The sequence below is a fragment of the Stomoxys calcitrans genome, chromosome 1 (genome assembly GCF_963082655.1).
Source record: "Stomoxys calcitrans chromosome 1, idStoCalc2.1, whole genome shotgun sequence".
Classification (NCBI taxonomy): domain Eukaryota; kingdom Metazoa; phylum Arthropoda; class Insecta; order Diptera; family Muscidae; genus Stomoxys; species Stomoxys calcitrans.
In genome coordinates this window covers 209,206,226-209,350,404 of record NC_081552.1, presented here as the reverse complement: position 1 = coordinate 209,350,404, position 144,179 = coordinate 209,206,226, and the positions used below count along the sequence as shown (strand labels likewise).

Genomic DNA, 144,179 nt, shown 5'->3' with positions numbered 1-144,179 from the left:
TATTTGTTGTAGTATTTTTAGGCGGCGGATCATTGTAGGCTCTATGCTCTTGGATGTTTGTATGCATGTTTTGTATATAGAAAAACATACATGTTCGACAATTGAAGCAACTCTCCCCAAACCTCCCCCCCCCCCATGTGACATCAGCATTTAGAGACAATGTGTAAAAATTTAAGTCGGCATAATAAATGAACCTTTTTAAGCCGAATAAATTGTCTTTCATCTAACAAGCTAACACACTCACACACACACATACACATACAAACAACTAACGGAATAATATGCATGTTTGTATCACTTAGTGCAGGGACGTAGTAACTATTCCCTGGAGCACAAACTGGAAACTATGCAAATAAAGCGAATTCGATGACATAGGATGAAAATATGAAATAAGGCGAGGAAGAGAAGGTTATTAAACCCTATACCACTTAAAACAACCACAAGTGCAACAGATTTGGAACATGTATTCGACAAATAGTTTGACACATGACATCTAAAACAATCTGTTTTAAATTGTAAAGGTGTCTAGTTTTTTTTAAGGTGTCGAGTATAATTAGCCAAAAACATTAAAACTGCTCTAAAGTTTTAAGAATTTTAAAGTTGTTTACATGTTTTCTTTTTAATGTGAACTCTTTTGTCCCGCTGCGTCCCTGTCTGCCGGTTGAACTTAATGCCCTACAATTTCCCACCGCCCTAAAGGGCTTCCTTACGGCGTGAAAGTTTTTCACAAATTCTCAGAGCCAAACAAACAGTCAGTATGTCAACCAAAACTCAGCCAGCCTAACATCCAGAACGATACACTCTAAGCCATAAGTAAATGTTTAGAGACATTGTTGTTCCCATTGTTGGTCTTGCTTGTTTTCTGGTTGATGTTATTTTGTTGTGTTTTCCCTTCAGCGTTCGTTCGTTTGTTTGTTTTCTTGTTAGTCTACTTCAACTACAGTTACTGTGTTGTTGGCCTTTTTGTTGTTATTATTTTTGCTCTTACCATCAATTGGGGAGTATTCCGCTAACGTTGGTTCATTGGTAACGATTCGAATCAATACTCAGTGGGTAAATAAGGGAATAAAAGGTCTGGGAGGTTATTATCCCTTTAAAGAAATTTTCTCTAAAAATGAAATATCGATGAAAGACCAACATGTTTCGAAATAAAAAATTTCATTGTAAGAAAAACAGAAAGTTTCAGTACAATTTCTCTAAGAAAATTTAATGAATCTTTCTCCAAAAATTTTGTTGAAATTAAAAAAAAAAAAAACAAGTAAAAAGGCGTAAAGTTCGGCCAGGCCAGAAGGACGTTTAAGAGCCTAACACAACTCACTGTCTCAAATTCCACCGACATCGGACAATAAATGTGCTTTTCATGGCGCCAAAATCTAAAACCGAGAGATCGGTCTATATGGCAGCTATATTCAAATCTGGACCGATCTGTGCCATATTGCAGAAGTATGGCAAGGGGCTCAACTTAACTCACTATCCCAAATTTCGGCGACATCGGACAATAAATGCGCCTCTTATGGGCCCAAAACCTTAAATTGAGAGATCGGTCTATATAACAGCTATATCCAAATCTGGACCGGTCTGGGGCCAATTGAAGAAACATGTCGAAGGGCCTAAGACAACTCACTGTCCTCAATTTCAACAAAATCGGATAATAAATGTGGCTTGTATGGGCCTAAGACCCTAAATCTGAGGATCCGTCTATATGACAGCTATATCCAAATCTGAACCGATCAGCGCCAAATTTAAGAAAGATGTCAAAGGGCCCAGCACAACTCACAGTCCTAAATTTCAGCAAAATCGGATAATAAATGTGGCTTTTATGAGCCTAAGACCCTAAATCTGAGGATCGATCTATATAACAGCTATATCCAAATCTGGACCGGTCTGGGGCCAATTGAAGAAACATGTCGAAGGGCCTAAGACAACTCACTGTCCCAAATTTCAGCAAAATCGGATAATGAATGTGGCTTTTATGGGCCTAAGACCCTAAATCGGAGGATCGGTATATATGGCAGCTATATCCAAATCGAAGACCTAACACAATTCACTGTCTTAAATTTCAGCAAAATCGGATAATAAATGTGACTTTTATGAACCTGAGACCCTAAATCGGCCGATCGATCTATATGGGGACTATAACAAGATATATTCCGATATTGCCCATCATCGAACTTAACCTGCTTATGGACAAAAAAAAAAATCTGTACAAAATTTCACCTCAATATCTCTATTTTTATAGACTGAAGCGTGATTTCAACAGACAGACGGACGGACATGGAAATTGGGAGATCTTTTTATATGGGAGCTATATCAGGTTATGGACCGATTCAGGCCACATCTGTTAACACGTATTTTAAAGGTCATAAAAGAAGTCGCTGTGCAAAATTTCAACCAAATCGGATAATAATTGCGCCCTCTAGAGTCTTCCGTAGTCAAGATCCAAGATCGGTTGGTATTGGAGCTATATCTGGTTGTGCACCGATTTGAGCCATACTTGACGCAGGTGTTGTTGGTCAAACCAAAACACTTCGTGCAAAATTTCAACCAAATCGGATAATAATTGCGCCTTTTAAAGTCTCACGGAGCCAAGATCCAAGATCGGTATATATTGGATCTTTATCAGGTTTTGCACCGATTTGGGCCATACTTGGCGCAGTTGTTGATGGTCAAACGAAAGCACTTCATGCAAAATTTCGGTCAAATCCTATAATAATTGAGCCCTCTAGCGGCTCAAGAAGTAAAGGTCCGAAATCGGTTTATATGGGAGCTATATCAGGTTTAGACCGGTTCAGGCCATATTCAACACGTATTAAAGGTCATAGAATTAGTCTTTATGCAAAATTTCAACCTAGTCGGATAATAATTGCACTTTTTGGAGTCTCACGGAGTCAAGATTCGAGATCGGTTTATATTGGAACTATATCAGGTTGTACACCGATTTTGGCCATACTTAAAGCAGGTGTTGTTGGTCACACCATAACACTACTTGCAAAATGTTGGTCAAATCGGATAATAATTGCGCCCTCTAGCGCCTCAAGAAATCAAAATCCGAAATCGGTTTATATGGGAGCTGTATCAGGTTATGAATCGATTTCGACCATACTTGGCACAGTCGTTGACGGTCAAATCAAACGGTCAAACCCTTCATGCAAAATTTCGGGCAAATCGTATAATGAATGCACCCTCCAAAGCCTCAAGTCAAGACCGGAAATCGGTTTATATGGGAGCTGTATCAGGTTATGAATCGATTTCGACCAAACTTGGCACAGTCGTTGATGGTCAAACCAAAGCACTTCATGCAAAATGTCAGACTAATGGCATAATAATTGCGCCCTATAGCGGCTCAAGGAGTGAAGGTCCGATATCGGTTTATATGGGAGCTATATCAGGTTATAAACCGATTTAAGTCGTTTTTGGCTCAGTCGTTGGTGGTCAAACCAATACGCTTAGTGCACATTTTCATCCAAATCAGATAATAATTGCGTCCTCTAGCTGCTCAAGAAGTCAAGATCCGAGATCGGTATATATGGGAGCTATATGGGGTTATGAACCGATTTGGACCATACTTGGCAGAGTTATTGGAAGTTTAATTAAAACACTTAAAGCAAAATTTCAGCCAAGTCGGATAAGAAGTACGCCCTCTAGAGTCAATATCCGATATCGGTGTATATGCCAGCTAAACCAAAACATTGACCGATTTGGTGCATTCACAGCCCCAACGGATAAGTCTACTTCTACCTTTACTAGCCTTACTCCTTCGAATGTTAGTGTGCTTTTGACGGACAGACGAACAGACGGATGAACAGTCGGACGGACAGGCGGGCGGACAGGCGGACGGACACGGCCAAATCGACTCAGAATGTCAAGACGATCAAAAATAGATATACTTGGTTGGGTCTCAGATAAATACTTGACAAAATTAGTATGTCCCCATCCTATGACAGAGGGTATAAAAAAACAAGAGAAAGCTTGCTAAGTTCGACCGGACCGAATCTTGGGAACCCACTACCATGGATTCTACCAAAAATTTATACAATATAACTTCAGTTGAAGGACACCATTTTATTCTACAACCAGACTTCTGCCAAATGAGTAAAAATTAAAGCTTCTTGGAACCGAACAAACATGATGGGGAGACCGGTTTACATGGCAGCAGTAGCAGGCTACAGACTAATTTGGACCGCATTTAGCGCAGTTGGAAGTCTTAACAGAACATTACAAGAGAATTGTAAGGGCTCAAGAAATCAAATCTGAAGATCGATTTATATGGGAGCTATATCAGGTTATAAAGCAATTTAGACCGTACTTGACACAGTTCTTAAAAGTCATAACAGAATATTGCGTGCAAAATTTCAGCCAAACCGGACAAAAATTTGCGTCTACATGGGATCAAATCTGAAGATCGATTTATATGGGAGCTATAGCAGGTTATTAACCGATTTAGACCGTACTTGGCACACTTATTGAAAGTCATAAAAAAATACCCCTCGCAAAATTTCAAATCGGACGAAAACTGCGGCTTGTAAGGACTAAAGAAGTCAAATCAGGAGATCGGTTTATATGGGAGCTATATCTAAATCTGAACCGATATGGCCCATTTGCAGTCCCCCAACAATCTACATCAATATTAAGTATCTATGCAAAATTTCAAGTGGCTATCCGTATGTGGTTGACCGCTATCGTGATTTCAACAGACGTACGGACCGACTGACAGGGCTAAATCAATTCAGAACGACAATCAAGAATATCTATACTTTAAGGGGTCTTAGACGAATACTTTGAGGTGTTACAAACGGAATGACTAGATTAGTATACCGCTATCCTATGATGGGGGGTATAAAAACTTTTCGTCTAAAATAGTATTTTCTTTGATTGGTCTTTACTGGAGAAAACTTGCTTTAGTAACTTAATTATACCCTACACCACCACCAATGTGCCAGAGGGTATTATAACCTTGTGCATTTGTTTGCAACGCTAGGAAAGTAATGAATTAGATCCATCGATAAATATAAAGATCGGCTTAGAATCACTTGCCGATTCGAAAGCTATGTCCATTTGTCCGTCCGTCTGTCTGTCCATGTATTCTTGTGATAAAGAAATGGGCAAATTTTGCCCATTAACATTCCACTAAGGAACAGGTCAAACTTCTCACATATCAATGAGTGCAGTCCGTTTCAAATTTAAGCTCTACAGCCGAGTCCGAACGGTGAGCCGCAGTGCGACACCTCTTTGGAGAGAAAGAGTGCCAGCACTAGGAGGGGGAAAACCACCGCTGACCACCACTATCTATGCTTTTCCTTTCCATCTCTCTATTAGTTTTTAGGAGCTACCTAATATTTTCTATATGTAATCGCATCCATGCCTATTTCTGTTGGAGAAAGAACGCCCCCAAGACTGAGCACGGCTGGGGCTAGTAGGTAGCCAGTTCCAAGGGGAATAGGACCAATATATGGTAGATCGTTACATGGTCTCACCAGTATTCGAACCCAGGCGTTGAGCGTCATAGGCGGTTATGCTAACTTCTGCGCTACGCTAAAGGTACAGTTCGAATTTATTGTTCGCTGTTTGTCACAAAATTTTGCACATGTCATTTCTTTGGCCCAAGGACAAACGCTGTTGATTTGGAAGAAAATCGATTCAGATTTAGATAAAGCTCCCAAATATTTTTTTCAGCCGATATAACCTTGGGACTACAGCCTTAAGTCCCAATTTAGGTGCCATCGTAAGAAAATCTTGCAAGGTGTCATTCAACATTTTAGTAGGTATGCAAAATTAAAGTCTGACTAGATTTCAACATAGGGTTCCATGGTTCCAACAAAGGTTGTACGTATTCTCGGAGGTGTAAGGGGTATTATATAGGCGTCCCCTCCCAAATTTTACCTCTCCTTTGTTATTTTCTTGCGAAGATGACAAAATTGGAAATCGGACCACAAACGAAGATTTGACAGCCCCAACAAATTTTCGAAATACCGAGGTGACCGAGAAACTTTAGGGGCCTGCCAAAAGCCGCCCGGACACTATCTCGTTAGCAACTCAGCTCTAACCACTCCTCTTTACCCTCTCTCATACGGCATATGTATACCCTACACCACTACTGTGGTACAGGGTATTATAACTGCATTTTTTTGTAACACCCAGAAGGGAGAGAAAAAGACCCATTGATAAGTATACCGATCGACTCCGAATCACTTTCTGATTCGATTTAGCTATGCCCGTCTGTCTGTCTGTCCGTCTGTTCATGTAAATTTGTGTACAAACTACAGGTCGCAGTTTTCATCCGATCGTCTTCAAATTTGGTACAGGCATGTTTATCGGCCTATAAACGAAGCCATTTGAATTTAAAAAAAAATCGGTTCAGATTTGGATATAGCTCCCATATATATGTTCATCCGATTTGCTGTAAAAATGCAATGAAATGATCATTTGTTAGCCAATTGTTTCGAAATTTGGCGGGAAGGATTTTCTTATGACTCTTAACATTACTGGTGAGTTTCATAAAAATCGGTTCAGATTTGGATATAGCTCCTCATATATATACATCGCCCGATTTTCACTCCTAGAGCCACTGCAAGCTCATTTGTTGACCAATCTTCTGAAAACTTTGTACAACGCTTTCGTCGATGACTTTTACAATATCTGTAAAGTGTGCTCGAAATCGGTTCAGATTTAGATATAGCTCCCATATATGTGTTCGTCCGATTTTGAGAAATATTGCAATAAAGTGCTCAATTATTAAACGATTCTCTAGAAATTCGGCAGGAAAGATTTTCTTATGACTATCGACATTACTATTCAGTCTCATGAAAATCGATTCAGATTTGGATATAACTCTCATATATATATCACCCGACTTTCACTGCTAGAGCCATTGCAAGCGCCTTTATTGCCCAATCTTGCCAAAATTTTATACAGCGCTTTCCCCGACGACTGCCACAATATCTAAGAAGTTTGCTCGAAATCGGTTCAGATTTAGATATAGCTCCCATATATATATAGCAATAAAGTGCTCATTTGTTAATCGATTCTCTAGAAATTCGGCAGGAAGGATTTCCTTATGACTCTCGACATTACTGTTGAATTTCATAGAAATCGGCCCAGATTTATATATAGTTGCCATACATGTATTTCGCCCGATTTTCACTTCTAGGGTCATTGCAAGCGCATTATGGACCAATGTTGCCAAAATTGTGCACAACTCTTTCCCCGATGCCTACCACATTATCAAAGAATTTTGCTCGAAATCGGTTCAGATTTAAATATAGCTCCCATATATAGGTTCGTCAGATTTTGGGTAATTTGCAATAATGTTGTCATTTGTCAACCTTATTTATTACAGTTTGAACATATTTGCTAGATATTCGATACGGATTGTTTAATAACCCATCTGAAAACATACGCCGAAGTCCATCAAAGTCGGTTCAGAATTAGATGTAGCTCCCACTTTATACCTAAAGGGTTGGTGTAGGGTATTATTAAGTCGGCACCGCCCGACTTTTACCTTTCCTTACTGGTTTTACCCTCCACCATAGGATACGGGTATACTAATTTCGTCATTCTGTTTGTAACTACTCGAAATATTCGTCTGAGACCCCATATAGTATATATATATTCTTGATCGTCGTAACATTTTATGTCGGTCTAGCCATATCCGTCTGTCTGTCCGTCCGTCCGTCCGTCTGTCTGTCGAAAGCACGCTAACTATCGAAGGAGTAAAGCTAGCCGCTTGAAATTTTACACAAATACTTCTTATTAATGTAGGTCGATTGGGATTGTAAATGGGCCATATCGGTCCATGTTTTGATATAGATGCCATATAAACCGATCTTGGGTCTTGACTTCTTGAGCCTCTAGAGTGCGCAATTCTTGTCCGATTGGAATGAAATTTTGCACGACGTGTTTTATTAAGATATCCAACAACTGTGTCAAATAAGGTTCAAATCGGTTCATAACCTGATATAGCTGTCATATAAACCGATTTTGGGTCTAGACTTCTTTAAGCCTCTATAGGGTGCAATTCCTATCCGATTTGGCTGAAATTTTGCATGACGTATTTTATTCTTACTTTCAACAACTGTGTCAAATAAGGTTGAAATCGGTCTATAACCCGATATAGCTGCCATATAAACCGATCTTGGATCTTGACTTCTTGAGCCTCTAGAGGTCGCAATTCTTATCCGATTTCAATGAATTTTTGCACGAAGTATTTTGTTATGATATCCAACAACTGTGCCGAGTATGGTTCAAATCGGTTCATAATCTGATATAGCTATCATATAAACAGATCTGGGGACTTGAACTCTTGAACTTCTAGAGGGCGCAATTCCTATCCGATTTGGCTGAAATTTTACATGACATATTTTACTACGATTTTCAACAACTGTGCCAAATAAGGTTCAAATCGCTTCATAACCTGATATAGCTGCCATATAAACCGATCTGGGATCTTGATTTCTTGAGCCCCTACAGGTCGCAATTATTATCCGATTTGCCTGAAATTTTGTACGACGGATCCTCTCATGACCATTAACATACGTGTTTATTATGGTCTGAATCGGTCTATAGCCTGATACAGCTCCCATATAAATCGATCTCTCTATTTTTCATCTTGCGCACCCAAAGGGCGTAATTCTCATTCGAACTGGCTGACATTTTACACAGGTCTCCAACATGTGATTTAATTGTGGTCCAAATCGCTCTAATAGCAGAGCAAATCTTTTCTTATATCCTGTTTTGCCTAAGAAGGGATGCCGGGAAAAGAACTCAACAAATGCGATCCATGGTGGAGGGTATATAAGATTCGGCCCGGCCGAACTTAGCACGCTTTTTTATGTTTTTAACTAGATTTTTTCGGTTCCATCCCACTGTGTATCGTGTCAATGAAGGTTTAAATCGTTTCATTACCTGATGTAAAATTTTGATTAAATATAAATCAAAATATCAAAGATTTTTTTTTAAAGAAAAAATTTCAATGAGACTTTCTTTTAAGGCACATGGTCGATGAAATTTTTTTATGAAGTTTTCTCTGAACACAACATTTCAATGTATTCAAACGAAACTCGAGAGCCTGGTGTTTTCCTAACTCTCGGCGTATTATATCAAAGTGCAACCTTCAAATCCTGAAATGTACCAGCTGTAAGCCATTTCGTCCATAGCTGAACACCCTTGGCGGAGGGTACCTAAAATTCGCATGGTCTCAACTTGAGGTAGTTTTTATTGTTGTTTTTTTTTATATTTCGTTTTTGTTGCAGAATTTTCCCATTTTGCCAGATTGATAATGGGTTTGTGGGCGTTTGGTGGAAGCGCCACTTTCTGGCTGGCAGGACATTTGCCTTAGCAATAGTCTCTGTTTGTGTGTAGTCAACTCAATGTGTGTGTGTGTATGTGAGTGTGTGTTATGTTGATATTTTGATTACAATGAATTGTGCATTTTACCATGAAAAAGTCTATAAAACAGCACCAAAATACATACATACATACACACATACACACATACACTCATACATGTGTATGTATGTACGAGAATGAAATTCAAAAGTTATTTTGTTACATAAACGACAACAAATATTTGTGTATTACAAGACTGAAACAGAAACAACAGCAAGAGCAACAGCAACAGCAACATCGACAAGACTACCTCCTACAGGGCTCCGAAAGCACTGACAGCTACAAAGCGCCAGTAATAACAGCAACAATCGCATTTAACGGCAACATCAAACATCATGGCCATCATCATCATCATTGTAATGATGGAAGCCAACAAGGGCAACAATAGAAACCAAAGAACTGAAGCATATCAAATACACACATAGATGGGCTATTGGAAATTTTGAAAATTGCTAAAATCCATAGATGTCGAACATTGAGTTTATTTGAACGAGTGACTGCTTACCCGTCCATCACCTATCAACACAACACGTTCGGCATGGATTCCAACCAAGGTTGCAATAAATATCATCAGACGAACTGAGATGATGCACGAGAGAGAGAGAGAGAGAGAGAGAGAGAAAACGAGACACGTAATAAAGACTATATTTAGGTTTTTTTATAAAATTTAAAATTGTTAAAGGATGATGATTTGCGAATCAGTTTCTAGATGGTCGGACTCTCTAAAGTGAAGTTGCACTTTTCAGGCCGGCTCTTTGTCGCCATGGCAAAACCGAAAAGTGATGCACTTTACTTCAACTTGCTCCTGCCCCTGGATGCGTACGGAAGCTCATCATGACAAGTTCTAACGAAACTTGTGAGGATGAACTCCTGGTGTAATCGGAAGACGAGGGTAACACAACAGTGGTGGAAGTTCTGAATCCTGACTATGGTCCGGTTTCTACAGATAAATCTCCACCACTGTAAGGCCGCTTCGGCGGCACTAAAGGTATAGACATAGTGGTCAAACGGATCACGAAGTCCCTGAATGACTCGTTTGCGTCAGCAAGCCCTAGTGCCAAGCCATGGGGCAAACAACGACCGCCACGGCGGACCCCAGAGCTGGTTGGTCTAAGGAAGGACTGCAGAAAACTGTTCAACACAGCAAAAGCCGCAAGAGCACCACACTATTGGGACATCTATAAGGCTGACCTAAGAAAATATAAGGGCGAGCTTAGAAAGGCTTAGAACAAATGCTGCGTAGAATTCTGCAGCTCCGTGGAGGATACATCTGAGGCCTCTAGGCTAAGGGACCCATTACAGTATGGTATATCCAGAAGTCAGAGGATGTATGGACAATGTCTAGTGAGGAAACACTAGAACTACCCGTTGATACACATTTCCCGTGAAATTCTAATACAACGAACAACGTGGCGCTAGAAGAGGTTGTCACTGGTATGCATTCGTCGGAGGCCATTAGGGGAATTGTGTCTGAGCCGAAAATCCTTTGGGCAATAAGAAGTTATACATGATATATCACCGGTTGAATTACGAGCTGTGTCTGAAACCACTGAAACAGCCATTCATGACTTAGTCGGCTACATAGAGGGTTCTCTCACTGTCAAGGAATATACAATGGTAGCAGTTCTTTACAATGATGGTGCTTTCAATAATGTAAAACCGATATCAATCATGAAGGAGTTGGAGTTTCTAGGCATCACCTCTAGCGAAAGGAAATTTTTTAATAACTAACTTACTAAAAGATGCATTACGGCAGGCCTGGGATCTGTGGATCCAAAAAGATGGGTCATCAGAGGAACTGCCCAAGGAGGTGTAATGTCTCCTCTCCTTTGGAATATAGCCTTTATCAATATATTATTGTCTCTGGAAGAAAAAGGCGTAAAAGTGGTCGTGGCGCATGCTGATGATGTGGCAATTGCGGTTAGGGGAAAGTTTCGCAGCATAAGAGATATACTTCAGGAAGCTCTACGTGCAACAGCAAAGTGGGCTATCGAAAGTGGTCTGGGTATAAATCCGTGCAAGACACAAGTAGTTCTTTTCAACAGGAGATACAGGTTGCCTACAGTGAAACCTGTCTCCTTGGGTGGAAAGAATGTTCCATTTACAGAAAGCGCAAAATACCTGGGTGTTTTGCTGGACAGGAAATTGAACTTCTAATCCAACATTTTGGAAAGGGGCAAGAAAGGCCACTCTTGCCCTATACACCCGCAAGAGAGCCATTTGAAAAAGTTGGGGGTTTCGACCGCGTGTCATGCATTGGGTATATACAGCAGTTGTCAGACCTATTATGCTATATGGTGTTGTGGTCTGGTGGACGGCGCTTCAAAAGTCCACCAACTGCACAGTACTTAAACGGATCCAAAGGATGGTTTGTTTGTGCATCATTGCCGCACTGAGGACGAAACCATCTCATGCACTGAATTTAATGCTACATCTTATGCCTGTGGACATTGTGGCTACCCAAATTGCAGCGACCACTGCCGTAAGGTTAAAGGAGCTTTCTCATTGGTCATGTGGCGGCTATGGACACTGTGTTATCCTTGAGACAATATCCGACATTCCAGGCAGTATGGATCACACCCTACCTGAGCCGCTTTTTGATAAAAATTACTGCACCTACTGGTAGAACCGATTGGAACTACGATATCCCAGAATGATTCCACACTAAACGACCAGGTGGGCTTTGGGGTGTACTCTTAAGATCTTAAACTGGTCATATCGAAGAGATTATCCGACCACTGCAGTGTGTATAAAGCAGAGATCCTTGCAATTAAGGAAGTGGTGGAGTGGCTAAGATTTAATGTCATTACGACGATTGGCATAAATATCTTCTCAGACAGCGAGGCAGCCATTAAATCCCTGGAGAACACATTTCTGAACACAAAAACCGCCCTCGACTGTCGCAAATATCTCAACGAGATTAAGTTCAGCAAGAATTATTTGTAAGAGCTATCACTGCATCCAGCAAAAGTCACAGTTAGGTGCGGGTTTATGGGCTGGTGGCATCATTGGACCGTACTTCTTCAGAGACCATTCGAATCGTGAAATAATTGTTAATGGTGAACATTATCGTGAGATGATATCCTTTTTTTTGCCCAAAACGCAAGAGCATGACATGTGGTTTCAACAAGACGGTGCCACATGCCAAACAGCACGAGTAACAATGGACTTATTGAAAGGCGAGTTCGGTGAACATTTTATTTTACGTTCAGGACCGGACAATTGGCCTCCTAGATCGTGCGTTTTAACGCCTTTAGACTATTTTTTGGTGGAACTATGTTAAAGCTCATGTTTATACAGACAAGCCCGCTTCAATTGACGCATTAGAAGACAATATGGAAGCATTTATCCATGAGATACCGGCCGAAATGTTGGAAAGATTATGCCTAAATTGGAAAAAGCGGAAGGAACATTTGACGCACATTCATGAAATAGTCTTCAAACATTGAATTATATGGACCTACTATCGATTCAAATAAAGATTTAATGCATTTTTCTGAATTTTATGTGTTTCTTTTTCTGAAAGAATTCCTATAGCTCTTAAAAAATCACCCTTTATTAAAAAGTTCACGCACAAATCACTTAAAAATTACATTTTTGAGAAAAAAACATAAATTTATACAAATCTATAGGGTTGCCCAAAAAGTAATTGCGGATTTTTTAAAAGAAAGTAAATGCATTTTTAATAAAACTTAAAATGAACTTTAATCAAATATACTTTTTTTACACTTTTTTTCTAAAGCAAGCTAAAAGTAACAGCGCATAACTGACAGAATAAAGAATGCAATTACAGAGTCACAAGCTGTGAAAAAATTTGTCAACGCCGACTATATGAAAAATCCGCAATTGCTTTTTGGGCAACCCATATTTCAAGTCTTATGATTTTCACTAAAATCCATATAATCTATGAACAAATTGAGATATTGATCCTTAAAATCTGTTTACTACTTTAAGATCATTGATTTTACGATTTAAAAAAAAAAAAAAAAAATAAAAGCCTGCTAAGTTCTGGCGGGCCGAATCTTGGGTACGCACCACCATGGATTTCGCCAAATATGTACCCTTATTAACAGAGTTCGTATTTGAATTATTTTGTGCTCATGAAGTCTTATCGGGATATCGGTCCTTAGGGGGCCTATATCACCGATTCTGATAAAACTTGGCACTGATGTTGTAAGTCATAAGACATGTTTTTGGGCCAAATTACAACCATATCAGGTGAAAAATTAGGCTTCTAAGAGTTGAAGAAGTCAAAGCCTGAGATTGATTTATATGGGAGCTATATCTGTTCCAGGGATCGGGGGCTATACTGATATCTGTTTATAGCGGTCTATAAACAGGTACAATTATTGCCCCCGATCGGATCATATTTGGCATGGATGTTGGAAGTCATAGCAATCGGGTGAACATTGAGGCTTTTAATTGCTCAAGAAGTCGAACCCGGGGATCTGTTTATAATGGGGGCTATAAATGTTTATGGACCGATTCGTATCATACTTAGCATGAATGTTTGAAGTCATATCACAAGCCTTTGTTCCAAATTTCAGCCAAATCGGATGAAGCTTCAAGCTCCTAAGAGCTCAAGAATTCACATATTGGGATCGGTTTGTATGGGGTCTGCATCTGTTTACAGACCGATTCGGATCATACAATACTTAGCATGAATGTTTGAAGTCATAACACAAGCCTTTGTTCCAAATTTCAGCCAAATCGGATGAAGCTTAAAGCTTCTAAGAGCTCAAGAATTCACATATTGGGATCGGTTTGTATGGGGTCTGCATCTGTTTATAGACCGATTCGTGTCATACTTAGCATGGATGTTTGAAGTCATAATACAAGCCTTCATTCCAAATGTCTGCCAAATCGAATGTAAATTGAGCTTTTAGAGGCTCAAGAAGTCAAACCATGGGATAGGTTTATATAGGAGCTAAATCCAAATCTAAAGCGATCTGTACCGTTTGCAATCCCCAACGACCTACATCAATAAGAAGTATTTGTGCAAAATTCCAACGGGCTAGCTTAACGCGTTCGACCGCTATCATGACCACGGACGTCCGTCCAAATATTGATGTAGGTCATTGGGGATTTCAAATGGGCCATATTGGTTTAGATTTTAGCTACAATTTTCACATAGTGTTCTGTTATGACTTTCAACAATTGTGCCAAGTGCGATTCAAATAACTGCTACCTTGTTATGGGCTTCAAACGTGATTTTGTGTGTGCTGTGGTGAGAATTCTTACTGCATCGACTTTCATATTGAGCTGCCGGCGTACTTTTTTTTTTATTTAGAATAGCGTTCCAAGCGCCTCGATCTTCTGCGGTCATTCTAAAATCTCTGACACCAAGTTTCGAGGTGTCTCCCACATCTTGATCTTTCCATCGGGCTTTTGGTCATCCCGGTTTGCGTGTACCACCGTGTTTGCCTTCAAAAGACTTCTTTGCTGGAGCTTCTTCATCCATTCTGACAACATGACCTAGCCCACGAAGCCGTTGTATTTTGATGCGTCATACAGCTCGTGGTTCATACGTCGCCTATATTCTCCGTTCACGCAAACTGGTCCATATGTTTTACGAAGAATCTTTCTCTCAAATACTCCAAGTACTGCCTCATCTGTTTTCACAAGTACCCATGCTTCAGAACCATATAACAGCACGGGTAGTATCAGTGTCTTGTAAAGTGTAGTCTTCGTCTGTCGAGAGGTGGCCTTGTTTCTAAACTGCTTACTTAGTCCAAAGTAGCATCTGTTTGCCAGTATTGTTCTTCGCTTTATCTCAAAACTGGTGTCATTCGTTTCGGTGACGGCGGTGCCGAGGTAGATACAGTTGCTGCCTCTCCAAAATTTGTGATTCCCTACTGTCTCCATTTTCTTTATCTGCTCGGTTGTGCAAGGCTTTTTTAGGAGTGGAGACCATCCATTTCGTCTTATCTCCATTTACTGCCAGACTCATTTTCACTGACTCTCTTTCGATTCTTTCAGTTCAGGCTGCAGTTACTACTTCCGGTGACCGACCTATGATATCGATATCGTCGACATAGGCAAGTAGCATGTGCTCCCTTGTGATTAGTGTGCCATATCTATTAATCTTCATCTCGTATAATCTTCTCCAGCAGGATATTAAAGAGATCACACGAGAGGCTGTCTCCTTGTCTGAAACTTCGTTTCGTATTAAATGGTTCGGAGAGTTTCTTTCGTATTCTTACTGAAGAGCGCGTATCAGCAAGTGTCATCCTGCAGAGTCATTTGCAGGGATACCAAACTCAGACATGGCTTGAAATACCTTTGAACGTAAAGGAGTATCGAAGGCGGCTTTGTAGTCAACAAAGAGGTGGTAGGTGTTGATTTGTTCTTCTCGGGTTTTTTTCCAGGATTTGGCGCAGTGTGAATATCTGGTCAAGGGTGGATTTACCTGGTCTAAAGCCGCATTGATAGGGCCCAATTATCTCATTGACTTTAGGTTTAAATCTTTCACACAGTACGCTCGAGAGTATCTTGTATGCGATGGGGAGGAGACTTATTCCTCTGTAGTTGGCACATTCCGTCTTGTCTCCTTTCTTGTGTACGGGACATAGTATGCTGAGGTTCCAATCATCGGGTATGCGTTCTTCTAGCCAGATTGCGCAGATAAGCTGATGCATACGCCTTATCAGCGTGTCGCCTCCGGTCTTAAATAGTTCAGCGGGTAACCCGTCGGCTCCTGCTGTCTTGTTGTTCTTTAGTCGGGTTACTGCTACTTGGACCTCATTCTGACTAGGAGCTAAACATTCTATACCATCATCAGGGATTTTTTCTGCGGTATCCTCTTCGCCGCCAACATCGGACACTAGCAGTTGGGTAAAATGTTCTTTCCATGTCCTCAGCATGTTGTCAGTGTCAGTTACCAGATTTCCTTCTTTGTCTCTGCAGGAGGATGTGCCTGCACCAAAGCCATCCGTTTGGTGTTTAATTCTTCGGTAGAATTTCCGGACTTCATTCTGACTCCTGTACATCTCAATTCGCTCGCACTCACGTCTTTCCATTTCCTTTTTCTTTCTGCGGAATAGACGTTTCTCCTCTCTCCTTTTCTCCCGCCGGCGTACTTACACTACGAAAATCTTTCATAAATGTTTTTAATCTGATTGCAATGAAATTAAGACTGATGAATTATTTAATGACGACTTAACTGGATTCTTAATTTACATGGATGATGAGTGTAGTTAACTTAGTTTTGTTTTCTTTACAGAATCGTTATAAAAAAAAAAATACCCGGATTATGCTACGCTTGCCCAGTGAAGAACGTTTTTGAGAGCATTGCCTTGGTAAGTTGCATAAGCCTCTAACCTAGATTTAGTATAATTTATTGCATTAAATTGTGCCAAAGCAGTGATAGTCATTAACTTGGATAAACTGACAGTTAAGCATTCCTCGATATACTCTGGATATCTCAGCCACAAGTTCCATTTCCATACATATTTAATGTAATCCTAGCACAGTCTGCGTCGGTCCCACACCGAAGGACAGTGGTATATTCCTTTTTGTCATTTCGTTCGTAACTCATCGAAGCATCCATTTCGGTTACTTTAAAGTGTATAAAATTTTTGGTCGTCGTAAAAATCTGAATGCCTCTTTATTAGTCTATGCCTGTCAATTAGTCCGTTCGTCCGTCCGTGTGTCTGGTGAAATCTTGCTACAATGATTTTAAATCTGTAATGGGCACATGTGGCATTGTGTAAATATCTCCAAGCCCATGGGCTTATGTTCTTGTATGTATTTGACCGCAGCTGTTTAAAATATATTGGGTTGCCCAAAAAGTAATTGCGGATTTTTCATATAGTTGGCGTTGACAAATTTTTTCAACGGCTTGTGACTCTGTAATTGCAAAGCTAAAACTTTGCAAACGCTGTTCCACCATAAGAAGGTTAATTGGGAGATGGGCTAGATCGGACTATATCTTGATTTAATCCTCATATAGACCGCTCTTTAAATGGAAAGTTTTAAGCTCATAACGAATTTAATATCCGGTTTCGGCGAAATTTTAAACATTGAGATGCGTTGAACACCTTAACACACAAACAGAGTACAATCCAAATCAGATTTTCTTTGCATACAGCCGTCCACCACCCACCCACCACCATAGGATGGGCGTATAATAATCTAGTCATTCCGTTGGTAACACCTCGAAATGATTGTCTCGGCGTTCTGAGTCGATCTAGCCATGTCAGTCCGTCTGTCGAAATCACGATAGAGGTCGAACGCGTAAAGCTAGCCGCTTGAAAAATTTCACAGAAACTTATTATCGTTGTAGCTTGTTGGGGATTATTTCGGTTCAGATTTTGATACAGCTCCCATATAAACCGATCTCCCGATTTGACTTCTTGAGGCCTTAGGTTAGGTTTAAGTGGCAGTCTGCCATCAGACTCACTTAGGCGTTCTCGTCCAGAAGAAGGAATATGCCTTCTAGTTACTACCGTTGAACCATCCAGATCGCATTGAAAAGCCCAATAACTTGCGAAAGTTCACATCCGCTAAATCAGTCCAGTTCTCAAAGAAATGAGAACCTAAAGTGGAACTCCTTCTAACTGCTAGTGTGTGTCCCACACACACAGAAGGTGTTTTATAGTCAAAGTCGTTGCTGGCAACCTTCAGTCTGTCAGCATGTTTTCCGATTAGACAGTGATCTGTCATGACGGACACAATGATACGTCTGTTCTAGCCAATGACAGCAAAACAGTAGACCTCTTCAAGTCTAGATTAGACCACAAAGTTTTGGAATGCTAACGGCCCCCTCTTTGTCCTACGGGACTCGTTCTGAAAACTTAGCTTACATGTCGCTAGAGTCATACTCACAGATTCCAGTGTCCCGGGAGTGTGTAAGGTAGTTCCTAGTCTCGCAAGTTCGTCCGCTTTACAGTTCCCTGGGATATCTCTGTGGCTCGGCACCCAGAACAGGTGAATTTTGAACTGTTCAGCCATCTCGTTGAGAGATCTGCGACAGTCGAGGGCGGTTTTTATGTTCAGAAATACGTTCTCCCGGGATTTAATGTCTGCCTGGCTGACAGAGGTGATACTTATGCCAATTGTCGTAATGACATTATATCTTAGCCATTCCACCACTTTATTGGTAGCAAGGATCTCTGCTTGATACACACTGTCGTGGTCGGGTAACCTCTTCGATATGACCAGTTCTAGATCTTTAGAGTATACCCCAAAGCCCACCTGTTCGTTTAGTTTGGATGGAACCATCCGTATAGAAGTCCAATCAGTTCTATTAGGAATAGTGGTACAGTACTTTTTATGAAAAAGCGGCTCAAGTAGGGTGTAATCCACACTGCCTGGAACATCGGATATCAAAGATAACACAGTGTGCATAGCCACCAAAGAGAAAGCTCCCTTAACCTCACGGCAGTGGTCGCTGCAATTTGGGTAGCCACAATGTTCAGAGGTATAAGATGTAGCAGATGGTGTCGTTCTCAGTGCGGCTGTGATGCACAAACAAGGATCCATCCTTTGGATCCGGTTAAGTATTGAACAGTAGGTGGACTTTTGAAGCGCCGTCCACCAGACCACAACACCATATAGCATTATGGGTTTGACAACTGCAGTATATACCCAATGCATGACACGTGGTCCAAACCCCCAACGTTTGCCAATGGCTCTCTTGCAGGTGTATAAGGCCAAAGTTGCCTTTCTTGCCCCTTCCAAAATGTAGGATTTGACGTTCAATTTCCTGTCCAGCAAAACATCTATGTATTTTGCGCTTTCGGTAAGTGGAATATTCTCTCCACCCAAGGAGACAGGTACCACTGTAGGCAACTTGTATCTCCTGCTGAAAGGAACTACTTCTTGTATACCGCAAATGCATAACAATATAAATGGCTTTAGCTGAATCTCATGTGATTTCTACTGGTCTATAAATTCGCTCGCAGGGTTTAGGATCATTAAAGTTTGGATGTTAGATATACTCCATTATTAAATGTGCTTCATTTCAGCTCTTGGCCCAGAAAAATATGTATGTGCATGGTGCCCTTCTCTCAAATACCATTTATTTAAACCCCATATTGCCATTGGTTTAAGGGGAGTTTATGGGATGAGGCGTTCTCAAGCATTTGGCCCCAAAATTTGTACTCTTTGGGGGGTGTTTTGGGAAATAGTCGGTGCCCCAAATACATGGGATATCACATGGATATTAGATTCGTATTCTACTCCCAAATACCTCTACATGAGCCCCATATTGCGATGGCCAGTAAATAATTGCTGTTTGTGGGATGTTTTAGGGAAGAGGTAGACCCCCAATATGTTCCATTTGAGCCCCACATTGACGTGATTGGTATATATGCCCGATGTAGGAGTGTTTTGGAGAGTGGGGTGGTCCCCCAAACACTTAACCCTGAGAATATATCCGCATCGTGCTCTACTCTCATATATCACTTATTTGAACCCCATATTGTCATTGGCATCAAAATTGGACATCAAATCATTTAAACCCCTTATTGCAAAAGTCAGCAAATATGTCCGGAAGGGGCGGCCCCCCATACACTTGGTCCCAATTTAGGATATCAGATACGTATTCTACACCTAAATACCTTTTATTTGAGCCCCATATTGCCATGATCAGTAAACAAGTTCTTTTTTATTTGGGGGGGGGGGGGGGTGTTTTGCGGAAGGGGTGTACCCCCAGAAACTTGCTCCCACATTCGTATTCTACTTGCAAATACCTCTCATTTGAGTCCCTTTATGCCAAGGTCGGCAAATATGGGGTGGTCCCCCGAAACATTTAGTCCGACATTTGGATAGCAGATACGTTTTCTACTGGAAAATACCATTCATTTGAGTCCCATATTTTCATGATTGATCTATATATATATATATTTGGAAGGTTTTGGGGATGGGGCTGCCCCCCTAGGTACCCCATTCGAAATTTGGATACCAAATTTTTATTTTTAGGTTACTTTAAGAGAGCACACAAAATTCCGCTTAAATTGCACCACCCATCGCCGAGATCTGGCGTTTCTGAAAATTTGGGTAAGGGGGAAGGTCCGCTTCCCCTTCAAAAAATGAAGCGCCCTTCACAACGGGATCATTATGCACCATCTGTGAAAATTTCAAAAAAATCGTTTCAGCCGTTTTTTGAGTCTATAGGGAACACACAAACAAACAAACCGGCAAACAAACACAAATTGATTTGTATACCCTCCACTATAGGATGGGGGTATACTAATTTCGTCATTCTGTTTGTAAAACCTCGAAATATACGTCTGAGACCCCATAAAGTATATATATTCTGGATTGTTATGTCATTTTAAGTCGATCTAGCCATGTCCGTCCGTCTCTCCGTCCGTCCGTCCGTCTCTCCGTCCGTCTCTCCGTCTCTCCGTCCGTCCGTCTGTCTGTCTGTCGAAAGCACGCAAACTTTTGAAGGAGTAAAGCTATCCGCTTGAAATTTTTCCACAAATGCTTTTAATTCGTGTAGGTTGAGGTTGGGAGTGTAAAAGGCCCGAATCGGTCCATGTTATGATATAGCTGCCATATAAACCGATCTTGGATCTTGACTTCTTGAGCCTCTACAAGTCGCAATTCTCTTCTGATTTGATTGAAAATTTGCGTGTTATTTTGGTATCACTTCCAACAACTGTGCTAAGTATGGTTCAAATCGGCCCATGTTATGATATAGCTGCCATATAAACCCATCTTGGGTCTTGACTTCTTGAGCCTCTAGAGGGCGCAATTCCTATCTGATTTAACGCAATTCTCGTCCAATTTGACTGAAATTTTGCACGTAGTGTTTCGGTATCGTATCCAACAATTGTGCTAAGTACTGGGTTGCCCAAAAAGTAATTGTGGATTTTTCATATAGTCGGCGTTGACAAATTTTTTCACAGCTTGTGACTTTGTAATTGCATTCTTTCTTCTGTCAGTTATCAGCTGTTACTTTTAGTCCTTTAGTGTAAAAAAAGTATATTTGATTAAAGTTCATTCTAAGTTTTACTAACAATGCATTTACTTTCTTTTAAAAAATCCGCAATTACTTTTTGGACAACCCAATATGATTCAAATCGGTTCATAATCTGGTATGGCTGCCATATATACCCATCTTGGGCCTTGACTTCTTGAGCCTCTAGAGGGCGCAATTCCTATCCGATTTAACTGAAATTTTGCACGTAGTGTTTCGGTATCACTTCCAACAATTGTATGATTCAATCGAAGTATGATTCAAATCGCTTCATAATCTGGTATGGCTGTCATATAAACCGAGCCAGGATCTTGACTTCTGGAGCTTTTAGAGGGCGCAATTCTCATTCTATTTGGTTGAAATTTAGCATGAAGTGTTTTGTTATGACTTCCAATAACTGTGCTAAGTATGACGTAAATCGGTATCCGTCCGTCTGTCCGTGAGTCCGTCCGTCCGTCCGTCTTTCGAAGGAGTTAAGCTAGCCGCTTGAAATTTTGCACAAATACTTTTTATAAGTGTAGGTCGGTTGGGATTGTAAATGGGCCGAATCGGTCCATATTTGAATATAGCTGTCATATAAACCGATCTGGGATGTTGACTTCTTCAGCCTCTAGAGGGCGCAATTCTCATCCGATTTGGCTGCAATTTTGTACAACGGCTTCCACCGTTCAACATACGTATCTTACATGGTCTCAATCAATTACCAGCTTGATACAGCTCCCATAGAAACCTATTTCCCGATTTTGTTTCTTGAGCCCCTACAAAGGGCAATTCTTATTCGAATGAACTGAAATATTGCACAATGACTTGTACAATATTCAGCATCCAATTATGGTCCGAATCGGCCTATAACTTGATATAGCTCCAATAGCATAACAGTTTGCCTAAAAAGAGATACCGCGCATAGAACTCCACAAATGCGATCCATGGTGGAGGGTATATAAGATTCGTCCCTGCCTAAATTAGCACTCCCTTACTTGTTATGTATAAGATGAGGTCCTAGATCAGTGTTTCGAGGTGTTACTAACAGAATGACGAAATTTGTAAACCCCCGTCTTATGGTGGAGGGTATAAAAATATTGCAGTTGTGTCGGCCAGACACTGAAGTCTAACTTTGGTTATCAGTTTCGTATTCTACTCCGAAATTTCAGAAATTTGATCGCATACTATTCTGATGGATCAACATGTCGGTTCGAAAATATTTTCGGAATAGGATTGCTCCCCGGGTTACTTTACCTTAAAATTTGGGTTCGGATTTGTTCTCTATTAAGCCGAAAAATCAGAAAGCTTAGCCTATATTCTTTATGCATGCTTTATTGCCCTTCTTAGATGAGTTATTCCATGTTTTCGTATATTTAAGAGAGTCCTTGACACAATGGCCCGTAGTGCTCGGATGACCAAAACCTAGTTGAATCTTAAAAGTGTCTCGTTGTAAATACCTAGCATTCTTTTCGTATCCTTTTGTAGATAAAAACATTTCACGCCACTAATCCTAATCCATACTTGTTTCAAATCGAATAAAAGACTCCAGTACACCTTCATTGATATGCATTCAGTCATTAGTATATTTATAGAGTGTCTCCCTGTAGTAGGTAGTGATATTTGTATGTGCTTACATCAACGGATGTGTGAATGATATTCCAAGCGTATCGGTAAGCGTGTCGAACATTCACTCATGTATGAAATGGAACTGTCACAAAGATTAGGGCGTTTTTTTTTTTTTTTTTTCCCTTTTGGCTGCAAACATCAAAGACTACCCCTTCTCCCGCCTACAAAACAAAAAGAACAAGTAAATAATAAATGTAGTTATGCTCAATACTGAATGGAATCATATGCATTTCAAATGAGAATTTTGTTAAAGTCTTCGCCGGCATCATATATTAGGTTGCCCAAAAAGTAATTGCGGACTTTTTTAAAAGAAAGTAAATGCATTTTTAATAAAACTTAGAATGAACTTTAGTCAAATATACTTTTTTACACTTTTTTCTAAAGCAAGCTAAAAGTAACAGCTGACAACTGACAGAAGAAAGAATGCAATCACAGAGTCACAAGCTGTGAAAAAATTTGTCAACGCCGACTATATGGGCAATCCAATACAATAAACATTCATTTTGTAATGTTGGTTATAGCATATAACCGGTATACCTAAGTGAATGATATGGGATTTCAAAGTGGTGCCATTGCCATGGTTCAACTATAATAGGGTTAATGGCTAGGAAATTATATCAACATTTTTCCAAGTAAGAACGGGCTAAAGCCCACCTTTTGATAGCCTACATCACATTGGGAATTCCCTATCAGTCGTTGAAACTAAAATTTACTTAAATTCGCAATGAAGAATTTCGACCAAAATCCGGACATGTTGTGAGAGTGATGGAAAAAATCGAAGTGCAAAATATTGAAAAGATCGGTCGATAAATGTACGCATTTATCGACGCAAAAGCCTTTAAAGTGAAAATCGGAAGATATTAAGCGAAATCGTATAAAAATTGAGGCTTCTAAGGGCTCAAGAAGTCAAAGCCCGGGGATCGGTTTATATGGGGGCTAAATCTTGTTTATATACCGATTCGGATCATACTCTGTACGAATATTGAAAATCAGAGCAGAAGTCCTCATAGCAAAACTCTGCCAAATCGGATGCAAATTGCGGCCACTAGAGGCTCATGTAGTCAAATCCGAGTATCGGTTTATATGGGGGCTATATCAGTTTATTAACCCATAGGGATCATATTCGGCACAGTTGTAGAAAGTCAAAATAGAAGTACTTGTGCCCAAAACACAGACAAATCAGATGAAAAATGCCCCCACACAGACCGATCTGCCGATTTAAGGTCTTAGGCCCATAACAGCCTCTTTAATTATCCGATTTTGCTGAAATCTGAGACAGAGAGTTGTTGTGGAGGCCACCGTAGCGCATAGTGTAGCATGTCTGCCTATGACGCTGAACCCCTGGGTTCGAATCCTGGCTCATTTATTATCCACTTTTGCTGCAATTTGAGACAGAGAGTTATTGTGGAGGCCACCGTAGCGCAGAGGTTAGCATGTCCGCCGATGACGCTAAACGCCTGGGTGCGAATCCTGGCGAGACCATCAGAACAAAAAAAATTTTCATCAGTGGTTTTCCCCTCCTAATGCTGGCAACATTTATGAGGTACTATGCCATGTAAAACTTCTCTCCAAAGAGGTGTCGCACTGCGGCACTCCGTTCGGACTCGGCTCTAAAAGGGAGGCCCCTTATCATTGAGCTTAAAACTTGAATCGGACTGCACTACACATTGATATGCGAGAATTTGGCCCCTGTTCCTTAGTGGAATGAAGTGAAGAAGTTCGCCGCCGTTTGGACTCGGCTCTAAAAGGGAGGCCATGTACTATGCCATGTAAAACTTCTCTCCAAAGAGGTGTCGCACTGCGGCGAGCCTTTGGAGACTATAAAAGGGAGGCCCTTTATCATTGAGCTTAAAACTTGAATCGGACTGAACTGCACATTGATATGCGAGAAGTTCGCCCGTGTTCCTTAGTGGAACGTTCATGGGTTAAATTTGCAATTTGAGTTGTGTTAGGCCCGGCCGACACGGGATAACTATGAGCGGGCGCCGGGCGCGTCCACAGGTTGCGGATGGTGGAAAGCTCCGTTTTTATGGGGAGTAGCTGCAAATGCAGTCGAGGGCAGTCAGCGATTTTCGAGAGGAGAGTCTCAGTGAGGACTGGCTCTTAATTAAATACTGAGTGCCAATGATACTCGAGATGACAAGGCGAGTTATTGGCGGCTTCAAATATCCAATGACCAAGATCAGCGTCTGTTCCCAGGTTAGGGGCGGCTGGAGGCGAGCGTCGGATCTTGGAGCAAGCGGCTCTCCACAACGAGGGATACATGTGCAATCGATGCGGTTGAGGCGCTGGGCCAGTAACCCGTACCCGGAAACTATGAGAAACAAACGAATAGTAAAAACGGACCCCCCAAAGTTAAGGACCCACGCAGACGAAAACTAACCATAATTTGCGGATCTGCACCTGGAATGTCCGCACTCTCTATAGAGAAGGTGCAGTATACGTGCTGGCGGATGTATTAGAGAAGTACAAGGCGGACATTACCGCCTTACAGGAAGTATGATGGACTTGGAATGGCGTTACAACAACGCCAAACGGTGACGAAATTTACTATAGCTGCCATAACTCAAGGCATGAATTGGGTTGTGGATTTGTGGTTAGTTGGAGACTGAAACGCCTTGTCTCCAGTTTTACCCTGGTACATGGGAGGCTAGCCACAATCCGCATAAAGGCCAAATTTTTCTATTTCAGCCTTATTTTTGTCCTTGACCCGACGGAAAATAAGGACGAGCAGACCAAGGATATTTTCTATGAGCGCCTAGAGAGAGAATATGACCACTGCCACGTTTTGGTCCAACAGTCGGAAAGTTTAGCCTCCACGAGATAACGTCCGATAATGGGTTAAGGCAAATAGATTTTGCAGCGACAGTTACTACTGAAATCTGAAAAACACGCAAAGTCACAAAGCAACATGGCTGTCACCCGATCAAAACACGAGGAACCAAATTGATCACGTTGTGATAGATGGAAGGCATTCATCAAGAGTGTATCGATCGATTCGTGGATCGAATGTACATTCGGATCATTACCTTGTTGCAGCAAAAGTTCGCACCCGTTTGAACATGGCGTGGAAAGTACGAACTGACACTGCACGGAAGCTGGACATTGAAAAGTTGCAAACACAACAGATGGCAACGGCATACTCCACTCGTCTGACCCAACTGCTTGATGAAAGCACTCCTTGTTCCGATGATATAATGGCGCAGTGGCAAACTATTGCCCACTCCATGGAAAATGCCGCGAAATACGTACTTGGGTACCGGAAGCCTCCCTCCACGAAACCCATGGTACGACCAAGAGTGTCGAGATGTTACTGAAGCCATGAATGCGGCATATAGAGCAACCCTGCAGTCAGTAGCAACGCGCCAGATGAAGGAGAGGTATCGGGAGAAAAGTAGAGAGGAGAAACGTCTATTCCTCAGAAAAAAAAAGGAAAATGGAAAGACGTGAGTGTGAGCGAATTCAGATGTACAGAAGTCAAAATGAAGTCCGGAAATTTTACCGAATAATTAAACACCAGACCGATGGCTTTGGTGCAGGCACATCCTCCTGCAGAAACAAAGAAGGAAATCTGATAACTGACACAGACAACATGCTGAGGATATGGAAAGAACATTTTACCCAACTGCTAGTGTCCGATGTTGGCGGCGAACAGGATACCGCTGAACCAATCCCTGATGATGGTATAAAATGTTTACCTCCTAGTCAGAATGAGGTCCAAGTAGCAGTAACCCGACTAAAGAACAACAAGGCAGCAGGAGTCGACGGGTTACCTGCTGAACTATTTAAGACCGGAGGCGATACGCTGATAAGGGGTATGCATAAGCTAATCTGCGCAATCTGGCTAGATGAACGCATACCCGCTGATTGGAACCTCAGCATACTATGTCCCATACACAAGAAAGGAGACAAGACGGAATGTGTCAACTACAGAGGAATTAATCTCATCCCCATGGCATACAAGATACTCTCGAGCGTACTGTGTGAAAGATTAAAACCTAAAGTCAATGAGATAATTGGGCCCTATCAATGCGGCTTTAGACCTGGTAAATCCACCCTGGACCAGATATTCACACTGCGCCAAATCCTGGAAAAGACCCAAGAAGGACAAATCAACACCTACCATCTCTTTGTTGACTACAAAGCCGCCTTCGATACTCCTTTACGTTCGAAGGAATTTCTAGCCATTTCTGAGTTTGGTATCCCTGCAAAATTAGTCAGACTCTGCAGGATGACACTTGCTGATACGCGTTCCTCAATAAGAATAGGAAGGAATCTCTCCGAACCATTTAATACCAAACGAGGTTTCAGTCAAGGACACAGCCTATCGTGTGATCTCTTTAATATCCTGCTGGAGAAGATTATACGAAATGCAGAAGTGAATAGATATGGTACACTAATCACAAGGGAGCACATGCTACTCGCCTATGCCGATGACATCGATATCATAGGTCGGTCACCGAAAGTATTAACTGCAGCCTTTGAAAGAATCGAAAGAGAGTCAGTGAAAATAGGTCTGACAGTAAATGGAGATAAAACAAAATGGATGGTTTTAACTCCCAAAACACATTGTAAAGGGTGATTTTTTTGAGGTTAGGATTTTCATGCATTAGTATTTGACAGATCACGTGGGATTTCAGACATGGTGTCAAAGAGAAAGATGCTCAGTATGCTTTGACATTTCATCATGAATAGACTTACTAACGAGCAACGCTTGCAAATCATTGAATTTTATTACCAAAATCAGTGTTCGGTTCGAAATGTGTTCATTCACCGTTCAGCGATGAGGCTCATTTCTGGTTGAATGGCTACGTAAATAAGCAAAATTGCCGCATTTGGAGTGAAGAGCAACCGGAAGCCGTTCAAGAACTGCCCATGCATCCCGAAAAATGCACTGTTTGGTGTGGTTTGTACGCTGGTGGAATCATTGGACCGTATTTTTTCAAAGATGCTGTTGGACGCAACGTTACTGAAAGAACGTGAACTGAAAGAATCGAAAGAGAGTCAGTGAAAATGAGTCTGGCAGTAAATGGAGATAAGACGAAATGGATGGTCTCCACTCCTAAAAAAGCCTTGCACAACCGAGCAGATAAAGAAAATGGAGACAGTAGGGAATCACAAATTTTGGAGAGGCAGCAACTGTATCTACCTCGGCACCGCCGTCACCGAAACGAATGACACCAGTTTTGAGATAAAGCGAAGAATAATACTATCAAACAGATGCTACTTTGGACTAAGTAAGCAGTTTAGAAACAAGGCCATCTCTCGACAGACGAAGATTACACTATACAGGACACTGATACTACCCGTGATGTTATATGGTTCTGAAGCATGGGTACTTGTGAAAGCAGATGAGGCAGTGCTTGGAGTATTTGAGAGAAAGATACTTCGTAAAATATATGGACCAGTTTGCGTTAGTGGAGATGAAGGCGCTGTATGAACCAAGAGCTGTATGACGACGATGGCATAGTTACACGCATCAAAATACAACGGCTGCGTTGGCTAGGTCATGTTGTCAGAATGAATGAAGAAGCTCCAGCAAAGAAGTCTTTTGAAGGCAAACACGGTGGTACTCGCAAACCGAGACGAAACAAACGCCCGATGGAAAGTTCAAGTGGTGGGAGACACCCACCAGAGATTTTAGTAGGAGCGCAGAAGATCGAGGCGCTTGGAACGCTATTCCACGTTCGGCTAATGGGGCAAATGTCCACTCATAGCCAAGTTAAGTTAAGTAATGTAAAGCAAGTTCTTAATCGGATAGCCTTTATTGATTTGAGGGAAGTATCTCAGCTATAATTAGAATTACCTATGCTTCTCAACAATTTCCTTCAAGAATCATATCCTCAAATAAAGTAAATGTTGCTGCAAAATAATATTTAAATAATCACATTAAAGTTCTATAGGAAAGCTTTTGGTTTTTGCATTTTTAAATAAGAAATTCACTTTAAAAGTTGATTCACAGCCAGTAGATATGCACTTGACTAAGAACACTCCATTCACGTAGGATGGTAAATTATCTAAGCATTGCAAGTGTAGAGACCATCATACTTTCTCACCCCAATAACTTTGCAATGAACGAAGGCATTTCCATGACCAAGTGGCAAATTACAGAGTACCAGTGAACAAGGTGGCGGAGATGGTTGCGTCTAAGTGGCTGCAGGGTAGTGGCGAATATGCGATTCATTGAATGCATTTCGCTGTAGAACTTTTGCCATTCAGCTAATTTTAGTCATTCAACGAGATAGCATTCGTTTGTTTTAAACATTTCATATCTTATGCCACTTGGAGCGCATGATTGATGTTGCACAATGCTGTGCTGTTGCTCATACGCAGCGAAGGACGTTGGTCCTGATTGCATTTGTAGGAAAATGCAGCAGCACGATTGATTGTAATTGCTGGAAGAGTCGTGACTACAAAATCCCAGATTTAAGATTGAACCAACTGTTTATTGTGAGTGGTGCAAGAAATATCCTCTTGGCATTTTTGCCATGCATAATAATCTACTTATGGTCCTACTTGTGGTTACATAAACGAAAACTTAAGCAAAACATGGTGGTGTTGTAAAATGGAGTTACATCTACATTACCATCTTTGAGCTGTAGCAGTCGCTATTTCTTTAGATTTTGATTCAATAACAGCGATTTAAGATGTCATCGTTTGAGGTTGTTAATAAATAATCGCTGCAAACTTGAATTGAGTGGGTAGACTGTATTAAACAAGTAAAAAGGCAACGAGTTGGGCCGGGCGAAACTTTGGATGCCCACCACCTTGGATATATAAGTAAACCATCTATAGTTGAAATCCGATGAAAATGCATTAATTATGCACCCAAAGCAGCTATATCGAAATATGGTCCGATTTGCTTCAAATTCGGCATGGACATTGAATGGTCTACTAACAAAAAGTCGCTTCCATTTTTTGGTTTAATATTGGCCTTTTTGGCTGCTATATCCCAATATAGACCGACCTGAACCACATAGAACCCGGATGTCGAAAAACCTTACATATGACATTGTGTCAGACTTTAGCGAAATCGGATAGTAAATACGCCGTTTATGGGGCCAAGACCGTAAACCGAGAGGTCCGTCTGTATGGCAGCTACGTCCAAACCTCGACCGATCTGGGCAGTCTTAAAGAAGTATATCGAAGGGCCTAATACAACCCACTGTCCCAAATTTCAGCGAAACTGGACATGAAATGCGTCTTTTATGGGCCCAAGAGCTTAAATCGAGAAATTCGGTCTATATGGCAGCTATATCCAAATCTGGGCCAAATTAAAAAAAAAAACATGCCGAAGGACCTAACACAACTCTCAACACAACCTAGAGGGTTCTCTCGCTGTCAAGGAATATACAATGGTAGCATTTCTTGACATTAAAGGTACTTTCAATAATGATAAACCTACGTCAATCGTGAAGGAATTGGAGTTTCTAGACATCAACTCTACCGAAGGAAAGTTTATTTATAACTTTCTTACTAAAAGATGCATTACGGCAGGCTTGGGATCTGTGGATCTAAAAAGATGGGTTAGCAGAGGAACACCCAAAGGAGGTGTACTCTGTTGTCTCTGGAAGGAAAAGGCGTAAAAGTGGTCGCGTATGCTGATGATGTGGCAATTGCGGTTAGGGGAAAGTTTCTCAGCACTCTACGAGATATACTTCAGGAAGCCCTCACGTGCAACAGCAACGTGGGCTACCGAAAGTGGTCTAGGTATAAACTCGTGCAAGACAGAAGTATTTATTTCCATTAGGAGATACAAGTTGCCTACAGCGGCAACTATCTCCATCGGAGGAGAGAATATTCCATTTACCTGGATGTTTTACTGGGCTGGAAATAAAAATAGAACTTCAAATCCTACATATTGGAAAGGGCAATAAAGGCAACTCTTGCCCTATACACCGGCAAGAGAGCCATTGGCAAAAGACGGCGTGGAATGCATTGGGTATGAACTGCAGTTGTCGGACCTACAATGCTATATGGTGTTGTGGCCTGGTGGACGGCGCTTCAAAAGTCCATCTACTGCTCAATACTTAACCGGTTCTAAAGGATGGCTTGTTTGTGTATCACAGCCGCACTGAGGACGACACCATCTGATGCACTGAATTTACTGCTACAACTTATGCCTCTGGACTTTGTCATTCCTTCCTTTAATTGGCTTTGACAGAACATTTGTTCCACTAGCCGAGCGTAGAATAGCATTCCAAGCGCCTCGATCTTCTGCGCTCATTCTAAAATATCTGCCACCAAGTTTCGAGGTGTCCCCCACCAATTGATCTTTCCATCTGGCTTTTGGTCTTCTCGGTTTGGTGGTACACGCAAAGACTTCTTTGCTGGAGCTCCTTCATTCATTCAGACAACATGACCTAGCCAACGCAGCCGTTGTATTTTGATGCGTGTAACTATGTTATCGTCATCATAGAGCTCGTGGTTCATACGTCGCCTATATTCTCCATTAACGCAAACTGGTCCATATATTTAACGAAGAATCTTGGAGAGAAGTGTTAGAGATGTCCTCCAATAGTTTGACATGGCTATTGCCATGAAATATTGAATTTTATTATTAAAATGCGGGCTCTGTTAGGAAAATTCATCGCGCGAAAAATTGTATTCAGCGACGAAACTCATTTATGGCTCAATGGGTAGGTAAAAAAGCAGAATTGTCGATTTTGGAGTGAAGTGATCAGCCAGAGCTACCAATGCATTCAGAAAAAGTCACAGTGTGATGCAGTTTATGGGCTGGTGGCATCATTGGACCGTACTTCTTCAAAGATGATGCGAATCGTGATGTCACTGTGTATGGTGAGCGCTATCGTGAGATGATATCCAACTTTTTGTGCCCAAAATTCAAAATCTTGAATTGGATGACATGTGCCACATGCCACACAGCAAGCGTAACATTTCACTTACTGAGAGGCCAGTTCGCGGTCAATTGGCCGCCAAGATCGTACGATTTAACGCCTTTAGACTATTTTTTGTGGGGCTTTGTTAAGGCTCGTGGTCAATTGGCCGCCAAGATCGTACGATTTAACGCCTTTAGACTATTTTTTGTGGGGCTTTGTTAAGGCTCATGTATAGGCATGACAAGTCCGCTTCAACTGACGCATTGGAAGACAACAGTGAAGCTTTTTTTCGTGAGATACCGGCCGAAATGTTGGAAAGAGTATGCCAAAATTTTACTAAGCGGATGGATCATTTAAGGCGCAGTCACGGTCAACATTTGCATGAAATAATCTTCAAACATTAAATTATATGAACCGTACTATCGATTCAAATACAGAATTCATGCATTTCTAAATTTTATGGGTTTTTTTGAAAAACTTTCCTATAGCTCATAAAAATTCAACCTTTGTACTCTTGATCATTTTGATTGAGCCATGTCCGTCCGTCCGTCTGTTGAAGCACGCTAACTCTTCAAGGGTCCTTTCCAGGCTTCAGTAGCGGGATCACTCTTCCCATCTTCCAGACATCGTTTACCATAAGGGAGCTCAAAGTCAGCTTGAGGACAGTCGTAAGGTACTCCACTCCTGGTAGATCCAGATTCTTCGGCATCAGTGTAGAGATTCCGTCGGGACCCAATGCCTTGGATGATTTGGCGCCACGGATGACATTCGTAACGTCGCCCACAATAAATTATGATGGCTGTACATCGATTCGTAGACCACGGATACGACGAATGGCTCTCCTCCTAGCCCTGTTACTCTCGCAACGCACAAAAAATTGACGGTTGAATAACCTGGCGCATTTCTTCGAATCAGTCATGGTTACGTCACCAAAGGTCATTGAGGTTTTGTCATCCCGTCTACCTGGGTTCCAGAATGCCTTAACAATAGACCACAGCTTGCCCGAACCGGTACCTAACTCACATTGCTCCAAGTGTTCCAGCCACAAATTCCGCTTACGTTCGTTGACTACCCTGTTTGTTTTCGGATACGGCGAATGGCTCTCCTTCTAGCCCTGTATCTCTCGGGATGCATAATAAATTGACGGTTGAACAACTGCATGTATTCGGATCAGTCACGGTTACGTCATCAAAAGTGACTGAGGTCCTGTCATCCCGTCTACCGGGGTTCGAGAGTAACTTAACAATAGACCACAGTTTGCCTACACCGATGCCTAAGTGTTCCAGCCACAAATTTCGCTTATGTTCGTTGACTATCCTGTTTATTTCCAGATTCAGTTCGCTGATTCTGGGTTTAGTGGGGTCCATACAACGAATCCCATCACGTTCGTCTGCGAGTACGACTGCCTGTGCTGGGAAAGTGGACGGCACTTGGGATATTCGACCGGCTGGTATAAAGCGAGCGGCTGCTGCGCTAATGATGTCTCAGAATTTCTTCTCGGCAACTGACACATTCGAGGGGGTGGTAGTGCACTGGGACGGCGAATTGGTGTACTCACTGAAGCCGATCCAGCCGGCTTTCTTCTGATTGATAAATGTCCGGCGCTTAGAGGTCATGAAGTCGGGTGGTCGGTCGATGGTGAGAATTATGGGGAGGTGGTCTGATCCCAAAGAAAGGACGGCTTGCTAGGATACGTCACTCAGGAGATCACGGGATGCAATGGAAATATCTGCCGAGCTGTTGTTCTCCTCGTAATCCTAGTGGAGGTATCTTCGTTCACGGTGCAAAACGTGGAGCTTTCAATCTGCTATGCCAAAGCTATGCCTCGCTGGTCGTTACCTAGGGGTGAATGTCTTGAAATATGATTTACGAAGATTTTTTCTCTCAAACACTCCACTTAGTGCTTCATCTGTTTTTGAATGCACTGATGGTTAGGTTAGGCAAGGTTTTTGTGGCAGTCTGCCATCAGACTGACTTAGACGTTTTTGTCCATTGTCATACCACAGGAACAGAAGAAGGAAGATGTCTTCTACTTCCTATCGTTGAACCATCCATATCGCTTTAAAAAGCCCAACAACTTTGCGAAAGTTCACATCCGCTAAATCAAACAGGTTCTCAGAGAAATGAGAACCAGATGTGGAAGTCCTTCTCCTCCTTCCTCCTTCTGCCAGTGCAGGAGACACACGCAGAAGGTGTTCTATGGTCTCTTCTTCTTCGATGTCCTTACAGCTTCTGCAAAAGTATGTCAGCATGTTTTCCGATTAGACAGTGACCTGTCATGACAATGACAGAGACGTCTGTTCTAACCAGTGACAGCAAAGCGGTAGAGCTCTTCAAGTTTCTTCCAGCCACATAATTTGGAATGCTCGCAGCCTCTTCTTTGTGACCATCTATCATTCGTTGTCCTTCGGGCCTGAAAACTTAGCTTTCATGTCGCTAGAGGCATACCCACAGATTCCAGTGACCCTGAAATGTGTAGGCTTGTTCCTAGTATCGCAAGCTCGTCCGCTGTAGTATACCCCGGGGTATCTCTGAGGCCCGTACCCAGAACACTTGAATTTTGAACTGTTCAGCCATCTCGATGAGATATCTGCGACAGTCGAGGGTGGTTTTTGTGTTCACAAATACGTTCTCCAGGGCGTATTAGTTGGCTGCCTGGCTGTCTGAGAAGATATTTATGCCAATCGTCGTTATGACATTATATCTTAGTCATTCCAACACTTCCTTAATTGCAGGATCGCTTTTTCGATATGACCAGTTCTTGATCTTTAAAGTACACCCCAACACCCACCTGGTCTTGTAGTTTGTAATCCTCTGTGTAGCAGTCTATGTAACTTCTGTTGCCAGCGATATCGTAGTTCCAATCGGTTCTATCAGGAATAGTGGTATCAAAAAACGGCTCAGGTAGGGTGTAATCCACATTGCCCGAAACATCGGATATTGTATCAAGGATGACACAGTGTCCGTAGCCGCCACAAAGCTCCCTTAACCTCACGGCAGTGGTCGCTGCAATTGTCTAGCCACAATGTCCAGAGGCATTAGATGTAGCATTAAATTCTGTGCATCAGATGGTTTCGTCCTCAGGGCGGCTGTGATGCACAAACTTTCCATCCTATGTATCCGGTTAAGTATTGAGAAGTAGGTGGACTTTTGAAGAGCCGTCCACCAGATCACAACACCATATAGCATTATATGTGTGACAACTGCAGAAAATACCCAATACATGACACGCGGTCTAAACCCCCAAATTTTGGCAATGGCTCTCTTGCAGGTGTAAAGGGCAAGAGTTGCCTTTCTTGCCCTGTCCAAAATGTTGGATTTGAATTTGAATTTTCAATTGTTGGACACCAGGTATTTTTCGTTTTCTATAAACGGAACATTCTCTCCTCCCAAGGAGACAGGTGCCACTGTAGACAACTTCTGTCTCCTGCTGAAAAGAACTACTTCTGTCTTGCACGGATTTACGCCTAGACCACTTTGGGTAGCCCACTTCACTGTTGCACGTAGAGCTTCCTGAAGTATATCTCTTAGAGTGCTGGGAATCTTTCCACAAACCGCAATTGCCACGTTATCAGCTTTTACACCTTTCTCTTCCAGTTTATGACTATGTTCCAAAGTAGAGGAGACAGTACACCTCCTTGAGGTTTTCCTCTGCTGACTCATCGCAAGCACCCATGCCTCGGCGGTGCCGAGGTAGATAAAGTTGCTGACTATCTCAAAGTTGTAGTTTCTAACTTTTTCCATATTATTTGTGTGACGTGGGGATGATGGAAATCAAGCAACGGCTCTGATTGGCTTGGCAGAATCCAGGCTTATATTGTTCTGCCTTCATCTCAAATATATAGGCACAAATCTCATCCGATTTGGCAGAAATTTTGTACAACGACTTCTCCCATGACCTTCAACATGCGTGTCCAATATGGTCTGAATCGATCTATAGCTTTATACAGCTCCCATATAAGCCGATCTCTCGATTTTGCTTCTTGTTATACCGACCACCATAGGGCGTGTGTAGCAGTCTCACTCCGGTGGAGGTTTATCTGGATTACCTCAATCATTGGTCCTCCTGTAAAAGGGCATCTTGGGAGTTGGTGATGATCTCATCGTCTGCTCCCTGTTCTTTAGATTGCATTGACTTTCCTGTCGCTGCACAGCCTGATGTCATCGTTTTAGGTTCATTGCCAAGTCTAGTCTTCCGACTGTTTTATAAAGTCGGTAATGGTTCCATCGTCGGGTCCCTATTCGTTAAGCGTTATTGGGTTTCCATTCCTTCTTCTGCATGGTGTTTCAATACTAGAAGCTTTGCCTATCTTAGCCTTCCAAATCTTTAAGTAAACGGGCTTCTTGGGAGTAGGTTATGGCACCTTCATCAGCTCCCCGTTCGTTGGGTTGCATTGAGTCTGCTGTAGCTGCGCTGCCTAATGTTTCAATATTGGGATCTTTACCTAACCCAGTCTTCCGAATCTTTAAGTCGATGATGGGTCCGTTGTCGGGTTCCTGTCTGTTAGGCTGTTTTGGGTCTCTCGCCACTGCACTGCCTGATATTTTAGTATTAGGATCATTGCTTCTCCTAGTCTTTCCAATATTAAGAGATGCTGTGATTGTCTCGTTGCCGGCACCCTGTTTGTTGGGCGGTGTTGAGTCACCTGCCACTGCACGGCCTGGTGGCGCAGAATAAAGATATTTGCCTATCCTAATCTTTCCAATCTTGAAAAAGACAGCTTTGCTCCCGTAGTGCGCCATGCCTTTAGCCTTAGCCAAACTCATCACGGAGATTTGATCAATGCCAACCACAAAGAGAGTTCCTTCCTCTTTCTCCGCCCTGTGTAAGACCTCCCACTTCTCTGCGACCAAATCTTGGTTTTGCTTGCCCAAGAATCCCAACATGCGTTCCGTCGCAAATTTACTGTCCCAACCCTTGACGAAGACCGTAGCCTTTGTGAGCTGGGGGATATCCATCTTTCTCACAAGGTCGAGCTTTGTGCCCTCCCAGGGAGCGTGAATAACCGCCGACGCAAAACGCAGCGTAAAGATGTGCCCTCTAAACTCACAGCTCATCATTTGTATGGGTGGACCCTCTACAGAGTTCCACACATGTTCAAAAATCCGATCGTCCACTTGGGACCGATGATCTGGTGGAATCCTACCGGATGCACAGCTGATATTGATGACTGCATAAGTCAGCTCATATCTGTTGTGCTTCCTTGCCACTCAGGCGTAAGAGGCCGGCTCCTTAACATTCTCAGCGACCATCTTCCCCTTACGTGATGGCTGTGGCCTTTTGGAAGTCACAGTCCTCCATGAAGACTCAGGGGCCGTGCGCGCTTCCTTCGTTCCTGTTCCAACTTTGTCCACCTCCGCACCGTCTGGAGTCTCCATTGCGGCATGGCTGGCTTTGTTTTCCCAGAGTACTTGAAAACGGGGAGCTCTTTTTCTTCTTCAGTATTTGAGCAGTGTTATGCTCTTCGGGAGATCTGATGGCTGTGGCCTTTTGGAAGTCACAGTCCTCCATGAAGACTCAGGGGCCGTGCGCGCTTCCTTCGTTCCTGTTCCAACATTGTCCACCTCTGCAGGACACTGTCTGGAGTCTCCATTGCGGGATGGCTGGCTTGGTTTTCCCAGAATACTTGAAAGCGGGGAGCTCTTTTTCTTCGTCAGTATTTTAGCAGTGATCTGATTCTTTTTCCAGCTTCCGTAGAAGTGCCTGGAATGTCAGTTCTATGCCTTCCAGCATCCTGCATTTTTGCCCGATTACGCTGCCGGTACATACTCCACTGTCTCCTTCGTCGTGCACCGGACCGCTTTCACGGTCTACTTGTGAGCTTAGCAAAGCCACCGCTCACTTCTGCTGTCATCTCGATGACCTCATCTCTCGAGTCGGCTGCGATGACTGTTTCATTGGCACAGTCGCTGTCTGAATCCGAGAAAGAAACTCCACCTTTACTTAAAGGCTGCGGACGAACTGTGCATCCCTCTGGTTTATCCGTCTCTTTCTCATTTATTAGTCTGACGACTACAGGTGCCAAGGCACCCACACCTATAGGAGGGGAAGACAACATGCTGCGGTCTGACGCCACCACCGCAGATGTTGAGTCTTTGGAGTCCATTTCTGGCCTACTCCAAAAGGCTTTAAAATTTTTTCGTAATAGGTAGTACCTATTCCGAAATAAAAACACGTCCGCTTCACTCAACGGCTACAATACAACAACTGTGCTAAGTAGGGTAGAAATCGGTCTTCAACCTGGTAAGCTGCCATATAAACCGATCTGGGGTCGTAACTTAATGAGCCTCTAGAGGGCGCAATTATCGTCCGATTTGACTGAAATTTTGCACGAGTTATTTTGGTATCATTGTGATAAGTTTAAATCGGTTCATAACCTGATATAGAGGACATACAAACCGATCTTGGGTTTTGACTTCTTAAGCCTCCAGAGGGCGCAATTATCGTCCGATCTGACTGAAATTTTGTACCATTCCTTCTCCCATGGCCTTCAATACACGTATCCAATATGGTCTGAATCGATCTTTTTTGCTTCTTGAGCCCGTACAAGGTGCAATTCTTATTCCTCTTTCAACAACTGTGCTAAGTATGGTAGAAATCGGTCTTCAACCTGGTAAGCTGCCATATAAACCGATCTTAGATCTTGACTTCTTGAGCCGCTAGGGGGCGCAATTCTTATCCGATTTGGCTGAAGGTGTTTTATTATAACTTCCAACACTTGTACGAAGTATGGTCCAAATCGGTCCATAACCTGGTATAGGTGCCATATAAACCGATCTAGAATCTTAGCTTATTGAGCCGCTAGAGGGCGCAATTCTTATCCGATTTGGTTGAAATTTTGCGTGAGCTGTTTTGTTATGACTTCTAACAACTGTGGCATGTATGGCGCAAATCGCTATATAACCGGATATAGCTGCCATATAAACCGATATGGGGTCGTAACTTAATGAGCCTCTAGAGGGCGCAATTATCGTCCGATTTGACTGAAATTTTGCACAAGGTATTTTGGTATCACTGTGCTAAGTATGGTTTAAATCGGTTCATAACCTGATATAGCTGCCATACAAACCGATCTTGGGTTTTGACTTCTTGAGCCTCCAGAGGGCGCAATTATCGTCCGATCTGGCTGAAATTTTGTACCACGCCTTCTCCCATGGCCTTCAATATACGTATCCAATATGGTCTGAATCGATCTTTTTTGCTTCTTGAGCCCCTACAAGGTGCAATTCTCATCCGAATGGACTGAAATATTGGGTTGCCCAAAAAGTAATTGCGGATTTTTTAAAAAAAAGTAAATGTATTTTTAATGAAACTTGGAATGAACTTTAATCAAATATACTTTTTTACACTTTTTTTCTAAAGTAAGCTAAAAGTAACAGCTGATAACTGGCAGAAGAAAGAATGCAATTACAGAGTCACAAGCTGTGAAAAAATTTGTCAACGCCGAGTATATGAAAAATCCGCAATTAATTTTTGGGCAACCCAATATTACACAATGACTTCTACAATGATCAGCATTTAATTCTTTAATGGTCCGAATCGGACTACAACTTTATATAGCTCCAATAGTATATCAGTTATTATTCATTTTTCTTTGTTTGCAAAGAACTCGGCAATTGCGATCCATTGTGGAGGGTATATAAGATTCGGCCCGGCCGAACTTAGTTATCCATGATATCGGTAATGGCAATTTTTATCCATAATATTTTTTTTTTATTAAATTTGCAACAGATTTTGATTTCATTAATAAATTCATTCACCTAAGTACTTAAAATATATACGACTTTAACAACCTCTATTTTTTGTAAATAATTATTGATTAATACATGCAAACCGTGTCGATGAACATTTATAATTTACTATGTTTCAGAGCATAATCCATTGACCAGCTATCCAACGATGCAGGGCGATATTTTAGTATGAAGCGTCCCACTGGCTTGGCCACTCCTTCGGGATTATTTAAATGTACATGGTGAGTACCCTCAACTTGGTGCAGTTCAAAATGGGGCACATATTCGCGTATAACTTTTATGATGGGCTCCATTTCTGCCGTCACATGTCGCGTTCGTGAGGCTTTTATCAGCAAATAATTTACATTTCTCATGCGTTTGGCCATTTCGATGGCTAAGCCAGGTTCATCGCTAAACTCCTGATACCATTTCATTCTGGCATCTCTAGAAAAGTAAAATTTCTCCGGATACAGCTGCGAGGGCATTATGCTTCGATTCAGAACATGTTTGCAATTCTCCCTTGCTATGGAGTTTTTTGAGCCCTTGTGTAGAACTTCTTCCAACTCCTCGTATGTGTACGAAGGGGGCTCGCGTTTATGCAGCTGTTGGAGACGTTCATTCTCCACCATGGTTTTTTCTGCGCCATTGCGTATCATGGCCAATAGATATTCTTTGCCCCTATGCGGCTGTTTTAAAATGTCAATTTGTATAAGCAAATCCACTTTGTTGGGATATAGTGAGGCATAGGCGAACGCCACCACTCCGCCCATGGAGTGGCCCATCAGGGACACCTTGCGCCATTTGTACTCCTGCACAATGCGTGCCACTATGTGTACGTAGTCAATGACATGGTATATCATACCTAGGGGGTATTTCGAGGATCGCCCTTGACCAGGCAAATCGATGCAGAGATAGCCAATATGCCTTGGCAGCAGTGGAATTAATCTATCCCAAGTGCCCAAATTATCTTGCCAGCCATGCAAAGCCAAAAGGGGTCGAACTTTGCGATTGCCATACCACCGTCCAACAACATATCCCCAGGGTACTTCGAATTGCACATCTTCGAACTAAAAATAAGACAAAAATGCCCGTCTCCCATGGTGCTGAAAGTACTGCTTGGGAGAACTTCAAATTATAATGACTGTGTGTACCCACCTCAATTGTTTGACCTTCCAGCATGTTCCAATAATCCAAATCTAAGATAATAGCAGTAACTCTATGTAGCCTTTGTTGAGTAAACGAAAATGTGACAATATTTACCGGTTTGGCCAACCTTATCTTACGAATACAAAGTTAATACTGCGATCAGCTACGCACCATTTAAAAACACAAAAGCAACAAATAATAATATATTGGGTTGCCCAAAAAGTAATTGCGGATTTTTCATATAGTCGGCGTTGACAAATTTTTTCACAGCTTGTGACTCTGTAATTGCATTCTTTCTTCTGTCAGTTATCAGCTGTTACTGTTAGCTTGCTTTAGAAAAAAAGTGTAAAAAAAGTATATTTGATTAAAGTTCATTCTAAGTTTTATTAAAAATGCATTTACTTTCTTTTAGAAAATCCGCAATCACTTTTTGGGGAACCCAATACATGCTCAGTGGCATTACGCTCTCGCAGAAAGAGAAAAACTAGTTTGTCAACACATATCTAGGGTTGCCAAATAGAAATTTTTATACCCTCCACCATAAGATGGGGGGTATACTAATTTCGTCATTCTGTTTGTAACTACTCGAAATATTCGTCTGAGACCCCATAAAGTATATATATTCTTGATCGTCGTGACATTTTATGTCGATCTAGCCATGTCCGTCCGTCTGTCCGTCCGTCTGTCCGTCCGTCCGTCTGTCTGTCGAAAGCACGCTAACTTTCGAAGGAGTAAAGCTAGCCGCTTGAAATTTTGCACAAATACTTCTTATTAGTGTAGGTCGGTTGGTATTGTAAATGGGCCATATCGGTCCATGTTTTGATATAGCTGCCATATAAACCGATCTAGGGTCTTGACTTCTTGAGCCTCTAGAGTGCGCAATTCTTATCCGATCAGAATGAAATTTTGCACGACGTGTTTTGTTATGATATCCAACAACTGTGCCAAGTATGGTTCAAATCGGTATATATCCTGATATAGCTGCCATATAAACCGATCTTGGGTCTTGACTTCTTGAGCCTCTAGAGGGCGCAATTCTTATCCGATTGGAATGAAATTTCGCACGACGTGTTTTGTTATGATACCCAACAACTGTGCCATGTATGGTTTAAATCGGTTCATAACCTGATATAGCTGCCATATAAACCGATCTTGGGTCTTGACTTCTTGAGCCTCTAGAGGGCACAATTCTTATCCGATTTGAATGAGTTTCTGCACGAAGTATTTCGTCATGATATCCAACAACTGTGCCAAGTATGGTGCCAAATCGGTCCATAACCTGATATAGCTGTCATATAAACCGATCTAGGATCTTGACTTCTTGACCCCTAGAGGTCGCAATTATTATCCGATATGCCTGAAATTTTGTACGACGGATCCTCTCATGACCATCAACAAACGTGTTTATTATATTCTGAATCGGTCTATAGGCCGATACAGATCCCATATAAATCGTTCTCTCTATTTTACTTCGTGAGCCCCAATGGGCGCAATTCTTATACGAATTGGCTGAAATTTTACACAGATCTCCAACATATAATTAAATTGTGGTCCGAACCGGACCATATCTTGATATCGTTTTAATAGCAGAGCAACTCTTTTCTTATATCCTTTTTAGCCTAAGAAGAGATGCCGGGAAAACCACTCGACAAATGCGATCCATGGTGGAGGGTATATAAGATTCGGCCCGGCCGAACTTAGCACGCTTCTACTTGTTTATTTTAGGTTGGCAAATATAACTGAATATTCTATGGTTCTGTTGAAACGTGAAAAATTTAGCTTTTTAAGTGTCAATTAAGACCTATAAGGGAAAATGGGTTTATATGAAAACTACAGTACAGGGTACGGCAGAGAAACTGCCAATCTGTGAGCAAGCGCGGAGGGGCTCGGGAGTGGGTGCATCTGAAGGGGGAGGGACGTCCCCAACTTTGTATTTCTCTGCAGTCAGTTGCCGTCATGCTCTGGTCTAGGGAGCAGCGGGCTATCGCCGCCGCCCTACACCACTACTGTGATACAGGGTATTATAGCATAGTGCATTTGTTTGTAACACCCAAAAGGAAGAGAGATAGACCCATTGATAAGCATACCGATCGACTAAGAATCTCTTTCTGATTCGATTTAGCTATGTCCGTCTGTCCATCTGTCTGTCTGTCCATGTTAATTTGTGTACAAACAACAGGTCGCAATTTTCATCCGATCGTCTTAAAATTTGGTACAGGCAAGTATTTCGGCCCGGAAAGCCTACTGAAATTGGAAAAAATCGGTTCAGATTTGGATATAGCTCCCATATATATGTTCGTCCGATTTGCAGTAATAATATAATAAAATTGTCATTTGTTAACCGCTTCTCTTTAAAATTGGTTAGGAAGGATTTTCTCATGACTCTCGACATTACTGGCGAGTTTCATGGAAATCGGTTAAGATTTAGATATAACTCTCATCTTCTTCTTATATATAAAAATTAATTTGTGTTTGTTTGTTTGTATGTTTGTGTGTTCCTTATAGACTCAGAAACGGCTGAACCGATTTTCTTGAAATTTTCACAGATGGTGCATTATGATCCCGTGGTGAAAATATGGTACTATTGGGTTGCCCAAAAAGTAATTGCGGATTTTTCATATAGTCCGCGTTGACAAATTTTTTCACAGCTTGTTACTCTGTAATTGCATTCATTCTTCTGTCAGTTATCAGCTGTTACTTTAAGTTTGCTTTAGAAAAAAAGTGTAAAAAAAGTATATTTGATTAAAGTTCATTCTAACTTTTATTAAAAATGCATTTACTTTCTTTTAAAAAATCCGCAATTACTTTTTGGGCAACCCAATACAATACCTGAAGGGGGGCGGACCCTCCCCTTACCCTAATTTTCAGAAACGACAGATCTCAGAGATGGTTGGTGCGATTTAACCGACATTTTTTAGTACCCTAAAAATAAAAATTTGGTATCCAAATTTCGGATGGGGTACCCAGGGGGGCCGACCCACCCTAAAACCTATCAAACATATATTTAGACCAATCACGACAATATGGGACTCAAATGAAAGGTATGTAGGATAAGAAAATGTATCTGATATCCAATTGTCGGACCAAGTGTTTGGGGGGACCACCCCAATCCCCAAAACATCCCTAAATCGGACATATATACCGACCATGGCAATATGGGACTCAAATTAAAGGTATTTACGAATATAATACGGATCTGATATCCAAATGTGGGACCACGTTTCTGAAGGTCCACCCCTTCCCCAAAACACCCCCCAAACAGGACTTATTTACTGACCATGGAAATATTGGGCTTAAATAAAAGGTATTTGAGTGTAGACTACGAATCTGATATCCAAATATGGGACCAAGTGTTTGGGGGGCCGCCACTCCTCAAAAAAATCCCCCAAAGGGGACAAATTTACGAACATTGCAATATGGGGCTCAAATGAAAGGTCTTTGGCAGTAAAGCGCAAATCTGATATCAATATTCCGGAAAAGTGTCAATGGGGCCACCCCACCTCCACATCACCACCCAACCCCCAAAACACCCCTAAATTGGACATATTTACCAATCATGGCAATATGGGACTCAAATGAAAGGTATTTGCGAGTAGAATACGAATCTGATATCCAAATGTGGGACAAAGTTTCTGCGGGTCCACCCCTTCCCCAAAACACCCCCCAAACAAGACTTATTTACTGACCATGGGAATATGGGGCTTAAATAAAAGGTATTTGAGTGTAGAATTAGAATCCAAATATGGGACCAAGTGTTTGGGAAGCCCCAAAGGAGACAAATTTTCGGCCATAGCAATATGGGGCTCAAATGAAAGGTGTTTGGGAGTAAAGCACGAATTTGATATCAATATTCGGCACAAAGGGCCACCCCACCCCCAAATAGTATTGTAATTATTAACTGACTATTGGAATATGTGGCTCAAATAAGAGGGTTTTTAGAGTGAAACACGATTCCGATATATATTTTCAAGGCCAGCTCACTGAGTGGCCGCCCATCCCCCAAAACACTCCCCCAGCCGGTCATGTTTGCCAACTATGGAAATATGGGGCTCAAATTAAAGGTATTTGGGAGTAGACAACGTATCTGATATTAACATTAGGGACCACCTGTCTAGGGGACGTCCCACCATCACAAAAACCCCCAAATAGGCCGTATTTGCTCACCAAGACAATTTGTTTCGTAAAGAGAGTGGAACTAAATATTTATAGTTTTTAGGGCCAGTATCCCAAACCGGACATATTTGCTGACTTTTGCAATAAGAAGTTAAAATGAGATTAGAAAATGAATTTGATATACAATTTTGAGGCCAATAGCAATATGGGGTTGAAATAAATGATATATAGATCGATGAGAATAGAGCACGTTGCTGATATATTTTCCGGACTTAGTGTTTGGGGGACCACCCCAATCCCCAAAACACCCCTTATTGTGGCATATTTACCGACCATGTCAAGCGTGGAGCTTAAATGAAAGGTATTGGGGGGTAGAGCAAGAATTGATACCCATTTTCGGGACCAATTTTCTGGGGGTCTACCGCTTTCCCAAAATTCCCTACAAACAGCAATTTTTTAGTGACCATCGCAATATGGGGCTCAAGTAAAAGTATTTGGGAGTAGAATACGAATTTGATATTCAAATTTAGAACCATGTATTTAGGGAATCACCCCTTCCCCAAAACACCTCGCAAAGGGTAAAAATTTTTCGACCATTCCAATATGTGGCTTAAGTGAAAGGTATTTGAGATTAGAAAACGAATTTGATGACCTATTTTGGGGCCATGTATTTGGGGGACGCCTCATCCTGTAAACTCTTCTTCAGCCAATGGCAATATGGGCTTTAAATAAATGGTATTTGAGACAAGAGCACGATGCTGATATTTTTTCAGGGCCAAGTATCTGGGGGACCACCTCTCCCCCTAAAACACCACTAAATCAGACATCATGAGAATATCGGGCTGAAATGAAGTATTTTAAGAAAAGAGTACACCTTACATCCAAACTTAAATACGTAGACCAATAAAGATCATATGGGATTCAGATAAAGGTATTTATATTGTTAAGATGTTAGGGAAGCGATATAAAGGGTGATTTTTTTGAGGTTAGGATTTTCATGCATTAGTATTTGACAGATCACGTGGGATTTCAGACATGGTGTCAAAGAGAAAGATGCTCAGTATGCTTTGACATTTCATCATGAATAGACTTACTAACGAGCAACGCTTGCAAATCATTGAATTTTATTACCAAAATCAGTGTTCGGTTCGAAATGTGTTCATTCACCGTAACGTTGCGTCCAACAGCATCTTTGAAAAAATACGGTCCAATGATTCCACCAGCGTACAAACCACACCAAACAGTGCATTTTTCGGGATGCATGGGCAGTTCTTGAACGGCTTCTGGTTGCTCTTCACTCCAAATGCGGCAATTTTGCTTATTTACGTAGCCATTCAACCAGAAATGAGCCTCATCGCTGAACAAAATTTGTCAAAATTTGAACACATTTCGAACCGAACACTGATTTTGGTAATAAAATTCAATGATTTGCAAGCGTTGCTCGTTAGTAAGTCTATTCATGATGAAATGTCAAAGCATACTGAGCATCATTCTCTTTGACACCATATCTGAAATCCCACGTGATCTGTCAAATACTAATGCATGAAAATCCTAACCTCAAAAAAATCACCCTTCACTATTTTCGTAGCATGGTATTGCACTAAAGGCTCTTTAATTGTGGAAAAAAAATATTCCAATAAAACTTTTGTTTCATATAAAGTAAAAAAAGGCGCAGCGGAGTGGCTTTAGGAGTGAAAATCACCCGATTTTCACTCCTAGAGCCACTGCAAGCGCATTTATTGACCAATCTTCCCAAAATTTTGTACAACGATTTACTCGACGACTTCCACAATATCTATAAAGTTTAGTCGAAATCGGTTCAGAGTTAGATATAACTCCTATGTATATGTTCTACCGATTTGAGAAATATTCCAATAAAATGCTCATTTTTTAACCGATTCTCTCTAAATTTACCAGAAAGGATTTTCTTACGACTTTTAATACTGCTGGTGAATTTCATACAAATCGGCCCTGATTTACATATAGCTGTGATATATGTATTGGGTTGCCCAAAAAGTAATTGCGAATTTTTCATATAGTCGGCGTTGACAAATTTTTTCACAGCTTGTGACTCTGTAATTGCATTCTTTCTTCTGTCAGTTATCAGCTGTTACTTTTGGCTTGCTTTAGAAAAAAAGTGTAAAAAAAGTATATTTGATTAAAGTTCATTCTAAGTTTTATTAAAAATGCATTTACTTTTTTTAAAAAATCCGCAATTACTTTTTGGGCAACCCATATATCGCTCGATTTTCATTCCAAGAGCCACTGCAAGGGCATTTATTGACCAAAAGTTTTGCCCACCGGTTACCTCGACGACTACCACCAAATTTGCCACAGTTGTAACAGAATACTACATGCAAAATTTCAGCCAAATCGGACAAAAACTGCTGCCTCCAGAGGCTCAAGAAGTCAAATTGGGAGATCGCTTTATATGGGAGCTATATCAGGTTATAGACCGATTTATCCGGTATTTGGCACAGTTGTTGGAAGTCATAACAGAATACTACGTGCAAAATTTCAGTCAAATCGGACAAAAATTGCAGGCTGTAAGGACTCAAAAAGTCAAATCGGGGGATCGGTTTATTTGGGAGCTATATCAGGTTATGGACCGATTCCGAGCGTACTTGGAAGTTACAACAGAACACTCTATAAAAAACTTCAACTAAATCGGACAAAAATTGCAGCTTCCAGGGCGTCAAGAAGTATAATCGGGAGATTGGTTCATATGAGACCTGTATCTAAATCTGAACTGATATGGCCTATATTAAGTATCTGTGCAAAATTTCAAGTTGCTAGCTTTACGAGTTCGACCGCCATCGTGATTTCAACGGACGGACGGACATAGCTACATCGACTCGGAGCATCGAGACGGTCAAGAATATATATATACTTTATGGGGTCTCAGACGAATATTTCGAAGTGTTACAAACGGAACAACTCGATTAGTATACCCCCATCCTATGGTGGTGGGTATAACAATAGCTGATGTACGTTTTTGTGAAATTCATATGATTCATCAGAGAACTTGTAGAGGCATAATTTTGGTTGAGATTTATCCACATGATTGCAATGTTAATTGAATCTAATCCGTCTCATCAATCCCGCCAATTTTGTTAGAATAGTTCACAACGGCAACACTTACTCAATATACTCTCATGTGCTTGCGATCAAAATACTCTCTTATCTACTCTGTCATTTATTTTTAAATTTTGTTAGAAACATTTCAAATCAACAATACTAGTTCGTTTTTCTACTCAAAATGCTCTCTTATTCAAAATGCTCTCTTATCTACTATTTCGTTTATTTTATTACCCACCACCATAGGATGTGGGTATACTAATCTAGTCATTCCGTTTGTACACCTCGAAATATGGATGTAAGACCCCATAGAGTATATATTGGGTTGCCCAAAAAGTAATTGCGGATTTTTCATATAGTCGGCGTTGACAAATTTTTTCACAGCTTGTGACTCTGTAATTGCATTCTCTCTTCAGTCAGTTATCTGCTGTTACTTTTAGCTTGCTTTAGAAAAAAAGTGTAAAAAAAAGTATATTTGATAAGTTTTACTAAAAATACATTTACTTTCTTTTAAAAAATCCGCAATTACTTTTTGGGCAACCCAATATATTCTTGATCGTTTTGACATTCTGAGTCGATCTAGCCATGTCTGTCCGTCTATCGAAATCATGCTAGCGCCCGAACACGTAAAACTAGCCACTTGATACCAACGATTGATGTAGGTCATTGGGGATTGCAAATGGGCCATATCGGTCCATGTTTTGATACAGCTGCCATATTAACCGAACTTGAATCTTGACTTCTTAAACCAAAAGAAGGCGCAATTTTTAACCGATTTGGCTGAAAGTGTGCATGACGGGCTCTGCTACGACTTTCAACAACTGCGCTAAGTATGGTTCAGGTCGGTCCATAACCTAATAGCAACCATATAAACCGATCTGGGATCTTGACTTCTTGAGCCTCCGATTTGACTGAAATTCTGCTATGACTTTCAACATGCGTGTTAAATATGGTCTAAATCGGTTTAAAGCCTGATACTTAATTACTTAAATTGCCTATGACAGAACATTTATTCCACTAGCCGAATGTAGAATAGCTTTCCAAGCGCCTCGATCTTCTGCGCTTATTCGAAAATCTCCGACACCAAGTTTCGAGGTGTCTGCCACCACTTGATCTTTCCATCCGGCTTTTGGTCTTGCCGATTTGCGTGTACCACCATGTTTGCCTTCAAAAGATTTCTTTGCTGGAGCTTCTTCATTCATTCTGACAACATGACCTAGCCAACGCAGCCGTTGTATTTTGATGCGTGTAACTATGCTATCGTCCTCATACAGCTCATACAGCTCGTGGTTCATACGCCGCCTATATTCTCCATTAACGCAAACTGGTTCATATATTTTACGAAGAATCTTTCTCTCAAATACACCAAGCACTGCCTCATCTGCTTTCACAAGTACCCATGCTTCAAAACCATATAACATCACGGGTAGTATCAGTGGCTTGTAAAGTGTAGTCTTCGTCTGTCGAGAGATGGCCTTGTTTCTAAACTGCTTACTTAGTCCACAGTAGCATCTGTTTGCCTGTATTATTCTTCGCTTTATCTCAAAACTGGTGTCATTCGTTTCGGTTGCGGCGGTGCCGAGGTAGATAAAATTGCTGACTATCTCAAAGTTGTGGTTACCAACTTTCTCCATTTTCTTTATCTGCTCAGTTGTGCAAGGCTTTTTGGGAGTTGAAACCATCCATTTCGTCTTATCTCCATTTACTGCCAGACCCATTTTCACTGACTCTCTTTCGATTCTTTCAAAGGCAGCAGTTACTACTTCCGGTGACCGAGCTATGATATCGATGTCGTCGTCATAGGCGAGTAGCATGTCTTCTCTTGTGATTAGTGTGCCATATCTATTAACATCTGCATCTCGTATAATCTTCTCCAGCAGGATATTAAAGAGATCACATGATAGTCTGTCTCCTTGTCTGAAAACTCGTTTGGTATTAAATTGTAAGGAGAGATTTTTTCCTATTCTTACTGAGGAACGCGTATCAGCAAGTGTCATCCTGCAGAGTCTTATTAATTTTGCAGGGATACCAAACTCAGGCATGGCTTGAAATACCTTTGAACGTAGAGGTGTATCGAAGGCGGTTTTGTAGTCAACAAAGAGATGGTAGGTGTTTATTTGTTCTTCTCGGGTCTTTTCCAGGATTTGGCGCAGTGTTAATATCTGGTCTAGGGTGGCTTTACCTGGTCTAAAGCCGCATTGATAGGGCCCAATTATCTCATTGACTTTAGGTTTTAATCTTTCACACAGTACACTCGAGAGTATCTTGTATGCGATGGAGAGGAGATTTATTCCTCTGTAATTGCCACATTCCGTCTTGCCTCCTTTCTTGTGTACGGGACATAGTATGCTGAGGTTCCAATCATCGGGTATGCGTTCTTCTAGCCAGATTGCGCATATAAGCTGATGCATACGCCAGCGTGTCGCCTCCGGTCTTAAATAGTTTAGCGGGTAACCCGTAGGTTCCTGCTGCCTTGTTGTTCTTAAGTAGGGTCACTGCTACTTGGACCTTATTTTGATTAGGAGGTAAACATTCTATACCATCATCAGGGATTGGTTCTGTGGTATCCTCTTCACCGCCATTGTCGTATACCAGCAGTTGGGCTAAATGTTCTTTCCATATCCTCAGCATGTTATATGTGTCAGTTACTAGATTTGCTTCTTTGTCTCTGCAGGAGAATGTGCCTGCATCAAAGCCATCGGTTTGATGTTTAATGCATTGGTGGAATTTTCGGACTTCATTCTGACTCCTGTACATCTCAATTCGCTTACACTCACGTCTTTCCATTTCAGTTTTCTTTTTGCAGGAAAGACGTTTCTCCTCTCTCCTTTTCTCCCGATACCTCTCCTGATTGCATGGTTGCTCTATATGCCGCATTCTTAGTAGCAACTCGACACTCTTGGTCGACCATGGGTTTCTTGCAGGAGGCTTCCGGTACTCAAGTACAGATTTCGCGGCATTTTCCATGGATTGGGCAATAGTTTGCCACTGCGCCATTATATTATCGGAACAAGGAGTGCTTTCATCAAGCAGTTGGGTCAGTCGAGTGGAGTATGCCTCTGGCATTTGCAGTGTCAGATAGTACTTTCCTCGCCATGTTCAATCGGGTGCGAACCTTTAGGATAGGTAATGATCCGAATCTATATTCGCTTCACGAATCGATCGTACATCTAACACGTTGGATGAATGCCTTCCATCTATCACAACGTCATCAATTTGGTTCCTCGTGTCTTAATCGGCTGACAGCCATGTTGCTTTGTGAATATTTTTATGTTGAAATCTGGTGCTACTAACTACCATGTTTTTTGCCGCGGCGAAATCTATCAGCCTCAACCCATTACTGGACGTTATCTCGTAGAGGCTAAACTTTCCGACTGTTGGACCAAAAATGTCTTCCTTCACTATCTTCGTATTAAAATCTCCCAGAACGATTTTAATATCAAGGGCGGGGCAGCGGTCATATTCTCTCTGTAGGCGCTCATAGAAAATATCCTTGGTCGGCTCGTCTTTGTCTTCCGTCGGGGCATGGGCACAAATAAGGCTTTGGCTTTGAAGCGGATTGTAGCTAGCCTCTCATCCACCGGAGTACAGCTGGAGACAAGGTGTTTCAGTCTCGTCTCAGCCTCGTGTTATAGCAGCTGTAGAATAGTTCGTCACCGTTTGGTGTTGTAGTGACGCCGTTCCCAATCCATCGCACTTCCTGTAAGGCCGTAACATCTGCCTTGTACTTCTCTAATACATCCGCCAGCGCTTATACTGCAACTTCTCTATACATACTTGTCGCTTGTAACTTTCAAATACTGCGACTGCCTTTCAAAGGCCATGACTTAGGCTTCTGAATACATTTTTCAGAAATAAGGAACAATTATTTGCAAAAACATATACAACTTTATGAGCATGTATGAAGGAATAGCTTCTTATTTTTTGTGTACAAACTTTTAAATCTTAATCTATCTTAAAACTAACAACAAGTTATAATAGATTTAATAGCCGTAAGATAAGGAGCCTGCTGAAGCTTGGATATTTCTCTAAAATAAATGCTTATAGAATTATTTTAACAAAAATTAACTTTTTTTTAACATTAAAAATTTGGTAGCAACATTTCATAGCCTTATTGCTTTCTGTTCCGATCACAATTATTTATAACCTCCCAAGGTACCCCAATGGTTCCAAATGGCATACCACAGTCCGTGGCCGTTCTTTTGCATCACATGATCCGACAATAGTCATAATTTACTTTTTCTCTTTCTGGCCTTGGCGTTTTCTTGGTCCATAGTCTCGCCCACCACTCCATCCTCTGCCATTGGTGGCCTATGTTTATGGATAAATGGATTGAGTATGGCAGCCACCTCCTGGGGATTATTCAAGTGAACATGATGGGTGCCCTCAACTTCATGGAACTCAAAGTGTGGGTTATTGCTCTTCAATATCTCAATGACTTCGTCGCTCTGTTCATCGATGAAATTCGATTGGGAACCCTTAATGACGCAGTAGGGTACATTGCGAATTTTACGAGCCAACTCAGCGGCAAATGGTGGCGAGGTGGTGAATTCAAAGTAGTATTTCACCCGACCATCACGGGAAAAATAATATTTGTCCGGATATTTGGTGGATTTGGTAATATTTCGATTCAAAATGTGATGACAATTCTCCAAAGACACTGAGCGCTCGGTGCCCTCATACATTATCTGCAGCAGCTGTTCGCGCGTATAGGCCGGAGGTTCCATTTGATTGGCCAATTGCAGGCGATCATCCTCCACCAGATACTTTTCAATATGATTGTGTATGAAGGAGATTTGAGTGCTAGGATTGCGATATCGTGTACGCACAATATCAATGCTAATCAGCATATCCAGGCGATCCGAATAGAGTGAGGCAAAGATGAATGAGATCATAGAACTCATGGAGTGAGCCAAAATCGACACCTTATCCCAACGATACTCATCCATAATGCGTAGAATGACACAAACATAGTCGACGGCATGATAGACAATGCCTCGTGGTAACTTTGGTGATAGACCATGACCCGGCAGATCAATGCAGAGAATTCCCAAGTGCTCGGGCAGCAGTGGTATGAGTGTATTCCATGTACCCATGTTGTCCAGCCAGCCATGCAGCGCCAATATGGGTCTCACATTGCGATTGCCATACCATCTTCCGACTATAAAGCCCCACGGCATGGGAATGCGCAAATCGATAAACTACAAGGAAGAAGACAAAACCAGAGAGAAGGAAAAGGTTAGATAAAATACTTTAATTTTAATATATCATCAGATCAGTTCTGCAGAGCAGCAAGCTAATGCTTAAAAGTCTGTTGCTTGCTGAAAATGACTGCTGCTTAATTATGAAGGGGGTGTTAGAAGAAAACCAGTAAAAAGGCATTAAGTTGGGGCGGGCCGAACTTTGACTACCCGCCACCTCGGATATATATATGTAAACCCCCTTTCGTCACAATCCAGTGAAAATTGGATAAATTATGCACCCAAATTCGGCACGGCCATTAGACCACTCAATAAATATAAATTTCAACAAAATCGGGTAATAAATAACGTTTTTATGAGCTCCAGATCCTTGATCGGCATATCGGTCTGTATGGCAGCTATATCTAAATATAGTCCGATCCGAACCATATTTGGGACTGATGTTGGGAGACCTAAAACTACCCACTGTTTCAAATTTCAGCGAAATCGGGTAGTAAATAAAGCTTTTATGGGCTTCAGACCTTTTATCGGCAGATCGGTCTATATGGCTGCTATCTAAATATAGTCTGATCTGAACCGTATTTAGGTATTATGGTAGTAGGCCTAAAGCTACTCACTGATTCAAATTTCAGCGAAATCGGGTAATAAATAATAAAAACTTTTATGGGCTTCAGACCCTTTATCGGGAGATCGGTCTATATGACGGCTATATCTAAACATAGTCTGAACCATATTTAGGTCAGATGTCGGGAGGCTAAGACTAACTCACTGCTTCAAATTTCAGCGAAATTGGTAAAAAAAAATAATTCTTTTATGGGCTTCAGACCCTTTATTTGGAGATCGGTCTATATGGTAGTTCGATCTGAACCATATTGGGGTTCTATGTTGGGAGGCGTAAAACTACTCATTGTATCAAATTTCAACGAAATTGGGTAATCAATACAGCTTTTATGGACTTCAGACCCTTTATCGGTAGATCGGTTCAAAAATGCAGCTATGTCTAAATATAGTCGGATCTGGACCATATTTGGGTCAGATGTCGGGGGGCCTTAAACTACTCACTGTTTAAAATTTCAGCGAGGTCGGATAAAAAATAAAGCATGTATAGGCATTGGACCCCTTATCGTCAGACCGCTCTATATAGCAGCTATATTCAAATATGTTCCGATATGGGCCGTTCCAGAACTTAAGTAGCGTGCATCAAAAAGACGTATCTGTGCCAAATTTCAGCTCAATATCTCAATTTTTGAAGGCTCTGGAGTGATTACAACAGACGGACGGACAGACGGATAGACGGACAGATGGATAGACGGACAGACGGATAGACGGACAGACGGACAGATGGATAGACGGACAGACACACGGACATTGTTTAATCGTCTTAGAATTTTACGACGATCCCAAATATATATACCTTGTAGAGTCGGAAATTGATATTTCGGAAATTAAATTCGAAGATGGGCTATATCGGACTATATCTAGATATGGCCCCCATATAGACCGATCCGCCCATTTAAGGTCTTAGGTCCATATAACCCACATTTATTATCCGATTTTGCTGAAATTTGGGAAAGTGAATTATGTTATGCCAGTCGATATCGTTGTTCAATTTGGCCGAGATCGGTCTAGTATATATATTCTTGATCGTCGTAAAAATCTAAGACGACCTAGCCATGTTCGTCCGTTTGTCTGTTGAAATCACGCTACAGTCCTTAAAAATTCAGATATTAAGCTTAAACTTTGCGCTGTTTCTTTTTCGTCCATAAGTGGGTTAAACTCGAAGAGACCGATCCGCCCATAGAGACCGATCCGCCCATTGAAACTCTTAGGTCCATAAAACCCACGTGTATTATCCGGGTTTGCTGAAATTTGGGGCAGTGTGCCTTCGACATCCTTCTTCAATTTAGCCCAGATCGGTCCAGATTTGGATATAGCTGTCATATAGACTGATGTCTGGATTTAAGGTTTTGGGCCCATAAAAGGCGCATTTATTGCCCGACTTCGCCAAAATTTGGGACAGTCAGTTGTGTTAGGCCCTTCGACATCCTTCTTTAATTTGGCTCAGATCGGTCCGGATATGGATATAGATGCCATATAGGCCGATCTCTCGATTTAAGGTCTTGGGTCCATAAAAGGTGCATTTATTGCCCGATTTCGCCGAAAGTTGAGTTATGTAAGGGCCTCCGACATTCTTCTTCAACTTGACCGCGATCGGTCCAGATTTGAATATAGCTGCCATATAGACCGATCTCCCGATTTAAGGTTTTGGGCCCATAAAAGGTGCATTTAATGCCCGATTTTGCCGAAATTTGGGACACTGAGTTGTTTTAGGCTCTTGGACATCTTTCTGCCATTTGGCCCAGATCGGTCCAGATTTGGATATAGCTGCCATATAGACCGATCTCCCGATTTAAGGTCTTGGGCCCATAAAAGGTGCATTTAATGCCCGATTTTGCCGAAATTTGGGACACTGAGTTGTTTTAGGCTCTTGGACATCTTTCTGCCATTTGGCCCAGATCGTTCCAGATGTGGATATAGCTGTCATATAGAACGATCCCTCGATTTAAGGTTTTGGGTCCATAAAAGGTGCATTTATTGTCCAATTTCTTTGGAGTTTGGGACAGTGCGTTGTGTTAGGCCCTTCGACATCCTTCTTCAATTTGGTCCAGATTGGTTCAGATTTGAATATAGCAGCCATATAGACCGATCTTTCGATTTAAGGTCTTGGGCCCATAAAAGACGTATTCATTGTCCGATTTCGCCGAAATTTGGTACAGTGGGTTGTGTTAAGCCCTACGACATTCCACTTTAATTTGGCCCAGATCGGTTCAGATCTGGATATAGCTGCCATGTATACCAATCTCTGTATTTTTTGTCTTGGCCCCATTAAAGGTGTATTTATTGTCCGATTTCGCCGAAATTTGGGACTGTGAGTTGTGCTAGGCCCTTCGACATCCTTTTCCATTTTAGCTCATATTTTGGACAGGCCTTTCGATATCCTTCTTCAATGTGGCCCTGATCGGTCCAGATTTGAATATAGCTGCCATATAGACCGATCTCTCGATTTAAGGTGTTGGGCCCATAAAAGGCGCATTTATTGTCAGATGTCGCCGAAATTTGGGACAGTGCGTTGTGTTAGACTCCAAGACACTTTTCTGCAATTTGGCCCAAATCGGTCCAGATTTGGAAATAGCTGTCATATAGACCGATCACTCGATTTAAGGTTTTGGGCCCATAAAAGGCGCATTTTTTGTCCGATTTGGTAGAAATTTGAGACAGTGAGTTGTGTTAAGCCCTACGACATTCCTCTTCAATTTCTACCAATCTTTCGATTTCAGGTCTTGGGCCCATAAAAGGCGCATTTTTTATCCTATTTCGCAGAAATTTGACACAGTGACTTACGTTGGGCTTTTCGACATCCACATTGTATATGGTTCAGATCGGTCTTTATTATAGCTTCCAAAAAGACCAATATTTTGTTCTACAAAATTAATAAAAATGAGTTGAACACACACCATGAAACTACCGATAGAACAGCGCCAAACAACCCACATTGCGACGATGATGAAGGGAGGCAATAGACTAGGATACCCCACTGTCCCCAATCAACGCCATCGCTCTCCCCTGTACATGGTCCAGTAACTCCAGGGATGATTTTGAAGCTCCAGCCCATACATGTGAGTTGTACTCCATTTTCGGCCTTATGAAAGTGGTGTAGATGTTAAGAAGATCAGACGGACTGAAGTAATTCTTACACCGTTTAGGGAAGCCTAAACACTTGAATGTTTCTTTTGACACTTTGAATACATGTTTAGCCCAACGGACATCACTTTGTATTTTCATGCCCAGAACATTAAGAGCTTCTGATTGCTCAACATCTACACCGTTGAAAGACAAAGATGATTGTAATGGGTCTGCGCATCGTTTGTGTGACAACAAACAGCACTGAGTCTTTCGTACATTAAAATCTACTCGATTCCTTCGACCCCACTCAGAAATGGCCACCAAATCCTGGCAGAGTGTATCGTCCATAACCCGCCTCTTGTCCTCAATCTCTCGAAGGCTTGGCCTATGGTCGAATGAGTACGAATGACAGGGATTACTATCATCCGCAAATGAGTAGATCGAATTCAATGTCTGACCCAACAGATCGTTGATGAAAATTAGAAAAAGTGAAGGAGAGCCCTGGGGTATACCTGCGGCCAATTTGTGCTCATTGGATGAGAACCCATCTATAACGACTCGAATAGTGCGATCTCTGAGAAAGCTCGAAATAAATCGAACAAAGCCATTACCGACACCAAATGCCGGATTTTTTACCGGATATACATATATACCCGAGGTGGTGGGTATCCAAAGTTTGCCCTGGCCGAACTTAGCGTCTTTTCACTTGTTTACCTTCGTAACTTACTAAGTTGGTTTGGCCATGTCTGTTCGTCCAATCTTTTTAATAGTAGCAAAAATTTCGTATAAGCGTGGGCCAGCTAGTAGTGTAGGGGAGCAAATCTGTCGATGTTTTGAAGAGGCTCCCATGGGTTGGAAATAGGTTTATCCTACCCCTAGACTCCGATATTTATAATTTTAAATGTTGGGTTCTGCTTTGACTTTCAAGAACTAAATCGCTCCTGAGCCTGATATTATACCTCTTATAAAAACAAACGGTGACCTCCGTAGCGCAGAGGTTAGCATGTCCGCCTATGACGCTGAACGCCTGGGTTCGAATCCTGGCGAAACCAACAGAAAAAATTTCAGCGGTAGTTTTTCCCCCCTAATGCTGGCAACATTTGTGAGGTTCTATGCCATGTAAAATTTCTCTCTCGCTCTTTCTCTCTCTCTCTCTCTCTGCGGCACGCCGTTCGGGCTCGGCTATAAAAAGGAAGCCCCATATCATTGAACTTAAACTTGAATCGGACTGCACTCATTGTTGTGTGAGAAGTTTGCCCCTGTCCCTTAGTGGAATGTTCATGGGCAAAATTTGCATTTTGGATAAAAACGAAAACCAAATTTGGTTTCTTTTCGTGCCCACTCATATTTAGTTGATCATAAACAATCATCCAGCGGTCTTTAGTCATCAGTCAAAGCTATTTAAATATTGTACTTCAGATATTTCCAGTTGCACTTGGTACTCAAATCGAAAATACCAAAAAACCTAGATCTACAACATTTGAAGCAATAATCTTTACAACATCATGTGTATGCCCAATGCACTGTAGAATTCGTTTATCACCACAGTCCAATTTTGAATAAATTCAACCTTCGCTGAGGTGTGATTTGATTTGGGCGATAAGAAGGCGTCACAATTTCTATCAGCCGCCACACTTTGTTATTGTCATAGCCGATGACTGATCTTACATAAAAAATTTGTTGTTATTATTGGCATGTTCGTATTGTTGTTTGTTTTGCTTTGTAGCACGTTTATTATCAAAGGGTACAAAGGGGCTGGCAGGTGCAGAGTCCATCTGTCTCGATGGCTTTGTTGGTGTTTGTTTAATTTTCGGAGAAACATGTCGAATATTTACCTCTCTCTTAGTACCCTCTATTTGAGTGGTCATATTTAAATGAATTGCATTCAATTACTCGTTCCGTGTATAAATAATTTTCTCTTTTTTTCTTAATATTTATGCAATTGTTTTTTTTAGGTATAACTTGGTTTTCTGTGTATTTTCTTATGGCGGCAATAGCATTTCAGAGATCTTTACACGGCGGTTGTTGGCGAGTAACTAAACAAATGTGATCAAATGTTCTCACTTTATGAATGGCTGGACAAGCAGATAAGAGGCCTATATGTCAGTGTTGGAAAAAATCCATGTTTGTTGTAATTTTTTTGAGTAGATTAGTTAGAGGTACTTTAAATAGGGCTATTTAACATATAACAAGTACACTCATAGAAAAAAGTTTGCTGAAAATAGCAAACAATGTCTGCTGAAAATTATTAGTTGGTGTTTGTTGCTATTGTAGCAGTTGTTCTGCTATTACAGCAGTATTGCTGCTTACTTCTGAAAATTCTGTTGTTTGCTGAGAATGACCGCTGCTTAATTATGGACTTGATGTCAAAAGGCAGGTTAAGTTCGAAGATGAGCTATATGGGATTATATCTCGATATAGCCCCCATATAGACCAATCAGCCGATTTAAGATCTTCGACCCATAATGCCATATTTATTATCCGATTTTGCTGAAATTTGGGACAGTGAGTTGTATTAGGCCACTCGACATCCTTCTTCAATTTGGCCCACATCAGTCCAGATTTGGATATAGCTGCCGTAGAGACCCATCCCCTGAATTAAGGTCTTGACTTATGAAAAGTGCATTTATTATCCGATTTAGCCGAAATTTGGGACAGTGAGTTGTGTTTGGCCTCTCGACATGCTTCTTCAATTTGGCCCAGATCGGTACCGATTTGGATATGACTGCCATATAGACCGATCGCTCGATTTAAGGTTTTGGGCCCATAAAAGACCCATTAATTGTACGATTTCTCCGAAATTTAGCGAGTTGTGTTAGGCCCTTCTACACCCCCTTCAATTTGACCTAGATCGGTTCAGATTTGTATATAGCTGCCGTAGAGATCGATCGCTTGAATTAAGGTCTGGTCTTATTAAAGGTGCATTTATTATCCGATTTCGCCGAAATTTGGGAGAGTGAGTTGTGTTTGGCCTCTCGACATGCTTTTTCAGTTCGATCGCTCGATTTAAAGTCTAGGGCCCATAAAAGGCGAATTTGTTTTCAAATTTCGCCGAAATTTGGAACGGTGAGTTGAGTTAGGCCATTTGACAAACTCTTGAATTAGACTCAGATAGGTTCGGATTTGGATATAGCTGCCATATAGACCGATCTCTCGATTTAAAGTTTTGGGCCCATAAAAGACGCATCAATTGTCCGATTTCTACGAAATTTTGTACAGCGAGTTGTGTTAGGCCCTTCTATACCCCCCTTCAATTTGGCCCAGATCGGTTCAGATTTGGATATAGCTGCCGTAGAGACCGATCTCTCGATTTAAGGTTTTGGGCCCATAAAAGGCTCATTTATAATCCGATTTCGCTGAAATTTAACACTATGACTTATGTTAGGCTTTTGGACATCCGTGTCCTTTATTTTCAGATCGGTCTCTTTTTGGACGTATGGCAGCTATATCTAAATTTGGACCGATCTCGGCCAAACTGACGAAGGATGTCGAAGGGCTCAGCGCAACTCACTGTCCAAAATTTCACCAAAATCGGATAATAAATGTGGCTTTTATGGGCCCAAGACCCTAAATCGGAGGATCGGTATATATGGCAGCTATATGCAAATCTGAACCGATCTGAGCCAATTTGACGGAGGATGTTGGAAGGCCTAACACAACTCACTGTCTCAAATTTCAGCAAAATCGGATATTAAATGTGGCTTTTATTGGCCTAAGACCCTTAATCGGCGGATCGGTCTATATGGGGGCTATATCAAGATATAGTCCGACATAGCCCATCTTCGAACTTAACCTGCTTATAGACAAAAAAAAGAATCTGTGCAAAATTTCAGTTCAATATCTCTATTTTTTAAGACTGTAGCGTGATTTCAACAGACAGACGGACAGACGGACGGACATGTCTAGATCGTCTTAGATTTTTACGCTGATCAAGAATATATATATATTTATAGGGTCGGAAATGGATATTTCGATGTGTTGCAAACGGAATGACAAAATGAATATACCCCCATCCTTCGGTGGTGGATATAAAAAGCCATGCCAGTCATGTACACTTAAGTAGAGCAATAACAAAAAATGGGAGCGAGCTCAGCAACATTTCGAAATGTATACCAATGGATGAATCAAGTAGCTTCTTTACAAAAAATTCCACAAATTAAAATCATCTCTTCCAACAAAATTTCTTAACAAAAATTCTAAAAAATGCCTAAAGTAATTAAAACAAGTAAAAGCATGCTAAGTTCGGCCGGGCCGAATCAGGAGAACCCACCACCATGGATTCTGCTACAAATGTGGGAAATAAATTTAGTTGAAGGGCATAATTTTATCCTACATACCAGACTTCTATCAAAATAGCAAAAATTAATGCTTCTAGGAACCGAACCAGGATGATTGGAAGATCGGTTTATATGGGAGCAGTATCAGGTTACAGACTGATTTGGATCTTATTTGGCATCGTAACAGAACATCGCATGCAAAATTTCTGCCAAATTGGACAAAAAATGCTTCTTGTAAGGACTCACGAAGTCAAATCAGGAGATCGGGGTATATAGGAGCTATATCAGGTTATAGACCGATTTGGACAATACTAGGCATAGTTGTTGAAAATCATAACAGAACACCACATGCAAAATTCCAGCCAAATCGGAAAAAAGTGCGGCTTGTAAGGGCTCAAGAAATTAAATCGGGAGATCGGTTTATATGGGAGCTATATCAGGTTATAGACCGGTTCGCACCGTACGTGGCAAGTTTGTTGGCAAGTCATAACAGAACACCACAAACGAAAATTCATATTTCCAGGTGTTACAAACGGAACGACTAAATAAATATACCCCCATCATAAGGTGGTGGGTATGCAAATATGGAATTTGTAGGCCTTTGCTGTGCATCACAGCTGAACGGAGGACGACACCATTTGATGCACTGAATTTTATGCTACACCTAATGCCTCTGGACATTGTGGCTAGACAAATTGCTGCGAATACTGCTGTGAGGCTGTGAGTTTTCTCTTTGGTCATGCGGTGGCTACGGACACGGTGTTATCCTTGACGCAATGCCCGATGTAACAGTTAGAGTGGATTACATATTGCCTAAGCTGCTTTTTAATAAAAAGTACTGTACACCACTATTCCTGACAGAGGAAGTAGCACAGACGACATTCGGATAGTTCCAAACTTTACCACCGGGTGGGCTTCGGGGTGTAATCTGAAGAACTTGGATTGGTCATACAGAGAAGGGTATCCGGCTACCGTAGTGTGTATCAAGTGGAGATCGTGGCAGTTAAAGATTTGTGGAATGGCTAAAATGTAATGTCATAACGACGTCTGGCATAAATGTCTTAACAGACAGCCATTAAATCTTTGGGGAACAAATTTCAGAAGTCAAAAACCCGCCCTCGGCTTTCACAAATCTCATTATCGAACCCATGGCAGCCGGTTGTACGCACCGGATTCACCCGATGGAACGCTTCATCGGCAAGGGCTGCCGCCTCAGTGTCTATGTTCGTCTTCTTTCGTCATGGGAGAGGCACATCCCGAAGTGTCTTCTCCGCACGCTTCTGGTCCGTTCCGGGATTGGAAAGAACCTCGGACCGTTGTTCTGTTCAGTTTGCCAGAACCGCTTCCATCTTCGGTCGGTGTCGGTGAGGTGTAACCGGTGCATGGACTGGGTACATTTCCGATCTTGCTCTGGCCTTACTTCACTACGGGAGTATAGTCATACTGGATATGTTTGCAAGGTGCTGTGCGAACATAGCCAGCAGCGGGTCACAAGAGTCGTCGTCGTCGGACTATGGGAAAAGAGCTATACAACGTGTACATACCGCCGGTTGGTAGCTGTGTCCCAATTAATGACCAAGCTTGCAACCCCGATATAAGTGGGTTGCTATCTGGCCATAATCGTCTGGTTCTGGGGGATTTTAATGCGCATCAGACGTCATGGCATTCTCCCCTAGGTAACGACCAGCGTGGCATAGCTTTGGCAGAGCAGCCATTTTCATTGCATCCCCTGATCTCCTGAGTGACGTATCCTGGCAAGCCGTCAGCTCTTTGGGGTCAGACCACCTCCCCATAATTCTCACCATCGACCAACCACCCAACTTCATAACCTCTAAGCGGCGGAGGTTTATCAAACAGAAAAAGGCCGATTGGGCTGGCTACAGAGAGTATACCAATTGCCGCTTCAGTGAACTGCCACCCCACTTCGGATGTGCTAGTTGCCGAGAGAAATTTCCGAAACATCATCAACGCAGCAGCCGCTCGCCTTATAACAGCCGGTCGAATACCCCCAGTGCGGCCCAATTTCCCGGCGCAGGTACTGGTTGTATGGACGTGGGATCCAGAATCAGCGATCTGAATCTGGAAATAAACAGGGTAGTCAACGAACATAAGCGGAATTTGTGGCTGGAACACTTGGAGCAATGTAACTTAGGCACCGGTTTAGGCAAGATGTGGTCTACTGTTAAGTCACTCTCGAACCCCGATAGACGGGATGACAGAACCTCAGTCAATTTTGACGAAGTAACCGTGACTGATCCGAAGAAATGCGCCAGGTTGTTCAACCGTCAATTTGTTGTGCATTCCGAGAGTAACAGAGCAAGGAGGAGAGCCATTCACCGTATCCGTGGTCCCCGTGCCGATGGACAGCCATCACAATTCACCGTGGGCAAGGTTACGAATGTCATTCGTAACTGCATATCATTCAAGGCATTGGGCCTCGACTGAATCTCTACACTGATGCTGAAGAATCTGGATTTACCTGAAGTTGAGTACCTTACTACTGTCCTCAACCTGTCTTTCAACACTCATATAGATCCCGATGGCTGCAAAATGTGCAGAGTGATGATCCCGCAACTGAAGCCTAGAAAATGCCCCACTTTGGGGGAGTCGCACAGACCGATCTCTCTTCTCTCTCCAGTAGCCAAGACGCTTGAGGCATTACTCCTCCCGAACCTCGTAGGAGAATTTCCATTCGCCGAGCATCAAAATAGATATCGAAGACTGCATAGCACAGCAACTGCTTTGCATGCCATCACCGCACGCATTTGCCTTGACTTCAATCAGCCCTGGCCATGATAGGACGGTCCTCATGGCACTGGATCTATCGAAGTCATTCGACACAGTCAGCCATGACGTGTCGCCAACACGTTCCTCCAGCCAGGGCTGAAACACTGGGAATTTAGGGATAAGAAGTCGATGCATCGTAGAGTGAAACAGGGAGTTCCCCATTGTGAGGTGATATCTCCGGCTCTGTTTAACCTCTACCTATCCTCCATCCCACCTCCTCCAGACGGCATAGAGATCGTATCATATGTGGACGATTGTGCGATCATGGCACCAGGCCCCCCATCTGACATTTGCGATAGGTTGAACGTCTGCCTCAACGAACTTGCCTCATGTTTCGCTACAAGAAATCTGAAGAATTCCGCCACCAAATCTTCGGCTACATTGTTCACTACAAATACGCGTGAGGTGAATACTGAGCTGGCTGTGATGGTCGATGGAGAAATGATACCAACCACCAAATGTCCCAAAATACTTGGCGTCACATTTGACAGTTCTTACACATTCTCCCCACATGCCACAGCAATTTGCGACCAAGTCAAAAGTAGAAACAAGGTCAAATCTCAAATCACTTGCTGGCGGCAATTGGGGGGCAGAAAAAGAAACCTTGTTGACCACGTACAAAGCAATTGGCCCGCCTGTGGTAAGTTATGCAGCGCCAGTGTTGTGTCATCAACTTTGTGACACGCAGTGGAATAATATTCAGATCTGTCAGAATGCCGCCCTTTCGAACTGCAACGGGCTGTCGCCTCAGTTCTCACGTGGACCACCTCCATCAGGAGACAAAGGTGCTACCAGTGCGAAGACATAACTACATGTTGTCTAAGCAATACCTTTTGGGCTGTCATCGCAGAGACCATCCAAATCGTCATCTTGTGGATAGATCCACCGCCCAGAAGTCTTAAGATTCTGCGTGAGGTTCTGCGCTACAAGAGAGAACCTCTAGATCAAGCAGGTCTATACAACATTCATGCAGACACGTAGCAGATGCGGTAAATGACTACCGGGTGAATGTAGACCTTGGAGAACGACTGCCCCCCATTGCACCTGAAGAAATTGACCTCCCCGGCAAACCCAACTATTTTTGATTCAGTTACGTTCCGGCAGATGCAGCCACCTCAACTTCTACAAATCAAGGATTCATGCTGACGTGCAAGATTCACGTCACCTGTTTAACTGCCCAGCCAGACCCACTCGACTCAGACCCAGATCCCTGTGGACTGGTTCTGGACACTCAACAGAATCAAGCAGACGATAGATAGAACACAACAAACTACCACGACAACAACAACAACAAATCTCTTAACGAGAGGGATAAACAGTTCAAAGTTCACCTGTTTCTAGGAAATATCCAAAGGAATCGAGCTTGCGAGACTAGGAACTACTCTACACATCCCAGAGAAAGTGGAATCCGTGGGTGTGCCTTTAGCGACATTTAAGCAAAGTCTTCAGGATCAGGCCCCAAGCGAACGAATGACAAGTGGTCACAAAGGGGAGTTGTGAACACTCCAAAATAATATGGCCTAATCTCGACTTGAAGAAGTCTACCGTCAGCGACATCAAGCTGGCTAGAACAGACGACTCAGTCATTGTGTTTGTCAAGACAGGTCACTTTCTTATCGGTAAGCACTGAAGTTTGCAAGTATCAATTCCAGCAAAAGCTATAAGGACTGCGAGAAAGAGGAGACTGTAGAACATCTGCTGTTTGTGTGTCTCGCTCTGGCAGGCAGAAGGAGTTCCACTTTAGGTTCTCATTTCTCAGAGAAATTGTCTGATTTAGCGGATGCGAACATTCGCAAGTTATTGGGCTTTTTAAAGCGATCTGGATGTTTCAACGGTAGGAACTGGAAGGCATCTTCTTTCTACTTCCATAATCCGATTGAGATTATGGTCACTTCCAGGGATCGACGGACTCGGGTTACGACTGAACGATCCAGGTGCTGGAAAGATCGAGACGTGAACTGGGACTTGTATGTGGAAAGTTTTAGGGAGACTGCATCAGCATTGTCTTTAGATGACTTTAGGGCACTGACTATAGATGACCAAATTGCTAAGGTAGACGAGTGGATGTGCGCGGTGAATGATGCGCTCCTTGGCAGACGTCGAAAGGCGAAACCAAGTAAGGTCAAGTGGTGGACCCGTGAGCTGGAGACAATGCGGCGGAACGTCAGGCGTCTGAGGAAGCGATTCCAAAGAGCCAGAAGTTCCAATGCTGAGGATCTTGTCTCACGCCGAAACGACTACCTTAGCAATTTGAGGACGTACAAGCAACTGTTGATTAGGAGCAAGGAAGATCACTTTAGGAGATTTGTACAGGACAACAGAGATGATCCGCGTGTGCCGGCGCGGTGGGCAACAGGGTTCTAGTCAAGGTGACCTGGGCGGTTTTAGAGTGGGTGACAACGTGTTGACTTCTTGGAACGAGTGTGCTAGGGTGTTAATGGGAACGTTCTTTCCCGATGCGGATGAGCACGAACAGGCTCCCAGTGTGGAGATGATCGTGCCTCCTCCAAGTCTGGAAAGGGTCGAGATAGTGGACAGTGTCTGCCGGCTTAGAAGCGGGAGGTCACCTGGCATGGACGGTATGACTGGACAGATGTGTAAAAGCATCTGGAAGGCTATACCTGACCATGTCGAGTTGATCCTCACACGATGTGTCGAAGCAGGTTATTTCCCTCGTACGTGGAAATGTGCTCGAGTCGTAGTCCTTCTGAAATCGCCCGATCGATTGAGGAGCAATCCAAGATCGTATCGGGGCATCAGTCTCCTCCCCGTGCTTGCAAAAGTATTGGAGAGGATAATGGTGACAAGATTTAGGGAGGGCTACGAGGAGGGTACTTCTCCGTACCAGTTCGGCTTTCGGGAGGAAAAGAGCACTGTGGATGCCTGGATCCACGTGCAGAACTGTGTGAGAGAATCGAGCGCCAAATATGTCCTTGGCATATTTGTCGATTTCAAAGGCGCGTTTGATTACCTTTCATGGCGTAGTGTACTCACGAGATTAGGCGAAATAGGTTGTCGGGAACTTTCTCTCTGGCGTAGTTACTTCTGTGATAGAAGAGCTTGCGTGGTTGGTGCTAGCGATACGGTTTGGAAGGATATTCAGCGTGGCTGCCCTCAGGGCTCCATCTGTGCTCCATATATATGGAACCTCATGATGGATCCTCTGCTGGGACGTCTCGCTGAGTTTTTAAAATCAGCGCATATGCGGATGACCTGCTCATCCTGGTTGAAGGAGATTCCAAACTTGCTCTGGAAACTCGTGGTGAGCTTGCCATGGGCATTGTGCGCGAATGGAGCGATCGTGTTGGTGTTGACGTCGCGGAGGACAAAACCGTGACAATGTTGCTCAAGGGCATCTTGTCGCGGAATCGTCCACCCACGATTCGATCTGGTAGAGCTAGTATCAGGAACGTAGCGCTCGTCAAATATCTGGGAGTGACTGTTTCGGAGAGAATGGGTTTCCTGGTCCATTTGGATCGGGTGAAGGAGAAGATGACTGGAGTAGCCGGCATGGTTAAGCGTGTTCTGAGAAGTGATTGGGGTCTTAGTCGTCGCGCTGTTCGGTCCATATAAGGTGGTCTATTTGTTGCTTGTGCAACTTATGGAGCGCCTGTATGGCACGGAATTGCTGCGACTGTCTTAGGACGGAAGAAGATCCTCTCTTGTCAGAGGGTGGCAATGCTGGCTTGCTTGCCTGTGTGCAGGACTGTTTCGGCATGTGCACTACAAGTATTGCTTGGCGCGCCCCCGCTTGACTTACTCGTCAGTTACATGACCGTTCTGTATAGTGTGAAAAAGGGAATTCCATTAGTGCGTGAGGATTGGCTCACCGCTTCGGAGCTTGCAGATGGGGATATTAGGCGGCTCAAGACACTCCTTTTGGAGCGTCTTGATGATAGGTGGAGGACTAGATGGACGAACAGTGACAATGGTCGGGTGACTTACGAATTTATTCGTGACGCGACGTTCGTACGAGACCGCCCGGACTTTGGCTTCGGCCTAAGTCTGGGCTTCATACTGACGGGACATGGTTCCTTTAATGCATTTTTGCATCAGAGGAACCTGTCCGCGACTGATTTGTGCGACTGTGGGAGACGTGAGGACTGGAGGCATGTACTGACAGAATGCCCGTACTATGCAGACATTAGAGATTTAGGCGCGATGGGGATTAGCGAGGCGGTGTGGGATTTCACTAGGGCCCTTGAGGACGAGACGACTGTTGCAAGGCTGGCCACCTTTCCCGGGAAGTATTTCTTAGGAGGCGGACTAGACTTAGTGGAGGTATGAATGCACGCTAGTTATCCATAACGAGGTGTTGCTGTGCTGGCGCGACTGTGTGATTTGGTGCTGCGCATGGCATGGCCTGGCACCTGCCTTGCCCATGTTGATGCAGCGGTGTTTGCCCATTATTGATTCCCTTAGCTGTTGTGGTTGTGATCGGTCACCCGTGAGGGTGGCCGCGTTGATTGTAAAGTCCCATGTTGTTGCTGATTTATGTGGCGTAGCCCGTGAGGGCTGCCGTGTCCTGTTTGTGTTTTGTGTATATTGTCTAGCTGTATGTTTGATGCATACTCTTGTATGTTGGCTGAGGTCGGCGTAGGGTGATTTTCTCCCATTCAGGTGACCAGTCCGGAACGGTTTGGGGTTCAACTGGTAGTAGTCTTTTAAGGCTACGAAGTCTGACCGGAGACTTTAATCTGGTACCACGGGTGTCAGGAGCCCCTGGAACTTTGGTTCCAGCCTGACAATGGTGAGGCCCCAGTGGGGAGCAACGTGGTGGCTGTGGTTTGTACCCAAATCGCGGGTAGAGCAAAAGCTCGGCGTGGAGTTGCGTTTTCAACCGGGTGCCGTGACCCATAGATCGGAAGGAGTTTTAGGTAGTGCTCCGCTCCTAACCAAGGAGGTGAACACGTCCAAATACGTGGGATCAAATTGGTACTCATGTGTGGATTACCACATGTGGGGGCGTTGGTAGACGCATTGTATTCACCCTTGGGCCTTGGGCCTCGCAGGTTTGGGCCGTGATGGCAGGTATCTGCGTAAAACTCGACATTCGTGTTCCTATGGTATCACAATGAATGAAAACGTCTATGTAAGTCTGAAGGCAGACTGCCACCTAGTTTAGCCCGGCCTTTTTTTTAGTCAATTTACCTATGGACACGGCCTTGTCCTCTTTTGAAGAGGAAATCATTTTTTCGCTTGCAGAGTGAGAAGTTCACATTCTTTCCATTGTTTACTTCATGTGATAAAAACATTTCGTCTTTAGGGAAATACTTTTCTATAAGAGTCATATTTTCTAGAAAAATGAAAAGCCATGCTTATCAACTCGTTCACATCTAAAGTGGAACATAGTAGAGTAGGAGCAAGAACATATATTTTTGTGCACTATACAATTGCACATCATCCCCCTCAAGAGACGCAATCTCTATGCAGATTTTCTCTCAACAAAAGCCAGAAAGTAATTTCCTGTTTCTTAGAAGGAGAATAAACCGACACTAGAAAATGGTGCAAAACGACAAAGTGTATAAAACGTAATGGTGGGACTTCTTTGCAATAGGAAGACTTAAAATCTTTTACATCAGCTCTTCGAGTACCTGAATGAAGCTAATTCGAATAATCTACGTTGATGGTTGGACCTTAATGATACATTTATTAACAACATCATGGCCATCATCACGTTGATCGTAGCCTAGCATAGTACCATCATTTCCACTATGTCAGCTTTGCCGCACACTCTCTTCTTATCCTTTCGGGTCTTTGGCAATTTGCAAATTCGTTGCCATCGTTTATGTCCCTGGCTGCTTATGTGGTGTTTTTTTTTTTTTTTAAGTCAGTCGATTTAAACTTTTGTATAACAAAAGAGTCACTTTTGGCTTTCCTTCTTCACTCTTTCGTATTTACACCCTACACCACTGCTGTGGTACAGGGTATTATAACCTCATGCATTTGTTTGCAACGCTTAGAAGGAGAGGATATGTATAAGCCGATTGATTCGGAATCACTTTCTGATTTGATTTAGCCGTCTAAGTATTCTTTTAATCAGTTCACCGCTAGCATTTGTTGCCCAATCGAAATATTGCACGCATAATTTTTTGGGTCAAGAAAATCATTTCAAAATTTGAAACGGAACAAACACACAAACCGTATAGACTCAAAAACGCCTGAACCGATTACCTTGTGTAGGTTGGTCTGGAAGGAAACCTCGGCTATATAATTTATTGATATCGAGAGGGCGGCGGACCCTCCCCCTTACCACGAAAGTATTAGCCATAGATAAAAGTGGACCGATCAAAACAATATGGGATTCAAATGAAAGGTATTCAAGAGTAGAGTACGAATTCCATAATAAAAGTTGGATCCAAGTACCTGGGAGCCACCCCAGCCCCAAAACCCCTTAAAATAAGTTTATTTGACGATCATGGCAATATGGGACTCAAATGAAAGGTATTCGGGAATAGATTACGAATATGGCCAGGAAGTAGGAATAGGCTTTATAATTTATTGAAAACGGAATGAGGGCGGACCCTCCACCCTTACCCCAAAATCAAAAGTGGACCGATAAGGACAATCAAATGAAAAGTGTGCGGGAGTAGATAACGAATCTGGCATACAAATTCACGTCGAAGTATAGGGGGTCACCCCACCCCCACAAAAACGGCCAAACACATTGACACATTAGCCAATCAAGGATATATGGGATTCTGGTCTGGAAGGAAACATAGGCTATATAATTTTTCGGTATCGGAAGGCGAACGGATTCTCCCCCTTATGCAAAAAACACAACCCAAAAGCAAAAGTGGAACGATCGGGACGATATGGTTATCAAATGAAAGGTATTGACATATTGAACAAGAATATGGTATTAAAATTTGGGTCTAAGTACCCAACCCCAAAACTCCCCCAAACAGACATATTGAACGTTTATTTCAATATGGATCTCAAATGACAGGTATTCGGGAGTAGATTTCGAATCTGGCATGCAAAATCAGATCGAAGTATAGGGGGTCACGCCGCACCTCAAAAATGCCATTAGACCCATTGTGACTATATAATACTTGGATGAACCGATTTTCATAAAATGTTCATAGATCGTGTACGTTTGTCTGGAAGGAAACGTAGGATATCGGGTGGAGGCGGACCCTCTCCCTTACCCCAAAAACGCCACCCATATCCCAAAGTGGTCCCATTGGGCACAAAAAGGGTATCAAATGAAAGGTATTGGAGACCAGAAAACGTATATGGTATAAAAATTTTGCTCCAAGTACCCAGCGGGCACCTCTAAACGTGTACGTTTGTCTGGAAGGAAACATAGGACATCAGGTGGAGGCGGACCCTATCCCTTCCCCAAAAACGCCACCCATATCCCAAGGTAATCCGATGAGCACAATAAGGATATTAAATCAAAGGTATTGGAGACCAGAAAACGAATATGGTATAAAAATTTTGGTCCAAGGACCCAGCGGGCCCCTCCAACCCTCCAAACAGATATACCCGAAGTTCATGTCAGTATGGGACTCCAATGAACAGTATTAGGCAGTAGATTACAAATATGGCATAAAACATAGGCCCCATCGCCAAATGCCCCCAAATGGGCATATTAGCCGACCATGGCTATATGGGACTCAAATGAAAGATATTAGGGAGTAGATTACGAATATGACATTAAAATTTACGTTCAAGTCTAAGTGGCGCTTTTCCTCCTAGATGGGTTATTTGACCCATTATGACAATATGGGACTCAAATCAAAGGTATTTGAGAGTAGAAAAAGGAATTTGATATCCAATTTTAGAGCCAAGTGTTTTGGGGTACGCCGTAAAGCATCCCCTAAACTGAACTTCATATTCGTTGGAAATAAAGAACGAATTTGATATCTAATATCAGTGCATAGTGCCGGTGGCCGCTCCAACACCAAAACATCCTCCAAACGGTTCATATTTACCGGCCATGGCAATATGGGGCTTAAATTAAAGGGATTTGAAGGTGCAGCACTAATTTGATATCCATATTTGAGTCCTAATGTCTGAGGTGCCATCCCTCCTCTAATGAGAACATTACCCTAAGGAAGAACATTACCACCAGGAACCGAGAAGGGGCAAATTCTCTCACATCAATGAGTGCTTTCCGACTCAAGTTTAAACTCAATGATAAGGGACCTTTTTTATAACCGAGTCCGAACGGCGTCCCGCAGTGCGCCACCTCTTTGCGGAAGATTTTTTATATGACCATGCAATTTGGTTTGAACAAAATGGATATGAAATCATGCTGGAGAATACTTTTGAAAAACAAAAAATTGCAATTTCACTATAAGGCCATAAATTTAAATAACATCCCTCGCATGAGTCGCATTTTTGTGTAAAAGTCCAAATTGGATTTGCTGTCGTAGCCTAAAATAGCATCAGTTACTTGGAGTTACCTATGAAGCTGAACGCCCGGCTTAGAATCCTGGCGAGAACATCAGAAAACAAATAATTCAGAGGTGGTTATCCCCTCCTAATGCTGGCGACGTTTGTGAGATACTATGCAATGTAAAAACTTCTACCCCAAGAGGTGTCGCACTGCGGACTCAGCTATGACAAGTATGAACGGGCTAAAGCCGGGCGAAGCTGGTTTTAGATATGCCGTTTTGGATATGCAGACTAAGTCGTCGAATTTAAAATTTGCTTAAATCAACAACATATCAAATGTTGTTGATATTCGATCAAAATTCGTACATATTGTAGGAGCCATTGGGTAAACCGCACAGACGGACAGACAGACGTACATAGCTAAATCATAAGGTGATTCTGAGTCGATCGGTATACTTTCCAAGGGGGTATCTTTCTTCCTTCTGGGTGTTGAAACAAATTCACTACATTTTAATACCATGTACCACAGTAGGGAGGCCCCTTAGGATTGAGCTTAAACTTGAGTGCTGATTGATATGTAAGAAGTTTGTCCCTGCTCCTTAATGGAATGTTCATGAGAACAGCCCTAGTTATGTAGGGCTAATGGCAGACGACTTATTCTCACTTTAGCGTATTACCAACAGCTTCTTTTTTTTCGATTTTTTTTTTCACTTTCGTTATCCTTGCTCAACTATGACTGTGTCACATCGCATCCTTCCTTTGATATTGTCAAGAAAATGACATTTAATTCTGTTGTTATGTTCTGCTGCCACTGCCAGGACCACAGACGCGGATGTTCATCTTCATCAGCGTCGGATGCCAGCCAAAATATGCGACTGGCCCCTCCTTGCGTCCCTCGTGCTACATCCGTATATGCTTCGCCACCCGTATCGCTCACACACACACACACACACACACACACACACACACACATGTAACCATGAATCCTTTGTGTTAAATTATGTTCAATTGTGGCATGTTGCCAATGGCAACATTAACATTTACATTTGCCGCTGTCTTCGCTACTTTTACTATTCCCCTTCCTCCGGTGGCATTGGCAAAAGTGAGGGCGTTTTGCACAGCATAACACTGTGTGCAGTATTTTCACATGACGAGGGAAAAACTAGCATGAAATTGGATGAAAGCCAATACTTAAGAGGATCATATTTCACACAACTTAGAGAGACAGAGAGAGAGCGAGAGAAAAATACATCGTTTACTGTTTTTAATGCTCGTTCATTAACAACAAACAAATGCCAGTCCGCCAGCCAGTGCCAGGAAAATAAGAGAACAAAACGGGATTTAACTCCAAACTGCAGCAAGACAGCAATACTGGCAAGAAATGCAAATAAAATGAAATTTTGTTTACTGCAGGCTTCCATGGAAATGGGGCAATTCATTAATGGATTTATGGTTAATTACAAATCCACCACGAAAGGCGATGTACATGTATTTTTTATTTGGTAAGTATATACGAGATTTTAAATATAAAAGCAATTATTAAATATTAAAGTAAATTCAGTTTTTAAACTTCAAATGAAATGTCCCATTAAATTCAATACGTAAATTATTGTCTAAGGCGGCTTTGTAGTCGACAAAACAATTAAAAAAAAAAATGGCAAGTGTCAATCTGTTACTATTGGGTCCAGGATTTAACGTTTTGTCAATTTCTCATTTATGATGAACTAGCTGAACAGGGCCCTTTCCGCTGCGCCTTCTTTCACTCTCTTATTATACCCTCCACCATAGGATGGTGGTATACTAATTTCGTCATTCTGTTTGAAACTCCTCGAAATATTCGTCTAAGACCCTGTAATGTGTGTATATTCTTGATCGTAATGGCATTTTAAGTCGATCTAGCCAACTAGCCGTCCGTCTGTCCGTCCGTTTGTCCGTCCGTCTGTTCGTCCCTCTGTCCGTCCTCCTGTCTGTCGAAAGTGCGCTAACTTTCGAAGGAGTAAAGCTAGCCGCTTGAAATTTGACACAAATACTTTTTATTAGCGTAGGTCGGTGGGTATTGTAAATGGGCCAAATCGGGCCATGTTTTGATACAGCTGCAATATACACCGATCTTGGGTCTTGACTTCTTGAGACTTTAGAGGGCGCAATTCTCGTCCGATTTGACTGAAATTTTGCTTGAGGTGTTTTACTATGACTTTCAACAACTGTGATGATTATGGTTCAAATCGGTCCATAAACTTATATAGCTGTCATATAAACCTATCTAGGGTCTTGACTTCTTGAGCCACTAGAGGGCGCAATTATTATCCGATTATGCTGAAATTTTACATGAGGTGTTTTGTAATGACTTTCAACAACTGTGCTAAGTAAGGTTCAAATCTGTCCATAACCTGATATAGCTGCCATATACACCGATATGAGGTATTGACTTCTGGAGCCACTAGAGGGCGCAATTATCCGATTTTGCTGAAATTTTGCATTAAATTTTTTGTTATGACTTTTTTTTTTGAGTATTACTTTTGTCATAAGGGGAAGAGTCCGCCCCCATCCCGATATCAAAAAATTATTGGGTTGCCCAAAAAGTAATTGCGGATTTTTTAAAAGAAAGTAAATGCATTTTTAATAAAACTTAGAATGAACTTTAATCAAATATACTTTTTTTACACTTTTTTTCTAAAGCAAGCTAAAAGTAACAGCTGATAACTGACAGAAGAAAGAATGCAATTACAGAGTCACAAGCTGTGAAAAAATTTGTCAACGCCGACTATATGAAAAATCCGCAATTACTTTTTGGGCAACCCAATATATAGCCTATGTTTTCTTTCAGACCAACCTACACAATCTGTGAAAATTTCAAGGTAATCCGATCAAGCGTTTTTAAATCTATACGGAACAAACACAAATTGCTTTTTATGTAGAGTATTGAGACCAGGCTATAGTGATTTCCGGATTAAAACGAAAAGATTCCACACGGCCAAAATTAGTACCTTATTACCTGCTAGATTTGTAAATAAAATATGCATGATGTATTGTATTTCATTCCAAACATTTAATTATAATTTATTCTCAACATTCAATATCTCTGGAGGTCTGTGTTTTGCTAGAAACGGTGAAATATAATCCGCCACTCTATCCGCATTGTTAAGATGACAATGATGTTTTGCATTGGGCACAACATGGTAAGCAAAAACTGGATTATTTGATTTAAGGATTTGCAAAACTTCTTGGGTTAGACTTGAATCTTCATTAATATGCTCAGAGTCCTTTGCTTTTAAAATCAGCCATTTTATGTTCAACATTCTCTTAGCCATAGCAATACAAAGTCCCGGCTCTGTGTTGAATTCTTGAAAATATTTTATGGCTCCATCGCGAGAAAAATAAAATTCATCCTCCACCCCTGGGTTTACGGCAGCAATATTTCTCTCCAATACATATTTTGTTTTCTCAATATCTATGGATTGTCCCGAACCCTCATGTAATAATTTTTCCAAATTTTCAAATTTATATGTAGGCGGTTTTTTACCATTCTTGGCCAATTTGCGTTCGATTTCGACCACATATTTATCCGTTGTGTAGGCAAGCGCTTTTATTTGCCATTCCAATGGGTGATAGCGGCAGTGAACTATGTCAATGTTTACCATGACATCTACCAGTTGGGGATATAAGGCGGCAAACATATACGCGATACTTGTACCCATGGAGTGACTTAGCAATGAGACCTTTGGCCACTTGAAGTGCCCGGCCACTTCTTTGACAGCGCGAATATAGTCCATGGTGCGATACATAACACCGGGAGGGTTGTGAAAAGATCTGCCATGACCAGGTAAATCAATGGCCAAAATAGCCACTTGACGACTCAATAGGGGAGCCAGCAGAGCAAAGCTACCAGCATTGTCTTGCCATCCGTGTAAGGCTAGAATGGGTCGTTCGTTGCGATTGCCATACCAACGGCCCGCTATGTAGCCCAAACCAATGGGTATTCGAATTTCCTCATGCTAAAAATTTGTTAAAAGCGGTCATTGTTACTCGAGTAATTTTTGTGGCATTGTTGTTACCATGTTATCTTGTTATTCCCAGAGAATTGCCGAGACGTCTTTACCATGACAAAACCAGTTTTCAACTATTCTCATCATGTTTCCACTAAAGATACAAATACTCGTATCTCACATAGAGTGTGGTCAATGAGTTAGCTCTCTACTTCTCTCCAACTATGCAACAGGGTTGCCATATCCAAAACACGGATGCTTTCACCGAAATGGGGGGTACAAAAATCTACTTTTTTCATTGAACGATTCAATTAAAGTCATGTTGAACACATGTACAAAGGCATTCATTTCGGATGGGACTGAAAATTGTTTCGTACTACGTTTCTGAGTGCAGACTTTCAAACTGTTCAAAAACTGAGTTTGTTTAAAAAACGGATGCAAGTTTTATCACCTACACCACTACTGTCGCACAAGGAAAGAGAGATGGATCCCTTACGAAGCATACCGATCGGCTAAGAAAGACTTTCTGATTCTATTTAGCTATGTCCGTCCCTCAGTCGGTCTGTCCGTCTCAAAAGAGAAACAAACAAAAAAACAGGCAAAAAAACTTGAAAAATTTAAAATTCGGCAGAACCCGGCCAGGATTCGAACCTGGGCTCACAGAGCAATAGCGAGAGCCATTGCCGTTGTCTTAGCGTTCGAAGCCATCAATACAACTTCCAACAGCTGCACAAAATCATGTGTAGTACTTAAGAAGTGTAATTTGTCACAGACAGATTGTCTGTCATTACACAAAAATACACCCATTGGGAAATATACAGCTAATAAGCAAGGTTGTCGAGCTTGTTTATGCGGTAATTGTATCATCGATGCGTTTTCGCTATTAACACGATTCAAATACAACATACCAACGCACGGCCCTTGAAGCCATCACGCCTAATATGGTTGAAAACCAAAGACGAAACGCGTCCCATAGTGGTTGGTGTGTGTTGCTATCTTTGGCTTTCCTTTACCATTTGCATCTCCGATCATTGAGCTCGCCTCAAAAGAGAAACAAACAAAGAAAATTTTATTTAAGAAATTCCGTGCTACTTACAAAATCCTTAATTGTTTTTCATGTCACGCCCCTAGTTGGTTCATGTCTGGTATTGTGTCCCCACCTAAGTGCCGGTATCTGTTAGACGTTAAAGCCGGACAATGACAAAGGAAATGCTCCAACGTCTCATCATCTTCCCCACATGCCCTACACATGCTATCACTTGCCGCAACGATTTTACATAAGTGAGCTCGTAGTCCTATGTGGCCTGTTATGATAACAATAGCTATACTGACCTCCTTTTTACTTGCTTTCAGTAATAGCCTCGTCTTCTCACTATCTGGATCCCCCCATAGGATTTTCGCCGTCCTACCAACCGTTTCGCTGTTCTACAATGTTACATGCGCATTCGTCGCCCACTCCCTTAACTCGGACTGCGTCGACCCGAAAGATTTCGGTTTGACCAAGTTTATTGACGGCAGTCCTCTGGCCTTCACCGCCAAATCGCCTGCCCTTTCATTTGCCCTTACTCCGTTATGGCCCGGCACCCAAACGATGCGGATTTTGCCATCCTCAGAGAATGCGTTAATCTACTTCTTACACTGCAAGACTGTTCGTGACCTTACCGTACAGGTTATTATTGCCCTTATGGCAATTTCACTGTCCGTAAAGATGTTCACACTCGACGTCCTCGCGTTAGGACGACACCACTTCACGCATTCCGTGATCGCCCGGATCTCCGCCTGCAGGACCATATTATGGTTAGGCAGTTTAAAACAGATGTCAGTCCCTGGGTTCTCAATGTAGACCCCCAGGCCCACTCTGTCCTCTAGCTTTGATCCATCCGTGTAACATGATCTTCCAGATGGCAATACTAGGGTTCCGTCAGTCCAAAACTGTGCCGATGGCAGCAGTACTTCGCACTCGACTTCAAGGTTCATCTCAGGTATCCGATCGGAAACCTCTCCACTTCCTTCCAGGTTTCCTATCGTCGCCTCGATTATACCGCGATGTTATGAGCTGCTCCCATCCTCAATCCATTCTTAAATCTCATATCCGTAGTGGCTGCTTCACACTAAATCTGTATATCAATGGGTCGGATATCTAGAATAGTCTCCAGAGCCCTAGTGGGCGTGGTCCTCATCGCTCCGCCTATGCCAAGACAACATGTTCTCTGAACCTGTTGTATGGTCCGTATGTTGTACTTTTTCTGCATAGCAGTCCACCAAACTACTGAGGCATAAGTAAGTATTGGTCTAATCACGCTCCTGTAGAGCCAGTGAACTATCCTAGGATTCAGGCCCCATTTCGAGCCCAACATCTGTGAGCCTTCTCAGTACGCTCCTAAATATGACACTTCCAAATCAGTTTCCTGTCCAAGATCACACCTAAGTATTTGACCTTTTCAGATATCGAAATCGTCTTATTGAGGAAACGTAGTGCGTCCATGAAAATCGATCTCCTTATTTGGCTTCCTGAGCCCCTACAAGCAGCAATTTTTAGCTGAAATTTTGCATGTAGTGTTTCGTTATGACTTCCAACATCTGTGCCAAGTACGGTTCTAATCGGTGGATAACTTGATATAGCTCCCATATAAACCTTTCCATTGGGCTTTTGGTCCTCCCGGTTTGCGTGTTCCACCGTGTTTGCCTTCAAAAGACTTCTTTGGTGGAGCTTCTTCATACATTCTGACAACATAACCTAGCCAACGCAGCCGTTGTATTTTGATGCGTGTGACTATGCTATCGTCGTCATACAGCTCATACAACTCGTGGTTCATACGTCGCCTGTATTCTCCATTAACGCAAGCTGGTCCATATATTTTACGAAGTATCTTTCTCTCAAATACTCCAAGCACTGCCTCATCTGCTTTCACAAGTACCCAAGCTTCAGAACCATATAACAGCACGGGTAGTATCAGTGCCTTGTAAAGTGTAGTCTTCGTCTGTCGAGAGGTGGCCTTGTTTCTAAACTGCTTAAATAGTCCAAAGTAGCATCTGTTTGCCAGTATTATTCTTCGCTTAATCTCAAAACCAGTGTCATTCGTTTCGGTTACGGCGGTTCCGAGGTGGATAAAGTTACTAACTATCTCAAAGTTGGTGTTCCCAACTTTCTCCATTTTCTTTATCTGCTCGGTTGTGCTAGGCTTTGAAACCATCCATTTCGTCTTATCTCCATTTACTGCCAGACCCATTTTCACTGACTCTCTTTCGATTCTTTCAAAGGCAGCAGTTACTACTTCCGGTGACCAAGCTATGATATCGATGTCGTCGTCATAGGCGAGTAGCATGTCTTCTCTTGCGATTAGTTTGCCATATCTATTCACATCTGCATCTCGTATAATCTTCTCCAGCAGGATATTAAAGAGATCACATGATAGTCTGTCTTCTTGTCTGAAACCTCGTTTGGTATTAAATGGTTCGGAGAGATTCTTTCCTATTCTTACTGAGGAACGCGTATCAGCAAGTGTCATCCTGCAGAGTCTTATTAATTTTGCAGGAATACCAAACGCAATGGGGTATCGAAAACGGCTTTATAGTCAACAAAGAGATGGTAGGTGTTAATTTGTCCTTCTCGGGTCTTTTCCAGGATTTGACGCAGTGTGAATATCTAGTCTAGGGTGGATTTACCTGGTCTAAAGCCGCATTAATAGGGCCCAATTATCTCTTTGACTTTAGGTTTTAATCTTTCACACAGTACGCTCGAGAGTATCTTGTATGCCATGGAGAGGAGACTTATTCCTCTGTAGTTGCCACATTCCGTCTTGTCTCCTTTCTTGTGTACGGGACATAGTATGCTGAGGTTTCAATCATCGGGTATGCGTTCTTCTAGCCAGATTGCGCAGATAAGCTGATGCATACGCCTTATCAGAGTGTCGCCTCTGGTCTTATATAGTTCAGTGGGTAACCCGTCGGCTCCTGCTGCCTTGTTGTTCTTTAGTCGGGTTACTGCTACTTGGACCTCATTCTGACTAGGAGGTTAACATGCTATACCATCATCAGGGATTGGTTCTGTGGTATCCTCTTCACCGCCATTGTCGTATACCAGCAGTTGGGTAAAATGTTCTTTCCATATCCTCAGCATGTTATCTCTGTCAGTTACCACATTTCCTTCTTTGTCTCTGCAGGAAGGTGTGCCTGCACCAAAGCCATCGGTTTGGTGTTTAATTCTTTGGTAGAATTTCTGGACTTTATTCTAACTCCTGTACATCTCAATTCGCTCGCACTCACGTCTTTCCATTTCCTTTTTCTTTCTGCGAAATAGAAGTTTCTCCTCTCTCCTTTTCTCCCGATACCTCTCCTTCATCTGGCGCGTTGCTACTGACTGCATGGTTGCTCTATTTGCCGCATTCTTGGCTTCATTAGCATCTCGACACTCTTGGTCGTACCATGGGTTTTTTGGAGGAGGCTTCCGGTACCCAAGTACGGATTTCGCGGCATTTTCCATGAAGTAGGCAATAGTTTGCCACTGCGGCATTATATCATCGGTACAAGGAGTGCTTTTATGAAGCAGTTGGGTCAGTCGGGTGGAGTATGCCTCTGGCATTCGCAGTGTCAGATCGTACTTTCCTCGCCATGTTCAATCGGGTGCGAACCTTTAGGATAGGTAATGATCCGAATCTATATTCGCTCCAGGGATCGATCGTACATCTAACACGCTGGATGAATGCCTTCCATCTATCACAACGTGATAGAATTTGGTTTCTCGTGTTTTGATCGGCTGACAGTCATGTGGCTTTGTGAATATTTTTATGTTGAAATCTGGTGCTACTAACTACCATGTTTTTTGCCGCGCCGAAATCTATCAGCCTCAACCCATTACTGGACGTTATCTCGTGGAGGCTCAACTTTCCGACTGTTGGACCAAAAATGTCTTTCTTCCCTATCTTCGCATTAAAATCTCCCAGAACGATTTTAATATCAAGGGCAGGGCAGCGGTCATATTCTCTCTGTAGGCGCTCATAGAAAATATCCTTGGTTGGCTCGTCTTTGTCTTCCGTCGGGGCATGGGCACAAATAAGGCTAATGTTGAAGAATTTGTCTTTTATGCGGATTGTGGCTAGCCTCTCATCAACAGGAGTAAGGCTGGAGACAAGTTGCTTCAGTCTCTGACTAACCACAAATCCACATCCAAATTCTTGCCTCGTGTTATGGCAGCTATAGTATAGTTCGTCACCGTTTGGTGTTGTAGTGACGCCATTACCAGTCCATCGCACTTCCTGCAAGGCGGTTATATCTGCCTTGTACTTCTGTAATACATCCGCCAGCGCGTATACTGCACCTTCTCTATAAATTTTTAGCAGAAGCTATGGTGGTGGGTTCCCAAGATTCAGCCCGGCCTTGTTTTAAGTTCACTAATTTGCTTTAATGCGTTGTTTATCTAACAGATAATCTCTTATATTCCCATTTCTACAAAAATAATGTGGCAACTCAGCATGGGTGTTAAAGCAGGAGATCATATTTGTATTTAAACATTTCTATTGAACAAACTCTTCTCAGAGCAGACACATAATTCATTTGTCTCTTGCTTTCTTTTGGACATAAACAAGCGAAGCGCTCTTTTATTCTCTTTGAACGAACTAAAAATTCGTAAGAGTAAAATGAGTACCTATCGTGCTTAGATAGTTAGGCTAAACAAGATTATGCTTTAATCTTTTAAATAAAAAGATAGGAGTGGGTACAATTTTGAAGTTTTTCTGAATCAGCTGTAGATAAAACAAGTAGAAAAGCGTTATGTCTGATCGGAACGAACTTTGTATACCCCTCTCCATGGTTATATTCATACCTTACACCGCTACTTTTATGCAGTGTATGAAAACTTCGTGCATTTGATTGTAACACACAAAAAGAAGTGAGGCAGATACATTAGTAAGTCCAGGGTAGCTGACAGAAAGCCATTATATGAGAGTGAGTCGAAATACCGGCAGATTACATACGTACAGGTATCAGGTCTATATACTGAATTGGACCACACTTACCAGGCAAGTTGAAAGTCATAAGGGAACACTCTAATCTCAAATACCTCTCATTTGAGCCACATATTGGCATGGTCGGAAAATTTTTTCCCTTTGGAAGTGTTTTGGGAAAGGGGTGATGCCCTAAATACATGGTCCTACATTTGGATATCAAATTCGTATTCTACTCCCAAATACCTTTAGTTGGGCCCCATATTGCGATGGTCACTAAAAAATTGCTGCTTGTGGGGTATTTTGGGAAAGGGGTAGACCCCCAGAAAATTGGTTCTGAAAATGGGTATTAAGTCTTGCTCTACCCCCCAATACCTTTCATTTAAGCTCCACATTGACATTGTCGGTAAATATGCCCGATTTAGGAATGGGGGTGGTTCCCCAAACGCAAAGCCCGGAAAATATATCAGCAACGTCCTCTATTCTCATATATCTTTATAACATTTATTTGAACCCCATATTGCCATTGCCCTCAAAATTGGATATCAAATTCGCTTTCTAATCTCATTTCAACTCCTTATTGCAAAAGTCAGCCAATATATCCGGTTTGAGGTATTGGTCCTAAAAACTATGAATATTTATTTCCACTCTTTTAAGACCCAAATTGTCTTGGAGAGCAAATACGTCCTATTTGGGGATTGTTATGGTGGTGGGACGTCCCCTAGACAGTTGGTACCTAATGTTGATATCAGATACGTGGTCTACTCCCAAATACCTTTAATTTGAGCCCCATATTTCCACCGGCTTGGGGGGTGTTTTGGGGGATGGGCGGCCACTCAGTGAGCTGGCCTTGAAAATATATATCGGATTCGTGTTCCACTTTAAAAACCCTCTTATTTGAGCCTCATATTGCAAAAGTCAGCAAATACTTACTCTTTGGATGGTGTTGTGGGGTTGGCGTGGCCCCATAGACACTTTTCCCCAATATTGATATCAAATTCGTGCTTTACTCCCAAAGACCTTTCATTTGAGCCCCATATAGCTATGGTCGTAAAATTGTCCCCTTTGGGGGATGTTTTTGGGGAGAGGCGGCCCCCAAACACGTGGACTCATATTTGGATATCACATTCTAATTCTACCCTCAAATACCCATATTCCCATGGTCAGTAAATAAGTCCTGTTTGGAGGGTGTTTTTGGGGAAGGGGTGGACCCCCAGAAACATGGCCCCACATTTGGATATCAGATTCGTATTCTACTCGCAAATACCTTTCATTTGAGGCCCATATTGCCATGGGCGGTATATATGTCCGATTTAGGGTTGTATTGGGGTTGGGGCGATCCCCCTAGCACTTGGTTCGACAATTGGATATCAGATACGTTTTCTTACCCTAAATACCTTTCATTTGAGTCCCATATTGTCGTGATTGGTCTAAATATATGTTTGATAGGTTTTAGGGTGGAGCAGCCACCCTAGGTACCCCATCCGAAATTTTGGATACCAAATTTTTATTTCTAGGGTACTATATGAGATCGCACAAAATTTCGCTTAAATCGCGTCACCCATCTCCAAGATCTGGCGTTTCTGAAAATTAGGGTAAGGGGGAGGGAAAATAGTACCCTATTTTCACCACGGGGTCAATATGTACCATCTGTGAAAATTTCAAGAAAATCGGTTCAGCCGTTTCTGAGTCTATAAGGAACGCACAAACATTTAAACAAACAAACAAACACAAATTGAATTTTATATAAAGGGTGATTTTTTTGAGGTTAGGATTTTCATGCATTAGTATTTGACAGATCACGTGGGATTTCAGACATGGTGTCAAAGAGAAAGATGCTCAGTATGCTTTGACATTTCATCATGAATAGACTTACTAACGAGCAACGCTTGCAAATCATTGAATTTTATTACCAAAATCAGTGTTCGGTTCGAAATTATTTTACTAAAATTTAAAAGTTTGCCGCTAATTATATGGCCTCCACTGTATATTTAGTTCCTAAAGAACTAAAGTCCAATTGGTTGATGGTGCTTTCTTATTTCAGAAAAACACTGTGACCAACTTCTGCCTTATCTATTTTTATCTCTTACAATTGACGACTTATCAATTTCTTAACATCTCGCCAATGCCATTGATATGAAACCAGAATCCAACCCATTACAAAAGTGTGGCAATGAACAGCTCTGGGATTTTATTGTGGAAACTTAAGTTACATTGGTCTCTGTGTATGTATTAAACAGCCGTTGATATCCTCCAGTGAAACCTCGTATGGGCAATTAAAGCATATACAAATATGCGGGGAAGCGTGGGGAGTAATTTCAACCGGATATTACTGGCGGATGTTACGGAAATGCGATAGGCTCATATTATCAGGACAAAAACAAAACAATTATTTCCGATACGTGTACAAATAGTATACTTAAAATTAATTGCTCTTAATTTAATAATGGCGTTTTTGTACACAAAAATAAAAGAATTGAGCATGATATGTGGTGAAATGGAGATTTTTTCCAAAAAATCCAGAAACACAAATACCAAAAGGAAAAATTCACCCAATTTTGCCCATTAACATTCCACTAAGAAACAGGGGCAAACTTCTCACATATCAATGAGTGCAGTCCGATTCAAGTTTAAGCTCTGTGCCAAGGGGCCTCCTTTCTATAACCGAGTACGAACGGCGTGCCGCAGTGCGACACCTCTTTGGAGAGAAGTTTTACATGGCATAGTACCTCACAAATGCTGCCAGCATTAAGAGGGGAAAACCACCACTGAAAAATTTTCTTCTAATGGTCTCGCCTGGATTCGAACCCAGGCGTTCAGCGTCATAAATGGACATGCCAACCTCTCTGCGCTACGGTGGTCTCCCGATTTATCTTCTTTATATCTGAAGAAGTCATTAAACAAATTGACAAATGAGATCCATAGTGGAGTGTATATAAGATTTGGCACGGTCGAACTTAACTTAGGTTAAGATCGTGGGATACTCGCAGAATTTTTGGTGAATAGGCTCTTGGAAAATTGACCCAAGTTCCACTTTTTTATGGAAAAATTTGATGGATTGTTTAATAAACATCAGCCGATGTCCATCAAAATTGGCTCAGAATTAGATATACCTTCCACTTTGCACTTATAGCATAGGTTTATGGTATTATACAGCCTGCAACGCCCAACTTTTGCTTTTTGCTACTGGTTAGAATTACTTCTGGTTATAAGTTTTCATCCTCTGTTGCAAATTTTAATAATGTGTCTACATACTCCGTTTACTTCAATTTTGTGTTTATATTGGTATTCGCCTTTCAAAAGAAATTGGCGTACAAAATCCATCGATATATTCTCAATAGAAAAACGCCCACAAAAATGCATTTCTTCGTCATTTGCATAATGTAGTGCCACAACAACAGTTCGAAATGCTGTTGTGTGCAATTCCTTATTTGGGCTCCTACAATTTACTGGTGTATCAAACAAAGAGCACAATAAGCAATAAATTTAAAATGTAGCATGGGCTTAAATGGCAAATGCAAACAAGTTCTACTAAAAGGTGAATTGGGAAATGGGAAGCTGAAAGGGATACCAGACAAAACATGTTAAGTTCGGCCCTGTCGAACTTTGGATACCCACCACCATGGATGTAGTAATCATGCTATTTTATTATAACTCTTCTACCATATCTAAAGTTATATCAAAACTAGCTGAACCGGGCCCGCTCCGGTGCGCCTTCTTTTACAATATGCAAATTTAAATTTGCCCATGAACATTCCACTAAGCAACAGGGGCAAACTTCTCACATATCAATGAGTGCAGTCCCATTCAAGATTTTTTAAGCTCAAGCTTTTAATAGCCGAGTCCGAACGTAGTGCGACACCTCTTTGGAGAGAAGTTTTACATGGCATAATGCCTCACAAATGTTGCCAGCATTTGGTGGGGGAAAACCCCCACTGAACTTTTTTTCTGATGGTCTCGCCAGGATTCGAACTCAGGCGTTCAGCGTCATAGGCGGACATGCTAACCTCTGCGCTATGGTGGCCTCCTTTTACAAAATATGGAACAAAATTATCCTTTGAATATTTATTTTCGACAGTTAAAGAGTTTTTTTTTATGAAATTCCCTTCTTCAAAAGTGGCATATGTCCGTCGCTCAACTTACAGTATAACAACATAAATGCCTTGATGTGAATCCCATATGATCCTTATTAGTCTATGAATTCGCTTGGAGGGTTAAGGGTCCTTCAAGTTTGGATGTTAGATGTGCTCCATTCTTAAAAGACTTCATTAGGTCAGGTTAGGTTCGGTTGAAAAGAGGTTGCAGATATTAACCTGTCCTATACGGACATACACCTAAGCCAGTAATCGGCTTGTTGGGCGCTCTAAAAAGTAACCTCGAAAGAGAAAATTGTAAGTTAGGAACTCCGTGCTACTTACAAAATCTTTAACTGTTTCCCATACCACTCCCCTAAGTGGTTTCATGTCAGGTATTGTGTCCCCAACTAAGTACAGGTGTCTATTAGTAGCGAAAACCGGGCAATGATATGGCAAATGCTCCAACGTCTTATCATCTTCCCCCCATGCCCTACACATGGCATCACCTGCCGCACCGATTTTGCATAAGTGAGCCGTTATGAGACCAAAAGCTATACTGACAGACCTACGATCTGCATCGCCCATAGGATTTTCGCCATCCTACTGACTGTTTCGCCGTTCCACAGTGTTACAGTGGGCGTTTGTTGCCCATGCCCTTAAATCGGACTGCGTCGACCCGAAAGGCTTAGGGTTAATCAAGTTTATCGATGGCAGTTCTCTGGCCTTCACTGAAAAATCGTCTACCCTTTCATTCCCCCTTACTCCGTTATGGTGCGGCACTCAAACGATGCGGATTGTGCCCTCCTCAGAGAAGGCGTTAATATCCTTCGTACACTGCTAGACTGTTCGTAACCTTCTTCTTACCGTCCTGGTTGTAATCGCCCTTATTATGCTGTCCGTAAAGATGTTCACACTCGACGGCCTCGCGCATCCCGTGAGGTGGTATGGTGTCTCTGCCTGCAAGACCATAAGGCAGTCTAAAACAGATCTCAGTCCCTGGGTTCTCAATGTACAATAGATTCCCAGGCCCATTCTATCCCCTTTGATTCTTTGGTGTCACATGATCCTCCAGATGGCAATACTTGGGTTCCATCAGTCCAAAACCATGCCGCTGGCAGCAATGCCTCGCACTTGACCTCAAGTCTCGTCTCAGGTATCCGATCGGAAACTTCTTCCATTCCTCCCAGGTTTCCTATCGTCGCCTCGATTATACCTCGATGGTATGATGGTATATGCTCCCATCCTCAATCCTTTCTCCCATCGCCTTAAATCTCATAGCCGCAGTGGCTGCCTCACTTTTAATCTGTATGGCAATGGGTCGGATATCTGGAATAGTCTCCAGTGCCCTAGTGGCCGTGGTCCTCACAACTCCGCCTATGTCAAGACAACATGTTCTCTGAACTTGTTGTATGGTCCCTATGTTGCATTTTTTCTCCATAGCAGTCCAACAAACTACTGAGGCGTAAGTAAGTATGGGTCTAATCACGCTTCTGTAGAGCCAGTGGACTATCCTCGGACTCAGACCCGTTTTCGAGCCTACGGCCCGTCTACATAGTCCTCAACATCTAATCACGCTTCTGTAGAGCCAGTGGACTATCCTCGGACTCAGACCCATTTTCGAGCCTACGGCCCGTCTACATAGTTCCCAACATCTAATCACGCTTCTGTAGAGCCAGTGGACTATCCTCGGACTCAGACCCGTTTTCGAGCCTACGGCCCGTCTACATAGTCCCCAACATCTGTGAGCCTTCTCAGTACTAAATATTTGACCTTTTTAGATATAGAAATCGTTTTATTGAGGAAACGTGACCGGTCAAATTGGCCCACCTTCGTGTTCGTCGTTACCAGGCATATTTCTGTCTTCTAGCCTGGTCATATGCCATTTGCAAGACCCTTTCGGCCCTTCTGCATAGCTTGTTTGGATCCCTACGCTTAAGAAGTATTGGTCTAATCAAGCTTCTGCAGAGCCAGTGGACTATTCTCGTATTCAGGCCCCATTTCGAGTCTACGGCCCGTCTACATAGTGCTCAACATCTGTCAGCCTTTTCAGTAAGCTCCTGAATGTGACACTTCCAGTTCAGTTTCCTATTCAAGATCGCTACTAAGTATTTGACCTTGTCAAATATCGAAACCGTTTTATTGAGGAAACGCGGTGCGTTAAATTGGTCTAACTTCGTCTTCTTCGTAAACAGGCATATTTCAGACTTCTCTGGGTTAACATTGAGACCTCTGGGTCTAGCCTAGTCATATGCCATTTGCAAGATCCTTTCGACCCTTCTGCATAGTAGGTTCGGATCCTTACCCCTTAGAAGTATTATTACATCGTTTGCATAGCAGACGTGTTCAAATTCCTCCTCAGTCAGCATTCGTAAAGGCCTTCATTAGAGCCCCATATTCTCTGGCGAATTTTTGGGAGCAGGGAGGGCCTCCATGGTGGTGGTTTTTAGGTTTAAGAGGTGGTATGGACCCCCAGAAACGTGGTCCCGAATTCGGTACGAATTTCGAGCTCTACTCCCAAATACCATATTGCCGTGATCGGTAAATATGTATGTCCTGTTTATGGGTGTTTGGGGGGGATGGTTTGGTACCCCAGACACTTGGCCCTTAAAAAATATCAGCATCATGCTCTACTCTCAAATGCCATTCAGTTAAACCCCATATTGTCATTGTTTTAAGGGGAGTTTATGGGATCAGGCGTCCTCCAAACACTTGATCCTAAAATTGGATATCAAACTCGCTTTCAAATCTTAAATACATTTAATTTCAGCCCCTATTGCCATGAGCGGTAAGCTTGTTCTCTTTGGGGGGTGTTTTGGGGTAGGGGCGGTTCCCAAATACTTGGTCTCGGATTTGGATATCAGATTGGTATTCTTCTCCCAAATAACTTCTATTTGAGCCCCATTTTGCCATGGACAGTAAATAAGTCCCATTTGGAGGGTGCGTTGCGGAAGGGGTGGACACGTTGACCAGAAAGTGAGTATCAATTTCGTGCTGTACTCCACCTTACCTTTCATTTGAACCCAATATTGCTATGGTCGGTAATATTGTCTTCTTTGGGAGGAGTTTTGGTGGAGGCGCGGTCCCCCAGAACACTTAGTCTCACATTTGGATATAAGATTTGTATTCTACTCTCAAGTACCTTTCATTTGAACCCAATATTGCTATGGTCGGTAATTTTGTCCTTTTTGGGGGTTGTTTTGGTGGAGGGCGGTCCCCCAGAACACTAAGCCCTGACAAATATCAGCATCGTGCTCCATTTTTAAACATCATACATTTTAAACCCATATTGCCATTGGGTTAGGCGGCCAAACACTTGCCCCCAAAATTGGATATCAAATTCGTTGTCTAATCACAAATACCTTTAATGTGAGCCACATATTGCCAATAGTTGGTAAATTTTTACCCTTTTGGGGTGGTGCCCCCACATTTGGATATTCGTATTCTACTCCCAAAAACCCATATTGCGATGGTCAGTATATAATTGCTGTTTGTGGTGTATTTTGGCAAAGGGGTAGACCCCCTGAAAATTAGTTCCGAAAGTGGGTATCAATTTCGTGCTCTACTCCCCAATACCTTTCATTTGAGCCCCACATTGACATGGTCGGTAAATATGCCCGATTTAGGGGTATATAATTTCAGAATACTAGGTCCTGAAAATGTATCTGCATTGTGCTCTATTCTCATGTCCGGTTTGGGGGGTGTTTTTTGGAGGATGGGGCTGCCATTCAGTGACTTTCTCTGAAAATAATGTCAGCTTCATATTCTACTCTAAAGTACCTCTTATTTGGGCGCCATATTGCAATGGTCAGCAAATACTTCCTAATTGGGTGGTGTTATGGGGTGATTTGGCTCCATAGAAACTTTTTCCCGAATATTGATATCAGATTCGTGGCGTACTTCCAAAGACCTTTCATTTGAGCCTCATATTGCTATGCTCTTATATTTGTGCTCTTTGGTTGGTATTTTTGGGGAGGGGCGGCCCCCAAAACACTTGGTTCCACGTTTGGATATCATATTCGTATTTTACACTCAAATACCTTCGATTTGAGCCCAATGGTCAGTGAAAAAGTCCTGTTTGGAGGTGTTTTTAGGGAGGAGCGCCCCCCCAACAATTGGTCGCACATTTTGATATCATATTCGTATTCTACTCGTAAATACCTTTCAGTTGAGTCCCATATTGCCATGATTGGTAACTATGCCCGATGTAGGGGTGTTTTGGAGGGTTGGGTGGTCCCCCAAACACTTGGTCCCGAATTTGGTTATCACATTCGTATTCTACTCTTAAATACCTTTCATTTGAGTCCCATATTGTGGTGATTGGTCTATATATATAGTTGGTAGGTTTTGTGGTGGGGCGCACCCCCTAGGTACCCCATCCACTTAAATCGCACCAACCATCTCCGATATCTGAAGTTTCTGAAATTAAAGGTATGGGGTTGGGAGTCTATACGGAACAGACAAACAAACACAAATTGATATATATAAGATCATATCTGAACCAGATTCCGAGAACACTTATATCATAAGTCGAAGTTTCATCGAAATTCGGCAATAAAGCCCCCTCTTATGGGATTAGGACCCTTATGGTAGCTATATGTAATTATAGTCTGATCTGAATCATATTCTGGTCTGATGACGGAAGGCTCAATATAAGTCACGGTGTCCAATTCCAGCGAAATCGGATAGTTAATACTTCTTTCACGGGATTTCGACACTATGTCGGCAGATAGTCCTATCTGAACCATATTTGGGTCGAATTATATTATAAATGCAGCTTTTATGGTCTTCAGACCCTTAACTGGCAGATCGGTCTATATGGCAGCTATATCCAAATATGCTCAGATTTGACCTGTTCAAGAACTTAACCTGCGTGCAGCAAAAAAACGTCTCTGTGCCAAATTTCACACAAATATCTCAATTTTTGAAGGCTGTAGAGTGATTGCAACAGACGGACGGACGGACATACGAACAGCACGAGTAGTCCCGTTCTACTCGATTTGCCATAGCTTACTCAATGCTTAAAGAAGGCAATTCTTCAACAATTTTTTTCAATTTACATAAATGCCTACAAATAATTATGTTGTTCATTTTGCATGAGCTCTCTCTCCCCTTTTCAGCACAGCAAAAAAGCTTGACAAATATATTATCATTTTCTTGTAGAATGTTCTTTTTTGTAGGCTATTTGTTTAACACACCCACGAATGCTGATGCCCCTTGCAGCTCGACGCAACACTAAAGGTACATATTTAGACATATTTCAGAATGAATAGCCTTACGTCCATTGAAATGACATTGTAGCCATTTTCTGCAACGTTTGCTGTCAACTCGTTCACCTGGTGTCGACATCAACTGTCCAGAGATGGCTCTACCTGCCCCTTACCAGCCATTTGTACACCAAAAAACCTTTTTTTCCTATTTCAGTTTAACGTGCAGCAGCTCTAAGAAGCCATCATTCAAAGGCATATTTATGGGATACATAGAGCTCACATCTGCCATGGATACATTCATGACATCACATACATGTTTCACTTTGTAAATCGTTGGCAAATATTTGTTTTTTTTTTTCTCTTCTCCTGGCAACAGAGTGTAAGGATACGATTTTATTGCGGCACCTGTTCACACGGTGTAAAGCGGCTGTGGGTGTGTGTCTGCTTAAGTGGTGTGAAATCACTATTGGATTTTTTTTTCATTCTTTTGAGGACTTTACGTTATACTTGCCAGGATAAAAACAAAAAACATTGAAATCTAGATCTTCATAAAGTCAGTACAAAAAGGGAACGGTTTTTAACAAATTGCTCAAAAAAGCTGCTATGATAGCGACGGATTATGCAGGCTTTGATGAGGATTGATGGGTGACATGAAGAAATCGAACTGATATGACATCAAAATATGGGTCAATGTGGACGGCCATCCACAATGTAAATGGAAATTTTGCCCATAATCATTCCACTAAGGAATGGGGGCAAATTTCTCACATATCACTGAGGCCAGTCTGATTCAAGTTTAAGCTCAATGATAAGGGGCCTCCTTTTTATAACCGAGTCCGAACGACGTGCTGCAGTGCGACACCTCCTTGGAGAGAAGTTTCACATGGCATGGTACCTCACAAATGTTGCCAGCATTAGGAGGAGAAAACCACCGCTGAAAATTTTTTCTGATGGTTTCGCCAGGATTCGAACCCAGGTGTTCGGCGTTCTAGGCGGTCATGCCAACCTCTACGCTACGGAGGCCATCCACAATGCACAGTCCTGAATATAGGCAAAAACAAGTAAATGCGTGCTAAGTTAGGACGGGCCGAATCTTATATACCCTCCACTATGAATGGCATTGGTAAAGTTCTATGCCTAGTGTCTCTCTTTATAGGCAAACAAAGGATAATGGATAAAAGTTGCCATGCTATTGGAGGCATATCAGGTTAGGGACCATTTCGAACCATACCCGGTTTTATGTTGGAGACTATAGTAGAGAACATTGTACAAAACGCCAGACAAATCGGAAAAGAATCGCGCCCTATTGTGGCTTCAGACGTAATATCGGGAGATCGGTTTATATGGGAGCCATATCAGATTATAGACCGATTCAGACCATATTTGGCACGCACGTTGAAGGTCATAGGAGAAGTTGTTGTACAACCTTTCACCCAAATCGGATACAATTTGCGCCCTCTATAGGCCCAAGAAGTATAATCGAGAGAACATTTCATATGGGAGCTATATCAAGTTATGAACGTCTTAGGAGAAGTTGTTCTACACCCTTTCACCCAAATCGCATACAATTTGCGCCCTCTATAGGCCCAAGAATTATAATCGAGAAAACATTTCATATGGGTGCTATATCAAGTTATGAACGCCGGCACGGGATAGCTGTAAGCACCACACATGCTGGAATACTGAGATCCGATCTGTGGGTGTTCATTGCTGTCACGGGAAGCTTAGCTGGGAGCTACTTCATACGGAGTAGATGCAAAGGCAGTCTTGGACAATCAGCGTTATCGAGCGGAGAATCTCAGTAAAGAGGCCGGGTGGTACTGGCTCTTGCACAAATACTGAGTGCCTGTGAGGCTCCATATGACAAGGCGAGTTATTGGCGCCTTTCAATAACAAATGACCACCTTGCACTCGCGGCGATTGATCCTTTGGACCGAAACGAACTTGCTCACACCTTAGCTTGAGGAGGATCGCCACCTCCACATGAAAATGTGGCTACAACAACAACATTAAGTTATGAACTGGTTTCAGCCATAACTGGCATAGTTGTTGGAAGTCAAACCAAAAGCCTCATGGCAAATTTTAGTCAAATCGGATAATAATTGCGCTCTCTAGTGGCTCAAGAAGTCAAGATTCGAGATCGGTTTATATAGCAGCTATATCAAGTTATGAACAAATGTTGACTATACTTAACCCAGTTGTTGAAAGTCATAACAAAACACCTCATACAAAATTTCAGTAAAATCGGATAAGAATTGCGCCCTCTAGAGGCTCTAGAAGTCGATATCCAAAATTATTTTATGTGGCAGCTACATCAAAACATAGACCGATGACTGTCAACCTTCAGTCTGTCAGCATGTTTTCCGATTAGACAGTGACCTGTCATGACGGACACTATGACTGAGACGTCTGTTCTAGCCAATGACAGCAAAGCAGTAGACCAATGACAGCAAAGCAGTGGTAGATTAGGCCACAAGTTTTTGAAATGCCCCCAGCCCCCTCTATGTGACCATCTATCATTCGTTGTCCTTCGGTCCTGAAAACTTTGCTAGAGGCATACCCCCAGATTCCATTATCCCTGGAATGTGTAGGGTAGTTCCTAATCTCGCAAGCTCGTCCGCTTTACAGTTCCCTGGGATATCTCTATGGCCCGGCTTCCAGAACAAGTGAATTTTTAAACTGTTCAGCCATCTCGTAGAAAGATCTGCGACAGTCGAAGGCGTTTTTTGTGTTCAGAAATACGTTTTCCAGGGATTTAATGGCTGTCTGAGAAGATAATTATGCCAATCGTCGTAATGACACTATATCTTAGCCAGAAGGAGGGCTTTTGAAGCACTGTCCACTAGACCACAACACCATATAGCTTTATTGGTCTGACAAATGCAGTACAGGTGAATTTTGAACTATTCAGCCATCTCGTTGAGAGATCTGCGATAGTCGAGGGCTGTTCGTGTGTTCAGAAATACGTTCTTCAGGGATTTAATGGCTGCCTGGCTGTCTGAGAAGGTATTTAAGCCAATGTTCTTCCTTAATTGCAAGGATCTCCGCTTGATACACACTGCAGTGGTCGGGTAAACTTTTCGATGTGACTAGTTCTCGATCTTTTCAGTACACCCCAAAGCCCACCTGTTAGTTTAGTTTGGAACCATCCGTATAGAAGTCTATGGAACTTCTGTTACCAGGGATATCGTAGGTCCAATCGGTTCTATTAGGGATAGTGGTTCAGTACTTTTCATCAAAAATGCGGCTCAGGTAGGGTGTAATACACACTGCCTGGGACATTGGATATTGTATCAAGTATAACACGGTGTCCGTGGCAGCCTTGAACCTCACGGCAGTGGTCGCTGCACTTTCTCTAGCCAAAATGTCCACAGGCAAAAAATGTAGCATTAAATTCAGTGCATCTGATGGTGTTGTCCTCAGTGCGGCTGTGATGCACAAACAAGTCATCCTTTGGATCCGGTTGAGCAGTAGGTGGATTTTTGAAGCGCCATCCACCAGACCACAACACCATATAGCATTACAGGTCTGACAACTGCAGTATATACCCAATGCATGACACGCGGTCTAAATTCCCAACTTTTTCCAATGGCTCTCTTGCAGGTGTATAGGGCAAGAGTGGCCTTTCTTGCCCTTTCCAAAATGTTGGATTTGAAGCTCGATTTCCTGTTCAGCAAAACACCCAGGTATTTTGCGCTTTCTGTAAATGGAATATTCTCTCCACCCAAGGAGACAGGTACCACTGTAGGCAACTTGTATCTCCTGCTGAAAGAAACTAGGTTGCCCAAGAAGTAATTGCGGATTTTTTAAAAGAAAGTAAATGCATTTTTAATAAAACTTAAAATGAACTTTAATCAAATATACTTTTTTACACTTTTTTTCTAAAGCAAGCTAAAAGTAACAGCTGATAACTGACAGAAGAAAGAATGCAATTACAGAGTCACAAGCTGTGAAAAAATTTGTCAACGCCGACTATATGAAAAATCCGCAATTACTTTTTGGGCAACCCAATACTTCTGTCTTGCACGGATTTATACCCAGACCACTTTCGGTAGCCCACTTTGCTGTTGCACATAGAGCTTCCTTCCGCAATTGCCACGTCATCAGCATACGCCACGACCACTTTTACGCCTTTTTCTTCCAGAGACATTAATATATTGTTAATGGCTATATTCCAAAGTAGAGGAGACAGTACACCTCCTTGGGGTGTTCCTCTGCTAACTCATCTTTTTATATCCACAGATCCCAAGCCTGCCGTAATGTAGCTTTTAGTAAGTAAGTTCTTAATAAACTTTCTTACGGTAGTCTTGATGCCTAGAAACTCTAACTCCTTCATGACTGACGTCGGTTTTACATTGTTGAAAGCACCTTCAATGTCAAGAAATGCTACCATTGCATATTCCTTGACAGCGAGAGAACCCCACTAGATCGCGAAGGGCTGTTTCAGTGGATTTGCCTTTACTTTATGCATGCTGTTGCCGCGACTGGCCATCTCCAGTGATCTTTGCCCTAAGATATGTTTCTATGAACCTCTTAAGACACTTCAGTATAAAGTATGACAGATTAATAGGACGAAAATCTTTCCCCTTCGTGTGGTAAGGTTTTCCTGCTTTTGGAATGAAAACGATCTTAGTGTGCCTCCATCTCACAGATATATTGGTTTGCCCAAAAAGTAATTGCGGATTTTTCATATAGTCGGCGTTGACAAATTTTTTCACAGCTTGTGACTCTGTAATTGCATTCTTTCTTCTGTCAGTTATCAGCTGTTACTTTTAGGTTGCTTTAGAAAAAAGGTGTAAAAAAAGCATATTTGATTAAAGTTCATTCTAAGTTTTATTAAAAATGCATTTACTTTCTTTTAAAAAAATCCGCAATTACTTTTTGGGCAACCCAATATATGACATTCTGATACAAGCAGAGTATATCTCCCTTAGCCAGGATTCGAGTCTATCAGACACAGCTTGTTATTCAACCGGTGATACATCATCAGGGCCCGGCGACTTAAAGGAGTCGAAACTTCTTATAGTCCAAAAGATTTTCGACTCAGACACAATTTCCCTAATGTTCCCGACGAATGCATATCAGTGACAATCTCTTCTGGCGTCACGTTGTCCGTTGAAGAATTTCCCGGGAAATGTGTATCAACGAGTAGTTCTAGTGTCTCCTCACTAGACATTCTGCATACATTCTCTCACTTCTGGATATACCCCACAGTAATAGGTCTCGAGGACAGATTCTTCCTTAGCCTAGAGGCCTCAGATGTATCCTCCACGGAGCTGCAGAATTCTACCCAGGATTTGTTCTGAGCCTTTCTCAGCTCGCCCTTATATTTTCTTAGCTCAGCTTTATAGTTGTCCTAATCCTGTGGTGCTCTTTTGGCTTTTGCTCTGTTGAAGAGTTTTCTGCAGTCCTTGCTTAGACCAACCAGCACCCCAGAGGTGCACAACCAAGTAACAGCTTCCTTTCCACAGCAGATATTTCGATGAACACATATTCAATGCTATCATCACCTTCCGATTCTGCGGACATAAATCGCTGTACCACCTGCACTGCGTAGTCTATCAGCCCTGAAGACCGTATATCCTTCAAGATTCATGAAAGAGTCAGGAGTTGTATCTTTCAGCCACGTCTCCAATGCCAGGCTGATGAAGATCGATACATTAACCTTGAACGTTATGGTGATATAGACATAGTTGGTATTGGCGAAGTCCTATCGGAATACTTTATTTTGCGCAATCATTCCCTTTAATGCCGAAATGTAACAACGAACATAGCCTAGATTATTAACTCCCTTTATGGGCTGATAGAAAATACATAGAGAGGGAGAGAGAGGAGAGAGCGATGGTATGCATTTAGTATTTTCAATTTCATCCAATTTTAGCACATAATAACTCTCCGTCCTATAAGATTTCAGTTTAGTTACCCTTTTTATTACCACCATGTGTGTATTTCCCTGTTGCGTCTTGGGCCTACAGCCATAAACTTACCAAATGTTCTGCTGCACTTTGATTAAGTGAACATAGATGGGAGTTATACGCAGCTTTTCATACCTCTGGGAGTACACATGGGCAAACAATACTCGTGCATAAAGAATTTGTTAGTTCACTTTGTATTTTATTTACGACTGGGCATAATGTTGTTAATGATGTTATCATTAAAATTCCTCCTCTGGCACAAGAGGTAAAAGAACACATACCCAATCATGGCTACTCGGAAGCAGGGCCAATAAATATTTTATTATGGAGATCATCTGTCTTTTTTACACCCTCCATATGGAGGAAAATTGAATGAAAGGCGTTTATGGTACCACTATTATGTCATAATTTGTTATGGGATTTAAGTATGCCAAAAAAAGCAACGCTCTGTTTAGACATACACATGTCCATCTCTGTGTGTTTTAGTAAACTTGCAGTGCATAATAGGTTACCACTGTAATTGATTTCATTCCCAAAGGTGAGGTAAAACTTTGGAATTAAAACTAGTTGTGGTTCTTTAAACTGCCAGCTTAGAGAGAGAACGAGCCATTTAGTGGTTTATGATAATGACAAATGAATGATTTGCCAAAGGACATAGGTTAGGTTAGGTTAAAAAGAGGGTTTGGATATTAATCCGCCCCATGCCCCTATGGACATACACCTAAGCCAGTAATCGGCTTGTTGTGCGCTCTAAAAACTATAGAGTAACCTCTAAAAAGGAAATTTAAGTTCTGTGCTACTTACAAAATCCTTAATAGTTTTCTAAACCACTTCCCTAAGTTGATTCATGTCTGGTATTGTATCTTCACCTAAATGCCGCTTTCTGTCAGACGCGAAAGCCGGGCAATGACAAAGGATATGCTCCAATGTCTCATCATCTTCCCCGCATGCCCTACACATGCTATGACTTGCCTCAACGATGTTACATAAGTGAGCTCGTAGTCCTATGTGTCCCGTTATGATACCAATAGCTATACTGACCTCTTTCTTAGTTCCTTTCAGTAATAGCCTCGTCTTCTCACTATCTGGATCCCCCCCATAGGATTTTCGCCGTCCTACCAACCGTTTCGCTGTTCTACAATGTTTCATGCGCATGCGTCATCCACTCCCTTAACTTGGACTGCGTCGACCCGAAAGGTTTCGGTTTGACCAAGTTTATTGACGGCAGTCCTCTGGCCTTCACCGCCAAATCGTCTGCCCTTTCATTTCCCCTTACTCGGTTATGGTCCGGCACTCAAACAATGCGAATTTTGCCATTCTCAGAAAAGGCATTAATCTCCTTCTTACACTGCAAGACTGTTCGTGACCTTACCGTACCGGTTATTATTGCCCTTATGGCAATTTCACTGTTCACACTCGACGTCCTCTCGTTAGAACCACACCACTTCACGCTTTCCGTGATCGCCCGGATCTCCGCCTGCAGCGCCGTATTATGGTCAGGCAGTCTAAAACAGATCTCAGTCCCTGGGTTCTCAATGTAGACCCCCAGGCCCTCTCCTCCCTCCTCTAGCTTTGATCCATTCGTATAACAAAATCTTCCAGATGGCAATACTAGAGTTCCGTCAATCCATGACAGCGCCGCTGGCAGCAGTGCCTCGCACTCGACTTCAAGGTTCATCTCGACTTCAAGGTTCCTATCGTCGCCTCGATTATACCGCGATGTTATGAGCTGCTCCCATCCCCAATCCATTCTCCCATCGCCTTAAGTCTCATGGCCGCAGAGGCTGCCTCACCCTTAATCTGTATGTCAATGGGTGGGATATCTAGAATAGACTCCATTGCCCTAGTGGACATGGTCCTCCTCGCTCCGCCTATGCCAAGACAACATGTTCTCTGAACCTGTTGCATGGTCCTTCTGTTGCACTTTTTCTCTATAGCAGTCCACCAAACTAATGAGGCGTAAATAAGTATTGGTCTAATCACGCTTCTGTAGAGCCAGTGGACTACTCTCGGATTCAGGTCCGTGTAACATGATCTTGCAGATGGCAATACTAGGGTTTCGTTAGTCCAAGACTAACCTGAGATGAACTTCAAGGTTCATCTCAGGTATCCGATCGAAAACCTCTTCCGTTCCTGCCAGATTCGAAATCTACTCCCCAATTACCTTTCATTTGAGCCCTATATTGAAATGAACGTCCAATATGCCTATTTGGGGAGTTTGGGGTTTTGGGGTTTGGCCGGCCCGATGGCTACTTAGACAAAGATTCGATATTAGATTAGATTAGATACTCCCCAATATCTTTCAGTTGATACCTATATTGTCCCGATCGGTCCACTTTTGATTTTGGGTTGTGTGAGGGGGAGGGTCCGTCCCCCTTCCAATACCGAAAAATTATATAGCCTATATTTCCTTCCAGACCAACCTACACAATAAGCGAAAATTTCGAGAAAATCGGTTCTGCCGTTTTTCAGTCTATACGGAACAAACAAACCGAGTCCCATCGGACTATATCTTCATGTAGGCCCCATATACACCGATCCGCCGATTGAGGGTCTTAGGCCCAAAATTTGGCCCTTTTTTATCCGATTTTGATGAAATTTTAGACAGTGAGTTGTGAAAGGCCTTTTGATATTCTTCTTCAATTTGGCTTAGATCGGTCCAGATTTGGATATAGCTGCCATATAGACCAATCTCTCGATTTAAGGTTTTGGCCCATAAAAGGCGCATTTTTGTCCGATGTCGCCGAAATTTAGGACAGTGAGTTGTGTTAGGCCCTTCGATATCTTTCTTCGATTTGGCTGAGATCGGGCCAGATTTGGATATAGCTACCATATAGACCGATCTCTCGATTTAAGGTTTTGTGGCCATAAATGGCGCATTTATTGTCCTATGTCGCTGAAATTTGGGACAGAGAGTTGTGCTAGGCCCTTGGGCATCCTTCTTCATTTAAGCCCATATCGGTCCAGATCTGGATATAGCTTCTCTGTAGACCTATTTCTCGATTTAAGGTTTTGGACCCATAAAAGACGAATTTATTGTCCGATTTCGCCGAAATTTGTGACAGTGAGTTGTGTTAAGCCCCTGGATATACTTCTACAATGTGGCTCAGATCGGTCCAGATTTGGATATAGCTGTCATATGGACCGATCTCTCGATTTAAGGTTGAAGATCCATAAAAGGCGCATTTATTGTCCGATTTCGTCGAAATTTGTGACAGTGAGTTGTGTTAAGCCCCTGGATATACTTCTACAATTTGGCTCAGATCGGTCCAGATTTGGATATAGCTGTCATATGGACCGATCTCTCGATTTAAGGTTTTGGGGCCTTAGAAGGCGCATTTATTGTCCGATGTTGCTGAAATTTGGGACAGTGAGTTGCGTAAGGTCCATCGACATTCTTCTTCAATTTGGCTCAGATAGGTCCAGATTTGGATATAGCTGCCATATTGACCGATCTCTCGATTTAAGGTTTTAGGCCCATAAAAGGCGCATTAATTGTCCGATTGTGCCGAAATTTAGGACAGTGAGTTAGGTTAAGCCCTTCGACATCCTTCTTCAATTTGGCTCATATCGGTCTAGATTTAGGTATAGTTGCCATATAGACCGATCTTTCGATTTAAGGTTTTGGGGCCATAAAAGGTGCATTTATTGTCCGATTTCGCCGAAATTTGGGACAGAGAGTTATGTTGGGCCCTTCGACATACCTCTGCAATATGGTACAGATCGGTCCAGATTTGGATACATCTGCCTTATAGACCGATCTCTCGACTTAAAATTTCGATTTAAAGTCTTGGACCCATAAAAGGCGCAGGACCGAGGTGGTGGGTATCCAAAGTTCGGCCCGGCCCCTTAACGCCTTTTTACTTCTTATATCTTAGTGTAGGAAAATATTTAAAATATTATATATATAGACTTATCTAATGTTTTAGTTTAGGAGTCTTTTTTTCGTTTTTGGTAAAAGTTGAGATTTTTTTATCCTATTTCTGTAACTCGAAGGTCTCTCATCTTTTTTGATGCAAGTATCCTCATATATTTTCTTTAAACTTTAATCACCGCATCGCTTATTCACACTTTGCAAAACCACATTTTCCATTTGCTAGCAGATTAGGAATCCGGAAACTTAAAAATATCTCATTACGACAATGTGAAAATACAAACAAATGTTCAAATCAAAGTTTTCTTCCCCTAGACCTCAATGATGGTTGTATTCCGGTAAGACTGTTTGCATATTTTTCGAGGAGCTCAAGTACAAACACTGAGGTTTAACTTTTAATCTGACTGTTGGCGGTGGGCTTGGTATCGTCTGTTCTTGGAGCAGACGATTTGAGTTCATCATCCGTTGTCATGCCATGAATTCCTTGCATATTGTCATCAGAAGGGAGGGGGCGGGTGTAGGAGAACATTAGTTTAAGTGCAAGTCATAATGATGGTTTTCGCTAAAATAAATCATCATAAAATAAAAAGGCTCTTCTTTCTTGAGAGCGAGAAAATTTGTTTGTCTTCTTGCGGCACAGTTATTTAGTATTCTGGGTTGTCTGCTGCCATTGATGTATGACTACATTAGGGCAAATTTTAATGGAAAGCATTTTGTGCAACCTAAAACACAAACAAATATCAAGAATTCTTCCGCTTCTTTAGTGCTTTGCTATGCAGGATAACATTTAAAGAGTATGGTCTACTGAGACCTAAGATGAGTTCTCGGAAACCACTGAAGAGTTGTTTAGGGAGTTGATTTGATTCACTTAGCAACACGAGAAGGCAGTTGGAAATGAAAGCAGGCAAGTGAAATAAAAAGTCAACCAATGCGAAGCTTTCAACGATCTATACCACAAAGGCCATAATTGAAAAACGCTTTTGAAAAGTAAAAAGATTGGAAATTTAGCGTAGAATTTCAAAGGCTTCCATTGTCATTACTTGTACTTCAAGAGATTTATATAAAGTAGTGTTGGCATACTTTAGCGGACAGAAAATTCTTGTTAATATTAAGAAACAGGGTTTCGGACTCCCTTCAAATTTATACGCATGCCGTCACCATCTGAAACATTTCTCTCTTTATGCAAATTTGCCCACGAACATTCCATTAGGGACCAGGGGCAAACTTCTCACATATCACTGAGTGCTGCCCGATTCAAGTTTAAGCTCAATGATAAGGGGTCTCCCTTTAATAGCCGAGTTCGAACGGCGTGTCACAGTGCTACACCTCTTTTGTGGAGCACAAATGTAGCCAGCATTACCACACCATTTGGTGTGGTTTTCTCATCTGGATTCGATCCCAGTCATTCAGCGTCATAGGCGGGTATGCGAACATGCTGACCCCTGCGCAACGGTGGTTTCCAAGGGCCTAACATTCAGTTGAAAAGGCAAAACCATACTTATTTTTATACCCTCCACCATAGGAGATGGCGGTATTTCATTCCGTCATTCCGACGATATGCGAACCAAAAATGGTCCAGATCGGGACATATTTCAATATAGCTGCCATATAACCCGATCTGCTGATTTAGGGTCTTTGGCCTATAATAGGCGCATTTATTATCTGACTTGGCTGAAATTTGGGACAGTGAGTTGTATTAAAACTCCCAACATCATTCCCGAAAATGGTCCAGATAGGTCTAGGTTCAGATATAGTCGCCATAGAGACCCATTTTCAGCCTTACGACCTAAAAAGCATTAAAGGCGCATTTATTATCTAATTTTGCTGAAATTTTAATCAGTGTGCTGCTTTAAGACTCCCGACTTCCAATCCAAATATGGTACAGATCGGACCATATTTACATATAGCTGTTATATAGATCGGTCATCCGATTTAAGGTTTAATAACATAAACGGCGCATTTATTACCGGATTTCGCTGAAAATTGAAACTGTTACTTGTTTTACCCACCATTGTAGGATAGGGGGTACACTCATTTTGTCATTCCGTTTGCAACACATCGAAATATCAATTTCCGACCCGAAAAAGGTATATATATTTCGTATCGTCGTAAAATTCTAAGACGATTTAACGATGTCCGTGTGTCTGTCCGTTTGTCCGTCCGTCTGTTGTTATCACTCTACAGCCTTCAAAAATTGAGATGAAATTTGCCACAGATACGTCTTTTTGATGCACGGTTAAGTTCTTGAACGAGCCAAATCGGCCCTTTAACGGACCAAGGGCCAAGGATAATACTTTCCTATAGCTCTTAAAAAACCATCATTTTTGTCTAAATATGGACCATTTACAATAAAATGGTCCATCCGCTTAGTCCAATTTTGGCATACCCTTTCCAACATTTCGGCGTGTATCTCACTAATAACTGCTTCAATGTTGTCTTCCAATGCGTCAATTGAAGCGGTCTTGGCTATATAGACATGAGCTTTAACATTGCCCCCCCAAAAAATAGTTTCAAGGCGTTAAATCACGGCCAAATGATTAGTCCCGAACGTGGACAAATTGTGTACCAAACTCGCCTCTCAATAAGTCCATTGTTACGCCTGCTATGTGGCATATGGCACCGTCTTCTTGAAACCACATGTTATGGAAGTCAAGCTCTTGCATTTTGGGCAAAAAAAAAAGGTTTGATATCATCTCTGTATAGCTCTCACCATTCACAGTTACGTTACGAATCGCATCATCTATAAAGAAGTACGTTCCAATGATGACATCAGCCCATAAACCGCACCAAACTGTGACTTTTCCTGGATGCATTGGTAACTCTTGCAATGCTTCTGGCTGATCTTCACTCCAAAATCGACAATTCTGCTTACTTACGTACCTATTGAGCAAAATAAGAGCTTCGTCGCTGAACACAATTTTAGCGCGATGAACAGAGCACGCATTTTGATAATAAAATTCAATAATTTGCAAGCGTTGTTCGTTTGTAGGACAATTCATGGTTAAATTAAAGACCAAACTGAAGATGTTTGCCAGTGAATCAAAACGCGAAACATGCGTGAGCTGTTTAAACCAGTGTTGCTAAAAAAGATAAAAGCTAAAAATTCACTCTTTTTTCCCATCATTGGCATCACCAGTCCATTTGTCCCTGCGAGAAGCTCAAAAATTGGCAAATAGTGTACAATATAGTTTTTAAAATGGGGCGCTTGGCTCACCCCCAGTGGCCTTTTTACGCTTATGGCTCCCATATAATCCCATCTCCCGATTATATTTCCTCGGGTTCTATAGAGCGCAATTCTTATACGGTTTGGCTGAAATCGTGTGTTATAGCATTCTCTATGACTTTCAACATATGTGTTAAGTGTGGTGGACATAGGTTTAAACCTGATATGGCTCCCATATAAACCAATCTCCCGATTATTAGTTTTTGACTCTCTAGAGGGCGTAATTCTAATCCTATTTGGCTGAAAATTTGCAAAGTGACTTTTACTGTGTACTGTTTGAATCGGTCCACAGATGTAGCTCCCATATAAACCGATCGCCCCTTTCCACTTCTTGATGGGGCTGGCAAAATATCGATGGCACTATCGATCGATATCGATTTTTTGACTGAATATCGATTGATATTTTTCCGATGGATTCTATCGCAAAAGTAAAATTTATTGCAAAACTATACAAATATAAGCAATCCGACACTGAATGTAACTACAATGCGCCTATAGAGGGCGCAATTTTTTATCCCAATTAGGCTAACATTTTGTGCAATGATTTCTCTCATGACTTCCAACTGACTTTATCAACCTTGGTTTTATTTGGTCTATGCATTGATATTGCTTTACAATAAATCGATCTCCTGAGTTTTACTTCTCATTTTCGTTTGAAATATACGCAATTGGGAAATTAACGATAGTATCGATACTATCGATATTTATTATTAAAACTATCGAAAATATCGAATGTTGGAATTATCGTTAGTTATTGCCAGCTCTACTTCTTGAGCCTCTAGAGGGCATTATGCTTATCCGATTTGGTTGAATTTTCGCACAGTGACTGTTTCTTTGGCTTTCAACATATGTGTCGAATATGGTTTGAATCGGTCCATTACCTGATATAGCTCCCATATAAACCGATCGCCCTATTGCACTTCCTAAGCCTCTAGAAGGCGTTATGCTTATCCGATTTGGTTGAAATTTCGCAGAGCCACTCTTTTTATGACCTCCCACACACGTGTCAAATATGGTCTGAATCTGTCCTTAACCTGATATAGCTCGCTTATAAACCGATGTTCTGATTTTATTTCTTGAGCCGCTAGAGGGTGCAATACTTATCGGTTTGGATTGAAATTGTGCATAATGGCATCTACTATGGTCTCCAACATCCAAGCCAAGTATGGCCAGAAATGGTTCATAACCTGGTTAAGCTCATTAGCATGAATCAGAATCCGTTCAAACCTAATATGGCTCCCATAGAAACCCATCTGCCGATTATATTTTGAGCCTCTAGAGGGCATAACCTTATCCGATTTGGTTGAAATTTCGCACAGTAACTCTTTCTATGACTTCCCACTTACGTGTCAAATATGGTCTGAATCAATCTGATACAGATCCTATATAAACCAATCTCCCGATTTTACTTCTTGAGGCTCTAGAAGGCGTTATGCTTATCCGATTTGGTTGAAATTTCGCACAGTAACTGTTTCTATGACATTCAACATATGTGTCATATATGGTCTGAACCTGATATAGCTCGTTATTTATTATTATATATTTATTATTAAAACTATCGAAAATATCGAATGTTGCGATTATCGTTAGTTTGCCAGCTCTACTTCTTGAGCCTCTAGGGGTCGTTATTCTTATCCGATTTGGTTGAATTTTCGCACAGTGACTGTTTCTTTGGCTTTCAAGATATGTGTCGAATATGGTCTGAACCTGATATAGCTCGCTTATAAACCGATCTAAGCCAAGTATAGCCAGAATTGGTTCATAACCTGATAAAGATCCAATGGCATAAATCAGAATCGGTTCAAACCTGATATGGCTCCTATATAAACCGATCACTCGATTATTAGCTATTTGCCCTCTAGAGGGCGTAATTCTTATCCGATTTGTTTGAAATTTCACACAGCCACTATGACCTTCAACATACGTGTCGTATATGGTTTGAATCGGTCCATTACCTGATATAGCTCCCATATAAACCGATAGCCACATTGCACTTCTTGAGCCTCTAGAGGGCGTTATGCTTATCCGATATGGTTGAAATTTCGCACAATAACTCTTTCTATGATATTCAACATATGTGTCAATTATGGTCTGAACCTGTTATAGCTCCTTTATAAACCTATGTTCTGATTTTAATTCTTGAGCCGCTAGAGGGCGCTAAATCTATCCGATTTGATTGACATTTTCCTCAATGTCATCTACTATGGTCTTCAACATCCAAGCCAAGTATGACCAGAATTGGTTCATAACCTGATAAAGATCCAATGGAAGAATCAGAATCGGTTCAAACCTGATATGGCTCCTATATAAACCGATCTCCCGATTATTAGTTCTTTGCCCTCTAGAGGGCGTAATTCTTATCCGATTTGTTTGAAATTTCACACAGCCACTCATTCTATGGCCTTCAACATACGTGTCGTATATGGTTTGAATCGGTCCATTACCTGATATAGCTCCCATATAAACCGATAGCCACATTGCACTTCTTGAGCCTCTAGAGGGCGTTATGCTTATCCGATTTGGTTGAAATTTCACACAATAACTGTTTCTATGGCATTCAACATATGTATCAAATATGGTCTGAACCTGATACAGCTCCATTATAAACCGATGTCCTGATTATATTTCTTGAACCACTAGAGGGCACAATACCTATCCGATTTAATGGAAATTTTGCACAATGGCATCTACTATGGTCTCCAACATCCAAGCCAAATATAGCCAGAATTGGTTCATAACCTGATTAAGCTCCAATAGCATAACAATTTTTATCCATTATCCTTTGTTTCCTCATAAAGAGATACCGTGCAAAAACTTGACAAATGCGATCCATGGTCATACTCAATCCAAAATATTGGTTGCCCAAAAAGTAATTGCGGATTTTTTAAAAGAAAGTAAATGCATTTTTAATAAAACATAGAATTACTTTTTGGGCAACCCAATAGCATATGTTTACCGGTATTATTCTTAGCTTTATTTCAACACTGGTGTCAATCATTTCGGTTACGGCGATGTCCAGTTACTGACTATCTCAGAGCTGTGGATCCCAGCTTTTTCCATATTCTTAATTTGCTCCGTTTTACAAGGCGTACTGGTAGTTGATACCTTCCATTTCGTTTTCTCTCCATTTACTGCCAGACCCATTTTCACTGACTCTCTTCCAATTCCTGCAAAGGCTGCAATTACTACTTCCGGTATCGCCCGGTTTTTACTTTTAGAGCCTTTGTAAGCCCATTTATCAACCGCCATGCTCAAAAATTTAGCAAAACGCTTTTTTTCACACCTAGCACAACTTTTTCGGATTAAAATCAAATTTGGTTCATATCCAGATATAGCTTCCATATATATCTTTTAACCGTTGTGGACTTTTAAAGCTGTATTAGCTAGGAGGTCCCTTACCACTGAGCTTAAAACGTGAATCGAACAGCACTCATTGATAAGAGAGAAGTTTGCCGCTGTTCCTTAATGGAATGTTCATAGACAAATTTGCATTTGCATTAGCCGAGATTTTGATTTAATCTTTTCAAAACTTAGCATAAGGTAAAAAATTTCATGAAAATCGGTCAAGATTTAAATATAGCTCACATGCATAGAGATGGGCGATGGGTAAATATACCTATTGGGTATTTACCGGGTAAATTGGGTAAATACCCGGGTACTTACCCATATACACCCAAATGCTGGGTATTTATAATTTTGCAGATATCTTGGGTATAAAAACATTTTCCAAAAAAATGTTTGATGATTTCTTTTTCTTTGTACATAAACCTGACCTTGAGATCTTATAAAATCAAAATTTATTTATATACTAGCTGGACCGGGCCCGCTCCGCCGCGTCTTCTTTTACTTGATATGGAACAAAATGTTTCTTGGAATATTTATTTTCGACAGTTAAAGAGCTTTGGAGTATGGGCCCTAAAAACTATGAATATCGGGTCTTGATGACCCAAATTGTCTTGGTGAGCAAATACGCCCATCTTGGGGGTTGTTATGGTGTTCTAACGTCCCCTAGACATTTGGTCCCGAATGTTGATATCAGATTCATGATGTACTCCCAAATACCCTTTATTTGAGCTCAAATTTTCCATACTCGGCAAACATGACCGGTTTGGGGGGTGTTTAGGGGGATGCGGCGGCCTCTCAGTGACTTTATATCAGATTTGTGTTCTTCTCTAAAAACCCTCTTATTTGAGCCCCATATTGCAATGGTCAGCAAATACTTACCATTTGGGTGGTGTTGTGAGGGTGGCGTGGCCCCATAGACAATTTTCCCGAATATTGATATCAAATTCGTGCTTTACTCCCAAAGACCTTTCAATTGAGCCCCATATTGCTATGGTCGTAAATTTGTCCCCTTTGGGGGATGTTTTTGGTGAGAGGCGGGCCCCCATTCGTATTCTACATTCAAATACCTTTTATTTAAGCCCCATATTTCCATATTTCCCCCCCTTCAGATATCAAAATATGTAGTACCCTATTTTCACCACGGGGTCATTGAAAATTTCAAGAAAATCGGTTCATCCGTTTCTGAGTCTATAAGGAACACACAAACAAACACACAAACAAACACAAATTGATTTTTATATATAAGATAGCCGCTATATAGACCGACCTCCAGACTTAAGGTCTTGAGGCAATAAATTGCAAATTTTTCATTCAATTTCGATGAAATTTGGTACATTAAGTTCTGGTAGGCCCTTACCCAATTCTGTGAATTGTGGTCCAGATAGGACCATATTTGAATGTAGCTGCCCTATAGATCGACCGCCCCTTTTCTCCAGATATAGGCTATTTATGCCATAAAAGATCCATTCATTACCCGATTTCGATGAAATTTTGTAAAGTGAGTTCTGGCAGACCCTTACCTATTCCTCTCAAAAATTGGCCAGATCGCACCATATTTGGATATAGCTGCCATATAAACCGATCCCCAGACATAATGTATTGAGCCCATAAAAGACGTATTTTTCAACCGATTTTAATGGAACAATAAGACTTGGTACCCCTCCATACCCTTTTGTTGAATATCGTCCAGATCGTACCATATCTGGACGATTGAGAGTATTAAGCCTATAAAAGGAGCATTTTTCATTCGATTTCGATGAAATTTGAACCAGTGAGCTTTGGTACCCCTCTACACCTTTTTCTTAAATATCGTCCAGATCGGACCATTTTTGGATATACCTGCCATACAGACAGATCTCTTTATATACTGTATTGAACCCATAAAAGGAGCATTTTTCATCTTTCATCTAGCTGCCATATAGTCCGATCGGCCGATATAAAGTATTGAGACTATAAAAGGTGGATTTTTCATTCGATTTCGATGAAATTTGAACCAGTGAGCTTTGGTGACCTTCTACACATTTTTCTTTAATACCGTCCAGATCGAACCATATTTGGATATAGCTGCCATACAGACATATCTCTCTATATACAGTATTGAACCCATAAAAGGAGCATTTTTCATCCTATTTTGATGAAATCTGAAACAGTGAGTTTTGGTACCCCTCTACACCTTTTTGTTGAATATCATCCAGATCGGACCATATATGGCTTGGTGTGCCGACTGCGGTTTATAAAGCTCATCTGGCAATCCTTTAGTCCCTGCTGCTTTCGACCTATTTCTAGCTGGACGACATACTTTAGATTACTTCTTCAGGATGTAGTTTGAAGGTATCTACGGAGTTCAGCAGCTCCTGTCATATCTTTTAAGGAGGGTAGGTTCATATCAAAATCATTTATTTGATGGCTTGTTTTTATACCCAACACCATAGCATGGAGGTGTTTTAATCTAGTCATTCCGTTTGTAACACCTTGAAATATTCGACTAAAACCCCATAAAGTCTATATAGTCTTGATCGTCTCGACGCTCTGAGTCGATCTAGCCATGTCGCTCTGTCGAAATCACGATAGCGGTTGAAAGCGTAGAGCTAGCCACTTGATGAAGGTTTTTGGGGATTGCAAATGGGCCATATCGGTTCAGATTTAGATGTAGCTTCCATATAAACCGATTCCCCGATTTGACTTCTTGAGCCCCTGGAAGCCGCAATTTTTGTCCGATTTGGCTGAAATTTTGCATGCGGTATTCTGTTATGACTTCCAACAACTGTGGCAAGTACGGTCCAAACCGGTCTATAACCTGATATAGCTCCTATAAAAACCGATCTCCCGATCTGACTTTTTGAGCCTTTAAAAGCCTCAATTTTTGCCCGATTTGGATGAAATTTTGCAGGTAGTGCTCTGTTTTGACGTCCAACATCTATGTTTTGACGTCCAATATTTGTGCCTAGTACGGTCCAAATCGGTCCACGACCTAATATAGTTCCCATGTAAACCGGTCTCTCGATCATCCTTGTTCGGTTCCTAGCTTTAATGTTTGTTATTTTGACAGAAGTTTGTTATGTAGAATAAAATTATACCCACCAACTAAATTTATTTTGTATACATCCATGGTGGTGGGTTCCCAAGATTCGGCCCTAACGAACTAAGCGCGCTTTTACTTGTTTTGTATTAATGTTTGATTTCATTCCAGCTCTTCAGTGCCACAAAGTGCATCCATGCTTCTATTCCTTTGCATTCTCCCCATATGCCTTCATTACGCTACGCTTGCTGCACGACACTCCAACTCTTATCATGGTCTCTTTGCTGTATATTAAACTTCGACTTACATCAAGCTTTCTAAGGAACCATTGAAGCAGATACAGTTGTTGGCACATTTTTTTTTATTATTTCTTTTTCCCTTTTAAATCATGTTCAAACAAAATGATTTCTATTTAATATTCAGTTGTTAAAGCACCTCTCGTTTCACATAAATATCCATAAATTTAAGTTTCTTGTGTTATCATGAAACCAATGCATGAGCAACACGGAAAAGGAACCGGAAGGAGTGGCAATACACACTCGTTCAACAAACGAATACATCACGTACCCATCTCTAATGGCTGAAAACATGTGACGCAAATGTGGAACTATTGTTGCTGGGACAAGTGCTACTTTGATGAGAACTGAGTTGGAAACATTCATTGAAGCATTGTCGAAACGACAGGTATGCATGGCAAATGCACAAAGATGCCATCAGTTAGCGGAATCTGAGGAATAGTGACAATCGAATTATTTACTTTGAATACAAGCTTTAAATATTTCCTCAAAAACACATGGGTTGTTCTTTTATTTAAGTTATGACAAACCAGAGAATTGATTTTTGAAGTTTAAAAATTTGTGTTTTCTTTTCGGGTCATATAAAAAACGATGTGGCCGTACCAAATCTTGATTCCACCACCACCTTAGATTCTGCTACAAATTTACTCAAATGAAATTAGGTGAAGAGCATACATACCAAATTTTACGCAATTAGCGAACTTCTAGGAACCGTAGAAGACTAATGGACAGGTCTGTTTACATGAGAGATGACCTTCCTATAATGGTTATAGACCGATTTCGATCGAACTCGGTCACGGTCACGGAAGTCATAACAAAACACTTTGTGCGAAATTTCAGCCAAATCGGATTCAATTGCGGCTTCCAGGCGCTAAAGAAGTAAAATCAGAAGATCGTTTTATGTGCGAGCTACATCTTAATCTGAATGGATATAGGCCATTTGTAATACTCAACGACCTAAATCAATAAAAAGTATCGGTCCAAAATTTCAAGCGGATATCTTTAGTTGTTCGAATACTATCGTGATTTCAATAGACGGAAAGACGGAAAGACGGACGGACATGACTACATCGGCTAAGAATGTCAAAACGATCAAGAACACTCATATGTAATTTAAGGCTTCCCAAATCAATATTTCGAGGTGCTATAAACGGAATGACTAGACCAGTATACGCTTCATTCTATGGTGTTGGGTATAAAAATTTACCTCAACCTCAATACCAAAATATTGTGATATAATCCAAAAATCCAAACAAAGCCAAAATTCATCGAAGCACCTTAAAAAGATAAACAATGGAGTTCATGTAGTCACAATCTTCCAAATCGAACCCTCCGCTGACGATGCGATGACAATCCTGCCCTTTACCATCGCATCGCTCCAGTTTACCGTCACACAGTGGTAGAAAACAGAAAACAAGTAAAAGCGTGCTAAGTTCGGGCGGGCCGCATCCTTAATACCCTTCACCATGGATCGCATACGTCAAGTTCTTTGAATGAAATTTTCTAATAAAATAATACCCTGTACCAGAGTAGTGGTGTAAGGCATAAAAACAGCAGGTACAGAACAAATAAAATGGCGTTAAGTTGGGCCAAGCCGAACTTTGGATACCCACCACCTCGTGTATATATGGAAACCACTTTTCGTCAAAATCCGAAATCGAAAGATCGGTCTATATGGCGGCTATATTCAAATCTGGACCGATCTGGGCCAAATTGCAGAAGTATATCGAGGGCTTGACACAACTCACTGTCCCGAATTTCGGCGAAATCGGACAAAAATGCGCCTTTTATGGGCCTAAGACGTTACATCGAGAGATCGGCCTATATGGCAGTTATATCCAAATCTGGGCCGATCTGAGTCAAATTGATGAAGGATTTCGAAGGACCTAACACAACTCACTGTCCCAAATTTTGGCAACATCGGCCTTTAATGAGGCCAAAACCTTAAATCGAGAGATTGGTCTACATGGCAGCTATATCCAAATCTGGACCGATCTGACCCAAATTGATGAAGGATATCGAAGGGCCTAACACAACTCATTGTCCCAAATTATGGCAAAATTGGACAATAAATGCGCCTTTTATGGGCCCAAGGGCCTAATACAACTCACTGTCCCAAATTTCGGCAACATCGGCCTTTTATGAGCCCAAAACCATAAATCGAGAGATTGGTCTACATGGCAGCTGTATCCGAATATGAACCGATCTGGGCCAAATTGAAGGGTGATATCGAAGGGCCTAACACAACTCACTGTCCCAAATTATGGCAAAATTGGACAATAAATACGCCTTTTATGGGCCCAAAACCTTAAATCGAGAGATCGGTCTATATGGCAGCTATATCCAAATCTGGACCGATCTGAGTCAAATTAGTAACGAATGTCGGAGGTCCTGACACAACTCACTGTCCCAAATTTAGGCGGAATCGGACAATAAATGCGTCTTTTATGGGCCCAAGACTTTAAATCGAGAGATCGGTCTATATGACAGCTATTTCCAAATCTGGACCGATCTAGGCCAAATTGAAGACGAGTGTTGAAGGGCCTAACATATTTTACTGTCCCAAATTTTTGGCAAAATTGGACAATAAATACGCCTTTTATGGGCCCAAACCCTTAAATCGAGAGATCGGTCTATACGGCAGCTATATCCAAATCTGGACCGATCTGAGCCAAATTGAAGAGGGACGTCAAAGGTTCTAACACAACTCACTGTCCCAAATTTTGGCAAAATTGGACAATAAATACCCCTTTTATGGGCCCAAAACCTTAAATCGAGAGATCGGTCTATATGGCAGCTATATCCAAATCTGGACCGATCTGAGTCAAATTGATAACGAATGTCGGAGGTCCTGACACAACTCTTTGTCCCAAATTTAGGCGAAATCGGACAATAAATGCGCCTTTTATGGGCCCAAGATTTTAAATCGAGAGATCGGTCTATATGGCAGCTATTTCCAAATCTGGACCGATCTAGGCCAAATTGAAGACGAGTGTTGAAGGGCCTAACACATTTTACTGTCCCAAATTTTGGGAAAATTGGACAATAAATACGCCTTTTATGGGCCCAAACCCTTAAATCGAGAAATCGGTCTATACGGCAGCTATATCCAAATCTGGAACGATCTGAGTCAAATCGATAAAGGATGTCGAGGGGCCTAACACAACTCGCTTTAACAAATTTCGAAGAAATGGGTTAATAAATGAGCCTTTTATGGGCCTAAGACCTTAAATCGAGAGATCGTCCTATATGGCAGCTATATCCAGTTCTCTACCGATCTGAGCCAAATTGATGAAGGATGTCGAAGGGACTAACACAACTCACTGTCCCAAATTTTGGCAAAATTGGACATTAAATGCACCTTTTATGGGCCCAAGGGCCTAATACAACTCACTGTCCCAAATTTCGGCAACATCGGCCCAAAACCTTAAATCGAGAGATTGGTCTACATGGCAGCTGTATCCGAATATGAACCGATCTGGGCCAAATTGAAGGGTGATATCGAAGGTCCTAACACAACTCACTGTCCCAAATTTCAGCAAAATCAGATAATAAATCTAGCTCTAATGGGCCCAAGACCTTTAGCTGGCGGATCGGTTTATATAGGGGCTATATTATGATATAGTCCGATATAGCCCATTTTAGAGCATAGCCTGCTTATGGACAAAACAAGAATCTGTGCAAAGTTTCAGCTCAGCAACTCTATTTTTAAAGACCGTTGCATGATTTTAACAGACTGACGGACGGACAGAGGGATGGACATGGCTAGATCGTCTTAGATGTTAAGGACGACCAAGAATACCCTTATAAAGCCGGAAATGCTGTTGGGAGCAACGTGTTTGCTGTGGTTTTACATCTAAAATCGCAGGAAGGGCATTTCGATGATGTGTGGAGTTGCATGTACTCAACCGGGTTTCGTGACCCATTGAACGGAAAGAGTTTGAATAGTGCTTTGTCCCTAACCACGGGGGAGGACACGCCCAGACAATGTGAACTCAAATTGGTACACATGCTAGCTTCGTCTATGTATGGGGGCCTTGATAGACGCATCGTTTTCACCCGGGGTTAAGAGCGCTGCAGGATTAGACCATCATGGCAGGTGCCTGCATAAAACACCATTTGGACTTTACAAGACACTGATACTACCCGTGTTGTTATATGGCATGGATACTTGTGAAAGCAGATGAGGCAGTGCGTGGAGTGTTTGAGAGAAAGATTCTTCGTAAAATATAAGGACCAGTTAGCGTTAATGGAGAATATAGGTGTCGTATGAACCACGAGCTGTATGACGACGATAGCCTAGTTACACCTATCAAAATACAACAGCTGCGTTGGCTAGGTCATGTTGTCAGAATGGATGAAGCAACTCCAGCAAAGAAGTCTTTTGAAGGCAAACACGGTGGTACACGCAAAACGGGAAGACCAAAAGCCCGATGGAAAGATCAAGTTGTGGGAGACAACTTGGTGTCAGGGATTATGAAATGAGCGCAAAAGATCGAGACGCTTGGAACACCATTCTACATTTGGCTAGTGGAAAAAATGTTCTCCCATGCGCCGAGTTTGATACTAATCGAACCATATTTTGTAATAGCAATAGGTTCACAAATGGTGCATTTTTTAATCAGATTTTAACGAAATGTGGCATAAACAAATTATGGTCCGGTTAGGACCACAATTGAATTGAATTTTGGAGACTATAATAGGTCGAGTAAGAATTACGCCATTTAGGGGCTCAAGAAGTAAAATTGAGAGATAGCTTTATATGGGAGCTGTATAAGGCTATAGACCGATTCGGACCATATCTAAAGCGTATGTTAAAGGTCATGGGAGAAGTCGTTGTACACAAATTACAGCTAAATCGGATAATTATTGCGCCCTCTGGAGGCTCAAGAAGTCAAGATCCAAGATCGGTTTTAATGACAGCTATATCAGGTTATGGATCGATTTAAACCATACTTTGTACAGTTGTTAGAAGTTATAACAAGACACGTCGTGCAAAATTTTAGCCAAATCGGATATGAAATGCGCCCTCTAGTAACTCAAGAAGTCAAGATCCCAGATCGGTTTTAATGACAGCTATATCAGGTTATGGGCCGCTTTAAACCATACTTAGCACAATTTTTAAAAGTTATAACAAAACACGTCGTGCGAAATTTGAGCCAAATCGGATATGAAATGCGCCCTCTAGTGACTCAAGAAGTCAAGATCCCAGATCGGTTTAAATGGCACCTATATGAGGTTATGGGCCGATTAGAACCACACTTAGCACAGTTGTTGAAAGTCATAACAGAATACAACGTGCAAAATTTCAGTCAAATTGGAAAGAAATTGTGCCCTCAAGACGCTCAAGGAGTCTAGACCCCGTATATTGTAGATTTATATGACAGCTATATCAGGTTATGGACCGATTACAACCATACTTAGCACAGTTGTTGGAAATCAAAAGAAAACACCTAATGCCAAATATCAGCCAAATCAGATAGGAATTGCGCCCTCTAGTGGCTCAAGAAGTCAAGATCCAAGATCGGTTTATATGGCAGCTATATCAAGACATGGACCGTTATAGTCCATTTACAATCCCAACTGACCTACACTAATAAGAAGTATTTATGTAAATTTTTAAGCGGCTAGCTTTGCTCCTTTAAAAGTTAGCGTGCTTTCGACACACAGACGGACGGACAGACGGACGGACAGACGGACGGACAGACGGACGGACAGACGGACGGACAGACGGACGTATCGACGGACGAACATGGCTAGATCGACCAGGTTCAAATCCTGGCGAGACCAAGAGCAAAAATTTTTCCTTAGTGGAATGTTCATGGGCAAAATTTACATAAACCGGTCTGCGGATCATTCCCATTCGGTTCCTAGAAGCTTTAATTTTTGGTGGTTTAACAAATGTTTGACAGAAGTGTCCATGGTGGTGGGTTCCCAAGATTCGGTCCGGCCAAACTAACCACGCTTTTACTTGTTATACCCTACTGTGGTACAGGTCGGTTGTGTAGATCGGTTGAGATTCTAAATGGGCCAAATCGGTCCATGTTTTGATATAGCTGCCATATAAACCGATCTTGGGTCTTGACTTCTTGAGCCTCTAAAGGGCGCAATTCTCGTCCTATTTGACTGAAATTTTGCACGTAGTCTTTTGGTATCACTCCCAACATCTGCAATAAGTATGGTTCAAATCGGAGCATGTTTTGATATAGCTGCCGTACAAACCGATCTTGGGTGTTGACTTCTTGAGCCAATAAAGCGCGCAATTCTCATCCGATTTGGCTAAAATGTTGCATGAGGTGTTTTGTTAGGACTTCCAATAAGTGTGCTAAATATGGCGGAAATCGGTACATAACCTGATATAGCTGCCATATAAACCGATCTGGGATCTTGACTTCTTGAGCCAATGGAGCGCGCAATTCTCATCCGATTTGGCTGAAATTTTGCATGAGGTGTTTTGTTAGGACTTCCAACAACTGTGCTGAGTATGGTTTATATTGGTTCATAACCTGATATAGCTGCCATATAAACCGATCTGGGATCTTGACTTCTTGAGCCTCTAGAGGGCGCAATTCTCATTCTATTTGGCTGAAATTTTGTACAACGGCTTCTCTCATGACCTTCAACATACATGTCTAATATGGTTTGAATCGATCAATAGCTTCATGCAGCTCCCATATAAACCTATCTGCCGATTTTGCTCCTTGAACCCTTACAAGGCGCAATTTTTATCCGAGTGAACTGAAATATTAGACAATGACTTCTACAATGTTCAGCATTCATTTATGGTCCGAGTCGAACTATAACTTGATATAGCTCCTATAGCATAACAGTTGTTCTTCAATATTCTATGTTTACCTGACTTTCCCTACTCTTGTTGTTGTTGTTTTTTTTTTGCCATCATATTTAAGATATCGACATGAGACTTTAGTTTCGAAGATTACGAACAAATTATTAACTCATTATCATTAATATTGGAATTACATTTTCTCTTCAGTGTGGATTCAATGGTTTCTCACAGTCAGTTGCCTTTTGCAACTCATTTTGCCCACATTGAATTGCCAAAAAAAAAGAAACATAATTTCCGGAATATTTGCTGATAGATAATTTATACCAAACTGGTAATCATAGGCACATTGCCAACTGACACAATCTCTTGGGCGGGCAAAACCTTGGTATACTGAAAATGAAACTGCAAATTACAATCGCTGTTTCAAATTTTTACAACTATTTCTTTGGGCGGGGGTATTTATGAGATCATTATAAATTGTCCACAAACTGATTTTATTTTCCATTTCGTTGCATTTCTACCGGCGTCAACGATTCATCGTCAAATGGTAGCACACAGCTAAATCAGTTCTCCTATGGCTATGGATGCTCTGCATTTGGATTCTTGCCAATATGCAATTTTCCACCAAGGCAATGTGCGTTTGCTCTGCTCTCTCTCGCTCTCTGTCATATGGAAATAGGCCAATGGGGCATTGGGCTGGCTATGTTTTTGAATAGGCTATGGGGAGGCTTACTTTCATTAACAACTGGCGACAATGGAACATTAAGTTGTCTGCCACAGGTAGCACAGAGGAAACTTATGTGCTATTCTGCTGAATTTATCTTTGGAAAAATCTGAATTATTGTCATACCTTAGTTTGGCAAATGCGACAATAAACTACCGAATAATCAAGTGGGCCTATGGGAAACAAATGAAAAAAAAAAATCATATGATCAGTAGATGGTAAGAAAAACGATGATTTATAGACTTTTTATAAGCATAAATTTCAAGAAGAATTCAATACTAAATAATGTATGGCGAAAATTGAGTCTTTATTTCCTCTGACACTTTCAAACTTGTAACCTTTAGTTTATCCACAACCTTTGGTCGACAAGGTCATGTGACTAAAAATGCGACATGCTGGAGATAGGTTAGGGTTAGGTTAGGTTTAAGTGGCAGTCTGTTATCAGACTCACTTAGACGTTTTCGTCCAGAAGAAGGAATATGCCTTCTAGTTACTACCGTTGAACCATCCAGATCGCTTTGAAAAGCCCAATAACTTGCGAAAGTTCACATCCGCTAAATCAGTCCAGTTCTCAAGGAAATAAGAACCTAAAGTGGAACTTCTTCTAATTCCTAGTGTGGCACACACACACACACAGAAGGTGTCCTATACTCTCTTCTTCTTTGATGTCCTCACAGCTTCTGCAAAAGTCGTTGCTGGCAACCTTCAGTCTGTCAGCATGTCTTCCGATTAGACAGTGACCTGTCATGACGGACACTATGAATGAGACGACTTTTCTAGCCAATGACAGCAAAGCGCTAGACCTCCTCAAGATTAGATTAGGTCACATAGTTTTGGAATGCTTACAGCCGCCTCTTTGTGACCATCTATCATTCGTTGTCCTTCGGGCCTGGTCCTGAAAACTTAGCTTACATGTCGCTAGAGGCATACCCACAGATTCCAGTATCCCTGGAATGTGTAAGGTAGTTTCTAGTCTCCCAAGCTCGTCCGCTTTACAATTCACTGGCATACCTCTGTGGCCCGGCAGTGTAGTTTGGAACCATTCGTATAGAAGTCTATGTAATTTCTGTTACCAGGTATATCGTAGTTCCAATCGGTTCTATCGGGAATAGGGGTTCAGTACTTTTCATCAAAAATGCGGCTCAGGTAGGGTGTAATCCACACTGCCTGGAAAATCGGATATTGTATGAAGGATAAGACGGTGTCCGTAGCCGCCACATGATCAATGAGAAAGCTCCCCTAACCTCACGGCTGTGATCGCTGCAATTTGTCTAGCCACAATGTCCAGAGGTATTAGGTCTAACATTAAATTCAGTGCATCAGATGGTGTCGTCCTCAGTGCATGTGTGATGCACATACAAACCATTCTTTGGATCTTGTTGAGTATTTAACAGTAGGTAAATTTTTGAAGCGCCGTCCACCAGACTACAACACCATATAGCATTATAGGTCTGACAACTGTAGAACAGGTGAATTTTGAACTGTTCAGCCATCTCGTTGAGAGATCTGCGACAGTCGAGGGCTGTTCTTGTGTTAAGAAATACGTTCTCCAGGTATTTAATGGCTGCCTGCCTGACTGAGAAGATATTTATACCAATCTTCTTCCTTAATTGCAAAGATCTCCGCTTGATACACACTACAGTGGTCGGGTAACCTTTTCGGTATGACCAGTTCTCGATCTTTTGAGTACACCCCAAAGCCCACCTGGTCGTTTAGTTTGGAACCATCGCAATAGAAGTCTATGTAACTTCTGTTACCAGGGATATCGTAGATCCAATCGGTTCTATCGGGAATAGGGGTTTAGTACTTCTCATCAAAAATGCGGATCAGGTAGGGTGTAATCCACACTGCCTGGAAAATCGGATATTGTATGAAGGATAAGACAGTGTCCGTAGCCGCCACATGATCAATGAGAAAGCTCCCCTAACCTCACGGCAGTGGTCGCTGCCATTTGCCTACCCACAATGACCAGAGGCATAAGATGTAGCATTCAATTCAGTGCATCAGATGGTGTCGTCCTCAGCGCAGGTGTGATGCACAAAGAAGCCATCCTTTGAATCCGGTTAAGTATTGAACAATAGGTGGATTTTTGAAGCGCCGTCCACCAGACCACAACACCATATAGCATTATAGGTCTGAAAACTGTACTACAGGTGAATTTTGAACTGTTCAGCTATTTCGTTGAGAAAACTGCGATAGTCGAGGGCGGTTCTTGTATTCAGAAATACATTCTTCAGTGATTTAATGGCTGCCTGGCTGTCTGAGAAGATATTTATACCAAACTTCTTCCTTAATTGCAAGGATCTCCGCTTGATACACACTACAGTGGTCGGGTAACCTTTTCGATATAAACAGTTCTAGATCTTTAGAGTACACCTCAAAGCCCACCTAGTCGTTTAGTTTGGAACCATCCCAATAGAAGTCCATGCAACTTCTGTTACCAGGGATGTCGTAATTCCAATCGGCTCTATTAGGAATAGTGGTACAGTAATTTTTATCAAAAAACGGCTCAGGTAGGGTGTAATCCACACTGCCTGGAACATCGGATATTGTATGAAGGATAAAACAGTGTCTAGAGGCATAAGATATAGCATTAAATTCAGTGCATCAGTGCGGTTGTGATGCACAAAGAAGCCATCCTTTGAATCCGCTTAAGTATTGGGCAGTGGGTGGATTTTTGAAGCGCCGTCCACCAGACCACAACACCATATAGCATTACAGGTCTGACAACTGCAGTATATACCCAATGCATGACACGCGGTCTAAACCCCCCAACTTTTGACAATGGCTCTCTTGCAGGTGTCCAGGGCAAGAGTTGCATTTCTTTCCCCTTTCCAAAATGTCGGATTTGAAGTTTAATTTCCTGTTCAGCAAAATACCCAGGTATTTTGAGCTATCTGTAAATGAAACATTCTCTCTATCCAAAGGAGACAAACTTGCAGCTTCTGCTGAAAAGAACTACTTTTCTCTTGCACCGATGTATACCCAGACCACCTTCGGTAGCCCACTTTGCTGTTGTATGTAGAGCTTCCTGAAGTATATCTCTTAGAGTGCTGAGAAACTTTCCCCTAACGGCAATTGCCACGTCATCAGCAAACGCCACGACCACTTTTACTCCATTTTCTTCCAGAGACAATAATATATAAGTAATGGCTATATTCCAAAGTAGAGGAGACAGTACACCGCCTTGAGGCGTTTCTCTGCTGATCTATCTTTTTAGATCCACAGATCCCAAGCCTTGCGTAATGCATCTTTTAGTAAGTAAGTTGTTTATAAACTTTCTTAGGGATGAGTTGATGCCCGGAAACTCCAACTCCTTCATGATTGACGTCGGTTTTACATTATTGAAAGCACCTTCAGTGTCAGCAAATGCTAACATTGTATATTCCTTGACAGCGAGAGAACCCTCTATATAGCCGACTAGGTCGCGAAGGGCTGTTTCAGTGGATTTGCCTTTACTTTATGCATGCTGTTGCCGCGACAGACGATCTCCAGGGATCTTTGCCCTAAGATATGTTTCGATCAACCTCTCAAGAGTCTTCAGCATAAAGGATGACAGACTAATAGGACGAAAATCTTTTGCCTTCGTGTGGTAGGGGTTTCCTCCCTTAGCCAGGATTCGAGTCTATCAGACACAGTTTGTTATTCAACCGGTGATATATCATAAGAGCCTGGCAACTTAATGAAGTCGAAACTTCCTACCTCCCAAAGGATTTTCGGCTCAGACACAATTTCCCTAATGGCCTCCGACGAATGCATACCAGTGACAACCTCTTCTGGCGCCACGTTTTCCGTTGGAGAATCTCCCGGGAAATGTGTATCAACGAGTAGTTCTAGTGTTTCTTCACTAGACATTCTCCATACATTCTCCGACTTCTGAATATACCCCACCGTAATAGGTCTCTAGGACAGAATCTTCCTTAGACAAACAGACCATGTATACCATTTTTGGACAAAATCGGAATCCAATGAATTGTCGTTGGAAGTACGAATTTGTATGGTTATCAAATGAATGGTATTTGAACGCAGAGTACAAATCTCTAATGTCAGGGACCAAGTAACTATGGGGCATTCCCACTTCTCAAAAACCCCCAAGTGACCAGGTGTATTAATTGGGACAATATAGGAATCCAATGAAAGGTTGTGGGATTTATGAATCTGATGTAAACATTTGGTTAGGGGTTCCGTCGCACCTCTTAAACTGCCAAAAGAGTGCGGAGGTATACCCACCGCACCCTAATAACGAGCATTTAGGCCGATTTGGTCAAAATGTTTATCAAATGTAGGATCAATTATGTATAAGTCTGATTAATATATTGGATCAAGTATTTAGAAGACTGCCCCACCACCATGAACCCAACAAATGATCATTTATGTTGAACCCCATTAAAAATCGGGTTGTGGCGAAGCTCATCGGTCCAGCTAGTCTTATATCTTCTTATATATAAAATTGAATTTGTATTTGTTTGTTCCGTGCAGACTCAAAAACGGCTGAACCGATTACCTTGAAATTTTCACAGATTGTGTAGGTTGATCTGGAAGGGAACAAAGGCTATATAATTTTTCGATATCGGAGGGGTGGGCGGACCCTCCCCCTTAAAAGTGAACCGATCGGGACAATATGGTACTCAAATGAAAGGTATTCAGGAGTAGAGTACGAATTTCATATTAAAAATTGGATCCAAGTAACTGGGGGGCCGCCCCAATTCCGAAACCACCTATAATAGGTTTTTTTGAACGATCATGACAATATGGGACTCAAATGAAAGATATTCCGGTAGTAGATTGCGAATATGGTCAGCAAGGAGTAATAGGCTTTATAATTTGTTGATTTCGGAAAAGTGGACCGATCGGGACAATATGGGTATCAAGGGGAAGTTATTGGAAAATAGAATGAGAATTTGGTACTAAAAATTGGGTCTGAGTACCCATAGGGTCGCCCAACCCCGAAATTCCCCCAAACACATATATTGGACGTTCATGTCAATATGGACCTCAAATAAAAGGTATTCGGTAGATCGAAGTATAGGGCGTAACTCTACGCCCCAAAAACGCCTTAAATGGGCATATGACCCATCATGACTATATGGGACTCGGTTTTTTTGTTTATTTCGTAGAATCAACAAGTAAAAGCGTGCTAAGTTCGGCCGGGCCGAATCTTATATACCCTCCACCATGGATCGCATTTGTCGAGTTCTTTTCCCGGCATCTCTTCTAAGGCAAAACAGGATATAAGAAAAGATTTCCTCTGCTATTAGAGCGATATCAAGATATGGTCCGGTTTGGACCACAATTAAATTATATGTTGGAGACCTATGTAAAATGTCAGCCAATTCGAATAAGAATTGCGCCCTTTGGGGGCTCAAGAAGTAAAATAGAGAGATCGATTTATATGGGAGCTGTATAGGGCTATAGACCTATTCAGACCGTAATAATGGTCATGAGAGAATCCGTCATACAAAATTTCAGGCAAATCGGATAATAATTGAGGCCTCTACAGGCTCAAGAAGTCAAGATCCCAGATCGGTTTATATGACAGCTCTATCAGGATATGAACCGATTTGAACCATACTTGGCACAGTTGTTGGATATCATGACATAACACGTCGTGCCAAAGCTCATTCAAATCGGATAAGAATTGCGCCCTCTAGAGGCTCAAGAAGTCAAGACCCAAGATCTGTTTATATGACAGCTATATTAGGTTATAAACCGATTTAAACCATTCTTGGCACAGTTGTTGCATATCATGACATAACACGTCGTGCGAAATTTCATTCCAATCGGATAAGAATTGCGCACTCTAGAGGCTCAAGAAGTCAAGACCCAAGATCGGTTTATATGGCAGCTATATCAGGTTATAAACCGATTTAAACCATACTTGGCACAGTTTTTGGATATCATAACAAAACACGTCGTGCACAATTTCATTCCAATCGGATAAGAATTGCGCACTCTAAAGGCTCAAGAAGTCAAGACCCAAGATCGGTTTATATGGCAGCTATATCAGGTTATGGACCGATTTGAACAATACTTGGCACAGTTGTTGGATATCATAACAAAACACTTCGTGCACAATTTCAATCCAATCGGATAAGAATTGCGCACTCTAGAGGCTCAAGAACTCAAGACCCAAGATCGGTTTATATGGCAGCTATATCAAAACATGGACCGATATGGCCCGTTTGCAATACCAACCGACCTACACTAATAAGAAGTATTTGGGCAAAATTTCAAGCGGCTAGCTTTACTCCTTCGGAAGTTAGCGTGCTTTCGACAGACAGACGGACGGACGGACGGACAGACGGACGGACAGACGGACGGACATGGCTAGATCGACATAAAATGTCGCGACGATCAAGAATATATATACTTTATGGGGTCTCAGACGAATATTTCGAGTAGTTACAAACAGAATGACGAAATTAGTATACCCCCCATCGTATGGTGGAGGGTATAAAAACGGATGAACCCATTTTCCTTTCCTTTTAACAGATTGTGTAAGTTTGTCTGGAAGGAAACATAGGCTATATAATTTTGAGATATCGGTTGGGGGCGGTTGTTGCTGTAGGGGTAACCAACAACGCCATCCAAAACCAAAAAGTTGACCGATATGCACAATATGGATATCAAATGAGAGGTATTGGAGACTAGAAAACGAATATCGTATTAAAATTTGGGTCCAATTACCCAGCGGGCCTCCCCAACCCAAAAACTCCTCTAAACAGATAAATGAAATGTATTCAACAATGGAAAAGTATTCGATAGTAGATTATAAATATGGCATGAAAAATTAGGTCCAAGTAATGGAAGGTTGCCCTACCCCAAAGTACCCCCAAATGGGCATATTAGCTGACCATGTCTATATGAGACTCAAATGAAAGCTAATTAAGAGTTGATTACGAATATGACATTTAAATTTGTGTTCAAGTCTAGGTGACGCTTTTCCTTCCACAAATAAGTCAAATAGGTTGAATGACCGAGTATGAAAATATGGAACTATTGGGTTGCCCAAAAAGTAATTGCGGATTTTTTAAAAGAAAGTAAATGCATTTTTAATAAAACTTAGAATGAACTTTAATCAAATATACTTTTTTTACATTTTTTTTCTAAAGCAAGCTAAAAGTAACAGCTGATAACTGACAGAAGAAAGAATGCAATTACAGAGTCACAAGCTGTGAAAAATTTTGTCAACGCCGACTATATGAAAAATCCGCAATTACTTTTTGGGCAACCCAATAAAATGAAATATATTTGAGAGTAGAAAACGAATTTGATATCCAATTTTGGAGCCAAGTGTTTGGGGGTACGTCCTTAAGCTCCCCCTAAACTAAACTTAATTTTCGATTATGGCAATATGGAGCTCAAATCAACGGTAAGAACCAATTTGATATCTATTTTAAGGGCAAAGTGCCGGTGGCCGCCCCAGCCCCAAAACACCCTCCAAACAGTTCATATTTACCGGACATGGCAATATGACGCTCACATTAAATGGATTTTGGAGTGCAGCACGAAGTTGATATCCATATTTGAGTCGAAATGGCTGAGAGCCATACCTCCCTCATTACCCTAAAAGCACCAGATCTCGCAGATTTTTTGCACTCCCACAGTCAAAACAAAACATGGTTTCTATTGTTGGGGGCGGGTGCCTCGCTGTCCAAAACCCGTCAAATGGGTATATAGACCAATCACGACAATATAGAGCTCAAACGAAAGGTGCTTGAGAGAAAAAAACGAATTTGATATCCAATTGAAGAGCCATGTGTTTAGGGAAATGCCCCACCCGAAAACACCTCCCTATTATATAAAAGCTATTTGATGTTTAAATTGATTGATTTTCGGGAAATTGATACTCATCCAGCCCATACTCAAACAAAATTTATTTACCGATCATGTTACTATGCACCTCTCATTATGGAGCTCATATAAAATGTATTTGAAAGTAGAGCACGAGGTGTCTAATTACAAATTGGGCCAAGTGTCTCTCTAAACTGGAAATATTTACCAATACGATAAAATAGGACTCAAAAGAGAGGTATTTGGGAGTGGAGTAAAAATTTACCCAGGAACCGAGAGGGAACACACTTCTCACACATCATTGAAAGCTTTCCGATAATACATTACGTAAAATGTTTAATAATTTTTTTCTTCTTTTTTCAGGCCAATGATTGCAATCCGAGTCGAGTTTAAGAAGGCATGCTGCAGAGCAACATCACATCGCAAGTAATAGCGCTTTAAGTTTGGCTGGGTAGAATCTTAGGTTAGGTTAGATTAGGTTGGAAAGAGCATGCAGATATTAATCCGCACCTTACCACTATGGACATACACCTAAGCCAATAATCGGCCTGTTGTGCGCTCTAAGTACTAAAAAATAACCTCGAAAAAGAAAATGTAGGTCAGGAGTTCCGTGCAACCAACAAAATTCTTAATTGTTCTCCAATCTACAGGTGTCTGTAAACCGCTAAAAACGGGCAATATAGAAACATAGGAAATGATCCAACGTCTCATTGTCTTTCTCACATGCTCTACACATGCTATCACTTGCCGCACTTATTCTGCATTAGTGAAGTCGTAGTACTATACTCCTTACTTTCTTTTAGTAATAGCCTCGTGTCCTTATGATCCGGATCTATCATAATATTTTCCTCCGATGGGGAAATCCGGATCGTGGGTAGACATCTCTACCCAATGTACAGTTCCATCTGACCTATACTAATAAGAAGTATTTGTGCAAATTATAAAGCGCCTACTTTGCTCCTTTAGAAGATGCGTGCTTTCGACAGACCGACAGTTAAACGGACGAACACGGACATGGCTAGATCGACCTTAAATGTCATGGCGATCAGGAATATGCATATATACTTTATGGGGTTTGTAACCAATACTTCTATGTTTTACAAACGGAATGACGAAAATAGTATACCCCGGTTACAATGTGCTACGTAAGGATCGCTCAAGGAATGGAGGTGGGGGATTGGCCTTCGTTATACACCATTCCGTGCAATATAAACCTATCTCGCCTGCGCTTGACGCTAGTGACCCCTACATGGAATGTATGGGGGATAGAGATATACAACATGTATATATCCCGACATAAGTGGGTTGCTATCTGGCCATAATCGTCTGGTTCTGCGGGATTTAAATGCGCATCACACGTCATGGCATTCTCCCCTAGGTAACGACCAGCGTGGCATAGCTTTGGCAGAGCAGATAGATAGCTCCACGTTTTGCGTGGTGAATGAGGATGCCCCCACTAGGATTACGAGGAGGTGCAGCAGCTCGCCAGACATCTCAATTGCATCCCCTGATCTCCTGAGTGACGTATTCTGGCAAGCCGTCATCTCTTTGGGGTCAGACCAACTCCCCATAATTCTCACCATCGACCGACCACCCGACTTCATAACCTTTGAGCGCCGGACGTTTATCAATTATAAGAAGGCCAATTGGACTGGCTTCAGAGAGTATACCAATCGCCGCTTCAGTGAACTGCCACACCCCTCTGATGTGCTTGTGGCCGAGAGGAAATTCCGAGACATCATTAACGCAGCAGCCGCTCGCTTTATAGCAACCGGTCGAATACCCCAAATGCGACCCAATTTCCCGGCGCAAGCCATGGTACTCGCAGACGAGCGTGATGAGATTCGTGCTATGGACCCCGCTAAACCCAGAATCAGCGAGCTGAATCTGGAAATAAACAGGGTAGTCAACGAACATAAGCGGAATTTGTGGCTGGAACACTTGGAGCAATGTAACTTAGGCACCGGTGTAGGCAAACTGTGGGCCACTGTTAAGTCACTCTCGAACCCCGGCAGACGGGACGACAGGACCTCAGTCACTTTTGGCGAGATGACCGTGACTGATCCGAAGAGATGCGCCAGGTTCTTTAACCGTCAATTTATTGTGCGAGAGAGTCCCGAGAGAGGCAGGGCAAGGAGGAGAGCCATTCGCCGTATTCGTGGTCTCCGAGCCGATTGAACAGCCATCACAATTTACTGTGGGCGAAGTTACAAATGTCATCCGTGGCGCCAAATCCTCCAAAACGTTGGCCCCAACGGAATCTCTACATTGATGCTGAAAAATCTGGATTCACCTGGAGTTGAATACCTTACCACTGTCCTCAACCTGTCATTGAACACTCTTATAGTTCCCCATGTCTGGAAAATGGGCAGAATGATCCCGCTACTGAAGCCTGGAAAAGACCCGAGTTTGGGGGAGTCGTACAGACCGATCTCCCTTCTCTCACCAGTGGCAAAGACGCTTGAGGCATTACTCCTCCCGAGCCCTGTAGGAGAATTTCCATTCGCCGAGCATCAACATGGATTTCGGAGACTGCACAGCACAACACATTTGCCGTGGCTTCAATCAACCCAGGCCAAGTGATAGGACGGTCCTCGTGGCACTGGACCTATCGAAGGCATTCGACACGGTCAACCATGCCAAATTATTTGAGGACATGGCCAACACGTCTCTCCAGTCAGGCCTGAAACGATGGTCGTGAATTATCTATGTGGTCGCCAGTCATTTGTGGAATTTAGGAATAAGAAGTCGAAACACCGTGGAGTGAAACAGGGAGTTCCTCAAGGTGGGGTGATATCTCCGGCACTGTTTAACCTCTACCTATCCTCCATTCCACCCCCTCCAGACGGCATAGAGATCGTATCATATGCGGACGATTGTACGATCATGACATCAGGCCCCCCACCCATTGATGACATCTGCGATAGGTTGAACGTCTACCGCAACGAGCTTGCCTCATATTTCGCTGCAAGAAATCTGAAGATATCCGCCACCAAATCTTCAGCCACACTACTCACTACAAATACTCGTGAGGTGAATACTGAGCTGACTGTGATGGTCGATGGAGAAATGATTCCGACCATCAAGTGTCCCAAAATACTTGGCGTCACATTTGACAGCTCTTACACATTCTCCTCACATGCCACAGCAATCTGCAATAAAGTCAAAAGTAGAAACAAGGTCCTCAAGTCACTCGCTGGCAGCACTTGGGGTGCAGACAAAGAAACCTTGTTGACCACGTACAAAGTAATTGGCCGGTCTGTGGTAAGTTATGCAGCGCCAGTGTGGTCTCGTCAACTTTGTGACACGCAGTGGAATATTACTCAGATCTGTCAGAATGCCGCCCTCCGAACTGCGACAGGCTGTCTCCTCAGTTCTCATGTGGACCACCTCCACCAGGAGACAAAGATCCTACCAGTGCGAAGACATAACTACATGCTGTCCAAGCAATACCTTTTGGGCTGTTATCGCAGAAACCATCCAAATCATCATCTTGTGGATAGATACCCACCGCCCAGAAGCCTTAAGGTAGATCTACACGATCTAGAGCATGAGGTTCAGCGCTACAAGAGAGAACCTCTAGATCAAGCGGCATATCAAGCGGGTCTGAACAACATTCATGCAGACACGGTAATTGGCTACCGGGTGAATGTAGTCCTTGGAGAACGACCGCCACCCATTGCACCCAAAGAAATCGACCTCCCCCGGCAAACCAGAGTGGTTCTGCCTCAATTCCCACAGAGCTAGGATTGATGCCGACGTGCAAGATGTATGTCCCGATTGTAACCAGGGACCGCACGATACACGTCACCTGTTTAACAGCATGCCCAGACCCACTCGTCTCAGACCCAGATCCCTGTGGACGCACCCCATCTTAGTCGCAGAGTTCCTGGGTCTTGACACTCAACAGAATCAAGCAGACGAAAGATAGAACACAATAAACTGCTACAACAACAACAACAACAACAGTATACCCCTATCCTATGGTGGAGGCTATAAAAATGGAAACAAATCGTCCTTCGTGAATTTGAAATTGCAACAAATTAATGTTTACGCTTCCAAATCTTGACAAATTCTTTAAATTAAATATTCATCCGAGCAGTTCTGGCAGAAAAACCAGTAATGGCAACACTGCTTAGCACATGTAACAAAAACAAACTCCCTACAAATTTGAAAGAAAAAGCAACAACAAACAACTCTAACGACAGGCAGAAGACATACACCAACAAGTTAATACACATTAGATTTGTTATTGTTAAAGAGGAATGTGAAAAGATGTCATCACATTACAAAACGATTACAGAATTTTGTAGTTTTAATTACAAAAACAATTGCTTGCACCCACACATATTAATTATTAAACATATTAAAACCCAATAATGGCAACACTACATACATAGCACATGTAACAAAAACAAACTCCCTACAAATTTGAAAAAAAGCAACAACAAACAACTCTACCGACAGGCAGAAGACAGACAGCAACAATTTAATACACATTCGATTTGTTATTGTTAAAGAGGAATGTGAAAAGATGTCATCACATTAAAAAACGTTGAAGGAGTGTTGTAGGTTTAATTACGAAAACAATTGCTTGCACCCGACAAACTCGTAAGGAGTTTTGGCAAATGTAACAGAAGCTCAGAAAAGCTAGCACAATCATTTAAACAGGTGATCTCATTGTTATACACATACACACATACACGCATCAATGGCGTACATGCATGCATACACAATGTAAGTATGATGAACATTGTTGTTGTGAAATTAATGCACAAGAAGGAACACAAAATCAAAGTACTCATAAAACAAAAACAATTACCAACAATAAGCTACCGAAGTGTTTCACTACCATGGTTGATGATACAGAGATGGGATCACTTAATAAGGCCAACGTTTAGTCATATTAGCTATTTAATGATTAAATGAGACCTATGTTATTTAATGAGACCTATTTGGCTTTGAAAACAGCAAAAGACAAAATATTAATGCGTATTCACAAAAAATTACTAAATTTAGAACTTTTTAGAATAGATTTTTATTAAAAAAAAAATAAAATTATATTTAAGAAATCAAAAATTTAAAAACTTTGTTATTTTCTCGAGTTTTACCAATTTTTGGTAAGTATGAGGTTGTTTGTTATTTGATTACGATCGCCTATTATTTTCTGGGAATTTCGAAAATATCACAAAAAATGTTTGGCCAAATTTAATTTTAATTTGGAAAAACACCTGGACACCCCAATACACATAGACGGTAGCAGCAATCAACTGATTTTTATTATCACCGTAGTTACTTGTTGCTGCATTCTGGTTGCCTGGTATTTTGGGGGTTTGGTTAAATTTCTATACATTTGGTTGGAGAGAGAGAGAGAGTAAGTAAAATAAGGAGAGTAAGTTGAAAGTCTAACGAAATAAACATAATTTTACCAGGCCACCATAAAATATAGACGGTGAAACACTAAATTAATTTTGCCTTCTTGTCGCTAGTTATGAATTATTGTTGCCTGGTAGTTAAGAGGTTTTTGAAAGAAATCACTGCTTTTTTCTGAAAATTGGTAATTTACGAAAATTGTTAACAATCACCAGGCCACCATAAAATACAGAACGATAATTTTGTTAATACGATTTTTAATAAAGCTGCTGGCCTTCGTTTATGGGCTCTTGATATTGTTGCAGGGAATTCCTAACGATCGATTTATCCCAATCGTTTCTCCCTCCCTCCCTCCCTTCTTTTCAATCATCATGTTTCAAAATTTATGAAAAATGACAAAAAATACCAGGAGCTCATAACATACTAGCCAGGCTCTCCAATCCAATTGTTTGCAGGGTTACCAAATTTCAAAAGTCAATCTGCTACTGCCATATAAATTTCTGGTGTGTTGATTATGGGCGCCTGGTTTTTTCGAGATGTCGTTTATTTTGTTGACAAACTGTCTGCCCGTTTGACAGACCGGAGGAGCGAGCCATTGAAGATTTGAAAATTCTTATAAAAATATTATACAAACCACCAGGCTTCAATAATTTTAAAAAGACGATAGGTTGTATTAATTTTATTTTATTTAAGGCAACGTTGCCTAATTTCATTTGATAACTATTAGTTGCCATTGTATGTGTTTATAAATAGTTAGGTTATGGTTAAAGGATTAAAATATTGCCAAAAAATCGTCAGAATATGGTCGAGTGGGTGAGTGAGTCGGTGGCAGGAGGAGTTGACTGACTGTCTGGCGACTTCATTCTAATTTTTTTATAAAATCATGTAAATACCGAGTATACACCAGGCTTCCATAAACCTCAGAAAGAGAACATCTATTTTCGCTGCTGTGCTGCTAAATATCAACCAATCACAAGTAGCTTCAATACCCATTTTTTCCTTACGTAGAAGGGTATATGAGGGGAAGGTATTGTTCATGAATATATGTGTGTGTGTGTGTTTTGTGTGACACTTTTCTTCCAAATTACAAGTCCGCCAAAATAGAGAGTAACTTTTGTGTTCCACCGAAACTTCTAGCTCTCATTGCTCTCCTCTTTGGTATACATACATGTGTGTGTGATGATATTGCAAATTATCAGTTGGTAGAAGAAAGAGTGAGAGAGACTGGTAGATTTGTTGTTAGTATTCTGTAAAGAAAAATATAAAAAAAAACTATTAACAAAAAGTGCAAGCAAAGCTGGTCGGTCAATGTAAGTAAGAATATCTTCAAAGAAATACGATTGATGTTAAAGAGTGAGAGATATTATGGGCATATATATGTAAAGTATCAGGCGCTCAGAATAAGAAAGCCATCGCACGCATGGGGCGTACCATTTGGTGAACATTGTTGTTGTCATACGAATGTACAAGGAAAGAAATCACAAGATCAGTGTTGCCGCTATAAAGTAAATACTATCCGATCAAAAATTCCAAAATCCTCACAAATCCCCAATCCTCTAGCGGAATACAAACTTACATATAAAACTCAATTTGTGTTTGTTTGCTCCGTATAGACTCTAAAACGGCTGAACCGATTACCTTGACACTTTCATAGATTATGTAGTAATTTTTTTGATATCGGGAGGGGGGCGGACCCTCCCCTTACCCCAACAGTACTTCCAAATAATAAACGTGCAACGATCGGGCAATGTGGTATTTAAATGAAAGGTATTCAAGAGAAGAGTACGAATTCCATAATAAAAGTTGGCTCCAAGTATCTGGGGGGCCGCCCCAGCCCCACAAAACCCCTTAAAATAGGTTTATTTGACGATCATGACAAGATGGGGCTCAAATGAAAGGTATTCGGGATAAATTACAAATATTGTCAGGAAGGAATAAATTATAAAATAGGTTTTATAATTTATTGATAACGGAAAGGGGCGGACCCTCCACCGTTACCCCAAAAACACCACCCAAAATCAAAAGTGGACCGCTAAGGACAATATGTGTATCAAATGACAAGTATGCTTGAGTAGATAACGAATCTGGCATAAAAATTCACTTCGAAATATAGGTGGTCACCCCATTCCCACAAAAACGCCCAAAATGGGAACATTAGCCAATCACGGATATTAGGACTCGGTTTGTTTGTTCCGTATAGACTGAAAAACTGCAGAACCGATTTTTTCGAAATTTTCGCATATTGTGTAGGTTGGTCTGGAAGGAAACATAGGGTATATAATTTTTCGATATCGAAAAGGGGACGGACCCTCCCCCTTATACCAAAAACACAACCCAAATTCAAAAGTGGACCGATCGAGACAATATAGGTATCAAATGAAAGGTATTGGAGAGTAGAATAGGAATATGGTAATAAAAATCGGGCCGCCCCAACCCCAAAACTCCCCCAAACAGACATAGTAGACGGCACACAAAATCAGATTGAAGTCACGCCATTCCTCAAAAACGTCATTAGACCCACTATGACTATATGATACTTGGCTGAACCGATTTTCGCAAAATTATCGTACGATTGTCTGGAAGGAAACATAGGCTATATAATTTTTAGATATCGGGTTGAGGCGGACCCTTCCCCTTACCCCAAAAACGCCACCCATTTCCGAAAGTGGTCCGACAATTAGGAAATCAAATGAGAGGTATTTGAGACCAGAAAATGAATCTGGTATTGAAACCCCAAGCCAATGTAGACATACATCTAAGCCACTAATCGGCTTGTTGTGCGCTCTAAGAAATAAAAAGTAACCTCGAAAAAATATCTATGTTAGGAATTCCTTGTTACTTACAAAATCCATGTCACGCCCTTAAGCTGGTAAACATCTGGTATCGTGTCTCCACCTAAGTGCTGGTATCTTTTAGACGCGAAAGCCGGGCAATGACAAAGGAAATGTTCCAACGTCTCATCATCTTTCCCGAATGCTCTACACATGCTATCACTTGCCGCACCGATTTTACATAAGTGAGCTCGTAGTCCTATGTGTCCCGTTATAATACCAACAGCTATACTGACCTCCTTCTTGCTTCCTTTCAGTAATAGCCTCGTCTTCTCACGATCTGGATACCCCCATAGGATTTTCGCAGTCCTAACGCTGTTTCACAGGGTTGCATAAGCATTCATCACCCATGCTCTTAACTCGAACTGCGTCAACCCGAAAGGCTTCAGGTTAACCAAGTTTATTAAGGGCAGTCCTCTGGCCTTCACCGCCAAATCGTCTGCCCTTTCATTCCCCCTTACTCCGTTATAGCGCGGCACCCAAACGAAATCCGCATCGAATCCTCAGAGAAGGCGTTAATCTCTTTCTTACACTGCAAGACTGTTCGTGACCTATCATCCTAGTTGTTATTGCCTTTATGGCCATTTTACTCTCTCTAAAGACGTTCACACTCGACGTCCTTGCGTTAGCACCACACCACTTCACGCATTCCGTTATCGCCCGGACCTCCGCCTGCAGGACCCTTTTATGGTCAGGCAGTCTAAAACAGATTTCAGTCCCTGGATTCTCAATGTATATCCCCAGGCCCAATCTGTCCTCTAGCCTTGATCCATCCGTGTAATATGATCTTCCAGATGAAAATACTAGGGTTCCGTCAATCCAAGAGTGAGCCACTGGCAGCAGTGCCCCGCACTCGACCTCAAGGTTTATCCGATCGGAAACCTCTTCCCTTCCTTCTAAGTTTCCTATCGTCAACTACCACCTCAAGCATTCCATGATCGCCCGGATCTTCGCCTGCAGGACCGTATTATGGTCAGGCAGTCTAAAACAGATCTCAGTCCGTGGGTTCTCAATGTAAACCCCCAGGCCCACCCTGTCCTTTAGCTTTGATCCATCCGTGTTACATGATCTTCCAGATGGCAATACTAGGGTTCTGTACATCCAAGAGTGTGCCACTGGCAGTAGTGCCTCGCACTCGACCTCAAGGTTTATCTCAGGTTTCCGATCGGAAACCTCTTCCCTTCATTTCAGGTTTCATATCGTCGCCTTGATTATAACGCGATGGTATTAGCTGCTCTCATCCTCAATCCGTTCTCCCATCACCTTAAGTTTCATAGCCGCAGTGGCTGCCTCACACTTAATCTGTATGTCAATGGGTCGAATATCTAGAATAGTCTCCAGTGCCCTAGTGGGCGTGGTCCTCATCGCTCCGCCTATGCCAAGACAATATGTTCTCTGAACCTGTTGTATGGTCCTTATGTTGCACTTTTTCTCCATAGCAGTCCACCAAACTACTGAGGCGTAAGTATTGGTCTAATCACGCTTCTGTAGAGCCAGTCACTATCCTCGGATTAAGGGCCCATTTTGAGCCTACGACCCGTCTACATAGTACCAAACATCTGCAAGCTTTCTCATTACGCTTCGAATGTGACACTTCCACTTCATTTTCCTGTCCAAGATCACACCTATGTATTTGACCTTGACAGATATCGCAATCGTTCTATTGAGGAAACGAGGTGCGTTAAATTGGCCCACCTTATTCCTCCTCGTGAACAGGCATATTTCAGTCTTCTCTGTGTTAGCATTGGGACCCTAGCTCTAGCCCAGTCGTATGCCATCTCCAAGACCTTTTCGGCCTTTCTGCATAGATGATTCGGATCCTTATCCCTTAGAAGTATTATAACATCGTCTGCGTTCAAATCCCTCCTCAGTCAGCATCGGTAATATGTCATGTATGATGGTCACCCATAAGAGTGGCGATAAAATTGACGATTGCAAAAACCAACCAAAATCAAGTTTAGCCGTCTTTTTGACTAAATTATTTTAATTTAAAAAACATCCGACCAATGTAGGTAGAAAATATTGGAAATGGCAACCCTGCACAAGACATGTAACAAAAACAAACAAACTCCAACAAAATTGAAAAAGAAAGCAACAACAAACAACCAACATTAGAGAATATAAGCATATACATACATATTTTGTAGACGCCAACAATCAAATGCCAAATTGATTTGTTATTTGTTGTCAAAGGGAATACAAAAGGTTTCATTTACTTACAAAACGATATGGAAGATATTGTTGTAGTTACAAAAACAATTTAATATCAATCATATATCTTAAGGAGTTCTTGTTATTGTAATAGGCGCACAGAACAGCTAGCCCAGTCATTTAAACAGGTGATCTCATTCTTATACACACACACACGCATCAATGCCGTACATGCATGCGTACACCATGTCATTATGATAAACATTGTTGTTGTGATATTAGTGCACGAGAAGGAGACCAACATTAAAATACTCGTGTAACAAAAACAATTTGCAATAACAATCCACCGAAGTGTTTCATTCTCTTCGCTGAGAGATGATACAGAGATGGGATCACTGTCATATTAGCAATCTAATGATGAGAGGAAAATCATTTAATGTGTTTTTGCTTATACAGAGATGGCTTCAAGAAATGCGGCATACATTGGGCAAAATTATCTAATGACGGGATCAAATCAATCATCAAAAATATTCAAAATTTTACAAAATAAAGCAATCTGTGTTTGTTTATGTGTTTTGTCTAGAATTAAAAACAGCTGAATTGATTTTTTTTTGCAATTTTCGCACTTGGTTTTCTATTGTTGTGGTCGAAAAGGTCGTTTCTGAATGGGGCGAATCCTCCTCCGAGAAGAGAAATGTTGTTTGTACTCTTACAGCAACCTTTAAGGGACTGTAGGAGTAGGCGGAACAGCCCCAAACTAAAATAAGTTAAAATGATCAAAAATCATTAAAAAAGTTAAAATAAGTACCGATCAGCAATACATGGGACTGACATCTAAGGTATTTAAAAGAAAAGCACGAATCTAATATCTATTTTCATGTGGGTGGATGCCACATCACCAGACAAATATTTAGCGACCCTATAAAATGGACTCAAATGAAAGATATCCGAAAATAGATCACGTATGATATGCACTCTTGTTTCAGAGCTTTTACCAACCATGGAAATACGGGAGCCGAACGAAAGGTATGTGGGAGTCGAATACAAATTTGGCATCCAATGTTGCGGCTAAGTGTCTGGAGCTTGCCCAACTGCAGAAAAGATATTTGGGAATAAAATATAACAAATAAAAATGTGCTAAGTTCGGTCGGGCCGAATCTTGAGAACCCACCACCATGGTGGGTTCCCCGGCTTTCAGGGGCTTAAGATGTCAAATCGGGAGATCGGTTTATATGGGAGCTATATCAGGTTATTGATCAACTTAGAACGTACTTAGCCCAGTTGTTGGAAGCGATAACAAATCACTGTGCAAAATTTCAGCCAAATCGGATAACAATTGAGACCCTCATGGAGTCAAGATGTCAAATCGAGAGATCGGTTTATTTTTGACCTATATCAGGTTATAGACCGAATTCGACTGTACTTGGCACAATTAAAGAAATTCATAAGAATGCTCCATTTCAGCCAAATCGAACAAAAATTGCGACCTGTAAGGGCTCAAGAAGTCAAATGGGGAGATATCAGGTTACTGACCGATTTGGACCGTACTTGGCATAGTTGTTGGAAGCTATAAAGGGCCATCAGTTGTTGGAAGTCGTAACAGAACACCGCATTTAAAATTTCATCCAAATCGGACAAAAATTGCGGCTTGTAAGGGCTCAAGGAGTCAAATCGGGAGATCGGTTTATATGGGAGCTATATCAGGTTGTAGACCGTTCAGAACCGAATTGGCACAGTGATTGAAAATCATAAGAAAACACTACGTGGTCAATTTCAGCTAAATTGAACAAAAATTGCTACTTGTAAGGGCTCAAGAAGTCAAATGGGGAGATCGGTTTATATGGGAGCTATATCAGGTTACTGACCGATTTGGACCGTACTTGGCATAGTTGTTGGAAGCTATAACGGGTCATCAGTTGCTGGAAGTCGTAACAGAACACCGCATTTAAAATTTCATCTAAAACGGACAAAAATTGCGGCTTGTAAGGGCTCAAGGAGTCAAATCGAGAGATCGGTTTATATGGGAGCTATTTCAGGTTGTAGACCGTTCAGAACCGAATTGGCACAGTGATTGAAAATCATAAGAAAACACTACTTGGTCAGTTTCAGCCAAATCTGTCAAAAATTGCGGCTTATAAGGGCTCAAGAAGTCAAATGGGGAGATCGGTTTATATGGGAGCTATATCAGGTTAATGACCGATTTGGACCGTACTTGGCATAGTTGTTGGAAGCTATAACGGGTCATCAGTTGCTGGAAGTCGTAACAGAACACCGCATTTAAAATTTCATCCAAATCGGACAACAATTGCGGCTTGTAAGGGCTCAAGGAGTAAAATCGGGAGATCGGTTTATATCAGGTTGTAGACCGTTCAGAACTAATTGGCACAGTAATTGAAAATCATAAGAAAACACTACGTGGTCAGTTTCAGCAAAATCTGTCAAAAATTGCGGCTTGTAAATACTCAAGAATCAGTCGCGGCTTCCAGGGGTTTAAGAAGGTAAATCGGGAGATCGGTGTATACGGGAGCTTTATAAAATTATCTACAGATTTAGACCGTACTTGGTACAGTTGTTGGAAGTCCTTACAGAACACTTGATGCTAACTTTTAACCAAATTAGACAAAAATTATAGCTTCTAAGGGCTCAAGTATTCAAATCTACAAATCTGTTTATATGGGAGCTATATCCAAATCTGAACCGGTATGTCCCACTTGCTACCCTCAATGACCTGCATCAACATGAAGTCTTTGAACAAAATTTCAAGGGAATATCTTAATTCGTTCGACTGCTATCGTGATTTCGGCAGATGGAGGGACGGACGGGGAAGGCTTGATCGACTTAAACTGGCAAGACGATCCAAAATCTATATATTTTGTGGGGTGACAGATAAGTATTTTGAAGTGTTACAAATGGAATGTTTAGGTTAGTATACCCCATCCTATAGTACACAGTGGGAGAAAATTGAAAAAAAAAACCAATCGGATGTCGGGAGGCTTTGAACAACTCACCATTTCCAATTTATCTAATTATAGTCTGATTTGAACCATATTTGGGTCGGATGACCATATAAAATTTCAGCAAAATCGGGTAATAATTGCGGTTTTTATGGGCTTAAGACGCTTAATCGGCAGCTCTATCTAAATATAGGCCGATCTGAACCATATTTAGGTCGAATGCCGGGAGGCTTAGAAAAACTCAGCACATTCAATTTCATCGAAATCGGATAATAATTGCCTAAGACCCTTAATCGGCCGATCGGTCTATATGGTAGCTCTATCTTAATACAGGCCAATCTGAACCATATTTGGATCGTCGGCATAGGCGAGTAGCATGTGTTCTCTTGTGATTAGTGTGTCATATCTGTTCACATCTGCATCTCGTATAATCTTCTCCAGCAGAATATTAAAGAGGCTGTCTCCTTGTCTGAAACCTCGTTTGGTATTAAATGGTTCGGAGAGATTCTTTCCTTTTCTCACTGAGGAACGCGTATCAGCAAGTGTCATCCTGCAGAGTCTTATTAATTTTACAGGGATACCAAAGACATGGCTTGAAATGGTAGCTGTTGATTTGTTCTTCTCGGGTCTTTTCCAGGATTTGCCGCAGTGTGAATGTATGGTCTAGGGCGGATTTACCTTAGACCAGGTAAATCCGCCCTAGACCATACATACAGCCGCATTGATAGGACCCAATTATCTCATTGACTTTAGGTTTTAATCTTTCACACAGTACGCTCGAGAGTATCTTGTATGCGATGGAGAGGAGACTTATTCCTCTGTAGTTGGCACATTCTGTCTTGTCTCCTTTTTTGTGTACGGCACATAGTATGCTGAGGTTCCAATCATCGAGTATGCGTTCTTCTAGCCAGATTGCGCAGATAAGCTGATGCATACGATTTATCAGCGTATCGCCTCCGGTTTTAAATAGTTCAGCAGGTAACCCTTCGGCTCCTGCTGCCTTGTTGTTTTTTAGTCGGGTCACTGCTACCTGGACCTCATCTAACACAACTCATTGCCTAAAATTTCAGCAAAATCGGATAATAAAAGTGGCTTTTATGGGCCTAGGACCCTAAATCGGCGGATCGGTCTATATGGGGGCTATATCAAAATGTAGTCCGATATAGCCCATCTTCGAACTTAACCTGCTTATGTAGAAAAAAAAAGAATCTGTGCAAAGTTTCAGCTTAATAGTTCTATCTTTAAAGATTGTAGCGTGATTTGAACAGACAGACGGATATGGCTAATTGGTCCTAGAATTTTACACTGATCAAAAATATATATACTTTTTAGGGTTGGAAATGGATATTTCGATGTGGCAAACGGAATGACAAAATGAATATACCCCCATTTTTCGGTGGTGGGTATAAAAATATGCCATTTGAGAAAGGATACATAAAACTTTTTGAAATTTGAAATGGTTAAAGCTAAGGTGTTATCAAGATGATGTGCAAGGCCTTAAGTGGACCGGACGCCTCTTGGCAGACCCCTAAATTTGGTCACCTCGTCATTTCGAAAAGTTGTTCGGGCTGCCAAATCTTCATTTGTGGTCCGATTTTTAAAATTATTTTTTACTTTTCCAATGACTGAAATTTTGCATGTGGGGTTATGGTATCACTTCCAACAACTGTGCTAAGTATGGTTCAAATCGGTTAATGTTTTGTTATAGCTGCCATATAAATCGATTTTGGGTCTTGACTTCTTGAGACTCTAGAGAGCGCAATTCTGAGAATTCTGATCTGACTGAAATTTTGCACTTTGTATTTTGGTATCACTTCCAACAACTGGGTCAAGTATGATTCAAAACGGTTCATAATCTGGTATAGCTGCCATAAAAACCGATCTTGGGTCTTGACTTCTTGAGCCTCTAGAGGGCGCAATTATCGTCCGATCTAACTGAAATTTTGCACGTAGTGTTTTGGTATCACTTCCAATAACTGTGTTAAGTATGATTCAAATCGGTTCATAATCTGCTATAGCTGTCATATAAACCGATCTTGGGTCTTGACTTCTTGAGCCAATAGAGCGCTCAATTCTCATTCGATTTGGCCGAAATTTTGCACGAGTTGTGTTTTGTTAGGACTTGCAATAACTGTTCTAAATATGCCGCAAATCGGTATAGAACCTGATATAGCTGCCATATAAACCGATTTGGGATCTTGATTTCTTGAGCCTCTGGAGGGCGCAATTCTCATCCGATTTGGCAGAAATTTTGTACAACGGCTTCTCTCATGACTTTCAACAACATAGACACGTGTTGTTGAAAGTCATGAGACATATAGTCTGAATCGATCAATTGCTTGATACAGCTCCCATATTAGCCTATCTCCCGATTTTGCTTCTTGAGCCCCTACAAGGAGCAATTCTTATCCGAAAGAACTGAAATACTAAACAATGACTGACTATAATATTCAGCATTCATTTATGGTCCGAGTCGGACTATAACTTGATATAGCTCCAATAGCATAACATTTCTAATTCAATATTCTTTGTTTGCCTAAAAAGAGATACCGCGCATAGAACTCGACAAATGCGATCCGGCGGTGGAGGGTATATAAGATTCGGCCCGGCCGAACTTAGCACGCTCTTACTTGTTATGACTAGTTTTTTCTCGATTATCTCTTACTGGGTGGTGGTGGGTATAACAACCAACGCCATTATTGATATATAAACCAGTAATGATAATATGGGAATCAAATGAAAGATATTTCCGAGAAGAGCGCTGCTACTACATTTAACTGTGAGAGTCAGTGTCTTTGGCGACACTAGTACTTCAAACCCCCCTAAATAGATAATAACACCAACTATGACAATATAGTGGCGCAACTATTTAGATAACTAGAAAAAATCCTTCAAGTGAAGAACATGGAACTTTTTGAAGAGTTTTTATGCCTTATAACCCGTCAATAAGTTTCAGAGCTGCAACCAAAACCTTCCCAGCGTTCTTTCAGACCAATTAGGATTTAAATAAATATTTTAAATACTTTTGTTCGAAAGCCTTACATATCACTTTTGCAATACCACATTGTGGTATATAAATATTGAAAAAAAAAAGTATTACCTATATTGGCACAGAGTTTATCGTACGAATTCTTACATAAACTTTTGTATTCCTCAATTCATTTGTACACAAATCAATATCTAAGCACATTATCACCACAACACTTGATTTCAGTAACTCCACAAGCAAGCCATCGCTTTTGAACTGCACCGTTATAAAGTTCTAAAGTTCTTCCAAAGAATGATCCTTTGTGCTCTGTGAATAAAGAACAATTTTAGCAGCTTCCCCTGGCATTCTTTGAAGTTTTTTTTTGTTTTTTGCGCATTCTTCAAGCTCTCTGCATAGTTTTACCAGATGATGCTTAAATATGCATTAAAACAACTCCTCTGTAACAGCTTCATTTTATTTCAGGTCATAGTGTCGTCATCCTCAGCAGCAGCAACAATTTTCCACTGCTTTGTATAGCCGTCTGCTGAGGTTGCAATGCAGTCTGCTGCTTTGGTGAATGTGGAAGAATGCATATTTCAAGGATTTCGTTCGTTTTACATAAAATAAGACAACATGGGCTGGTGGTTGGGCGGGTGGTTAAGTCCTTGCCATGAAGTGGCTGTGAAGAGCAGTTTTAATTTGAGAAGACTTTTATTGAGTTTAATATGCATTTCAGAGACACTTCTTAAGAATAATATTATCACAATGATGTATTCTCATTAACATAGGGTTAATGTCCCAAATTGGCTTAAAACAATTTGATATGCAAAAGTCTGAAGTTCCAACATGATATGGTGTTGTTTGTCAGTTAATAGGATTATACTCTGGTAATAGGATTTATCTTATATCTATATCATGTGTTTGTTTGTTTGTGTGTTTCTTATAGACTCAGAAACGGCTGAACTGATTTTCACTGATGGTGCATATATTATCCCGTGGTCAAAATAGGGTACTAAATTTTGTTGATATCTTAAGGGAGAGCGGACCCTCCCCCTTACCCTAATTTTCAGAAATGCCAGATCTTTGAGATGTGAAGTGCAATTTAAGCGAAATATTGTGCTCTTTCCACAAACAAAAATTTGGTATCCAAATTTCGGATGGGGTACCTAGGGTGGGCGCCCCACCCCAAAACCTACCAAATATATATATGTATATACACCAATAAGGACAATATGGGACTCAAATGAATAGTATTTGAGATAAGAAAATGTATCTGATATCCAATTGTCGGACCAAGAGTTTGGGGGACCTCCCCAACCCCCAAAACACCCCTAAATCGGACATATTTACCGACCATGGCAATATGGGACTCAAATGAAAGATATTTGCGAGTAAAATACGAATCTGATATCCAAATTTGGGACAAAGTTTCTGCGGGTCCACGCCTTCCCCAAAACACTCCTAAATCGGATATATTTACCGACCATGGCAACATGGGACTCAAATGAAAGATATTTGCGAGTAAAATACGAATCTGATATCCAAATATGGGACTAAGTGTTTGAGCGGCCGCCCATCCCCGAGAACATC

At 41.7% G+C, this 144,179-nt stretch overlaps 4 protein-coding genes across 6 annotated transcripts; 1 reads left to right on the top strand and 3 right to left on the bottom strand.

Annotated features, from left to right (window-relative positions):
- Window positions 1-39,474: 39,474 nt before the first annotated feature.
- On the bottom strand, window positions 39,475-40,787 carry LOC106093995 (probable serine hydrolase). 2 transcript variants are annotated; one of them, XM_013261168.2, is made up of 3 exons: window positions 40,753-40,782; window positions 40,648-40,688; window positions 39,475-40,559 (listed from the first exon to the last, which is right to left on the bottom strand). In XM_013261168.2, exons 2-3 carry the CDS (start codon window positions 40,669-40,671, stop codon window positions 39,612-39,614), a joined length of 972 nt encoding a protein of 323 aa, XP_013116622.2. In that variant the 5' UTR covers window positions 40,672-40,688; window positions 40,753-40,782; the 3' UTR covers window positions 39,475-39,611. The 2 variants fall into 2 exon arrangements, with proteins under 2 accessions (XP_013116622.2, XP_013116621.2); XM_013261167.2 differs by having other exon boundaries at window positions 40,648-40,787.
- A 10,930-nt stretch (window positions 40,788-51,717) lies between these two features.
- LOC106093994 (probable serine hydrolase) lies at window positions 51,718-58,754 on the bottom strand. The gene is made up of 2 exons (XM_013261166.2): window positions 58,550-58,754; window positions 51,718-53,030 (listed from the first exon to the last, which is right to left on the bottom strand). The coding sequence occupies exons 1-2, from the start codon at window positions 58,580-58,582 to the stop codon at window positions 52,056-52,058; spliced, it is 1,008 nt and encodes a 335-aa protein (XP_013116620.1). The 5' UTR covers window positions 58,583-58,754; the 3' UTR covers window positions 51,718-52,055.
- A 14,190-nt stretch (window positions 58,755-72,944) lies between these two features.
- On the top strand, window positions 72,945-126,981 carry LOC131994024 (uncharacterized). Of its 2 annotated transcripts, none has more exons than XR_009396380.1 (2): window positions 72,945-73,626; window positions 74,952-75,201. XR_009396380.1 is itself a non-coding variant. In XM_059360087.1 (2 exons), the coding sequence occupies exons 1-2, from the start codon at window positions 72,980-72,982 to the stop codon at window positions 126,740-126,742; spliced, it is 714 nt and encodes a 237-aa protein (XP_059216070.1). In that variant the 5' UTR covers window positions 72,945-72,979; the 3' UTR covers window positions 126,743-126,981. The 2 variants fall into 2 exon arrangements, 1 of the variants encoding a protein (XP_059216070.1); XM_059360087.1 differs by lacking the exon at window positions 74,952-75,201 and adding an exon at window positions 126,676-126,981.
- On the bottom strand, window positions 75,152-76,243 carry LOC106093996 (probable serine hydrolase). Its single transcript, XM_013261169.2, has 2 exons — window positions 76,180-76,243; window positions 75,152-76,119 (listed from the first exon to the last, which is right to left on the bottom strand). The coding sequence occupies exons 1-2, from the start codon at window positions 76,180-76,182 to the stop codon at window positions 75,178-75,180; spliced, it is 945 nt and encodes a 314-aa protein (XP_013116623.1). The 5' UTR covers window positions 76,183-76,243; the 3' UTR covers window positions 75,152-75,177.
- Window positions 126,982-144,179: the final 17,198 nt, after the last annotated feature.

Coding starts and splice junctions, on each gene's coding strand:
- LOC106093995 (XM_013261167.2), bottom strand. CDS start 40,671: ATGCTGGAAGGTCAAACAATTGAG. Junction 40,560..40,647: donor TGGAAGGTCAAACAATTGAG/GTGGGTACACAC, acceptor TCTTATTTTTAG/TTCGAAGATGTGCAATTCGA.
- LOC106093994 (XM_013261166.2), bottom strand. CDS start 58,582: ATGACCACTCAAATAGAGGGTACTAAGAGAGAG. Junction 53,031..58,549: donor TAGAGGGTACTAAGAGAGAG/GTAAATATTCGA, acceptor TCTTCCTTGTAG/TTTATCGATTTGCGCATTCC.
- LOC131994024 (XM_059360087.1), top strand. CDS start 72,980: ATGCCAGCCAAAATATGCGACTGGCCCCTCCTTGCGTCCCTCGTGCTA. Junction 73,627..126,675: donor GTACATGTATTTTTTATTTG/GTAAGTATATAC, acceptor TTCTTTTTTCAG/GCCAATGATTGCAATCCGAG.